Source organism: Pseudochaenichthys georgianus, chromosome 17 (genome assembly GCF_902827115.2).
Source record: "Pseudochaenichthys georgianus chromosome 17, fPseGeo1.2, whole genome shotgun sequence".
NCBI lineage: Eukaryota > Metazoa > Chordata > Actinopteri > Perciformes > Channichthyidae > Pseudochaenichthys > Pseudochaenichthys georgianus.
The window spans coordinates 35,523,022-35,667,200 of record NC_047519.1 but is presented as its reverse complement, the minus strand read 5'-3'; the positions used below and the strand labels follow the sequence as shown (position 1 = coordinate 35,667,200).

Sequence of the window (144,179 nt, the reverse complement as noted above, 5' to 3'; positions counted from 1 at the left end):
GCATTAGCTACGAATTTTTGTTCTCAAAAAACAGTGCATTGTGTGTAATACAACTGGGATTTTTATTACATTAGTTAGTTTTTAAGGAAGGCCAGAGCTTCAGCTGTGTCCAATAGATTGTTCCCTTTAGTTAACGTTTTTTAAAAGAACATTATATTCCTATTTGATCATGTCCAATTTATTGTATTACGGAGAGCAATGTGAGCGTCCATTCCCATTGGATAACGCAGGATTTTACACCCGGAAGTAAGTATTCTCTGTCGATTGATTTTACAGTGCTATCTGCACTACTCATCAACTAGAAAACACCAGATTATCCTTGTTGATTACACAATATTGGTTGGTTTGAATTGTGTACAATGCTTTTGTAATTTTCCCCTTCGATTCGGAGAAACAAACATTTGTTCAGTTTAGGATGGCCGAAGACACTACACTACCCAGAATCCTCAGCTATCGTTTGGGACTACACCATGTGCTTTTCTTGACAATGGTGAAGTTTACGAGTGACAAACAGCATTTTGAAATGGAATGAAACCCATCGACGGCACACTATTCAAAACAGGAATCGAACGTCTTACGAAAAGCATTGCACACAATTTAAACCAATCTATGTTGTGTAATCAACAAGGACAATCTGGTGTTTTCTAGTCGATGAGTAGTGCAGATATCACTGTAAAATCAATCCACAGTAAAGAGTATACTTACTTCCGGGGTAAAATCCTGCGTTATCCAATGGGAATGGACACTCACATTGCTCTCCGTAATACAATAAAGGGGACATGATCAAATCGGAATATAATGTTCTTTTAAATAACGTTAACTAAAGGGAACAATCTATTGGACACAGCTGAAGCTCTGGCCTTCCTTAAAAACTAACTAATGTAATACAAATCACAGTTGCATTACACACAATGCACTGTTTTTTGAGAACAAAAATTCGTAACTAATGCACCATAATACATTCTGACGAAAAATAAAAATGATTATGAATACAAATAAAATAAAAGAATCCTCCCGCGAGTTACTACAAGCTATAAAGTAGATTTTAAAAACGTTTTATAGAATAAAAGCTCACTGCAGGACGTTGTAGAAATGCGTGTGTGCACCACGACAAAGGAGCCTCATTCACTTTACATTGGGCTTGTTTGCGTGGTGCAGACATGTAAATGTAACAAAGTTCGTGACTCCACCACGCATTGTGGTGTTAAGGAGTCGTGGTGGAGTCACGCATTCTGGTGAGATCAGGTTGTTTCAAACAGCTGAACACTTTAAAGCCTCTGTGTGTAGAATATTATAAAGAGTATGTTGCTGTTTGAGAGGTTTCAGACATGTGTTATGTGATTGCTCAATAGACAATGGGGATGTTGGTGGCATATAATGAACTTGAATAAAACACTTAATTCCCACAGGAAACAAAAATGTTAAAATGCACACTTAGACTTACTTGTGCTTCTCGTTCGAAGACACCAAAGTACTACACCAATGATGGCGAGAATGAGAATTGTGAAGAATCCCAAAATGATGGGAACAGGGTTTGGTGGGGGAGGATCTGTAAATAAAAACATAAGCCACATTATAATGCTTGGTTAAATTCATAAACTTAGTCAAGTGTGTTACTGCATCACATCCTGCCAGACTGTCAGATTTAATTACACAACATTTTTTAAATTGTTTGTTTAACTCTAATATCTTAAACAAAACAGTTATTCAGTTCAATGTGAAACTACCAAACTTCCAAAGTTCACTGAATAGGAAAATGTAAGCACCACCTGGCTCTTGTTCAATCAAAGCAACTGTTATAGCAGAATGTTTAAGACAGCGTATTTCTGATAGATCACTTGGTATTCCATATGATGTGTGTTACTGAGTTGGGTCACACACAGTTAGAGAGACAATGGTCGTTCTGAATTATCAATAGATGTATTCATTTTAAGTGAGCTGACACCGAGGGTATAGGAAGTTCTGAGAAGGCCTCAGGTTATAAAAACAGTTAACTTTGTTAGTTAACTAATCCTAAAGATGTCATGAGACGATGACGTTTAAACATATACAAGTATAGCTTTCAGAGAGAAAAACATGTGACATGTGTGTGGCAGGCTGCATGATAACATGTGTGTGTTCATTGCAGTGGCGATATATGCTGTATGATTGTTGCTGCTGACGGGAGCATTTCCGCGATTGGCTGCTGTGGCAGCAGGTGATGTACTTCCCATTATTGTTTGTTTGTTGCAACAATTAAATAATAATTACTGATCTGCTATATCTGTGTTTGTGTTTTGTTGATTCCTCTCTGTTTCATTCTTTCCTGTTGTGTTATGCTGGATCGCCGCAACACAACGCTGGTAGATAATGATAGCTGGTTCAGATGGTCAAATTACTGGAGCAGAAACTTCCCCAGTTTCACCGACTAATTCCCAGTTTAGTTTTATAAACTACAAAACACTTAATTAAAACACTTAATTGTAGTTGAAAGATAAGGCTCATCATTATATTTGTTTGTACAGGTTAAACTGAAACGTGCCATTAAGAACAACAAGCTCTTTTTTATGCACTTTTCTAGTTTTTTTCGTCCTGTCTGAAAAACACTGCTCACAGCAGCTGACAGTAAAAGAGTTCATGTTGAGACGAGGACAGAAATAGTTTGCAATATTTGCACTGCAAATGTTTTTTTGGAATTGGTTCAATGCATGGATGTATAATAAGAACTGGATACAGCGTGGGAGGTGTTCTTTCCTATGAGAGCTGCTCATTGGCGCATGAGGACAAAATGGCCCAACTTTTGAGAGAGCAAAATGTCACAGATTACCCATCATGCCTAGCTGTCAGATCAGAAGAACCTGTATGTGTGCTCACAGAGCATGCGCCCCTTAAGCTCCGCCCCCGAGCTCCCACTCTCGGCTCAGTAGAATCAATGGAGACAGAAGATAAATCTAGATTCCTCTTTTAGTGCATTTTACAATTTTAAGGACCGAATGATGATAATAAGGGCTATAAAATAGTTCATACTGGGTAGTTTATTTAGTTTTTTTTAAATTATCCGCTGATTTACAGACGTCTCTTTCCCAATGTTAGTCAATGGGAAAAAGTATTTCTGGGCCCAGTGACGTCACGGACTGATACGCAAATTGTAGTACCACCGTTTGGACATAACGAATATTTTCCTCAGAGTCTGGCGCTCTTCCTGGGGGCTTGCTTCAATGAGATACAAATAAACTCTTCCTTTAAAGTGCACCTATCATGCTATTTTTAGGCAATAGCATAGGTCTCAGATATATAAAAAAATTAGGGCTGTCAAACGATTAAAAATTGTAATCAGATTAATCACAGCTTAAAAATTAATTAATCATGATTAATCACCATTCGAACTATGTCCAAAATATGCCATTTATTTATGTATATTGTTGTGGGAATGGAAAGATAAATGAAAGAAGGCGGATATATCTATTTAACATACAGTATCTATAGCCGCGTTCACACTGCGGTACTTTTCCCACAAAGGTTCATGCGAACTTAATTCATGCAAACTCTTTAGTTCGCATGAACTAAGTACAGATCGCGTTCACACCAGAAAAAGTCCCTGGGGGAGGATTAGGCAAATGAAGCCGCTGACGTCACTTCTTCTTCTTCTGCTGGCAGGCCGCAACCCACTTCACGGCGTATACTGCCGCCCAAAGTCCCCGGAGTTGGGGAAGGCTTCAGTAGAAGCTGCTGGGAGTCCCAGCAGCTTCTACTGAAGCCTTCCGAGTAAATCGCCAGAACGCCGACACCTCCTCATCTCCACCGCTCCCATGTTTTATTTTGTGTTGCCATAAGTTAGTCTCTCTGCGTTTCTGCGCTGCGCTAATGCTAATGCTAATAATGCTAATGCGAGGATAATAAAATGGCGGCTTCACAAAACTTTTTGGGAGTTTTACGGGGCGTGGTTTGCAATCCGCCCAGCCAATCAGGAATATAGCTCTTTTCTCAAAAAAGCCCCTCGAAAGTCCCTGCTAGAGAGCAGGGACTTTCGAGGGGGTAAAAAGGTTCGCATGAACTACTTTTAGTACCGGCTCTTTTTGGTGTGAACGCGAGCATGAACTAAGTTCGCATGAACCTTTGTGGGAAAAGTACCGCAGTGTGAACGCGGCTTATGTTTATTATAACATTTTTCTGCGTGTCAAAATGAAAGACAACCCACACACCTATCAATCATCAAACCGTGGGGTCTTAATTCACTACGTGTTGATTTCTATCAACGGGGGAGTACTTCAGGAAAGTCGACAGAGGGGGCGGCGGCTAGTGGAGTACTTCGTGACCACAGAGTGTGAACGTTGTGATCAGCTGTTTTAGCGCAGTTCTCCAGTGAAGGGGGGAGTCTCCCTCCGCAGCCGGTTGGCGTAGTTTTGGCACAGTTCCGTTGTACAGACCGACGTTAACAGCTCCCTGTCTGTGCACGTCCGGTGATCTAACCGCCTTCTGGAAAAGCTTCACAAGTACGTCGGTAAGCAAATGCGCTTTGTGACACAAGTGACGGTACGCATTTCAGATTACGCACATACCCTGCGTACCAGTTATGTGCACCCCTGTACCAGAGCCATATTATTACTAATATATGGCTCTGCCCTGTACTACAGCAAATGTATTCTCCGTCGGGACTTCCTGCAACAACACCACGCCGTTATCAAAGATGTTCTATTGAGAAGATGATCACTACGTGACAAAAGTTTTCAAAACCGTGGCGACTGAAATCAATCTTACTAACTGCTGTCTGTGCAATTTACTCTGCGCCAGTTGGCAGACTTTATTTTGCTTACTTTAACATCATGTTTCATGGTGGGGCTAAGCCATTTCTTGGTATGGGTGTAGCCTACCCCAGCCATACCCTGGCGCTGCCACTGGTGGCACGTATGGGGCGGGCCATTCTGCACATGCGTTAAATGCGTTAAATATTTTAACGCAATTAATTCAAAAAATTAATTACCGCCGTTAACGCGATAATTTTGACAGCACTAAAAAAAATATATATAAAAAACATGTCTATGAAGTGTTTTGCTCAAAATACCAAACAGATCACCCATTCTAGCCATGCCTCATATCCTCTATTTCACTTCCTGTTTCAAAAGTGCTGATTTTGGGTATGAAGCTTTAAAAAAAAAAAAAAGCCTTGATAAAAATAAAAAAGGAGGGGGCTGAGCTCATGTGGGATCCGGCAGCTACCGTCTAAACTAAATGCTGCCGTGATGAAACGCCATATCATGGATTATCAAGGGTTATCTCTGAAACAGTCTGGAGCTCAAAGGCTTGTCTCTTGCCTGTTATACCACAAGGTGAGTTCCTTTTTACTTCCTGCTTCATCACACACATGCTCTCCAGCACAGGTTAGCTCTGAGTGTTAGCGATGCTAATGTAAACACTGACCATATTACGTCCAAAGCAGTCGGGCATTGTTTCTGATAGCAACGTTGCTGATACATTTCCTACATTTCCGATATTACGTCATTTCGGACGCAAATCTGGATCAGCTCCATTGTAGCCCCGTTTTTAGAGATTTGGGTACGGAAGAAAAGAGAGAGGGTTTTATTTTCTGATGCTGTGTGATTTCCCTGACACACCGGAGACACATGTCTTATTTACAGACATATAAAAGTTTTGGATAGAAAAAGAAGCTTGTACGCTCTGATGTTCTGACTCTAAACTGTGTGTTATTCAGTGTTGGGTGTAATGCGTTACAAAAGTAACGTAGTTACAGTAATATATTACTTTTTGCTGTAACGAAGTAATGTAACGCATTACTAATGAAATGTGGGTAATATATTACCCGTTACAATGCTCAGTAACGCAGTTACAACCAGTGTTGGGACTAACGCGTTACAAGTAACGCGTTACTGTAACGCCGTTATTTTTGGCAGTAACTAGTACTCTAACGCATTACTTTTTAAATTCAGTAACTCAGTTACCGTTACTACATGGTGCGTTACTCTGTTACTGCGTTCGTTTTTTTATATAGTCAACAGCCAGGCGAACAGAGATGAGAACTGTACTTAAGTACTTGAGTAAATGTACTTAAATACTTCCTGTGTCACATGCGGAGACGGGCTGTGGGCGTGTTTGTGTTGTTTACTAACAAGACTATCATGGCGGCGGCGGAGCTCAAGTCTAGTTTCTCCACCTGGAGATATTCTCACTATTTCACTTTTGTCGAGCACAAAGAAAATAACGTTTTAGTTAAATGTAAGTTGTGTCCTGGCGGGTCAAAGAGCCTATCTACTGCCCAAACCAGTCATTCACATCTCTTAAAACATCTGCAGAAACAACATGCTGGGACGAAGCTAGTAGCTAAGACCACAGAGACTCAGCCGACGCCACTCCACCTCCACCTGCACCTCAGCAACAGCGGCTGGATTTTAACCGAGGGACTGCTAGCCAGGGAAAAGTCGATAAAGCCATTGCACGGTATGTTGTAGAACACATGCAGGCTATTGCTACAGTGGAGTCACCCGCTTTCAGGGAGCTAGTTAGCATGATAGCATGTCCGGGCGGCACACGGCATATGGGACGGAAAACTTTTTCCAACTACCTGGAGAAAGAAAATGTAAAGCCAGCTAATATCGATGCTATCCAGATTGCATATAATGCATGTGAAGTTGATCAACAGATTGTATTATTCTCCAATGCAATAACAGTACTGAAATGAAGGCTATAAGGGCATTACTATAATGGGAGCCTTTTTTTAAGTAACTAAAACGTTACTTTTCACAGTAACGCATTACTTTTTGGTGTAAGTAATCAGTAAAGTAACTGAGTTACTTTTGAAATGAAGTAACTAGTAATGGTAACTAGTTACTGGTTTTCAGTAACTAGCACAACACTGGTTACAACACATTTTAACCCGAAATTAAATGGTGTTTTGTTTTTTAACAATGTACTAACATAGCGAGACATTCCGACACCAGACATACGTGCGAGTAGATTAGTAAACCAGGTGTTTACCCTTCAGGCCTCGCGCCGGGATCTATTCAAAAAAGAGAACGGAGCGAAAAATACTAACAACAAATTGTGTCAGGTGCGCGTGATCTGCTCCGCTGCGCGTGCATCATTTCCAAATTGCTTACACAGCAGTGACACACATCTGTGGATAATCATTTATACGAAAATGGTTAAAGCGACCATCACTAAACGCCAGCAACACCGCGTCTGCTGCAGACCGTAGCAACAGGTCAGATGGGGACATCACGTTACCCTCCGTTGTGGACACTAGCTTACTCCCGCCTGACTCGCCGCCCTCAACCCCGGAGCAGCAGTCTTCATCGCCCGAAACACCGCCGCCCCTCTGCGGCCCGCAGGTGCCAGCCAGGATACCACGGCGAAACAGAGCCTGCCCAGGTATATCTAAACAAGTACCCGCCTGTACAGTGGGGTTAGGTGGTCATTTTGCAGCTCGTGGTATACAAATAGACAAGGGCTAGAATATGTGAAAATAGTGCCATGCCTGTAGAGATGTTGGGTCAAAAATAATGCATACAATAGCACAGATGCCTTCACCACGAATGGCTACACAAAGATCTCATATCCCAAGCTTATCAACGAGCTAATGTTGCAGCTGAAATGATCTCCAGGTCACAAATTCAACCTCACATGTTGATGTGATTACAGTTTTCAAGCACAGTAAATACTCTCTTCCCAGAGTATATGATGGGACCAAGGTGATGTTTAGTAGGCTACATGGTTTTAATAATACTTTTGCTTTTCAATGTTTGCCATTTCAAACCATGAGCTGGTTCAAATAATATTTGCCTTGATTTACAATATGTTCTCATTTGTTTTATCAGTACAGCTTTGAAGCTTTTGTGCTTTTCTTTGCCACAGTCCACTTTGGACTGTATGAGATATTTCAGGATTGCACTTTTAACTCACTTGAAATGTTCTCACTTGCTTGGTTTCAAAACATAACAAATGCTATAATCTGTTCATTGGGGACCATCAATGCTATTTCTCATTGCTGTTGCCGGACACTATTGCTCATGTAAACCTGCTACTGCTGCGCCCCCTGTAACCTCAGATGCACCCGGAGTCATGTTGTTCTGGAGCCGGGCCTGCACACGGCCATATACTAAACAAAATACAGAGACCATTCCGTGCCCTGTTAGTGTTTACTTCCTGTCTGCCTTCTTCTGGTGATTTATCTGACGTCCAGCGCTCCGTCTTTTAACCTCTTTTCCTTTCTCTTTCTTGATCCTCCTTAGCAACCTTCGTTATAGTCCTTGAGAGTGGTCTGTACTACTCTATTAACAACGTGTCACATGTTAAGAAGTTACAATCAGAATGGAGTATTCAACTAAGCCGTGTAATACAAGTTGTTAGTAGCCTTAAGGGCCTACACAGTTGTTATGCTATACCACATTAGCCTTCATTGGATGTATAATGAGCTGCACTAAACTACATTTTAGCATTTAAAATACCTAGCCATTCTTTTGCGGTTATCTTGGTGAAAGTAACTAGAAAAGTAACTAAAGTAGTGTAACTCATTACATTTCAGAGAGAGTAATTTTGTAATGTAACTTATTACTTTCAAAAGAGAGTAATAAGTAATATGTAATATATTACATTTTGGAAGTAACTTGCCCAACACTGGTGTTATTATCAGGAAGTAGTTTTCTCTTTCAGTCTTACCAAAATGTTTGGGGCAGACATCTTTGATTATTTTGGTGTCGTTGGTCCAGCTGACATGGTTGCTATGGTTACAGATGATCAAGCCATTTGATTGGTGGACCTGCAGAAAAGTATCAGGGATCCCCTCTGACCACTCTCCTCCCTCCTGACTGCAGGTGTTGTTGTCACATGAGAAAGTGCTGTTGATGTGAGAGTCCTGTGAGCTGCAGGTCACAGTGAAGCTACAGGAGGGAGAGCTATCAGAGACAGAGCTCACTGTGAGGAGAGGGAGAGACGCTCGATCTGAGGAGGGAAGAAGCAGGTGAAGAGTTTTAGAAACAAGACCACAGAAACTCTATCAGTGTTTGAGACGAAACCTACCTTGAACTTTGACGTTACATTTCGCTACTTCTTCTATTGACTCCTTTGCCACTACAGCAGTATAAACTCCACTGTCTGCCTCTTGGAGATTCTTCAACTTCACAGAGTAATTGTTCCCAGGAAACTCAACCCTTCCAGTGTAATTAGCAGAGACTTTGTTGTCCTTAGAATTGAATCTCACTATGTTACTATTATTACATTTCCAGGAAAATAAATCTAAATCCTCAAGAACAACAGCTTTGGTGACATTCAGAAGCACATCCTCTCCCTTCAGCACAAACACAGGAGTCCCAGCACTGATCCCTGTAAAACAGTAGACACATCATACAGTAAATATCACACAATATACTGTATGTTTAGTGGTTCAAAAGCGAATATTTCTCTATTCCTACTATATGTAATTATAAAAAACCTTCATCTTATCAATAATCAAAGGTTGGAAAATATCTTTAAATCTTGGATTAGCTTTGACCCTTGAAGCTGCTTAGAGGCGTTTATCAGGTGAAAGTTAAGTATTTATGTTTCTTTTTCATGTGAGAAATTCTTTCCATTCTGTCTCGTATGAAAAACTTTCTTACACCTTGTTCACTTGTTTTTGTTCCACAGATTCAACTGTTCTTAAGGTTAAAAAAGAAAATGTAATATAAAAACTAATATCTAAAAAGGACTCCAAAAGCATGTACTTCCCTCTAAATTTGACACTTTGGGAACAGAGGGATCAGAATATAATTGTGATCTTCCAATGGATCAACGTCTTCATAAAGATATCAATAGTTTTGAATAATCTTAACATCTGTTTTTTTAGTTTTAGTTCACGTTTATGCTGTAATTTACATTCACTTACACTGAAGATTGATTTCCTTTACATTACCGGGACCTTTGTGACACTTGGGTGTGGTTTCAAACTACAGTAGATCTCAAAATAGCCCAATACAATTTTAAATGTTATCAGCATCATCATAACATTGAGCACATCACTGAGAATTTTTTACATTTCTCAATTAAAAAATAGAACATAAAGGGTCTAATCTTACATATTGTTGCTTACGTAGGGCAACAGTACAACAACATGAACTTTGAAAACAAAAAAAGTTGATCAAAAACAAGAAATATAAATAAAATAAAGTTCTTACCTTGTGTTTCACATGAATTGAGCCGGTAAACGACAGTGAGAAGTATAATATAAAACCTCATTCTGCAAGATGGGGAGGGAAGTGATTCTGAACCAAGTTGGCTTGAGCCTTGCTTTTCATTCCATGGCTCTCTGTCCTTACACAACACGTCTAGATGAAGAGGAAGTAAGAATAAGACAACATTCCCGGGGAAAAGAGAAAACTGACGTACAAAATCACAATCACATTCTCACAACACTCACCTCTGGTGGTTGTCCTGATATCATTCTCGTCTTGAATGAGAAAGGACTTTCAAATAATGCGTGATGTTAGTTTTTCTTGTTGTTTTTCTGGACTAAAACTGAAGATTTCTGGTTCTCTTAAAACAGTTATCTGTACGTTTCTGTGTTTTACTTTTCACACAACTATATCACAGTTTGCAGAAACATGTATCCCAAGTGCAGCTTTCTTTTGAAAGTATTTTCCTCTCAGTATGTATTGAGTAAGAAAATGCAGAAGTACCAACTGCGTGGCTCAGCAAGTCACATATGGTTAACTTGTAAGTGCCTAACATAGGAAGCAAAGTTGTGATCAGATGTGATATGCATGAAAGAAAATTGCAGAATTGTGTTTTAACTGCATTTTATTTGTACATTCAGAGTTTCGATAATATAACACCTTTTGCTTATTTCCAAAATGGAGCACCGTTTGGTTGTTTGTTTGTTGGTAAGGTGCAAATAGAAGTTAACGTCTTCACATCATGCAAAAGGTTGTGTGGTTTTAAAAGAAAAAAACCAACTGTGAAAATACTTGGTGGTGTTAGAGCCAAACAGGAAGCACACATTATTGTATGGAGTATTCAGAGACTGTCATGTTCCTCTTCGTGATTCTGGGGCTGCTGGTCTGCACTGAGGCACGAGGTACGATAAAAACAAGTCTAATTCAATGTTTTAACATTTATCAGATTTAGCTCAAGTCTGTGAGCAGGCTTCTTCAGTTTGAAAAATGTACTCAGAACAAGTTATTTGAGATGTTTCATCTTAAAACATGTCAGGGGTAGATAACCTTCCTTTGTTTGTATAACCATGACATGAATTAATGTTAACATGTAGAACAATCTATCTGTGAAATTGAAGAATCTCCAAGAGGCAGTGGAGTTTATACTGCTGAAGTAATGAAGCTTTCAGGAGTGTTGTCAGGAGACGAAACAGAAGCAGCTAAATACAAGATCACAGTTCAAGGTAGGTTTGTTAAACTCTCAAACACTGATAGAGTTTCTGGTCTTGTTTCAAAAACTCTTCACCTGCTCCCTCCTCAGATCGAGCGTCTCTACCTCTCCTCACAGTGGACTCTAGAGGTTTCTCATTTCTCTAATTCCCCTCCTCGACTCCTATCCTCGTGTCTTAGTCCCACCCACAGGAGTTCATCTCATGGGCTGCGTTTCACTTTGGTTAAATGGATTCCTTGCTTCCCTCACTTGCGTCGTTTCCCTGCGTCTAGTCCCTCCCACCAGGAGACTCAAGGAAACCACGAGAAGCAGGGAAATGAGTTTTAAGAGCAATGGTACGTCGTTTCCTCCGGAGCGTCATGTGAAGCGACGTCCGTTTGTGATGACAGCAGCTCTGTCCCCGTTATATTCACAAACACCCCCGCCTACACATTTACTGACACAAACATTTGTATCATCTGTTGTAGACCCCAATAAATAAAATCAAATAAGAACTCATTCTCAAAAAAGATAAACGCCATTCTTAAAATGTATAAACGAACATTAGTTGTATTAATATTGATTAAAGTGCACAATAGAAATAAAATAATTGAGAGAAGAAAAAGAGATATGTTATCTATCAAAACCCAGTTAGATTAACATTCATTGGATTGCACACTTTGTTTGTGTGGATATGTAGCACATTAACATTTTAATAGCACTTAATGACTGACTGAATGAAAATGTAAAACGAAAAAAGCGATCATGAAAATGTTTCCAAAAAATGAATAAAATGATTTTTGACCACTTTGTTGTTCAGATATATCACATATTTGTAACTAAATGATACTTGAATTGAAACAAAACATGGTATAAACTGAGGACTGACTCCCGTGAGTTTCATGTATTTTCTTCAATCCGCTGGGAAACTGCTCTCATGTCAAGAAGCATCAGATCAGTGCATGCACTGCATCGTCCAATCAGTGAGTGATACACAGTAAGGGGGCGGGGCGAGTGTCTGAGGATTTCATCGGAGGATGGTCTGGTGGTTCCTCCATTATCAATCAATCAATCAATCAAGCAATCAATGTTTATTTATATAGCCAATATCACAAATGTTACATTTGTCTCAGTGGACTTCACAGTTTGTACAGAAAATCAGTATGACAATACGACACCCTCTGTCCTTAGACCCTCATATCGTACAAGGAAAAACTTCCGGAGAAAACCCACAGTTTAAAGGGAAAAATGGGAGAAACCTCAGGGAGAGCAACAGAGGCTCCCATTGTACTTTTAGAGACTCTAGGAACAACCAACAACCCTGCATTCTTGGAACGCAATGCCCTAGTAGAACAGTAGGGTATAATGAGTTCTTTAAGGTAAGATGGCGCCTGCCCATTAAGGGCTTTGTAGGCGAGAAGAAGAATTTTAAATTCTATCCTGTGTTCTATAGGGAGCCAGTGTAAGGCAGCCAGAACAGGAGTAATGTGGTCCCTTTTCCTAACTCTGGTTAGTACACGAGCCGCAGCATTTTGAATCAGCTGAAGCGACTTGACTGACTTCTTGGTACACCCTGATAATAAGGAGTTACAATAATCCAGCCTTGAAGTAACAAATGCATGGACTAGTTTCTCTGCATCGTTTTGAGGCAAGATATGACTGATTTTTGCAATGTTACGTAGATGGAAGTAGGCGGTCCTTGAAATTGATTTTATGTGGGCGTTAAAGGATAAATCCTGATCAAATATAACACCAAGATTCCTTACAGTCTCACTGGAGGCCACATTAATGCCATCCATAGTTAGTATATCTTTAGATAATTTGTTTCGTAGATTCTTCGGGCCAAGTACAATAACATTTTGGTCGTGTTTAACATCAAAAAGTTTAAGGTCATCCACGTTTTTAAGTCCTTGAGGCAGTCTTGAATTTTATTTAGATGATTAATTTCATCAGGCTTGATTGATAAATATAGTTGAGTATCATCCGCATAACAATGAAAGTTTACAGAATGATTCCTTATAATATTGCCTAACGGAAGCATATACTGTATAATGTGAACAAAATAGGACCGAGCACTGAGCCCTGTGGCACTCCATGGCTAACTTTGGTTTGCGTGGAAGATTCATCGTTGACACGTACAAACTGAGAGCGTTCAGATAGATAGGACCTAAACCAGCCTAAAGCAGTTCCCTGTGTGCCAACTAAGTGCTACGTATGTATAGTCTTTGCAATAGGATATCATGGTCGATAGTATCAAATGCAGCACTGAGATCGAGCAAAACAAGAATAGAGACAAGTCCCTTGTCTGAGGCTATTAGAATGTCATTTGTGACTTTAACCAGAGCTGTCTCTGTGCTATGATGTGTTCTAAAGCCAGACTGAAAATCTTCAAATAAATCATTGTTTTTTAAGTAATCACACAGCTGTTTTGCGACCGCTTTCTCAAGAATCTTTGAGAGGAACGGAAGATTAGAAATAGGTCTATAGTTGGCTAAAACCCATTGATCGAGGTTGTGCTTTTTATAAAGCGGTTTTATCACTGCTACTTTGAATGATTGTGGAACATAGCCTGATAATAAAGACATATTCATAATATTAAATAAATAAGTGCTAATTAATGGAAAAAATTCCTTCAACAGCTTAGTTGGAATTGGGTCTAACATACACGTTGATGGTTTAGAAGAGAGAATCATTGAATGTAATTGTTCAAGGTTAAGGCTGAAAAGCATTCTAGTTTACTATCTAGTGTAATATTAGAACTTATGTTTCTGGGAGCTGTTGATAACACTATACTGGTCAAAGGCAAGAGGTCATTAATTTTGTTTCTAAGAGTAACAATTTTATCGTTAAAAAAGCACATAAAATCATTATCGCTCCTTGCTCCTCCGGCAAAAATAAGGCCATTGTTACGGTACTCAAGATGGCGCAGACAAATCAACTTCCGGTGAGACCGAGACCGAAGAGCGAGGAAATAAAAAATTAGAGAAGTGAAACGCAGTCATGGAGAAGCTCAACAAGAACAAATTACATTACATTACATTACATTGCATTTAGCTGACACTTTTATCCAAAGCGACTTACAATAAGTACATTCGACCAGGAAGACACAACCTTGAAGAAAACAGAATCATATAAGAACATCAGGTTTCAAAGAGCCAATCGTTTCAAGTGCTACTCAACTGGCTTTAGATAAGCCAGTCCTTTATTAGTATATAAGTGCTCTGTTAGCAGTTCTTTGTTAGTCATTCTATCGCTCGAAGTGGAGTCGAAAGAGATGAGTTTTCAGTCTGCGCCGGAAGGTGTGTAAGCTTTCTGCGGTCCTGATTTCAATGGGGAGCTCATTCCACCATTTTGGAGCAAGGATAGCAAACCCACGTGTTTTTGCTGATGGGAACTTGGGTCCCCCTCGCAGCGAGGGTGCAGCGAGCCGTTTGGCTGATGCAGAGCGTAGAGCACGTGCTGGGGTGTACGGTTTAACCATGTCCTGGATGTAGGAAGGGCCAGATCCATTCGCAGCATGGTACGCAAGTACCAGTGTCTTGAAGTGGATTCTAGCAGTTACCGGAAGCCAGTGGAGGGAGCGGAGGAGCGGCGTGGTGTGGGAAAATTTTGGAAGGTTGAAGACCAGACGAGCCGCTGCATTCTGGATGAGCTGCAGAGGTCGGATGGCACATGCAGGTAGACCAGCCAGGAGGGAGTTGCAGTAGTCTAGGCGCGAGGTGACGAGAGCCTGGACCAGAACCTGCGTCGATTTCTGGGTCAGCTGTGGGCGTATCTTCCTGATGTTGAAAAGCGTGTATCTGCAGCAGCGGGTTGTAGCAGCGATGTTTGCAGTAAACGACAGGTTGTTATCTAGGATAACACCCAGATTCCTTGCAGTCTGAGTCGGGGAAACAACAGAGGGGCCGATGTTGATAGTTAGGTCAAGAGTGGGACAATCTTTTCCCGGAAGGAAAAGCACTTCAGTTTTGTCAAGGTTGAGCTTGAGATGATGAGCAGACATCCACTGAGAGATGTCAGCTAAACAAGCAGAGATGCGTGCGACGACCTGGGTCTCTGAGCGGGGAAAGGACAGAATTAATTGGGTGTCGTCAGCGTAGCAGTGGTATGAAAAACCATGCGGGCTAATGACAGATCCGAGCGAGTTTGTGTACAGGGAGAAGAGGAGGGGACCAAGAACAGAGCCCTGAGGGACCCCTGTAGTTAATTGACAAGGGTCGGACTCCGACCCTCTCCAAGTAACCCTGTAGGTGCGGTCTTTGAGGTATGAGGTGAGGAGGGAAAGTGCAGAGCCTGAAACTCCAAGTTCTTGGAGAGTGTGAAGGAGGATCTGATGGTTCACCGTGTCGAATGCAGCAGACAGGTCCAACAGGATGAGGACAGAGGAGAGGGAGGCTGCTTTAGCAGTGTGCAGTTCCTCAGTGACAGCAAGGAGGGCAGTTTCTGTGGAGTGACCTGCCTTGAAACCAGACTGGTGCGGATCCAGAAGGTTGTTCTGATGGAGATAGCAGGAGAGTTGTTTAAAGACAGCGCGTTCAAGTGTTTTAGACAGGAACGGGAGGAGAGAGACAGGCCTGTAGTTTATAACGTCAGACGGGTCGAGAGTGGGTTTCTTTAGGAGAGGGTTTACTCTTGCCTCCTTGAGACTGTTTGGAAAGTGACCAGAAGTTAGAGAAGTGTTGATGAAATGGGTGAGAAACGGTAGAATATCAGGAGCGATAGTCTGAAGGAGGTTAGAAGGGATAGGGTCCAGAGGACAGGTGGTAGGGCGGGCAGAGGTAATGAGGGTAAGAACCTCACTTGGAGAGAGAGGGGAAAAGGAGGTTAGTGTGCCGGTTGAAGGTGGCTCAGGTGATCCGGCGGTGAGTAGGGGTGAGTCAGAAAAAGAAGAGCGAATGTCGTAAACCTTTTTTTCAAAGTGGTTAACAAAGTCGCTTGACAGAAGGGAGGAGGGGGGAGGGGCTTTGGGAGGGTCCAAGAGGGTGGAGAAGATGGAAAATAGTTTTTTAGGATTGGAATAGGAAGATTGGATCTTATCTTGAAAGAAAGTGCTTTTTGTCTGAGAGATCGAAGCAGAGAAAGAGGAGAGGAGAGCCTGATAGGTTAGGAGGTCGTCACAGTGTTTGTATTTCCACCATTTCCGCTCTGCTGCCCTAAGGACGGTTCTATTAGCACGCAGTGCGTCATTTAGCCAGGGAGCAGGAGGGGACTGGCGAGCCTGCCGAGATGTGAGAGGACAGAGAGAGTCCAGAGAGGATGAGAGAGTAGAGAGGAGAGTTTCTGCAGCAGAGTTTGGAGGCAGGAGTTGGAACGAGTCAGAGGAAGGGAGGGCTGAGAGCACCGAGGAGGCAAAGGTAGAGGGGGAGAGGGAACGGAGGTTACGGCGGACAGGTGCAGGATGCGAAGAGATTAGTTTGTTATGTTTGGAAAGGGGTAAAGAGAATGAAATGAAGAAGTGATCGGAGGTGTGGAGCGGGTTTACAGAGAGGTTAGAAGTAGTGCAGTGCCTTGAGAATATGAGATCAAGGACACTGCCAGCTTTATGAGTCGGTGGAGACGGAGATAGTGAGAAAGCAAAGGTGGTTAACAGAGATGTTAGTAAATAAAATAAACTCATAGCTCTGGTTCCAACCAGAGGGACCCCTAGGGGTTGTTGGGGGGATTACAGGAGGTAGGCCCTACGTAGAAAGATTAGGGGTTGCAACTTATTTACACAAAAAAATGTTTTTCAAATCAATTTCCATAATCCTGGTGTCCCGTCTCCAGACTTGTTGCAGTTTATGAACAAGTTTCAAATGTAACCTTGGAAGAAAAGAAAAGAAAAATATATTGTTCCTCAAAAATGTGTCTTGTGATAAGAGATCATTTTATTAAAATCTGCTCCTTTTAAAGAATATGCTTTTTTCAATAAATAGCATCTCGTAAAAATGCAATTAAAGAGTCATACTATAGCATATCTACAACATGTCCTTATAGAATATTAATATACATATTTATGTATAAAATACATCACAAAGTGCATCATTATAATAATAAATGTCCTCGAAATAACCTCCATACACCTCTTTTTTAACCTGATGATATGCCTGTTCTTTATTATTTTATGTTGTAATTGTTTGTATTATAAGTGGACTAAGATGTTTATAATAATAATAAAAATACTTCAAGCATGAGCAAGAGAGCAAACCTCAGGCAGTCATCAGTAGAGGAGCAGGAACAGTAGTTTGAAACCAAAGCCTTATTTCCTACATTTTTCATGAATTACTGCTGTACTCTTGGGGGCCTCAAAGCCTATTTGCAAAGGATTTGAATACAATGAACCACACCTTGTTTGCACCTTGAACCAACACTACAGTTAACCTCACTTACTGTTTGGTGCTATGAAGTTTAATTATGTTGAAAGTTTACATAATGGGGGGGGGTAGCGTCCCAAACATCTTCAAGAACAATGAAAAAGAAAGTGTGACGTGCATTGATTTGTTGACATCACCCCCTGTTGTATTTGGTGAGCGTGATACTCCTGCAACGAATACTTAGTTCATCTTTTTCAGAGACTTCTTGTGAGTCGCCAGTTTAAAAAAGGAAATAAAGCCTGTAACCATGGGAGGAGTCTCCATGCAGACACATCAAATATTTAAATAAGGTCTGAGCAGAAAAAAAAAAAAAAAAAGTGTTGTTGTTGTTTAAAGGGTACATTTCACTCAGTCTATTTGTTTGCTAAGTTAGTTGGAATAGCGGCAACCCTTAAATAAAGAAATATATCCTATATACTGGTTCTTTAAGATTTGAAAGTAAGGTTGTAAGGCTTATTTTAAGAAATACATTTAAATTCTGTTTCACAATGACAAATAAATAAATCCTACATACTGGTTCTTTAAGATTTGAAATGAGGTTGTACGATTTGTTCAAGTAACACATTTAAATTATGTTTCCACCTGCAGCAGCAGAGCGTCCCTCCATAATGGCCCCCGGTACCCGCTGCACCTCTGGTTGAAAACACAATGAACGTCCCCATCGCCTCCATCCTGCGGGGCCTGGGAGGAAAATGTCTTCTCAACTGGGCGCTGGTGTTCTTCCAGAGGAAACACATCTGCCGAAGCTTCCTGGGAGTTTTCAGTGTGTCCCTGGCTGTCGCCGACACACTCCTGACCCTCTCCGTCACCGCCCTGCACCTCCAGGCTGAGGGACACCTGCTGGGCTTAAAGCTGACCCGGTACCATGTGTGTCTGCTGGTTCAGATCCTTGGAGAAGTCTACAGCGCTTTGCAGTGGCCGGTCGTAGTCCTGGCCGGTTTGGACCATTTCTTCTCCGTCACTCGGAGGTGGCAGGCCTCCAGCAGGGTGAGCCTCTTTGTGAGCGGCCTGCTGTGGATCCTCTCTGCTCTCTATGTCTTCCTGCTGTCTGACTTCAGGCCCGTCATGGAGGAAGTGTTTCACATCCAGATCCACCAGTGCTGGGTCTTCCACACCTCTCAGATCCTGCACATTGCTACGTCTCTCCTCCTGATTTTGGGCTGTGCAGCGTTGCATGCTGGATGCCGGACATTAAAACATCCTCCTTTAAAAGATCAAACAACAGACCAAAGTTGAGCTCTCTCCAGAAGAAGTTTTGTTCTCCAGACCCTGCATATATTTCTGAACACATGGGCTCTGTTCCTGGTGATTCTGGCCGTGCTCCTCCTGCTGCTTGTGGGAATCCCTGCCCACCTGGACCTGAGCGGCACCTGGCTCTGCTTCCTCAACAGCCTCCTGATAGCAGTGGTTTTATGTGCAGTCTGTCCCGCCTCACAGCTGGGGCAGGGCTGGGGGGTCGTGCCCCACGACAGCTTCTGTGAATGGAGATTTACATTTAGCCTGGCTTCGGAGGTCAGAGCCTGACCACACAGGTAAACACAAACAGGTCTCATGTTGGAAGATGTGGACTTAACTCTTGAGACCTCAATGTGAACCTGTTTGGTCAGACCACTACTTTGGCTATAATAATAACAATAACAAGATGGTATTGTTCAGAGAAATCCATGTATGAATCCTAAAGACTTTGCTTAGCCCCTGACTTTAATTTATTTGTAATACTAAATGTTTTGAATGCATTTTATAAACAGCTAATAAAGTGATTAATTAAAGGATGAATTGTTTGTTAAAATAAGAAGTGTCCATGTCTATTGAATCAGTGTGGGTGGGATGCTGCCATTGTTTCACATAGTTGACCGTTAGCGTCTCGTGGCAGAATGGGCTTCTGGAAGCTTCTACCGTATCGGGAACTAGAATAGAGGAGGATTTGAGGACCTCTTGATATTGTCAGCTGACACATTTTGTCACTCCAATTTTGCAATTGTGCAAGATGCAGTCATGCAACTTTGCAGATGTTAAAGTGAGATTATAAGGTTGATTTTAAAGATGGGTGTGGTCCAAGCGAGGGCGCCAGAAGGAGATGTGTGAGGAAGAGGGCCCCGACCCAATTTGACTGAGTATGGTCCCAGGGAGGAAGGAGCGCAACCCGACCGCAGGCAGACGCACAACGGTGGCGAACACGAAGTCCTCAGCAGGCGTTGAGGTATCCCCGGAAAGCAGGAGAGCAACCCCGGGAAGAAGGAGCCGTGGACAGATGAGAGGCCAGATAGGGTCCCGGAGCGCGCCACCCAGGCGCCGATGAAAACGTGAGTGGCGTCTGGATATCCCCGGAAGGCAGGAGAGGCCAGACAGGTTCCGGAGCACGCCGCCCACGTGCCGATGGCAGCATGGGCGACGTCCGAAACCGTCGACGCGAGACAGGTTCCGGAGCGCGCCGCCCACGGGCCGATGGCAGCATGGGCGACGTCCGAAACCGTTGAGGCGAGACGGGGTCCAGGAGTGCGCCACCCAGGCACCGATGAAAACGTGAGTGGCGTCTGGAACTGCCGTCGAGGTGGTGAAAAAGGTGAGAGTGTCCACACGAGGTCAACCGGCTGGTCGAACCTCCTCTCCGGCACCGGAAAAAAAATTGTTAACAGTCAGATGTTAGCAGAAATACGTCGACAGCCGTTAACAGCTAGCCGTTAGCCGCTAGCTGGCAGCCTTGGGTAGCTGCTAGCCGTCGTTAGCCCCTCGTGGTTAGCCGCTAGTCGTCGTCAGCTAGCGTAGCCGGGATGTGCAGCTGCACGCCCCGAAGAAACAAGCCCACGAGGTAGCAATCGGGTTGCTGGTCGACCCAGCAGGTCGTGCATCGTCCCCCTATTGGATGGAAGGCTGATGCGGGAATGGCGAGCAACGTCCCCAGCTCTTCTGCGTGGCATGCACCGAGACTCAGTCCGCGTGCCGGTGGCAGCCACAGACGAGTCCAAAAGATCCCTGGCATTTCGAGAAAAAAACTTGCGTTCTTTTTGCCGTGTTCGGGTCCGTCCCGGAAACTTCTCGAGACTTTGTCAGGGTCACCAGTGTAGTGTCGAGAGATTGGGAGTCAGAGGCGGTGCAATGAAGATGCAAAAGGGAACTTTATTAGAGAGTAACTCAGGTCATGTTGTCCGTTTGCAGTCCGGGAAGAAGAGAGAGAAGCCAGGAGGGCACACAACATATATATAGACAACACCTAACATATCCGTGTGGAAACAAAACTCCAACTGTAGTTCCATGTAGGAATTATGTCCCAGTGTATTAATAGGTGGTCACCACAAAGTATACAATATATATCACAAGACGTTCTAAACATTGTAAATCCAATCCAATCCATTTTATTTCGATAGCACATTTAAAAACAACAGAGTTGAACAAAGTGCTGTACATCAACAACTGTATAAAAAAGTGTATCAAAACTGTGTTTATCTAAAACTGTTACAACCTGCTTGATGCAGCAATTAACAATCTAATGTCATACTGTATATTTAATTATGTATATCGCATATGGAGAATTCTTTTTTTGTACTTTAAGTGTAGTGGCTGTCAGCACTTTGTCAGCAGAATATACCATGCATCTGTGTTGAACTGTAATTCTTATTGACTTTTTAACAGGAATGAAATTGCTTGTCCCAAATAAAACCAGTAGGTGGCAGTGGAGGTCTGACCTGTTGCTTTTCTCAGCTTCAGGTTTGTTCTAAGAACCCTGTCTTGAAGAAGTACTCCAATGTTTCAGACCTTAATGGATTATTATTACTAAAGGAAGACGCCAACGGCCTTTTATCAAAGAAGTTATTTAGTTTAAATATGAAAGTGCCTGGAATAAAATAAAAGAAGTGCCATTATTTGTTTGGAGAAAGTGCTCTAGTTTTACATGCCTGAGCCTTTTCTTTAAGTTGTTGATGTTTAAGTTAAGAAGAAACTTTAAAGTTGGTGTTAAAAAGCCCCCTTTATGATTTTTGGAGTTTTCCCTTTCATGTGTTATAGGTTTGTCTGCAAAGGCTAAGCTCCCAAAGTTGTGCTTGTCTCCTCCTTCAGCAGTAGGGGGCGCCAAAGGGAATTGTAAACTTGCAGTAACTTCTTGTCAAGTAAAAATGATCCTTGACTTATTAAATGTGATATTTACCTGCTGTTTGTTCGTATATAAGTAAATGAACACCCATTACTATAAAGTTATGAACTTATTATGAACACACACATTCATGTCATGAGATGAGCTTGGTATTTGTTAATGTTTAATCTCATGTAAGACTGTTCAACCCAGTGTCATCGCATTTCGTGTTCACCAACACGATTTCCCCCTTTTTTTCATGTTGCACAGCACGATTTTAAAAGCAATGTATTTCTACTGGTAATGTGTTTCGTGCCTGCAACACGTCTTTTTCTCCGGTCGGGTCGTGGAAGACCGGAAGCTGTGTGGTTCATAAAAACATGTTCTTACCAGGTTCTTACTCAATATCAAGCCACAATTATTGCTTTTATTTTAAATCGTATAATTTCGGACTTTTGTTGCCGTCTGTGAGGAAAATAAATGGGGCTCAGAGCCTCAGAATACTGAAATCTGTATTTTTTAAATCTCTTTTTCCTTCTAATTTGTTATTCTTTTCAAAATAACACACTGTTATTTACTCACCAATAACACACAATTATCCTTGCTTTTATTTATTGATTTAATTCCATAATCTCTGGCTTTTTTGGCGTCCGTCAGGAACTGAATTTCAAAATAAAAATAACCGGAAACAGACGTCCAAACCACAGCACTGAGACTGCTCTTGTAAAGGTATTCAATGACATCCACTTAAACACAGACAGTGGCAGAACTTCAGTGTTACTATTATTAGATCTCAGTGCTGCGTTTGACACTGTTGACCACAACATATTACTCGACCGACTAGAAAACTGGGTGGGACTTTCGGAAACAGTTCTAAATTGATTTGAATCCTACTTAAAGGACAGAAACAACTTTGTTTCTATAGGTAAATACACATCTGCGTTGACAAATTTGACATGTGGGATTCCTCAAGGCTCCATCTTGGGGCCTCTTCTCTTTAACGTCTACATGCTACCACTGGCTCAGATAATGAAAAACAACAAAATAAGTTACCATAGCTATGCGGATGACACACAAATTGACATAACCATTTCACCAGGAGACTATTCTCCTATTCAAACACTGAGTAAATCAAATCAATGACTGGATGTGTCAGAACTTTCTCCAATTAAACAAAGATAAAACTGAGGTAATGGTTTTTGGAGCCAAGGCAGAATGTATAAAAGTTAGCGCTGAGCTTCAGTCTGCAATGTTCAAAACAACAGATAAAGCCAGAAATCTAAGTGTAGTCATGGACTCTGACCTGAGTTTCAACAGTCACATTAAAACAGTTACTAAATCAGCCTACTATCACCTAAAGAACATATCTAGGATTAAAAGACTAATGTCACAGCAGGATTTGGAAAAACGTGTCCATGCTTTTATCTTCAGTAGACTCGACTACTGCAATGGTGTCTTCACAGGTCTCACTAAAGAATCTATGAGAAAGCTGCAGCTGATTCAGAACGCCGCTGCTCGAGTCCTCACTAACACTAAGAAAGTGGATCACATCACTCCTGTTCTGAAGAATTTACACTGGCTTCCTGTGTGTCAAAGAATAGATTTCAAAATACTGCTGCTGGTTTATAAAGCTTTGAATGGTTTAGGCCAGGGATGGGAAAATGGCGGCCCGCGGGCCGCATGCGGCCCCCACCTCCTCTTTTTGCGGCCCTCAGATTAATTTATAAACAACGTATTTAATAAAAAAAAAAAAAAAATTACATTTTTTTTCTTTTACTTGTAGTACTGATACCGTCCACTAGACTCCTAGTTACGTCGCGAGCTGCGTAGATTATTTCAAATACCGCGAAATAATCTGTGACGCATTTGTGTGTATTGTGTTTGTTTCCCGGAGAAACCCTCACAAGAAACACCCTGTTGTTATGTCTGCTGTGACGTTAAGTTGCCTCTTGTAATTATGCCTTTACAAGCTTAAAAGTTGTTTTTATCATCTGAATTTGGCGAAACAAGTTTAATATTCTTAAAACCAAGACTTTGTTTATTTGAAATCAGATGAAAACAAACTGCCGTGTTATCTATGATTACTACGCTTTTTATTCATAATTTCAGCGGGAGGGAGGGGGAGTGGTGCTGAGGAACAGCAGCGTGCGGGCTGACAGGTGTCTGTGTTGACATTCCCCTTATTGTGGAATAATGGGAATGCAGAGACAGGCTACAAGTGTTTTAGGTTCAAGTGAAACAATTAATGTCTGGGTTAGTGTTCATGACTTCATGTAAACATTCTACTCATATACAAAGCTGTCCGTAACCTTGCCCCCATCTACATCTCTGACCTCCTTCAGGAGTACACCCCCTCCCGCACCCTCCGCTCTTCGTCCGTAGGACTTCTCACCGTCCCAAGCTATCGCCTCAAAACCATGGGTGCTCGAGCTTTCAGCTGCTCGGCTCCCAGACTCTGGAGCTCCCTGCCACATCCGACAGTCTGATTCCATAACAACATTCAAAACCCAACTCAAAACCCACCTGTTCAAACTGGCATTTTCTCTATAATCTGTACCCTGTGTCCTTTTGTGTCCTTCTGTGTCCTTCTGTGTCCTTTTGTGTCCTTTTGTGTCCTTCTGTGTCCTTCTGTGTCCTTTTGTAGTCAATTTCCTGTTCTTTGTCTTGTCCTACCCCGGCTGATACTTCACTAAATCCACTGTTTTAATTTGTAAGGTAAGATTGTAAATGTAAATTGTAAATCTGTAACCCTGTAAGGTGTCCTTGGGTGTTATGAAAGGCGCCCCCCAAAATAAATGTATTATTATTATTATTATGTGTATGTCATCTAATGGTTAATCTCAATACACACATATTTTCCGTGGTTTCCAATAGTTTAAAATATTTTTATTCCACTGTTTAATAACCTGTTTAATACAAACATAGTGAGCTTATTAGAGGATGTTCCCATTTTTTGGGGATGTTCCCTTTGATTGTAAAATGTCAAAGAAGATGTCAGACTTAGTATATTTGTTAATAATTACATACAACACATGGCATTTGTGTGTGTGTGTGTTCCAAGTGAATCTGCGGCCCCCTGGTGGCCAGTACATCAATGATGTGGCCCCCACCACCATCAAAGTTGCCCATCCCTGGTTTAGGCCCAAAATACATTTCTGACCTCCTGCTAAACTATGAACCATCCAGATCTCTCAGGTCTTCAGGGACTGGTCAGCTTTCTGTCCCCAGAGTCAGAACTAAACCTGGAGAAGCAGCGTTCAGTTATTATGCTCCAAATATCTGGCACTAACTCCCAGAAACCTGCAGGTCAGCTGCAACTCTTACTACTTTTAAATCCAGGCTGAAGACTTTTCTTTTTGTCGCTGCTTTTAATTGAAACTGAGCCGTTGTGTTCATCAGTAAAGTGGAACTTCTGTGTGAACTATTCATATCTTAAACTGCACTGTAACTATTTATTCAAGTATTTTTTCTTTTAATTTTGTAAAGCACCTTGAATTGCCTTGTGTTGAAAGGTGCTATATAAATAAACTTGCCTTGCCTTGCCTTTTACATTTGATTTAATTCATAGATTGGTTATATTTACATCATAGCGGTGCACAGCTGATATAAAAGGACTATAAAAGATATTACTGATTTTCTTTGAATGTAAGAATGTAAATACTGAGTCTGAAATAGTATAGCAATATGCTGTAAAATTATGTGAAAGCATGAATAAAACTACACATCTTCAGATGTTGAACATACACAATATACTAACAATACAACGTTATTATGGCTGTGTGCACCTTGTGTGCACCTCCTAGTGGTTAAAGCACATTATTGAATTATTGTTTTTATGTGTTATATTTGATTAAAAAAATATGAAGAGTACATACTTTCATAGGGGGAAAGTAGAAGGTCTGTGATAGAAATATAAAATATAAAAAATGAAGAAGATACTATAAGTGATCTCTACAATAAAACAGTTTAGTGCAGGATGTACAAAGATATTAATAGGAGGAGGTGCAAAACAGACAAACTAATTAATCTTTATTTAAACATTAAAGAACACTTTAGATTAAGGTCTTCTTTTAAATAAGAAAAACACTTTGGGGGTATCTATCTACAGATAAATATTAGGCCTGACAAAGTACTTAACGTCTAATATATTGCTTTCCTGCAATGTTATCTATGTTGAAGCACTTATTTTAACTGATATTTTACATATGGATTATACTCTTATGTATGTAGATAGAATAAGAAATGTGCAGAATATGACAGTTTAATGGTGGAGGTACTGCAGTGTTTCTCAAAGTGGGGGTTTTTATCAAAACCTGACCCCTGAAAGCACGCCTGTCAAATTGACAAACTCTTCAACTAGAACCCTAGTTATATTTAAAAACATTTTAGAAGGCCTCACAAAATACTTCAATGTAAATTAAAATGTGAAGGAATGTGTGTATAGCAAATCACAGAGCGTGTATTAAGATGGAACATTGGTAATACGTGGATATTTCAATAACAGCAGACCTGGGGCCTATACTACGAACCTGGTTCAACCTAACCTGGATATGTTTGAGTTAGCCGGTTGGCCTAATCCAAAACATACGCGCTCTCGCTAAACTGTACTACGACGCGGGTTATCAAGTGGATCGCTCAAGCCAGCCGTGTCCTATCTAGTTAGGTGCGCGTTCACATGAAAGGGGTGGTATCTGGAGCATTCGACCAATCACAAACATGGAGAAGCGTACTGACAGCGCAGCGTCATACTTCCTGAATGAAAAGTGAACTTTAATACTAGTCAAAAATGAAGAAGTTAAACTTTAAACATCCATGACTTAAACACTTGATCCAGGATCAAAGCCACAGAGCTGCACCTGCAAGGTGAACACAGCTGGTAACAGAAAAAGTGTTTGAATGCGTACATTAACAGGTTTATGATATCACTACCCGTCTAAAACACGATCTGACTTCAATTACATTTGTCTCGAGTGTTTCGTCAACTTAATGTGTTGCTTAAAATAATACTTCTGCATACAGTATGTGACACTGTGAGTGTTGCACGGCCAGATACGGCTCAGCTGACTCAGATCAGGAGATATATGATACATTATGAAGTGATATGCCGCGGACTGTACTTAATGTACTCTGATCCGGTTACTTATGTTGTGGCCGATATTTAAGTAAGCTTTCTTAACGCTAATGTTATAATAGTCAGATTGCTCTGAAGATGGAGGTGATATTCTATTAATGTTCACGTTCACACAGTCGGTGATTTTTGCCGGCCGTCTTTCCTGCGACGGCAGCTTTTCTGTATTTCCTTTCTCCTGTAATATGACTTGATCGCTTTAAACTCCGCACACTGAGCTCTGATTGGTCAGCAGGCGGTGCTTTCACTGAGTTGAGCTCTTAGCCTGCAACCTAACCTGGTCCCGACCAGGTTAGCTGCTTAGCATATATTACCATGGAGATCTAGCCTGCTAAAAAGAGAACCAGCTTCGGATGACCGGAAAGCCGGAGTTTTCCCTGAATTTAGCCGGCTAAGCGAAAATCCTGCTTCGCAGTATACCCCCCTGCTCTCTGCTCTTGGCTTTTGGTCGGATTGCATCTCTTCTGGTTTCACCGGTTTCCTCTGCTGACAGTCTGCCTCACATTGTTGGTTTCTATGTTTTAAACGTCCTATTTTTCATTACTGCTGCAACAAAATACATCCGTCATAAACAATACCGTGCAACTGACACGTTTGAAGGGACACAATCGTGACATCTGATACCGGGTTGGTTGTATTTAGTTTGCATCATTTCTGTAAATGCAGCGTTTTTTTTGTCGTATTTGTTTTCAGGGTTTGTTTTTCATTTAATTATTTGCAGGTGTTTCCTGATGTATGCGTTTTTGGCCGTTGTTCGGCGTTTGCACCTGTCGGCCTGGGATTTAAGACAACTGTGCTATAGTTCCTTAACTTGTAGAGATGATCAATATGCATTGTCCCTGAGGGTATGTTAAAAATGAGCCGCACCTTAACCCCTTCAGCAGTAAAACCCTGTTTTTACAGCGTTAGTGGTTTGACTGGATGTCTCTGTTGGAGGCGGCTGGAGGCCTCTTTCATATTTGTTCATATTATCATATATGGATGTTGTAATGTTATTATGTTGTTTATTGTGTAACTCCACATCCATCACATGTGTCTCCTCACTCCTCAGTCTCTCTCCCTGAGGTTTCTAACATTTTCCTCCTTTCATTTCTTTTGGGGAGTTTCTCCTCTTCTGCTGCAAGGGTCTAATCACAGAGCGTGTATTAAGATGGAACATTGGTAATATGTGGTATTTGGATATTTCAATAACAGCAGACTTGCTTTCTGCTCTTGTTTCGTGGCTTCATCTCTTCTGGTTTCACCGGTTTCCTCTGCGGACAGTCTGCCTCACATTGTTGGTATTTATTGGCTCTGTTTTAAACGTCCCATTTTTCATTACTGCTGCAACTATCGATTACAATCCTCATTTAATTATCTCTGGATTCATTTCTATATCAAATGTTTGGTGTATAAAATGCCAGAAATGTGTGAGAAATATCCATCTCAGTCTCCAAGAGTCTATAAGTCCATACCATAGACTGTATATATAAAGGTCCATACTCACAAATATTCACTTTAATGATATAAAACAGAGAAAAGACACACCTCTATATTTTAGAAACTGATAACAGCATTTAAAGAAATTATCAAGAGTGAATAACTATTAATGAATTCAAATATAAAAATAGTGTGAGATTGTGTTGATCCCCTAATCCTCTCTGCTCTCCTTGCATGATTCTGTCATACTGCGCCAAACTCTTTATCCTGTTGTATGTTTTAAGTTTTAATGGCCAATTTTAACATCAGACACGTACAAAATATGGAAATGAGTCCCACCTTCATAATTGCAGCAGAATTCCTGCTTTTGAAGGTGTGTGTGGTGTGGCTGGATGTCTCTGTGTGGACTGGCAGGACTGGCCCATCTGGTATACACAGCCTTTGGGCCCCTCATGCTGCTTGCAGGCCCCTGAGGCCCCTGAGGCCCTTGAGGACATTCTGGATATGCCGCCGCCCCGCTGGACACCGCCCGCTCAGCCCAGACCGGTTTGCTCTGAGGGGCCTCGGGGCTTCACAGTGGTCCCTGCCCAACCCCTGTCCAGCCTCATAAAAGGAGCCCGTGGCCCCAGCAGCTCAGAGCCGACCACCAACCGACACTCAGCCATGTTCTCCAGCAACCGCAGCATCAACAACATGTCCTCCTCATCCCGCCGCGTCGGCAGCATGGGGGCCGGCAGTGTGTACGGAGGAGCCGGAGGGTCCGGAGTCCGTGTCTCCCAGGCCAACTCATCGTTCTCCGCTGGCAGGTCCTTCAACCTGACCGACTGCGTGGACGTGTCCGCCAACGAGAAGGCCACCATGCACAACCTCAACGACCGCCTGGCCACATACCTGGACAAGGTGCACAGCATGGAGAAGGCCAACGGAGAGCTGGAGCTGAAGATCAGACTTTTCCTGGAGAGCAAGAGCCGACCTGACGCCCACGACTCCTCCGCCTTCAGGGCCACCATCATAGACCAGCAGGACAAGGTGAGATATATAAAGTTTAGAAAATAAGTACAACGCAAAGGGAAAAGGTGCCAAGCAATGCAAAGAAGGCTTTGGAAACAACATCGAAATCATAAAATAACAAGATAAAAACTTGTAGTGAAGAAAGATGAGTAACAAGAAAAACTATTAGATATACAGTATATTCAACCCAGTCTCACAAAAAAACGTGTACGTTGGTCCACAACGTAGGACGTAGTATTTCTACAAAAACGCCTCTGAAATTGTAAGATCCACGTTTTTTTTCACCATTCATTCCAATGGCTGGCGTCTCTGTCACGTGATCTTCACATTTCTCCCTGCAGAAAAAAAAAACATGGCCGAACTTCGTTTTATTCTCGGTGTAAAATGCCTATTTAAAGTTACTTTGGCCATTAAAATGCGTTTTGATGTCATTTGATGCGAGAAATATGAGTTGTTATTTCAGATTATGTGTGCAGTGGATGTACATGATCTTTAGTTTGCTAGTTATTACGAAGATTACTTCAGGAAATTGAGTCTATACAACGTTTTCATTGTCACCAAGGTGGTTGCTAGGGACGCTGCTATCGATATTATTTCTGTTATGTTGTGTAACAGTTTAATGGTGTTATCTTTATTCCCCTTCCCCGTCAAAGTATAGTGTTGGTCCACAGCGCAAACGTATTAGTTTAACAAAATCCGCATCTAAAATTGTGGCATAGATACGTTATTTTCCCCTGTCCATTTACTCAACAATAACACATAAATTAATTATCCTTGTGTTTATTTATTTGTTTGATTAATAAACACAAGTTGGAGTCCGTCAGGACCGAGGGTCGGAGCAGCTCATTTGCTTTACAGAATATTACACCCGGAAGTAAGTATTCTCTCCGCTTCGCTTGATAAACCCATAAACCCCGTGCAAGTCCTCAAGCTCTGTGATTGGAGAGTGTGCAGAGCGTCGAACAGCACTTGAAATGGGATGGAACCACCAGACTGGATTTGAACGGGTCCACCCCGTCCCCCCCTCCCCCACCCCGTCCCCAGAACTACACATGCTGGCTATTGTGTGTTTCGCAACATGTTCTCTATCTATAGCACGTCTCTACTGGGAGTTGTAGTTTTAAAAGACGTTTTCGTATTTCCCATAATAAGAAGTTGCCAGTATTAAACTGTGTACATCCCTGGAGGTTTAGGGGACAGGAAACACTCAAATGTAAAACATATAATTAATAAATGGGTGAACATTGCTTGTGCCCATTATGGGCAGTATTAATATATATACACACATGCCAGCTAAGGTCAGAAGAGCTTTATTTAACAGCTGGTCTTATGTGTGTGACCCCTGTGATAACATTACATTACATTAATTGATAAGCCTGAAACATGCACTTGTCAAGGTTCAGAGGCACATTGTGCAAATATGGCAGTAGCCATCGATCAGCTTAAGATAAGATATACTTTATTGATCCCAAGTTGGAAACATTTGCGTTACATCAGCATGTGTAACAGTTGTAAATATTCAGTGGTGTTTATTTGTAAATCATTTAGTATAATCACACAAATTCTGTATTTTATATTATAAATACCTGACAAGATGAAAAACTTTGGTCGCAGGTTCCTCAACAGTGCATCACAAGACATCTTTCAATATTTGTGTACCTCCACCATTAAACTGTCGTATTCTGCACATTTCTTATACTATCTACATACATCTTATATAAGAGTATAATACATATGTATAATATCAGTTAAAATAAGTGCTTCAACATAGTTAACATTGCTGGAGGTATGCACAAAGTTTTTCATTCAGTGCAGAACTACACCACAGTTGTGTAGGCCTATATGATATGTCAATAAACCTTAGAACATCTTGAAATCTTGAAAGGGATGTGCAACATAGTCATTATATACAGTCTTTAATTAACTATTAGTAGAGAATAACGAGTAATGAATATACTTTATAGGGATTCTATTAATATCTAATAATAAAAATAATGAAATTCAATAACATGTTTAACCACTAGATGTCCCTTCATATCAGCTGTGCACCTTTATGGTGTAAATACAGTCAGATTGCTACCAATTGGATCAAATATAAAAGTGAGCCGAATTAGTGTTGCTACTGCAAGGAGACGCATTGTGTGAAAAGAAATGTAAGATGTTGTTTAATGGCTGATATATTTATGATCCACGTCACGTTTTCAGTTCCTCATGTTTGTCTTCTCATCAGGGCTCTATAAATACAGAACTACGGCAGATATGTAATATGTAATGCAGCCGAACCGTGTATTACAATGCCGTTATGTGATGACTTTCAAAGAGAAAAGCAAGAACACTCGGAATAAAGTGTTTTCGGTCTGTTTCCGGTATTTGTTAATGACGATGTGCTGTGAGATGTGAGACTGGAATTGCACAGGGGGAAATAACGTTTCTGCACCATTTTAGATGCGGATTTTGTTAAACTAATACGTTTGCGCTGTGGACCAACACTATACTTTGACGGGGAAGGGGGTAGCAATAAAGATTACACCATTAAACTGTTACACAACATAACAGAAATAATATCGCTAGCAGCATACCTAGCAACCACCTTGGTAACAATGAAAACGTATCGACACAATTTCCTGAAGTAATCTTCGTAATAACTAGCAAACTAAAGATCATGTGCATCAACTGCACACATAATCTGAAATACGCATTTTAATGGCCAAAGTAACTTTAAATAGGGATTTTACACCGAGAATAAAACGAAGTTCGGCCATGTTTTTTTTTTCTGCAGGGAGAAATGTGAAGATCACGTGACATAGACGAGCCATTGGAATGAATGGTGAAAAAAAACGTAGGGATCCTACAATTTCAGAGGTGTTTTTGTAGAAATACTACGTCCTACGTTGTGGACCAACGTAGTTATTACACGACTGGGTTAGTATATTATATCACCTTTTTTCATAAATACTGTTTAGTATTGAAAGAACACATTTTACTTTGGAACATTTTAAGATTTTCTTTTCAATTTTTGGGAGGGTTTAAAATGTTAAGTTATTATAACTTCTTATTTTCTGACCAATATTGTCTTTATAAGTTCACATTTTTTAGAGAACAAGGGTTTGTAATAAGTTTTGTTTTCTGTAATACAGATTCTACTTTAAAAAAATACAATTTAATATATTTTACATTTTTTTATACATATCTTTAAGATGAACATTTTTCTTACTTTTGGATCTTTCAGATAAAGTTCGCTGCTCGTGGAAACGCCGCCCTTGTCCTCGCCATCGATAACGCCCAGCTGGCCGCCGAGGACTTCAAGATGAAGTGAGTGAGAGACTCTTTTTCCTTCAACACTAAGCATAATACAACCTGATTTAATCTGTCTAAATGTTAAACTCTGCTGTGCTGCAGGTATGAGAACGAGCTGGCCATGCGGCAGTCGGTGGAGGCCGACATCACCGGGCTGAGGAAGGTCCTGGATGGGCTGACCCTGAGCCGCGCCGACATTGAGATGCAGATCGAGGCTCTGACGGAAGACCTGATCAGCATGAAGAGGACCCACGAGGAGGTGAGACCCTGAAGCGACACAGAAATAGCATTTAAAATGTTAAAAGACACAAGTCTAAAGTGCCGTTTTCCTGCAGGACCTGCTGGTTCAGCGGCAGCAGATTGGAGGTCAGGTGAACGTGGAGGTGGACGCCGCTCCTCAGGAGGACCTTTCCGCCGTCATCGCCCAAATCAGAGAACACTACGAGACCGTGGCCTCAAAGAACCGCAAAGACCTGGAGTCCTGGTTCCAAACCAAGGTGAGAGCTCATCTTACACCACCAGGACTTCCTGTTTAAAGTTTATCAACAATTTGTTTAGTTTTTTCACTTTTATATTTTATTATTTTGTTTTGTTAGTAGTTCAGTTCTTTCATTTTTAAGATTTTTCTTTCACGTTTACATTTTTTAAACATAATATCAAAGTCACTTATGTTTCAACATTTTTTTATTTCTATTTTATTTTATGATTTCTCTGAGTGTTTTTAGTTTGAAAACGTTTTCTTCAAAGTACATGATCATAACTTTAATAACAAACTTTTCCTCACAGACAGCCGAGCTGAACCAAGAGGTTTCTGTGAGCACTGAGACGCTGCACACCACCAAGTCTGAGATTGGAGAGGTCAGACGATCAGCGCAGAGTCTGGAGATCAAACTGCAGGCGCAGATCAGCAAGGTGCACTATTTACATCTAATATTAAAGATATACCTGGTATATTTAAAGTTTAGAAAATCATGAAAATAGATGTCTAACAAGTTTTCCTTCTGTTCTGACGGTTTGAGGAGATAAGTGTTAAGTGAGTCCCCCCTCTTCCTCCTGGACAGAAAGGAGCTGTGGAGATGTCTCTGGCTGAGACCCAGAGCCGCTACTCCGTCATGCTGGAAGGTTACCAGAGGCAGGTGCAGGCTCTGGAGAATCTGCTGGGCCAGCTGAGGGGCGACATGGAGAGGCAGGGACAGCAGTACCAGATGCTGCTGGACATCAAGACCAGACTGGAGCTGGAGATCGCCGAGTACAGGAGGCTGCTGGACGGAGAGAGGTGAGCCCAAGGACAAGTTGTCCCCACTCACAATCTAAGTTCATTGTTAGAATGCTAACATCAGCCAGTTTTTAGAAATCACAGGGTGCATCTGAGGTTACTGTGGGCATGCATTGCTGACGTGAGTTAATCATTAGGAAACATACTGTTAGTCATCTGAAATAAGTGTTAGCATGCTAAAAGTAGCTTATTATCAGTCCACACTAAGTGCAGCTGAGTTGAGCGTGTTTGCAGGCTAACATGAGCTAAAGAAAAATAAATAAGTAACAAATAAAGCTGTAATACCTGAATTATGTTCTTTCCCAGCCCCGTCACCACTACCAAGACCATCACGAGCACCAGGGTGGTGACCATCACGCAGGAAGTGGACGAACACGGAAATGCAATCAACAGTAATTAGCTTCAAACTCTAAACAGAGTCTGTCTGAGCTTCTCCAATACAAATAAATGGTAAAATTGTTCCTGAGCTCCATTTGTTTTACTTTCACACCAGGGGCGTCACCTGGGGTAGGCATCCGGGGCTTTAGCGCCTCGGGCGTGTTCCAGCCCGAGGCAGGACGAACAGACCTGGTGTGTGTCTGTGCCCGAGATCTTCAACCCGCAGCCGCAGAGTCGAGCCACCGAGTCCCTGACTCCTCTGGTGTGAGGGAGAGGGGCGTCCATCTTGGTCGCCTCGTGGCGTGGAGAGGGCCCGCTCTCGACAGGTGGGGCGGGTAAAAAGGTATTACCACCTTGTCCTTAATCCGGAGAAAAAGGACGGTGTGGGTCTTTTATTCCCGGAGAATACTGACTGGTGTGGCAGTATGCTCCTTTTTTAATCCTTTTCCCCTCCGTGGGGAAGAGAAAAGAAAAACGTCCTCGCTACCGTGGTGTCGGTAGAGAGGGAGCGAGCTAGCAACAGGTGTGTTGCTAGCTTGAAAAAATCGGACCTACCTTACTTTCTCGTAGAGAAGGGCGAGGTCGATTTTTAAGTACTAACGGCGTTAGTACTACCGTCTTCCTGCAAAGCAGAAGGAGTAGCCGGCTAGCGCCGTCGACCGAAATGGTATTTTGGGTTCAGTCTGTGGACAGTGAAGCTTGTCTACTGTGAGATGTGCTCTGAAGCGAGAAGAGGTGTTTGAATGACGCATGCGTTGTGGCGCAGGCTACTTATAGGGGGTGATTTCCACTGACGTTGACGTCAAAGATCACCAGCCAATCAGGATTAGCGTAATGAGATTGATGCTTCTGTTTGCTCCGCGATGAGGTGCATCCCATAGTGAGACATCGAAACGAAGTTTTATGAATGAGAACAATAAAGGACATCATACATTATATTTACAGGATACATTTACATAGTTATAGACATTTACAAGTGCCCATAGTATCAACGAGCATTTCATTTAGCCTAGCTTTAAAAACATGCAGAGGAATGAGATTGCTCAGTTTCAATTCTTGCTGAAACTGAGCAATCTCATTCCTCTGCATGTGTTTAAAGCTAGGCTAAATGAAATGCTCGTATCAGCCATTTTCATAGTTATTGCAACCAGCTGAATGCACCACAGTTATAGTATCAACGCCGATGTATCAGAGAAAATAAGTTCCTGTTACCTATAAAACTCACTTGGTCCGTATGTCTTTCCTTTGAGATCCATCTAAGCAACACAGCGTTGGGATGGACCCATTATGAACGTGAGAATATGTTTGTTGTTTGTATTCATGGTGAGACAGTGGATAGATTGCACTTTGACAGAGGTTTTTGTTCGATAACTCACCTCTCCGACCACAGCTTGGAGTATCGACTGCAGCTCGGTGTGAAAGCAGTAACAGACGGACAGAAAGAAAGATGTCATGCGTTTCTGTTTAAAGGCATCTCTTCTCCTTTTTCTGAGCTCTGTGATTCTCTAAAGAAGCAAAAGGTCCGCTGTCCAGTTGAAAAGAATAATGTTTGAGGGACAAATGTCCCCTTTGACAGGCCCCCAGGTGAGAGACGATCACCAAGTACAAGTCCCCAAGTGATAAAGTCTATTTGAATTAGCCTGGATTCTTGGTTGAGATGCTATTTACCTGCATTGAGTCCTCCTAAGTGTTGTTCATTTACCTACATTCACTACGTTCCTGTCCCTGATGGAGGAAAGGTAATACGACGGGAAGCAGAGCAACATGTCCCTGATCTGGAGTTTGTTTGGTGTTGTTTACTAACTGGCTGATTGGAAAGGAATGTAATCAAGTCACAGGAACAGACAGGTGTTATTTGGACGGATTTGTTTCTGCGCGACAGGGAAACCAAATGTTAGTCTTTGTGACTTCAGCTAAGGTGGGGTGACTTGCCTGCACTTCTTTCTATAGTTAGTGCAAATGCAGTTTTAAATTGCACTTTCAAGTTTTCCAACAAAGTCAGTGCAATGCATTTGAGCTTTAACAATTTAAATTTTAATTAATTTAACTTTTCTGCATTTTCCCTCTAAGTTCAGCAACACACTCATGACGCTTTTCCACTGCAGCACGGTTTAAGTGGCCCGGACCAAACCAGGCCCGCTTTCTCCTTCCCCCCTTCCTTCTTCTCCACCTCACGTTTTCCTCTTATACATTTTTTGCAATTTCTCCCCCGTTTTCCCCTTAATTTCAGATGTCTTCTTTATGCTAATGAATCATATGTTATGATCATTCATGTTGAACATGTGCGTGTTAAAGTTGCTCTCAAAGTACACCAAGTTGGTACTCTTAACTTTGAAATGCGACCCACTTAAAAATAACCCAATTTAACCCCTGGATGTAGGCAATTATTTATGACTGAACCAGAGGAGTACGTGAGTCATAACCAGTGTTGTGCTAGTTACTGAAAACCAGTAACTAGTTACCATTACTAGTTACTTCATTTCAAAAGTAATGATTACTTACACCAGAAAGTAATGCGTTACTGTGAAAAGTAACGTTTTAGTTACTTAAAAAAAGGCTCCCATTATAGTAATGCCCTTATAGCCTTCATTTCAGTACTGTTATTGCATTGGAGAATAATACAATCTGTTGATCAACTTGACATGCACTATATGCAATCTGGATTGCATCGATATTAGCTGGCTTTACATTTTTGTATATTCTTTCTCCAGGTAGTTGGAAAAAGTGTTCCGTCCCATATGCCGTGTGCCGCCCGGACATGCTATCATGCTAACTAGCTCCCTGAAAGCGGGTGACTCCACTGTAGCAAGCAATAGCCTGCATGTGTTCTACAACATACCGTACAATGGCTTTATCGACCTGTCCCTGGCTAGCAGTCCCTCGGTTAAAATCCAGCCGCTGTTGCTGAGGTGCAGGTGGAGGTGGAGTGGCGTGGGCTGAGTCTCTGTGGTCTTAGCTACTAGCTTCGTCCCAGCATGTTGTTTCTGCAGATGTTTTAAGAGCTTTGAATTACTGCTTTGGGCAGTAGATAGGCTCTTTGACCCGCCAGGACATAACTTACATTTAACTAAAACGTTCTTTTCTTTGTGCTCGACAAAAGTGAAATAGTGAGAATATCTCCAGGTGGAGAAACTAGACTTGAGCTCCGCCGCCGCCATGATAGTCTTGTTAGTAAACAACACAAACACGCCCACAGCCCGTCTCTGCATGTGACACAGGAAGTATCTAAGTACATTTACTCAAGTACTTAAGTACAGTTCTCATCTCTGTTCGCCTGCCTGTTGACTATATAAAAAAACTAACGCAGTAACGGAGTAACGCACCATGTAGTAACGGTAACTGAGTTACTGAATTTAAAAAGTAATGCGTTAGAGTACTAGTTACTGCCAAAAATAACGGCGTTACAGTAACGCGTTACTTTGTAACGCGTTAGTCCCAACACTGGTCATAACAGACGTCCTTGCTGTAACTGCACTGAGGGTCTGTTGGGTCAGGGACAGAAGACAGACGCTTTGGGAATGACTTGATTACTAATTAGAGTCTGACTGATGATTCTTGGAGGCTGATCCAGGATTGGTGGAGCTACTTTATTGATTGCAGTCATACTGAACCAAAATAGCACTTTCTATTATTAGCTTTTTATTATTTACATTTATGTTGTTACATATATTATATTTCGACTTTTTGTATGACATTTTTTTTTACTGTATTCTCATGTTTTTATTATATTGTACATGTCATACTAAATGTTTATATCTATTAAATATTATTCTGTGTTGGTTGCTACTTTGGATGGTGTTCCTAGGGGGAAGCCCTTTTTTAAGTGTGAAAAAATAAAAAGGTAAATAGGACATTTTTAAAAAAAATTAAAAAAGTGTTTTTTACATTTAAAAACTGTTGTCTTCATTATAGCAAGGGGAGCGTGTCTGATACATGTGTATTACAGTCCTTCACATGCACTGTTGTCTTCATTATAACAAGGGGAGGATAACAGCGAAGATGTAGGATAAATGTGTATTGAAATGTGCATATTATACCCCCACAGAAACACAGAAATCACTGAAAACACAAAAAACAGGCTTGTGTGCTAGTATGCTTTTTGAATAAACACATCAGTATGTCAAAATACCACTTTTTCTTTTTTTTAAATGTCCTATTTACATTTTTTTTTTTCACACACAAAATCAATAGTTACGGTACGTCCACACAGCAGCTTTTCAAAAATCTTGAAAATCTTGGAGCTGGGCGTGTCTGAAAGCTTGGGGATTTTTTTGCCGAGCAACGCGACCAACAACCAATCAGATGAATCTCCCGCCCCCGACATACACAGCAAAAAACCCCGGGGATTTTATGCGAGCAATATATATATATATAAACTCCCCAAACAGGCGAAAGCCTACCAGTTTCACCCACTGTCTCTGCCACCTCCCTCCATGCCTGGTTCCTCCGGTTTGTATCCCGTTAATAGTCTGGTCGTAAAGAACCGGGTGATTTGCTACCGTAATTTCTCGTTTGGAATATGAGGAAATGAACTGCGGTCTGGTTCTCCCTGCTAACACGCGGTTTGATTGGCTAGCGCTTCTACTGTCAGATTTGCATAAACGTGTTTGATTGGCTGACGCTTCCAGCTCAGCTTCAAAACTTGAACATTGCTCAACTTTTGAATCCTGGAAAGCCTGGAAATCTTCGCTTCGCTCCCCCACAATGCAGTTCGGCGAAAAGCGAGGCAAAGTGACGTCATCCCCATTCAAAGTCAATTGGCAGAGAAGCGTTGGAAGCGTTGGAAGATTCGTCTAAAGCTGCCGTTATACTGATTGTAACATCCCCAGGACCGTCTCCAGCTTAGAATTCCCCATATTACTGGAAATATCATGATGGAGTTTTTTCACTTCAGTCAAAATATTCAAGTCTATGCTGTTTTCGACACAAAGATGCATTACATCTACAAACAGAGCATACAATGAGAGCACATGATACACTTTTGATGTTTGTTTAATTTCTTCGGTAATGTTAGAGAATGTTTCGAAAAAAATGAAGATTCCAGGACCACTTTAAATGTTTCGTTTACAATACTATTACTATATATGAAAGCAAAAATAAAACACCCTTGTCCCCTTTTCTTTTCACCTTCCTTCTTTTTGTCTTTTTCGTTTTCCGTCCTTTTGCCCCTTTTCTTTTCATTCGCATTCTGCGTTTGCTTTTAATTTTTCTTCTCCTTTTCATTTTGCTTTTTCTCTTTCTTCGGTTTTCTTTACTTTTTCTTTTCTGCTAATTGTCGTTTGTGATCTTGGCGAGTGGTATGAGATATATTGTTTCTTACCCAGGGGGCAAAACCCACTTTTTTAGGAAATCAGACATGGAATGTTGTAAAAGGTTGTCCACCAGAAATGATATCTAGGACCTTCAAGGATCACAACCTGGGTCAACTAGCTACTGGAAAGCTACAGTGAGGGTCCAAACAATGCAACCCCTATATGAAAAAAATTCAAATATTCTGGCTCGATCAGATGACATCATTCTCTTTCTGATTGAATATCTTTGTGACAGTTCATAGTAAAGACAAACTGAGCCAACCTATTGAAAGAGCAGAAAATAAGCTTTCAGGTGATGCCTTGGTTAAGCCTGTTCTCAATAAGGCCACTAGATGGCGCTGTGCCTTTTTTGTCTCTCCAAAGCGAAATCCATTTCAAGCAATGCACTTGTGGTCCTCTGGATTGTTTGCTGTGTTCAAAATGGGTAAATATACTTAAAAGATTATTTCTATATAACATATTGAAGGGTTTACATTAATATACACAAGGTTTGCTGCCGATGCTAAGTTGAATTGATTCAATGTTTACAGATTTTTCAGTTTACAGACTGGAAAGCTAAAGGCAGCAACATTCAAAATGGCCGCCACTTTCTTTGCAAAACCCTTTAATTGAAGGTTTTATGTGTTTTATAAGCCAGGGCTCGACATTAAGGGCTGCCCGATGGCTCAGGGCCATCTGTAAATTAGCTTAGATGGCCCACAGGGCCATCTCCCAAAATCCTTAATGTCATGCACTACTTATAAGACAAGGCAAACTGAGTTAAACTTATCTGGAAGTTGACATTAAGTTCAACTTAATGTCAAATCAATACCCTTTTATTATTTGTGCAAATTAATGTATCCTATTTTGATCAGGTTTACATTAATATACACAAGGTTTGCTGCCGATGCTAAGTTGAATTGATTCAATTTTTACAGATTTTCCAGCAAGTGAGAGGATTTTAAGCTAGCTAGCTAGCTAGCTAGCACTGTTACTGTAAGCAACAATTCTTTAATAATTTGTAAATCAGTTTTACAGTATTATTCATTTAATCAATATATATATATATATATTTATTATCATTTGATTAAGTGTTTCATGTGTGTAATCTTTTTGTTTGTGCAGTGCTGTATAGATGAATACCATGCCACCTTGACATTCACACTTTAAAACCTCTTGAGCGCGATTGCCCCCGGTACCGGGGGCAGACGCAGCATCTTGTAAGAAACACCATCCCAGGGCTTGTTAATATTTAACAACCTATTAATGTGGCATACCCACTTAACGGGAAGAAACTCAGATAATAGAGGATAATAACCATTTTACCTAACGGAACACAATTCCAACACCAAGCGTCTAAATCAACACCTTACAAAAACATGCTAACGCTACATTAGCGTTACCTTAGCATCTGGCGTATCACCTTTGGGCATAGTCACTACCAACCACTTATTCAACCAGACACGTAGTAAATCACTCATTATGATGAACAACCGATTGGGGCTTGGGATCAGTTATGAACGTATGCAGGGTCAGCTGACAGCACAAAGTGAGAAGGTCATGCAGCAGGTTGAAACTGATGGTGTTTACATCCCAGAGACCATGATGAAAAACAGCGAGATCCCCCATGTGTTTGCCATGGACAATCTGGACTGGAAGAAGAAGACACTGGAGGGTGGGAGTTTGAATGCCACCACTGCAATCATAATTGAAAACCAAAAGATTGTGCGGGTCCAGGAGGGTGCCAGACTCCCCACTTCTACTTCGGACAGAAAGAAGACTCTCTCAGTACCTGCTCCCATGTGTCACGTCTCCACTAAAGACAGGCAGAGGTCCAGGTCACTTGAGCATAATGAGAAGCTAGAGAGTCTGGATACTTCCTCAGATGGCACAGCTTCTTCTTATCCTGTCCACAAGGCAGTCAGTTACAGGGCTTGGTTAGATGTGGTTCAGCCACAGCTGAACACATTGCTGTCCCTTCTCATTAAACTCTGCCAAGTCCGATGTTGTGCAGGGGGCATATCAGGAGATGTTGCATGGTTTGTGGTTCAATGCCACAGTCACACACAACGTCCCCGTCATTTAGATATCCCCATTTGGCGAGAGTGGCTTTTGCACGTCCAACACCAGATCTTATTCTGTTTAGGCATTTAGGCAGAGCTGAAGACCTGTTACTTATGTGGCATCTAGCAAGAATGGCTACAACTTCAGAATTGCTGGATGCTCCTCCAGATACAGAAGCAGGACTGCCTGGCTTTTCTGCCTTCTGTGCAGACCTCCACCCACACAGACCGGCCAGTATCATTGGCTATCTTCTTCTCATCCCAGCATCTCTAACTGATCCTGCTGTCCTGAAAAAATAAATGAAATGGCTGATCAAGACATCGCATGCACTGGGAGACAAGTATACCATTATCATTGGAGATCAGGCTACATATGAACTCGCAGTTGCCATAAAAGACAAGCACAGAGATGAGTTCTGCAATGTAGTCCTGCTGCTGGGGGGATTTCACCAAGCTCATAACTACATGAAGGCTGTTTGCACGATCATCAGGGATGCAGGTGCAGAGGGTATTCTTGTTACAGCTGGTCTGTTTCAGGAAGGGACTGTCAAGAAGATGTTTGGTGAGAAGGCTGAGCACTACCAAACCATGCATGCTCTCAGGATCCTCAGTGGGGCCATGTGGCGCTTGTACTGGCAAGCATTTGAGGCATGTGCAGCAGACAGAGAAACACAACACTGGCAGTCACAAGTAGAAAATGTTGTGAAGATGTTGTTTGAGAAAGACACAACTGCTACTGAGAAGTTGGTGATCATCCAGATGTCACGTCCACAGATATCAATCCTACAAGAACAGATGTTACTTTTCCAGGAATCTCTGCAGTTTTCTGGTAAATCTTTCTGGAGATGTCAGACATTCTCCACAGGTTCATCTACTACCAGCGGGAAGGTTACTGGGCAGGAGATCTCTGTGAATCAGCACGGATGCTACCTTACCTCACTGCAGCAGGACACTACAAATATGAGCAGCAGTCTTTGCGTCTGTATTTGTCTGAGATGAAGAAACTGCCAGAGACAGCCCCTGAGGCACATGAAGCACTGATGGCAGGTGCATTTGTTGGAAGGAGAGCAGATGGCAACCACAATGGTGTCTCTCCTGACATGCTTCTGGAGCAGACATATAATGCAGATGCCAAGGAGGAAAGTGGTCTGGATGACATTACACTCAATCGTGCTGCCAGGATGAAGTGGGTCTACACAAAACCACTCACTGCAGCTATCTCTGCAGAGCTCAAGTCCACGCTGCACCTCCATTCCTCCAGCCCCCACCATGAATCTGGTTGGAGTCGTGTCAACAGGGATGCAGAGATGGTAGTCAAGGTCATGGCAGCAGTAGAGACCAACCCATTCACTACATCCACACCATCACTGATCAATATATCTACTGTTGAGTGTGCAGATGCCACAGTCAAGGACAACCTGACAAGTGTGAAAGCAGATGGTTTGAAGGCATTGTCAGAGTCACTGTCCAGTGACCAGAAGAAGACAAGTGTTGTAAAGCTAAACACCTTCCATACACAAAACAGGATGAAACCAAAGAAGTCTGGGAAAACCTCTTCACCTTGCAAGAGCAATGAAGTCACTGCCCTTCTGCGCATGACCCAGATCATTGCCAGTGGTGGAGAACTCAACATTGTTCCCCCATCCCTCTTCCAGGAAGATGGCAGAATGAGTACAGGGACCAAGGCGAGAGAAAACCAAAGTTAGCAGCATCCCTGATCTGCCCAAAGACTGCCTCAAGACAGCAGTAGTCGTAGATGCCATGTCCGCTATACGACACTGGTCTTTCCACACAGGTGAAGGATTTGGAGTGATCACTGAGCGATACAGGCACCTGCTGCTGAATGATGTGCCTCCTGGCACTGACATCATACACTTCTGTTGTGACAGATACAGTACAACCAGCCTCAAGTCAGCTGAGCAGGAACAGAGATATGCCAGATCCAAACCAGCGAAAGTGTATCAAGTCAGTGAGCAGTACACAGCTCTGGATCCAAAGGAGTTTTTTGCAGTGTCTGCTAACAAAGCAAACCTGCTGAGCTTCCTTTGTGATAAGTGGTGTGCGGATGAACAACTGGAACCTGGTCTTGGCCCCACTCATCTCTACCTGGGTGGTGGATTCAAAGAAGAGACGAAGAGTGTGGTGCTCACAGCAGGGTCTGTTATGGATGTTCCTGCTCTTGGAATCAACACAGCAGGAGGCTGACACTAGGATCTTCCTCCACACTCTCTACAGTGTCCAGAATGAGGGAGTTGACAGAGTTGCCGTATGCCAATGACACCACCATCATTACCACATGTCTGTACTATGGTGCTACGCACCTCAGTGATCTAACAGAGCTGTGGGTGAGAACAAGCCAGAATGTATATACCTGCCCATACATGAAATGGTTGTGGCACTGGGACCTTCACAGTGTTGTGCCAAGCCCTTCATCCACAGTCTGAGTGGTAGAGATACCACCAGTTATCCATATTTCACTGGCAAGAGGGCATGGTTCAAGAGCAGCATGAGTCTGGACATACCTGCACTTGAAGAGTTTGGTGAGAACCCCGCCGATGCCATAACAGATGACCTCCTCAATCAGGCACGAGACCTCACCATAACTGTATATACATCCAAAGCTGATCACTTTGAGGGTTCTGATCTGGGCAAACTGAGAGCATACAAGTTCCTGAACAACAAATCGACGCTCCTAAAGCTACGACCCCCAACAGAGAATGCATTTTTGCTGCACCTGAAAAGAACACACACATCGCCAAGCCATAAATCCCCCCATGCACAGAATTGGGATGGTCTCTGGACAGTTCCGATACCATCTACAAAGCCAGCTTGGCCTGTGTCGATGAATAACGGCCCGTCTACACTACAGCGTCGACAGCGTCGAAAGCTCCAAGCTGCTCCAAGCTGCCCATTCACTTTCAATGGGGTGACGTCACGTAGCCGCGCTTTTTCGCCGAACTGAATTGTGGGTAGCAGAGCGAGGCGTCTCAGGCGTCCCAGGCGACCAGAAGTTGAACATTGTTCAACTTCTGGTCGCCTGGACACCGGAGTAGCCAGCGCCAGCCAATCAAATCCCGTTTCCCAAAATCTGACAGCTGAAGCCGTAGCCAATCAAACCGCGTCTAAGCTGGGAGAGATATCCCGCCGTTCATTTCTATATTTCAAAAAAAGTCGGAGGAGAAACTAACTATCGCCGTAGCGAATCACCCGGTTTTGTATGACCAGACCCTCTTCACCTACCGGGATACAAACCGGAGGAACCAGGCATGGAGGGAGGTGGCAGAGACAGTGGGGGGAACTGGTAGGTTTTCGCCTGTTTGGGGAGTTTATATATATATTGCTCCCATACAATCCCCGGGGTTTTTTGCTTTGTATGTCGGGGGCGGGAGATTCATGTGATTGGTTGTTGGCCGTGTTGCTTGAATAAAATCCCCAAGCTCCAGACACGCCCAGCTCCAAGCTATTTTTGGAGCTGTAGTGTGGACGCTCCGTAAGACAATCTCATGTGGCTGTCAGAATAAGGCAGTTCCATGCTACAGAGGGTGCCGTTGCCAAGGTCTGCAACCAAATGCAGAATGATACACACTGCCACACTTGAGAGCAGTGACAGCAGCTGTGACTCAGAAAATGAATAGAAAGCAAAAAGCTTTCTGGGACACTACCATGAATACCACCATGTGTACATTGAAAACATTTGTACTGTATATTCAGTGTAGGTTACTTTTCTCTCTTTTCTTCTTAAAAAAAAATCACATTTTTATAGTTCTGGGCCATGTGAATGATTATTTTGTGTTCAACTTCTGATCATATCTGTTGATTTTTAGTTAATAACTAAGAAGAGAGTATGTGAAATAAATGTTTTGCCACCAGGAATTTTGTTTATTTCATGATCAAAATAGGATATTTTTCACAAAAACAAAGACATTAAGTTGCACAAATAATAAAAGGTTATTGATTTGACATTAAGTTGAACTTAATGTCAACTTCCAGATAAGTTTAACTCAGTTTGCCTTGTCTTATAACTAGGGCTGTCAAGTTAACGCGTTAATAACGCGTTAACGCAAAAAAAAATTAACGCCACTAATTATTTTAACGCGATTAACGCATGTATATTTTTTTCCTCGGCCGCCCCGTAGTTTCAGAGCGCATCGAGTTTAAATTACCATCTACAAGCTGATGCTGCTGACAGCCCCGCTCCTGCCGCCCGCTTGTGGCAGACCACACTTCCACGCTCACCGGCAGGCACCGACTGGCCATCGGGAGGACCGGGAGGGTGTGTGTGGCCCGAGCGAGCGAGAGAGAGACCTTACGTGCATTACCGTACCGCAGTGTGAACGCGGCTATTGTTGTTGTTAGCATCTGGTGCTAGCTAGCTGCGCTAACGGATATAAGGAGCTGTTTAAATGAAAACAGAGGAGCGCTCTATCCACACAACTGCGCCGAGCACTTGACTTGATGCAGGAAGCAGACAGCGGGACATTGTACGAGAAGTCAGCACACTCATGATTGCAGCAACATGATTGCAGCGTCCAGGCAGCTCCCGTTCGAGCATATGCCTTGAGTTGCACATAGCTCCAACGAACACACACACACACACACACACACACACACACACACACACACACACACACACACACACACACACACACACACACACACACACACACACACACACACACACACACACACACACACACACACACACACACACACACACACACACACACACCATGTGTATTGTATGAGAGAGGTTCCAGGTTGAATTGAGGCGAATATTTGTAATGTTCAGAGGTTGTTGTGTTTAATATGCACGAGAATATTTGTCATTGTTCAAATGATAATAAACATTAGCATAAAGCATATTTGTCCACTCATATGTTGATAAGAGTATTAAAAACTTGAAAAATATTCCTCTAAGGTACATTTAGAACAGATAAAAAATGTGCGATTAATTTGCGATTAATCGCGATTAACTATGGACAATCATGCGATTAATCGCGATTAAATATTTTAATCGACTGACAGCCCTACTTATAACACATAAAACCTTCAATTAAAGGGTTTTGCAAAGAAAGTGGCGGCCATTTTGAATTTTGCTGCATTTAGCTTTCCAGTCTGTAAACTGAAAAATCTGTAAACATTGAATCAATTCAACTTAGCATCGGCAGCAAACCTTGTGTATATTAATGTAAACCCTTCAATATGTTATATAGAAATAATCTTTTAAGTATATTTACCCATTTTGAACACAGCAAACAATCCAGAGGACCACAAGTGCATTGCTTGAAATGGATTTCGCTTTGGAGAGACAAAAAAGGCACAGCGCCATCTAGTGGCCTTATTGAGAACAGGCTTAACCAAGGCATCACCTGAAAGCTTATTTTCTGCTCTTTCAATAGGTTGGCTCAGTTTGTCTTTACCATGAACTGTCACAGAGATATTCAATCAGAAAGAGAATGATGGCATCTGATCCAGACAGAATGTGTGACTTTTTTTCATATAGGGGTTGCATTGTTTGGACCCTCACTGTAGCTTTCCAGTAGCTAGTTGACCGGGTTGTCCACCCAGGTTTTGATCCTTGAAGGTCCTAGATATCATTTCTGGTGGACAACCTTTTACAACATTCCATGTCTGTAAAATGACTTTGCCCCCTGGGTATCTATAAAGGTTATCTATAATACCATCTTTTAAAGAAAGATATTATTCATATGTCATGTTATCATGGTCCTCTTTTGTCCTAAAGACCTTACACGTATGATATAGAGGGGAGCTCTTCTTCGGGAGCATCCTCTCCCCTACTTTGTAACATCCAGTCAGTAAGCCCATATCCGGTTTTTCTCAGATCCATGGCTAGTTTTCAACGGTCGTCTTAGTGGGGTCCTTCGTTTTAGATGATTTTCTGAGTGGGGTGGGACTTGTTGCGTTGAGTGGGGGGAGTCATCTGTAGAATTGAGAGTTTTTTCACCAGTATAATGTCCCTCGCTGTTTGACTCTTTTTAAAAAGTTATTTTTCATCTATAATTTTCAACCAAGCAGCAAGAGGTCAAATTTAAGAACAAGTAATAGTTTGTCACGATTTTAGGGGAAATAGTCAGAGCGCGATGTCACATCTTAAAGACAGCTTGAACTGGATAAATGGTTAGTCTTTTTCAAACATACCGTACGTTCTGCATGTTAGTATATCTGGCCAATCGGTTTAGACCAGTGCTTCTCAAAGTGTGGTCCGCGGACCACTGGTGGTCCGTGAGCGCCCCCTAGTGGTCCGTGAGTATATTGGTAACATTTCACATTTGAAATAAATAAATACATTTAAGTTTTCCGCACTCTCGCGGAAATTAATTTCATTTCATTTCAAACCTTTATTTATACAGATAAAATCCCATTGAGATCATTGATCTCTTTTCCAAGGGAGACCTGTTCAAGTAGTTCCAAATGAAACATAAAAGCATCAACAGAACAACAAAAGGACATCATACAGCATCATTTACATAATTATCCACATAAACAGGTACCAATAGCTTCCGATTGAGTAGCATCCAACCGAGCTTTAAAAGCATTTAGTGGCACCAGATTGTTCAGTTTCCATTTAATTTGCAGACTATTCCAAGCCAGAGGAGCTGCGCATCTAAAAGCTGTCTTCCCTAAGACAGTCCTAGCAGTTGGGACATTTAATAAAACCACAGCATTCGATCTCAGGCAGTAGCCACTTACAATTCTCCGTGAGATCAGGGAGCAGATATAAGATGGAAGTTTCCCTAGCATGGCTTTGTATATAAAAATGTACCAGTGACTGAGCCTCCGTACAGTTAGTGAAAGCAAACCAGCCTTTGCATACAGGGTACAGTGATGGGTTAATACTTTACAGTTTGTCACAAATCTCAGTGCACTGTGATACGCAGCATCTAACTTGACCAGGCAATTGGCAGGTGCATTCATATAGACCAGATCCCCATATTCCAGCACAGGTAAAAAGGTCACAGTGACTAGCCTTTTCCTGGCCTCAAGCGAGAAACATGACTTGTTTCTGAAATATCTCCGCAATGGAACAAGCTTAAGTTTCTTTCTATTGCATGATAAAGCCCAGGGCAACACCTTCATCACACATGTTGCCACTTGTTTGTACCACTTTCAGGCGATTTATAATCTGTTCTAGAAAAACGATGTGTTTTGGGATATTTGTGGAGTTAGGTGGTCCGCGAGTGTTTTTTTATTGGTTAAGTGGTCCTTGGTATGAAAAAGTTTGAGAAACACTGGTTTAGACCCTACTGCCTAGACGCATGCCCTCAATAGGGAAGTCACGCTTTGGGAAGAGGTGTTTAATTTCACAGATCCACCTTGATTGTTGTTGTGATGGCTGAAGGAAGAGGGACGGGGAGGAAAATTCAGAGGATGAAGAAGCAGAAAAATAACTTGTTTTTAAAACGGACAGCACGTCAGTTTCAAGAAAAATGACACGGTGTTTATGCATGACATGCAAAATATCTTGAAGCCCTACAACAACAACAAAAAGGTACAAGTATATTGTGTTGAAAATATCGCAAAAAAGTCGTAATATTGTATAATGTATTAGTTGCATGTTGTATTTTTGCTAAAAATCACTATGTAGTTTTTCAAAAATATAATGGAAAAAGGAGAGAAAGCCAAAAACAAAATATCACAGTATGTTGAAAAAATATGAAAAAAGTAATGTTGTGTTAAAATAACATGAAAGAAATCAAAGTAAAACATCTAAAAAACATATATTTAAAAAAGTAATGTTAGTCAAGTCAAGTTATCAAGACGCATTGTTTCATCGAAACAGTGTTAAAATCACAAACTTGCCTTTTAGAGAAACATAAAGAAACCGAAGTCCTTACAAATTAATGAATATTTTACCAGGTTATAAAGTTTTGCATCCATTAAAGTGTAACTAAAAGTATCTTAGCAACACAAGAAAAGAGAATAAAGCATTGATGTCAACAAAACTGGATTGCTCCATTGAAATAGCGTTAAAATCAAAGGTATCTTTAAAGAAAATGTATTCAGACAAAGTATTTTATTTTCAAAAATGTTTAAGGTTTTGCATACATACAAGTGTATCCTACAGTTCCTTTGTGAGATAATTACACACACAAATCTAAAAAGTAGTGTGGGGTTAAAATAACATGAAAGAAATCAAAGTAAAGCATCTAAAAAACATATATTTAAAAAAGTAATGTTAGTCAAGTCAAGTTATCAAGACTGCATTGTTTCATCGAAACAGTGTTAAAATCACAAACTTGCCTTTTAGAGTCACAGTCTTTAAGACAATAAAAGTTTTACGCAGTGACTGACATTCTGTATGGGGGGTTTCACACCTGAGCTGCTGCAGGGGGGCGTTGAAAAGGGGATGAGTATGTCTGGCTCTCGGGGGGATGGTGTGTTAAGAGTCACAGTCTTTCTACCAGTTGTAAAGTTGTCATACATAAAAACTCTATCCAAAAAGTAAGAGACTTACTGTTCCTTTGTGAGAGAATTACACACAAATCTGCCGAGTGTCAGTAAAAAGTGTTAAAATCACAAACTTGCCTTTTAGAGAAACAGTCTTTTAAAAAAAAAAGACATGATCAAGGGGGCATTAAGATCTTTAAACTATTAATACCCTCTTCAAAGAGACTTCCTTGTAGTTAATAAAATAATTAAAACATTAGTTCACAAAAGTCAGATTCCTAAAAAGATACAAACAGACACAGGGAAATTATTCTTTAACAAAGTTTTTCAAGCCTTATTGAAGAAACGAGGTATTGCACATTATGCTACAGCCAGTGATATCCGCAGAGGAGGAAGAGCCTCCGAGTGCCCCGCTTACGAAGAAAAGAATAAGGAGAGTTAGAATATTAAGTCCAAGATGGTTACATTTTACCCCTAAACCATTTGTATTATATTTTTGTTTTCCTAATAAAGACAGAGTCACCTGAATTAATATTGTCTCCAGACCTTTTTATTTAAATGTTTTACATTTTGTAACAATCTTTTAACATTTGTAGAGAACAAAGACTGTGGTTAAAATTAGTGTCTTTATGACGTCTCTCACACCGTTGGTATTTTTCACAAAATTCGTTACAGCAGCATCATTTTTTATCACATCATCTTGATACAGAGATAACACATTTTCGTAAGACAACCCAGACGCTCTTTTAGGTAGAAAACACAATGCAAACACAATGAGGGGTCCTTCGTTTTAAATGATCTGGTGAGGAGGGTGTGACTTGTTATGTTGAGTGGGAGGCAGAGTCCTCTGTAAAGGTGAGATTCTTTTTCACCAGTATAATGTCCATCGATGTCTGACTCTGTTTAAAAAGTTCTTAAAAAGTAGATTTCTCATCAATCATTTTCAGCCAAGCAGTCAGAGGCACCCGCAAGGATGTCTGAAAAACCCTGCATGTAGAGTTGAAATACTCCAAGACAAAATCATCAGAGGGGTCCTTCCCCAGCGTCACCAACCGGCTTGCGCGGTAATACCATCGCCCCGATGGTCTGCTTTTAGTTTCCCAGACTGTGCTTGTCAAGACTCTTCTCACTTCTGGCGGCGGGGGAATATCTCCTTCTTCTTCCTCCACATTGAGGGGTAGCGATGAAAACTCTTCTTTGATCTCGCATTCTGTCTGCGTTTCTTTGCTTTTCTTTGCAAATATCTTGTACACCGCTGGTTCCACTATGGTTTCTTGATGCACTACTTCTTCCGATACAGTGGTTGCGTGGAGATCTCTGGAAGACACCAGAGTTAACACAGCACAATCTGTTGAGGTCAGCGTCGCTTTAACACTGCGGGGTCCATACGTTTCTCCATTCTTCAGATTGTAGAAATGCAGTTCATTCGCCATATAGTTGAATACATAACCCCAAACATCGCCATTTTTCAGAGTCCATTCCTCATTAAGTTCTTCGGCTCGAGGCGTCTGAACCCGGCACATATACTGCATCCGTTTCTTGATTGGCGCTCCGGATGGATGGCTGTAAGTTGTCACAGGCGTCTCGCTGATTAAACCCATATCGATGCGTCTCTTGGCCATTTTTCTTTTTTGAAAGGTGACTTGATGAGTGGAAACGACTGGCTTTTATTTTTGTATCTAACTCCACCCCCCCCCCCCCCCCCCCCCCCCCACTGTCTTCTGACATCACAGTTAAAGGAAGGGGGGTGAGGGGACGGGGGGAGACAGGAAGGGGTGTGAGGGGGACATCATCAGCATAATTGGGGGCAGGCCCACCTGTCACTTTTTATGCATACTAATGTGATTGAAGCAGCATTTCTCTGATTAGGCACCATAAGGCAGTGGGCTCATTTCACACCTGTGAATACACATTGTTGAGGAAGCTTCTGTGAAGCAATGCGGGGGAGTCACCGACTCAGGAAAGAGACAAGGTAGAGCAGGAGCTTTGATGTCAAACCACTGATGATTTATTTGGAGTTTCGGCCGGAGCATTCACATCACAAGTCACAGCAGTCACGGTGAGACTGCACGGGAGAGTTGCCACGTCAATTCTGGAGCGCCTCTTTCTTGCTAGCCCATTTAACTGGTTTCACAGAGAGTAATCAACATGTTTTGATAAGATAGCTTTAGACAGTTTGGGCACACTGAGTTACCTGCATCCGCCACTTATGGCCTCGAATATGTCATACCCTGGAGTCCACAAACAACAAAGAAGGAAGTGTCCCAGTGCACCCACAACAAAGACCATCTGTGACCTAGTATTGACCGGTCACAGAAATGGGAACAATAACATTATTGGCTGAAGCAGCCTGTGTCCTTAAAGGACATAAACAGACGTCAAGGTTGGTCCTGTATGTCACATCTAGGATTCTGAGATAATTATTTCCCTAACAAGTATCACCCCCTCCTATCGACGGATCTCACACCTACTTGGGATATCACACCTCGACCAAATGGGGGGCGGGACTTAGCTCATTAGCATAGGTGGGGGAGGTGTGACCTGTCACTTGTTTATGCATACTAATGTGATGGATGCTGCATGAATATTACTGCTCATGCAGCCCAACGAGGTATGCTGTTGTGTTTGTATCACTTTTATGTGTATTACCTTTCTAGTCATCTCACATGCTGTGCATGTTATTGTGTGTCTAACACAAAACTATGTTTGTCATTTATACTGTTGGGGTAGTTTTCACGGTGGATTCGAAGAGGAATAAACCCGTAATGAGAAAGCCACTTCTGTCTGCCTGTGCTTCGAGGGAATTACATGTGTACTGACAATGCATTGTGGCTAGTACATCGTGATGTAAACATTGATGCTTTGCAAGGAAAACACAGAAGGCAGCTTTCAAGAAAATGCTGAATGTTCGTATTAATCCAATGATTATATCAAGTAATCTGTTTGGAGGTAAAATCATTTGGCTGCCTTCAGATTACAGAGAAGAAAAAAAACACGAATAACATTTTTATTTGCATGATCAAGATTTGTTTTCTTTTTTTTCTTTGTACAGTATGTTTTATGCTTATTTATATTTTTGAATGAAAGCATATATGCGCCATTTAATAAAGCTGTTTTCCTATATTTTTCATTATCTATTATGTGTTCATGCAAATGAAAAAATTACTCACACATATGCTTTCGATTTCTTGAGACTATAATGACCTAACCATCAGTAACCTACTGTAAGTATCTGATATTCATATAACCTAAACAAATCACTTTCTTTGTTTGTTTAACAGTTTTTATTGAGATTTCAAAATCTGAAGAAATTTACATTCAATAGCATTGTCCTGGTGTTGTGGGCCATAAAAAGTACCATGGTATAAAATCATAAAATAAGTCATAGTTAAATATGTCGTAAAGAATGTCACTGAAAAGTCATAGTAAAGTATTTTATGAGAAAACAACAATAAAAAAAAAGCCCTGGCCTGTATAAGGAACATAAGACTGGCCTTCCTTCTTTTATGGTTAGTTATTTGTTTTGTGCAGAATATGTGCTGTGTGAAGATATCTTTGCACGTTCTCTTTCTTTGAAACAAAGAGTGTAAAAACGTTGACATTTTACCGCAGGTATCTTTAGTTTGGTATGCAGTCATGGAATATGCAAAAGGTGTGAGACACTGAGCTCTGAGAAAGGAAGTAGTTATGATTGTTTGTGCAGGAAACCAGATAGAAGAGTTAAGTAAAGCAACACATAAACTAATGTGAGTAATAAACAGTGCAAACTACACCTTTTATTGGTTTTAGGTAACCCTAACCCTATAAATTATGCTACATCAAGGTGGAATGCTCTTCCCACAACTGTAAAGGAAAGTACAACTATACTTACCTTCAAAGCCTCTCTTAAAGAGCACCTTCGGGGGAGAGCATTGCAAAATTTGCCCCGGTAATGGTACAAACCGGTCGTACAATGGAAAGCTCCCCCCCCCATCTATGTATATACTCACATTTTAGACTATGTTACTAACTGTATATCTGTAGACATGGTATGTCTTAAATGTCCGGTTAGGATGTATTAGAACGAAATCTAAAATGAAAATTGTAAATAAGCAATCTGTATGTAAAAAACCACCTGTATGTAAATTGTAAATAAGCCATCTGTATGTCAAATATGTCTTATATGTCTTAAATTATATGATGAATTGGAAATGTACCCAATATACAAGCTGTTAATACACTTTTCAATCAATCAATCAACACACACACACACACACACACACACACACACACACACACACACACACACACACACGCACGCACGCACGCACGCACGCACACACACACACACACACACACACACACACACACACACACACACACACACACACACACACACACACACACACACACAGAGCCGAGCTTGAATGACACAAGCACACTTTTGTTTCCATGCAACTCTCTGATTGGTCTGGTGTCTTGCCTCTGTTGCATTCACTGAACACGGGAAATTACAGTCCTGTCGCCCTCTCTAGTGTCATGATGAGGTTCACGTAAAGCACGGTTAATGTATTATATTATTGAGGTAGAATTGTCCGGGGCTACAGAAAAAACATTCGGGGCAGGCCAAAATATTATTTTACCAACAATGTGGAATTTATTGGCTACATATTACACAGATTATGCACAGCGGGAGCAGCAATAACCGTCAAATAATAATTCAGACAGGGGAGCTCCGCACCCCCTGCCTGCCGCTAGGGGGTACTGCAGCGCCCTCAGCACCCCCCTTCCCGCGCCCATGAACATATGTATAATGCTGCGCTATACTTTGCGGCCACACGCCGTTGCCAAGCAACGCTTATTGTTTAGGTGTCCTTTGATACGCAGGCAGTCAAATAATTAACTAGAACTAGCTAGATCTGATAGATTTGGACATAAACGCGAGTGAAGTCTAACCGGACGCGAGAGAGGGATCAGATATCAGATCAGCTGCTGCTGACGGAGAACACGCAGCTCTGCATGATCACAGCTCCGCCCGCTGTGACGGACCGTTGAGTGGAGCAAAATACACTAAGAGTTAGACCTAACACACTTAGCTAGCTTATCTACTCTGGAACTAGCTAAACTAGTTATAAATATGTTTATTCTTTACTGTCGGGTCACTTATTACAGGTTCAGCGAGCTGCACGAGACTGACGGGCTGTCAGGAGAGGGAGAGGAAAAGAGAGCACCCCGTTTATTTTTCCAATTTTATTATCCAGAATTTCTGTAAACCTTTGAATAAAGTAGTTAATCTACTATTAGCAGTTTGTTTAAATGCATTACTTATGTTTTTTCTCTTCATTAACATAAAATAAATCTCACGTACCCCCTGCAGTACTCCAACGTACCCCTAGGGGTCCGCGTACCCCCATTTGAGAACCACTGCCTTAGACCATGAAGAAACAACCTACAAAATAAAGAATCCTGCAGCTACATTCACTTTTGGTGACTGCATAAAACAATACACATCATTTTTTATAAATCAGGTTTCCACTGCACTGCACCGCTGCATTTAAAAGTATTTTTCTTTGAAAAAAGAAGAAGAGTGAAAGTGTTTGAATTCATTTAATTTATCTAAAATAGTCTTTGAAACGTTTGTAAAAATGTACAAAACATCATTGCTTTCCAATATTTTAAAGAAATAAGAAATTAAAGATATAAAAAAGAAGACAAAATATTAAGATACTAAAAAGTTAAATACATGTTTGTCACAGTATTGTCTAAGAGGAGTCAATAAAAAATGTCCTTTGAGTCAAGATGGCAGCCATAGCCATAGAGATTCAGCATGCATACACTGCAAGAAAAGGTTCAGTCATTTCAATCGATCAGTAACCAATCACAACTGTGAATTGAAGGTGGAGTTAGAGCACTTCTGGGAGCAGACACAGGACGTGGTTTAGGATTTTCACACCAAAAGAGGGTAATGTGAAAATCAAGTCCATGGCTCAGTTGCCACAAATCGTAATCCCAACGAGTGCAGTATGTGGAATACGACTCCCGATCATTTTTCAAGGACCTGGTGTGGTCTTTCTCACCTGAGCGTACACACTCTCTAGCTGAGCCGTGTTTCTAGGCTCAGTGGGTGCTGGGGGTCCAGTGTGAGGACCAACACAAGCGTAGCAGGAGGACAGAGGCGGAGCTGAATCTTCATCATCTGTTGGATCTGGAGCTCCGAACTGGAACAGAACAAAAGTCAAAGTTAGTCAAAGTTAACTTTATTGTTAATCTTTCTGTTTGTGTGTACGGACAGAGAGATCGAAATAACGTTTCCCACAATCCCGAATACAAAAACATTGATGTACCAAAGGTTGTGTATAATATTGTATATTGTCATATATTCCTCAAATACAATACAATTCCATATTATTGACTACTTTTAGGTGTTATTAATCAAAAGCAGAGTAAAGCCAAATAAGCACACACAAACTGCATACAGTATTTTGCATTTAGAGAAAGACATGGGAAATTACAGGTCTCCACTTTCCTTAATTTGCTCTGAGACATTCTAAGATTTCTGGTTCTCTGTACTTTACTGTACTAACACATTAACTAACGCACAACTGCACAATCAAATGTATCTCAAGTGCAGCTTTCCCGTGAGAGTCTTCTGCTCTCAGTGTGTGTTGTGTAAGAAAATGCAGAAATACAAACCACTCGGCTCAGTAGGAAGTCACACAACGGTTGGCACCAAAAATAGGAAGCACAGCTGTGATCATGAATGTGATATTCATGAAAGAAGTCACCGTGTCTGCATTATGTTTACGACACCAGCATGTCATTAGAGTTTTAAAAACACGACGCCTTTTGCGTTTTAGAAGAAGGAGCATCGTTCCATCAGTGCATCAACTCATGGGAAAACTATATATATATATAAAAGAAGAAAAAAACACACACAAACAAACAAACAACAAATACACATCACTAAGAAACACAGTGCAGTTTGATTACAATGATTGCCAGACAGAGACTTCAGCAGCAGGTTTGACAGAAGCATCGCGGTGCATTAGGTTAGTCGGACCCAAAGCTTTAAAAAATACCTTGTCTCTTACCTGAGCAGTATCATAAACTGTATTTTCGACATTCACACTTTTGCCTGCAGGTCAGTCAAAAACAAATATATGTGGATAAGCATTACTTTACATTTCATTTTGAGAGCTTCACCTTTAAAGCTTATTACCTTCATAACATTTACATTACTTGAGCTGCATCTGCATTGAGTCCAGATATTGTGTATACGTGTGTCAAAATAATCTTTTTCAAACAGCAGAACACTTGAAGTCTCTATACTGTATGTAGATTATTATATATAGAGCATGTTGCTGTTTGAGAGGTTTCACATATGTTTTATGTGATGGCTCAATAGACAATGAAGAGGTGGCATATGATGGACTTGAATAAAACACTTAATTCCCACAAACAGTTAAACAAAAATAAATGTTTTTCATGAAATGCACACTTAGACGTACTTGTTCTTCTTGTTCGAAGATACCAAAGTACTGCACCAGTGATGGCGAGAGCGAGAATTGGGAAGAATACTCCCAAAATGATGGGAACAGGGTTTGGTGGGGGAGGATCTGTAAATAAAAACATAAGCCACATTATAATGCTTGGTTAAATTCATAAACTTAGTCAAGTGTGCGACTGCATCACATCCTGCCAGACTGTTAGATGTCATTCCACAAACATGTCTTAGGAGCAGACCTGATCTGTTGTAAGAAATAATTTAATTTGTTTGATTTAACCGAATATGTTAAACCAAACATTCAGTTATTCAGTTCAATGTGAAACTTCCAAAGGTCACTGAGTAAGCACAGTTAAGCACCGCCTGGCTCTTGTTTGATCAAAGCAACGCTGGGAGATAATGATAGGTTTTGATAGTCAAATGACTGGAGCAGAAACTTCCCCAATTTCACCGAATAATTCCCAGTTTAGTTTCATACGAAACACTTTTATATTTGTATACAGGTTTAACTGAAACCATTAAGAAAAGCAAGCGTTTAATTTGGTTATATGCACTCTTCTAGTTCTTTCGTCCTGTCTGAAAAACACTGCTCACAGCAGCGGACACTAAAAGCGGTCATGTTGAGACGAGGACAAATATAGTTAGCAATATTTGCACTGCAGATGTTTTTTTGTAATTGGTTCAATGAGGTAAAAAGAAACTCTTCTTTTAAATGTTTTTAGATCCTTAAAAACAGAGTAATACATGGGTTTTACTATAGTTATAACAAACAGTATTTGTCACACTGTGGAATCAAATGTATCTTATTTACAGACATATACATATATGCTCTGATGTTCTGACTCTAAACTGTGTGTTATTATCAGGAAGTAGTTTCCCTGTTAGTCTTACCATCATGCTGGTGGCAGACATCTTTGATTCTTTTGGTGGTGTTGGTCCAGCTGACATGGTTGCTATGGTTACAGATGATCGATCCACTTGATTGGTGGACCTGGAGAAAAGTATCAGGGATCCCCTCTGACCGCTCTCCTCCCTCCTGACTGCAGGTTCTGGTTTCACATGAGAAAGTGCTGTTGGTGTGAGAGTCCTGTGAGCTGCAGGTCGCAGTGAAGCTACAGGAGGAAGAGTTTTCAGAGAAAGAGCTCACTGTGAGGTTTACTGGAGACACTCGGTCTGAGGAGGGAAGGAGCAGGGGAAGAGTTTCAGAAACAAGACCACAGAAACTCTATCAGTGTTTGAGAGGTTAACAAACCTACCTTGAACTTTGACGTTGTATTCTGTTAGTACTTCTGTTGAACCTTGTGTCACCTCAGCAGAGTAAACTCCACTGTCTGCCTCTTGGAGATTCTTCAACTTCACAGAGTAATTGTTCCCAGGAAACTCAATTCTCCAGGTATAATTATCAAACACTTTTTTTTTATCAGAACTAAATGTTACTAAAACGTTCTTTTTATTAAATTTCCAAGAAAGATATTCTAATTCCCCAAGAACAACAGCTTTGGTGAAATTCAGATCCACATCCTCTCCCTTCAGCACAAACACAGGAGTCCCAGCACTGATCCCTGTAAAACAGAAGACACATCATACAATAAATATCACATACAATATATTGCTATTGGTTCAAAACTGAATATTTCTCTATTCCTACTATATGTAATTATAAAATTCCTTCATCTAATGAATAATCAAAGGTTGGAAAATATCTTTAAATCTTGGATTAGCTTTGACCCTTGAAGTTTAGAGGTGTTTATCAAGTGAAACTCAAATCTTGCTTTTAGTATTTATGTTTCTTTTTCATATCACAAATTATTTCCATTCGGTCTCGTATGAAAACCAGGGGACTTTTCTTACACCGTACTTATTTTGTTCCCCTCTTTACCCATACTATTGTTCCCCAGATTTGACGGAGGCGAAGCATTTACTCCTTTTCTACACTTGGTTATAATCAGTGATGTAGTGGGCGTTGGACGCGGGGGTACGCCGTACCCCCACTTATTTGGAGCATGATCTTTTTTGTAATAGTCTAATACATATAAAATCATTGCCAGTCTTATCAGTTGCAAGTGTGTATTTGTTGTAATAATGACAAAAACATAATACATTTCACAGTAATTATAATAAAAAATAAAAACGATTTCCTTAAAGAATTATGATTAGTCATCACGCTCGTGACCCCGCGGCGAGCTGGGGGTGTGTCAGTGACACACCCACGGCCAGCTTACCGCCCGCCGATTTTGCGGCAGCTCTTTCCCTCAAGAACGCTAACGAAAAAGCTCTATAATGGCAGGCAAACATTTTTTACTTGACTTCTTTTCTAAAAAGAATATAATTCACAAGAAGAAAGAGTCTAGCAGCACCGAAGCTACAAGTGAAGCTGCTACTAGTACTACAGTACATCATCAGAAGAGCCGCCTAAAGACGTGGATAATGCTAGCTAACGTGCACGTTAGCTGCGCTAGCAACGTTCCCCTGGCTAGCTCAAGCTCACCTTTCCCAGAGGTATGGACGGAGGAGATGTGGCGGAGGAAACAAGAGACATACCCGTGGATAGACTGCAAAGCTGGGAAACTGGGCTGCAAAGTTTGTTCATCCATATCTGATGTATCAGTCTTCAAAACGCAAGGTGTGTGTGTGTGTGTGTGTGTGTGTGTGTGTGTGTGTGTGTGTGTGTGTGTGTGTGTGTGTGTGTGTGTGTGTGTGTGTGTGTGTGTGTGTGTGTGTGTGTGTGTGTGTGTGTGTGTGTGTGTGTGTGTGTGTGTGTGTGTGTGTGTGTGTGTGTGTGTGTGTGTGTGTGTGTGTGTGTGTGTGTGTGTGAAAAAGCAGCGCTGTCTGCTTATTTGCAATGTAGGCTAGGCCTAATCAGAATAATTTCCAGTCCAGATTCAATGTTTGAATTAGTAGGCTATATATATTTTTCGTTTTGTTTATTTAATAAGTTAATTTCAGGACAACTTTGGGAATTTTGTTTGTTTGTTATGAGTTTTAAATAGATTTTGAAAGTGGAGATAGAGAGAGAGAGAAGCAGCGCTGTCTGCTTAGTTGCAATACTGTAGTTTATGCAATTTAGGCCTATACATTGTTTATGTAACGTATGTGCCAGTGTGTCCATGGTTTTGAGTCTGTGTGTGTCTGTTGAGCACAGCGCCGTCTGCTTTTTACAGTACAGTAAGTAAAGTAGGACTAAGCATACCGGTAGTTTCTGTGGACCTGTCTGCCCTGCGCGCGTGCGTACTTGTTTGGCATTGTTTGGGATGACCTAATTTAAAATAGCGTCCCCCCAGTAAAAAAATCCCCACTACAACACTGGTTATAATCTGCCTCAAACCACTTCCTGGGTTTTTCATCTACTCTGAAGGTTAAAAGTTGCCAGCTCATAGAGTCCTATTGTGAATCTGGAAATGTTGAGAACACCAAAGTGTTATGTTAGAAATGTATAGTTCGGGTACACAGCACAGAGAGGCTGCCAGATGCTAACTTGGTCAATTTGCACAATCAGCATAATTATTATTAGCAATAATGACCAATGACTATGTGGCCAAGAGTTAAAAAAAAATGGCTTGGCCGATTTTGACAATTTTGGAGTTGTTTGGGGGTAATTATAAGGAATATGCCAATATTTGTACTGTGAGTTGATTTTGATTAATTTCCGGTCGATTTTGACGATTTCGAGGACTCATTTGGATTGGACAGATGATCTACTTATTTGAAAAAGAAATGTCCAAAGTAAAATAATAATTTCCCTCTCATGCTCTCTATAACCAATGATCGCAACACATTACATTACATTACATTACATTTAGCTGACGCTTTTATCCAAAGCGACTCACAATAAGTGCGTTCGACCAACAAAATACAAACTTGAAGAAAACAGAATCATAAAGTACATCAGGCTTCATAGAGCAAAAACATTTCAAGTGCTACTCAACTGGCTTTAGGTAAGCCAGTCCTTTATTAGTATATAAGTGCTTTGTTAATAGTTCTATCGCTCGAACACATGGTAGTCAAAATCAGCCCACCAAGAGTATATTTACACTTGCTGGTTGAAACTGCCACTTTTGATCCTGTCAGAAATGGATTCAGCGTCCTCAATAACTGCCAAACAACTCCAAGAATTTCCAAATGGGTCAAGAGTTTTTTTAGCTATTGTTTACATAGTACATTTATTTTAATTAACGCAACTTATTCTAATTGTGAACATTTCTATCATAAAACTTTGATGGACTCAACATGTCCGGGTTCATTATGATGACAACTACACTATAAAATATGCAAATATCTAAACTGTTACTTGAAAGGACTGAAAGAGTGCGTCCCGCCACACAAAAGTGTTTAAGATAAAAGGTTAATCTTCGTATGGATCAACATATTCATAAAAGTATAGATACTATTTAATAATCCTAAGGACTGGGGATTTTAGTTCACGTTTCTGCTGTATTTCACATTCACTGACACTGAAGATATATTCCCTTTACATCACCAGGACTTTGTGCCTGAGTGTGGTTTCAACCGACATAAGTGTATGTATCAAAATATCTACATACAATTTTACATTTAATTAGTATTACTACTTTATTAAATGACAATAAGCAGATAACTAATAATTGCATACATTTCTAAATACTACCTAATTGAAATATAGGAATCAAAAAACATTACGTTTCTAATCTTATATTGTTTAAGTAGTATACAGTACAACAACTTTGACAGTGAAAACAAAAAAAAGTAGATCAACAAAAGAAGACAACAAAATAATGTTCTTACCTTGTGATTCACATAAATAAAGCTCATAAACGACAAAGAGAACTGTGACAAACGACTTCATTTTCCAAATGCGTTGCGGAAGTGTCACAGTGTTTTGTGGGCCACCAACTCCCCCAGTTTCCTGTCAGCAAAGCTTCGTTGCTTATGTCGGGGCTTATGTCTTATGCCTTACGTTGGCACAATGGGCTAGAGCGTTGTTCATCAGATCAAGGGGCGTCTCTAATAAAAAAGTAATGCATTATTATTATTATTATTATTATGTTTATGTCTTTGAAACCAGCATGTATTCACTTTTAGAGAAACATTTCCTTTACGTTACCGACATAACAGTATATATCAAAATATCTCAATACAATTTTACATTTTTTATTAGCATCTCCATAACATTGAGCAACATTTTTTTGAACACTATTAAATTAAAAAATAAAACATAAAGGGTATAATCTTACTTTCTGTATATTGCTTAAGTAGAGCTACAGTACAAAAACATTAACTTTGAAAACAAAAAAAGTTGATCAATAACAGGAAATATAAAATAAAGTTCTTGTAATTCACAGTAAACAACAGTGAAAGGTTTAAAATACAACCTCTTTCCGTAAGATGTGTTGTATGGGGAAGTGATTCTGATCCAAGTTGGCTTGTGTCTTGTTTTGTGTTCCATGGCTCTCTGTCCTTACACACAACTCTAGATGAATAGGAAGGAAGAATAAGACAACATTCAAATAATGTGTGTTGTTAGTTGTTGTTGTTCTGGACTAAAACTGAAGATGTCTGGTTCTCTTAAAACAGTTATCTGTACGTTTCTGTATTTTAATTCTCACACAACTATCACACAGTTTGCAGAAACATGTATCCCAAGTGCAGCTTTCTTTTGAAAGTATTTTGCTCTCAGTTTGTAATGAGTAAGAAAATGCAGAAGTACCAACTGCGTGGCTCAGCAAGTCACATACGGTTAACTTGTAAGTACCTAACATAGGAAGCAAAGTTGTGATCAGATGTGCAGAGTTTGGTTGTTGGTTTGTTGGTAAGGTGCAAATAGAAGATAACGTCTTCACATCATGCAAAAGGGTGTGTGGTTTTAAAAGAAAAAAACCAACTGTGAAAATACTTGGTGGTGTTAGAGCCAAACAGGAAGCACACATTATTGTATGGAGTATTCAGAGACTGTCATGTTCCTCTGCGTGATTCTGGGGCTGCTGGTCTGCACTGAGGCACGAGGTACGACAAAAACAAGTCTAATTCAATGTTTTAACATTTATCAGATTTAGCTCAAGTCTGTGAGCAGGCTTCTTCAGTTTGAAAAATGTACTCATAACAAGTTATTAAACATATCAGGGGTAGATAACCTTCCTTTGTTTGTATAACCATGACATGAAAGCTTTAGCGCAAGTTCAATAAGGAAGACCTAACAATGAGTCACTTACACGTCACTCTATTGCTCTCTCCCCCCTCATTAAATGCGTGGGCGTCACCCCTCAGCAGCCAATTGCGGCACACGTTAAATTCCTTAAATGCCTGCTCTTTCTTCCTGTCAGTTGTCATTTCAGGTGACCACACGCAACCCTCCTCCACCCCTCTCGCCTCCCGTCTCCTCCAGGACAAACCTTCCTCCTTCAGTCCGGTCCCACCTACTCATCACCACCACCAGTGTCTAGACCCCGGGGATTTCATCGGAGCGGTTCTTTCCCTCCTGAATGATTATCCTGCAAACCGGGTCGTAATGGCCGAACACCATTCCATTCTCCTGTCGTATTATCAGGGCAATCATTTCATTCATATGACGTGTAACAATAAATATGTTTTCCATACATCACGTCTCTTCGGGTTGAAATGAAGTGCTCACAAACGAAAGAAGAGGAAGTGATGTCTAAGAATTACAGAGAAAGGTGACACAGAGTGAAGTCACTTTATTACAGGAAATGTGTCCTGCTTCGTCATGGAAATATAAAAATATTAAACAATACTCTGTTTAACATTTATAATAGTTTTATTGCAAGATTGTAAAAACAAAAAGTGACATGTGGAGTTTTCTCAAGTGAATTTATTTGCAGTCAAAAAACTGATCGCTTCGTACTGCCGATAACAATTCATCATGTATCCATAAAAACAGTCGGTTATTCAGGGGCAAAATGCAGAAAACAAAGCCTGGTTGTCAGTGCTTTGCATTAGAAGCCAATTATTTTTTAATAACACATTTAAAACAGAAGAAGTTTAAAGAAAAAAAAATTCTGTAGAAAATTACATAAAACCAGCACACTGAATTTAATGTTATTATAATGTGAAATTATTTTGAGTTTTTTGATACATTACATTACTTTGCTTCTTTGGTTCATCAATGTTGTCTCTGCTATGCTACACTGCAATTAAGAACAATGAGAGGTTATAGCTCAAGGGCACTTAGAAGGAGCAAAACCGGTGAGAGTGAGAAGAGGAAAATGAAGGACAAGGTTGAAGAAAATCCCAGTGAAACAAGTGGACTAAAAAATAATTGAATAAAAGCTATGATGACTATTACTGTCACTGGGTTGAATGTTAAGCCTGGATTTCATTGTGATCAGATATTTGTCATGAATAAAATACACAAATATAGTAATATCCATACAGTATATTGTGTGTGATATTTACTGTATGACGTGTCTTCTGTTTACAGGGATCAGTGCTGGGACTCCTGTGTTTGTGCTGAAGGGAGAGGATGTGCTCCTGAATGTCACCAACGCTGTGTTCTTGGGGATTTAGAATATTTTTCTTGGAAGTTTTATGAAAATAACGTTTTAGTAACATTTATTTATGATTTTAAAAAAAGTGTTTGATGATTATACAGGGAGAATTGAGTTTCCTGTGATCAATTTCTCTGTGAAATTGAAGATTCTCCAAGAGGCAGACAGTGGAGTTTATACTGCTCGAGTGATAAAGGAAACAACAGAAGAACTAGCTAAGTATTCTCTGAATCGGGTGCCTTTTGGGTCTTTATATCTTTGAAAAATGAAACCAAAATGTTTGGTCATAACATCTGGTAGTGGACTACTTACATTTTCCCACCTCAGGCACAAAATATAGATAATTACTAGGAATTTCCTTGAAAAAATGTAAGGTTGACGTTTTTGACAAAAAGTAGCCATGAGACCTTGTTTAGCTAAGATATGGCACCACATGGAAGTCAAGGACATTACAAAATTGTAATATTTTGCAAAACTATTGTTTATTTTTGTAATAAACAATTATTTACTATTATTAATTCATACAACATAGTTGAAATGTTGAGCTTGTCAATCTTAATCTGAAAATACAAAAACTGAAATATAGGTAAGAGAAGAAACTGACACTTTTGTGATGTAATTCCCTCAATGCAGATCACACATGGACTGACCCTCCCTGCAGATCACACATGGACTGACCCTCCCTGCAGATCACACATGGACTGATCCATTATTTTAATAGGAGGGTAAATGGTATGGCGCGACGGGGTTGAAACAAACTGAGGGACAATATTGCAATTTCATAGATAACTCAAGTATTTTTTCAGAATTGATTTTTGATCAGTTAAAGTTGACAAGCATATGATTATATTAGCAGCAATATTTTGGGATAATTGGCCATTTTGATTTGTTTAATATTAAATTAATATGTAATAATGCTTAGTGAGGACATGCAAATATGTCTGTCTAAGACAACCAATTTTTTTTAAAAACAAAATATATATTTTTTATTTTACATTGCTTTAAAATACATTTTGTAGTTTCCTTTCATTTAAAATGGTTGAGGTAAGCTTGGGGGACTCAAAGGGCACCCGATTGTTTGTCTGAACACCTTGTTTCTCTTGTGCATTAACAACACTTGTGTTAGGGCATGAATTAACAATAAATAGGTTATATACAGTATAAAATACCACGTACTGTCCGCCCTCCTATGCCACCCTGGCATGACCTCTTGCTTCCCCTTTGCCCCCCATGTAAAATGTTCTAGAACTAGGCTTGTTTGAGATGAGCGAGACTGACGCAGACCTGCGCAATTACGATCGCCGTCTTGCTAGTGCGTTGCATGATGTAGTCATTTCGTCCGACTTGCTCTGGAGGCTCGCCTACGTGAGACGTTGAAATCTGGCAGGACAAAGACGCCCGCAGACTTGAGAGCGAGGCGAGGCGCGGCGCAGTTTCTCTCCAGGCTGCGGAACCAAAATGCTTGATGGGAAACGACTCGCTGGTATATCGAGCTGAGCGCTCATTGGTGGTGTTTACCACGTGCTGGTGATGAAACTCTCCAATAGAGAACCGCAGTGACGCGTCCTAAAACCCGGACGTAAGTTAGCATTTTTACCACGTCCGGTTCCTTCGATAAAAAGCAATGCAATTTCTCCATAGGATTTTGGAAAATAGCTCCAAATAAGATCTGTGTTTGACACAAATTGAAGAGACAGATCACGTTTTGTTCTACGACATCAAATCCATCAGCAGTGACCCCGCTGGTGATTTTTGAAGAGTTTACGTGTCTGAAAAACGATGGTTGTTAACAAGTGGCTGAATAGGACTACAGAAGTTGTCAAGGATGTTGTACGTCATTACAAACACTAACACTCTAAGTTTGTTTGCCCTGTTCTGCTTGAAAGCAAGTACCTGCCTCCTGCAAACTGTTCAAACAAACGCTTCAACTCGTACCATTTACAATCTGTATGTTTGAATATGGATCTTGAGTCGGCGTGACGTTGAAGCAGCGACCCTGCTGTAGTTCCTTTATAGCATAATGTTAGCATTTTGCTTCTTGCGACTAGATTTATGCTTCGAAAATTATAAAAGTAGGGTAGACATGTGGATATTATCCGGCTGAACAAAACGTGATCCGTCTCTTAAATGTGTCTCAACCACAGACCTTATTTCAAGCTATTTTCCAAAATCCTATGGAGAAATTGCATTGCGTTTTTGACGAAGGAACCGGAAGGAGTTTACAGCCGGGTTTTAGGACGCGTCACTGCGGTTCTCTATAGGCTCGGCAAACGTTTGTTGTTGTTTTGTGTCAGTTTTACTTCGCCACTTCCATTCACATTTTTCATCATTGTTCCACAATGTTTATCATCATGAAATTAATATCTATATATTTTATACTATACTTGCACTGCTTACCGTTTTCATACTTTATCTATCTTAGCATATTCATACACACTGTTCACACTGTTCATACTGCTCACAGTCTAGTGCAGTGGTTCCCAAACGGTGTGCCGCGAGGCAAGTCCGGGTGTGCCGTGGGATTTTGTGACAACCATACGTTATTATTGCAATATACAACTACATAAAAATAATTATTTTTTTATTTACTATATCAGTACTTTGTAGGTTTATATGTACGTAATCTGCGCGACTACATCTCCACCTGCAGTGCTGCATAAACATGGCTGAGTCAGCGATAACTCTCGAGGGGTGGAGGACGTATGCCCATTATTTTGAGTTCGTCCGAAGAATAGACAGGAATGTGACGGTGAGGTGCAAACTGTGTCCAGGCCAGAAGCTGTTATCCACTGCTGTGACACCACGTCAAACCTCAACAAGCACCTGCAAATAACACATGCTAAGGTGGAGCTACCGCACACGCTATGTGTTTGTTTATATCACAGTCTGTTCTTCTTCTCTGTCTTCCGGTTGTTGCCTGTTTTGAATGACGAATACACACTACCGCCGCCTGCTGGTAAGGAGAGTTATTGCCACTCACGCATGCGCAGTTCGTACGTGCTCGGCTTAATTCTTTGCGGTGTCTGGTTCCAGTGCAACACATGGCCAACACGCAGGAGAACACGCCGACGCAACAGAGTGAGCAGAGATAGACTGCGCAAAATATACAGATAGCAGGAGACAGAGAACAGCCATGGTCAGATAGGAAAACATTCAGGATGGAAACTGAACTAAAGAGAACATTTGAAACGTTAGCAGTCTGCGTGATCTGCCTGCAGGGAGGGGCGGGCCGGCCCTGCGAGTAAAGTAACGAGTTACTTTATGTAGAGAGTAACGAAGTAGTGTAATACTTAAGTAATATGTAATATATTACTTTTTTTAGTAACGACTCTGCTGAAATGTTACATTTATAATTTGTAGTTCAGGACCATGGACAATGCAGCTTCCTTGCATTGACAGTTATCTGTGCTGAATTTCCTTTGTCTCATTTTTAATGTTGTGACCTGTCTGGTTTAAATGAGTGTGTTGCTGCTTTGATGAAGCCTAATTTGATAACGTTTCAAATTCATTTCTGAAATATTTCGTTACTAAATATTTCATGAGTAATATAGTTGTCTTTGTTACATTTTATTTGGCATTTGTAAATAATTATGCACATTTACAGATATTTTACATATGAGTGATAACACGTGTTATCAGGGCTATTTTGCACAATAGGTGTGCCTTGAGATTTTGACTTGTCCTTTGGTGTGCCTTGGGCACAAAACGTTTGGGAACCACTGGTCGAGTGTATTAATACCCCTCACTGTTTATTCATCATTCAATTCATTCTATATTTTATTCTGTAGATTGTACATTATCTTTCACTTTGTGCACTCCTGGTTAGAAGGTAAACTGCATTTCGTTGTCTCAGTACCTGTAATCTCTGCAATAACAATAAAGTTGAATCTAATCTTGAGCAGGAACAAATGTATACTTAGTACATATCTGACGTTAACACATTTGTGCATTCTTTAGAAGAGAGAAACTTGCTCTGTCATAGGCCTACTGGGTCAGGCTACAAAGAAGTGGAGAGGAAAATATCACAAACAGAATACTACAGGATTGCTGGGAATATACAAAGGGGCGTGGGTTTGGCTGGACAAGTATGGAGAGAACGAGGGCATATGGAGTGGAGACCATCACGTTTGTCCAAAGCAAGCCCATTTACAGTAGCAGTGTTCCCCCATGGCTTTCCCCAGAAGCTGACATAGATATGAGTATCGTAGAAAGGAAAAAAGAGTGGCAAATATATGAAGTGGGAATTAAAACGAGTATACCCGAACCAAAATTATTACAATTACCTCAAAATGTATATAGATGGATTTAAGAAGCAAAGTACTCAGTACTCAGTAGATGCGCCATGAGGTGCCGCTTTGCCCGCCTCGCCCCCGGAGTAGCAGTCTTCGTCGCCCAAACACCGCCACCCCTCGGCGGCCCGCAAGTGCCAGAGGACCTCGGCAAAACAGAGCCTAACAGAGCCTAACCCAACTCGCCTGGGTAAGGCGCTCATTTTGCAGCTCATGGTTTAAAAACAGAGATTGTCTGGAATTTCCTGTAAAAAAGATGCTATCTTCTGACTAGACATTTCGGTTCAAATCATGTTTCAAATACATCTAACTCTAATCGCAATTCAGCTTAAACAGATGAAATGTTATGTGAAAAAAAAAGAAATGAATGTATTTTATGTGGATAAATAGTTATGCTATAAATTGTTATGCTATAATATATATATAATATATAGATGAACTCAGACGATTGCTAAAAAACATCAGGTAGGATTTTCTGTGAAATGGCAAGATGGGTGGGAAGAGGGGGGGACGGGGTGGCATGGGAAAGGGATTCCCTATACAGTATACATATATATATATATATATTTTTTTTTTTTGTATTGTCTATATCATTTGTATCTGTATAAGTCCCTTGTGTGAGGGCAAAAAAAAAAAAAACCAACAATAAAAAGTTGGTCCCAAAAGAAAAATACATCTAACTCAGATGCCTTCACCACAATGCTGGTAGTCATCCGAGTAACTCACTAACAATGACATACTATATGACAGTAAAACAAGAATAGAGTTTAAAAGGGGAATGATTTGTAAAATATCCATAAAGAAAAAGAACATCTGCTTACAGTTCTGTTTCATATGGGTGTTGAGAGATGTATCCATAGATCTCTTACTTTTGCTCTCAAAGTGCACCAGATTGATGCTTTTAACTTCAATATTTAAAAATAATCTTGTGTTAGATTCACTTCCCACTTCTAAAAATAGCACTTTACCCCTGCACCCCCTCTAATCTCAGATGCACCCTGAGTCATTTTGTTTAAGTACAGAGAGCCTTTCTAAAATATACAGTCAAGAGACAAACCCATCAGCATTATAGGATATAGGCCTACTATATGACTTTAAGCCAAATTCTTGTTTTTGGGCTGTATAAATAAATTGACTCTTCCTGTTTCAATGTTTATTCAGCTTCCGTCCTCCTCCTCCTCTCTCTCCAAACAAAGCCCAAAGACAGGTTATTGTAGATTGCAAATGTTACTCTTAGCATTGTAAGCTTGCCTTTCCGTAGCCCTTTTTAACACTTTTTCGTAGCCCTTTTTAATTCTCAGAGGTGAGTGTGGAGAATGTGTTATGTTATGTTATGTTGTTATGTTGTATGTGACTGAAAATGATTTTATTCTGATGGGAATGTGTGCCATTAATGAGGGTGAATATTATGACTATGTTGGAAATTGAATGTACAGTATATGTTAAATTGTATTGAATTAACATCGAGCCCTGGAATGTAAATAGTGTTTAAGAGAGAGAGAAAGAGATACACCTCTCTAAAAAAAAGTGCTTTAATAAAGGTGATTATGTGTTTTAAAGGCAAAGTCGAATCATGTCATGGAAAGCAAATATGGAAACAGGCGGATTTCAAAGACATGAGCAATGAAGCTTTGCTGAGAGGAAGCTGGGAGAGATTGTGGCTGACAAAACGCTGTGTCACTTCCTCATACAGCCCATTTGCAGAATGAAGTTGTTTGTTACAGTCCTCTTTGTCGTTTATTTGCTTTATTTAAGTGAATCAAAAGGTAAGAACATCGACTTGTTTCGTTCTCACAGTCAAAGTTGTTGTAGCACTACGTAAGATTAGAAAGGTAATGCTTTTTTTTAAACCTATATTTTAATTAGATAGTATTTACAAATGTATACAATCATTAGTTGTCTATTTATTGTCATTTAGTAAAATTAGTAAAATACCAATTAAATGTAAATTGTATTGAGATATGTTGATATAATGGGCATTCTACCGAATTAGTACAAGAAAACTATTTAACAAAACAATTAAGTATTCAGACATAGATATTTACTAAGAATATGTTATGGTCTATTTAAACACAAGGCATTACATTAGATAGTGATAAGCTTAATATATACAAAAACATCATGTATAGGTTACTTTCTATTGGGAAGTAGCTGTCCCCATCCCTGACATCTCAATGTCAATGTCTGTAATTAAAACTTCTTTTTTTTTGTTCAATGGTGTATTTAGAAGATCTTTATGATTACATTCAGAAGTTGGAATATTTAGATTTATTGTGGGTTTCATTTTTTTTTTTATAAAAAAATATATACTTTTAAAGTCTGAAAATCAGTGTGTTACTTTAAAGGTCTCTTATTATACTATTTGTAGGCATATATTATAGGTCTTAGATATATAAAAAACATGTCTATTAAGTGTTTTGCTCAAAATACCAAACAGATCACCCATTCTAGCCTCATTCCCCTCTATTTCAGCCTGTTACTAAAGTGCTGATTCTGGGTCAGTAGCTTCAAACATTCACACTGCAACATGTTATGAGTTAAGATTAAGCAATAAGGTTGAGGGAATATGAATAAACCTTGAAACAAAATACTGCAGTCACTCCTGAAACAGTGCAGTCACTACCGAAACACTGGATGTTTTGTACAAAATAAAGTATATTGAGTTATCAACTAAAATGATATGATACTGATTAGTTTAATGTATGTTCAATTTCAACAATTATCAACTCTGGAATCACTATGATCAGTATTATGCATTTTACAAAGAAAGTTTGCATTGTGATTTTTATGAATTGTATAAATTGAAATTTTATTAAAAATCCACTTTTATTAATTTAATTTCATCAAGAAATATTTGTTAAAATACTATTTTGAGAAGGGAAGGTAAAAAAATCTTAACAGGTTAATATAACACTTTTTTACTACAGTGTATTTACTATGTTTCGGTAGTGACCATTTTTGGTAGAGGAAGAACCTTCCAATACAGTCTGAAAATACGATATAAAAATGTACGGTTCGTTTACTAGATATGCATAATTTAGATATGGTACAAAAATGTATATGAACAACGTTTTGGGGAAAAAACATTTCAAAACGTTTCCAACCTGACTTTGGTCCAATTCGGTGGAATGGCCCATATTCAGTTATGTCGGTTGAAACCACACACAGGCAAAAAGGTCCTGGTGAAGTAAAAATAAATGTATCTTCAGTGTCAGTGAATGTAAAATACAGTTTTATGATAGAAATGTGTAATCCCCAGCACATAGAAACTGCTGGATTAAAACGTCCATATGTTTGGCAATTTGCACAATTAGAATAAATTGCGTGAATTAAAATAAACGTACTGTAAACAATAGCTAAAAAAACTCTTGACCGATTTGGAAAATCTTGGAGTGGTTTGGCAGTTATTGAGGACGCTGAATCCATTTCTGACAGTTTCAGGATCAAAAGTGGCAGTTTCAACCAGCAAGTGGAAATATATGTACTCTTGGTGGGCTGATTTTGACTACCATGTGTTGCGATCATTGGATATACTGTAGAGAGCACAATTCTCATTCTCGCCATCATTGGTGCATTACTTTGGTATCTTCGAACGAGAAGAACAAGTAAGTCTAAGTGTGCATTTCATCAAAAACATTTATTTTTGTTTTACTGTTTGTGGGAATTAAGTGTTTTACATTACATTGCATTTACAGTAGCTGACGCTTTTATCCAAAGCGACTTACAATAAGTACATTCGACCAGGAAGATACAACCTTGAAGAAAACAGAATCATAAAGTACATCAGGTTTCATAGAGCCAAACATTTCAAGTGCTGCTCAACTGGCTTTAGATAAGCCATTCCTTTATTAGTATATAATGGCGCGTTTCCACTGCAGGCCTCGGTCGGCCTCGCTGTTTTTCATACGAGACCGAATGGAAATAATTTGTCATATGAAAAAGAAACATAGATACTTAAAGCAAGATGTTGGTTCAACTGATAAACGCCTCTATAAGCAGCTTCAAGGGTCAAAGCCAATCCAAGATTTTTTCAAATATATGTTCAAACCTTCGATTTTTCGAGGTATTTTATAATCACATATAGGCTAGTAAGAATAGAGAAATATTCAGTTTTGAACCAATCACAATGTAATATGTGATATTTACTGTATGATGTGTCTTCTGTTTTACAGGGATCAGTGCTGGGACTCCTGTGTTTGTGCTGAAGGGAGAGGATGTGCTTCTGAATGTCATGGCAGCTGATGTTCTTCAGGATGTTTTTAGTTTTTCATGGACATTCAATGAAAAAAATAAAGTATTAATAGTTAACTCTGGCAACAATCTACATGTATGTATAAAGAAATGAATGTATTTTATGTGGATAAATAGTTATGCTATAAATTGTTATGCTATAATATATATATAATATATAGATGAACTCAGACGATTGCTAAAAAACATCAGGTAGGATTTTCTGTGAAATGGCAAGATGGGTGGGAAGAGGGGGGGCCGGGTTTGGCATGGGAAAGGGATTCCCTATACAGTATATATATATATATATATTTTTTTTTTGTATTGTCTATATCATTTGTATCTGTATAAGTCCCTTGTGTGAGGGCAAAAAAAAAAAAAACAACAATAAAAAGTTGGTCCCAAAAGAAAAATACATCTAACTCAGATGCCTTCACCACAATGCTGGTAGTCATCCGAGTAACTCACTAACAATGACATACTATATGACAGTAAAACAAGAATAGAGTTTAAAAGGGGAATGATTTGTAAAATATCCATAAAGAAAAAGAACATCTGCTTACAGTTCTGTTTCATATGGGTGTTGAGAGATGTATCCATAGATCTCTTACTTTTGCTCTCAAAGTGCACCAGATTGATGCTTTTAACTTCAATATTTAAAAATAATCTTGTGTTAGATTCACTTCCCACTTCTAAAAATAGCACTTTACCCCTGCACCCCCTCTAATCTCAGATGCACCCTGAGTCATTTTGTTTAAGTACAGAGAGCCTTTCTAAAATATACAGTCAAGAGACAAACCCATCAGCATTATAGGATATAGGCCTACTATATGACTTTAAGCCAAATTCTTGTTTTTGGGCTGTATAAATAAATTGACTCTTCCTGTTTCAATGTTTATTCAGCTTCCGTCCTCCTCCTCCTCTCTCTCCAAACAAAGCCCAAAGACAGGTTATTGTAGATTGCAAATGTTACTCTTAGCATTGTAAGCTTGCCTTTCCGTAGCCCTTTTTAACACTTTTTCGTAGCCCTTTTTAATTCTCAGAGGTGAGTGTGGAGAATGTGTTATGTTATGTTATGTTGTTATGTTGTATGTGACTGAAAATGATTTTATTCTGATGGGAATGTGTGCCATTAATGAGGGTGAATATTATGACTATGTTGGAAATTGAATGTACAGTATATGTTAAATTGTATTGAATTAACATCGAGCCCTGGAATGTAAATAGTGTTTAAGAGAGAGAGAAAGAGATACACCTCTCTAAAAAAAAGTGCTTTAATAAAGGTGATTATGTGTTTTAAAGGCAAAGTCGAATCATGTCATGGAAAGCAAATATGGAAACAGGCGGATTTCAAAGACATGAGCAATGAAGCTTTGCTGAGAGGAAGCTGGGAGAGATTGTGGCTGACAAAACGCTGTGTCACTTCCTCATACAGCCCATTTGCAGAATGAAGTTGTTTGTTACAGTCCTCTTTGTCGTTTATTTGCTTTATTTAAGTGAATCAAAAGGTAAGAACATCGACTTGTTTCGTTCTCACAGTCAAAGTTGTTGTAGCACTACGTAAGATTAGAAAGGTAATGCTTTTTTTTAAACCTATATTTTAATTAGATAGTATTTACAAATGTATACAATCATTAGTTGTCTATTTATTGTCATTTAGTAAAATTAGTAAAATACCAATTAAATGTAAATTGTATTGAGATATGTTGATATAATGGGCATTCTACCGAATTAGTACAAGAAAACTATTTAACAAAACAATTAAGTATTCAGACATAGATATTTACTAAGAATATGTTATGGTCTATTTAAACACAAGGCATTACATTAGATAGTGATAAGCTTAATATATACAAAAACATCATGTATAGGTTACTTTCTATTGGGAAGTAGCTGTCCCCATCCCTGACATCTCAATGTCAATGTCTGTAATTAAAACTTCTTTTTTTTTGTTCAATGGTGTATTTAGAAGATCTTTATGATTACATTCAGAAGTTGGAATATTTAAATTTATTGTGGGTTTCATTTTTTTTTTTTTATAAAAAAAACTATACTTTTAAAGTCTGAAAATCAGTGTGTTACTTTAAAGGTCTCTTATTATACTATTTGTAGGCATATATTATAGGTCTTAGATATATAAAAAACATGTCTATTAAGTGTTTTGCTCAAAATACCAAACAGATCACCCATTCTAGCCTCATTCCCCTCTATTTCAGCCTGTTACTAAAGTGCTGATTCTGGGTCAGTAGCTTCAAACATTCACACTGCAACATGTTATGAGTTAAGATTAAGCAATAAGGTTGAGGGAATATGAATAAACCTTGAAACAAAATACTGCAGTCACTCCTGAAACAGTGCAGTCACTACCGAAACACTGGATGTTTTGTACAAAATAAAGTATATTGAGTTATCAACTAAAATGATATGATACTGATTAGTTTAATGTATGTTCAATTTCAACAATTATCAACTCTGGAATCACTATGATCAGTATTATGCATTTTACAAAGAAAGTTTGCATTGTGATTTTTATGAATTGTATAAATTGAAATTTTATTAAAAATCCACTTTTATTAATTTAATTTCATCAAGAAATATTTGTTAAAATACTATTTTGAGAAGGGAAGGTAAAAAAATCTTAACAGGTTAATATAACACTTTTTTACTACAGTGTATTTACTATGTTTCGGTAGTGACCATTTTTGGTAGAGGAAGAACCTTCCAATACAGTCTGAAAATACGATATAAAAATGTACGGTTCGTTTACTAGATATGCATAATTTAGATATGGTACAAAAATGTATATGAACAACGTTTTGGGGAAAAAACATTTCAAAACGTTTCCAACCTGACTTTGGTCCAATTCGGTGGAATGGCCCATATTCAGTTATGTCGGTTGAAACCACACACAGGCAAAAAGGTCCTGGTGAAGTAAAAATAAATGTATCTTCAGTGTCAGTGAATGTAAAATACAGTTTTATGATAGAAATGTGTAATCCCCAGCACATAGAAACTGCTGGATTAAAACGTCCATATGTTTGGCAATTTGCACAATTAGAATAAATTGCGTGAATTAAAATAAACGTACTGTAAACAATAGCTAAAAAAACTCTTGACCGATTTGGAAAATCTTGGAGTGGTTTGGCAGTTATTGAGGACGCTGAATCCATTTCTGACAGTTTCAGGATCAAAAGTGGCAGTTTCAACCAGCAAGTGGAAATATATGTACTCTTGGTGGGCTGATTTTGACTACCATGTGTTGCGATCATTGGATATACTGTAGAGAGCACAATTCTCATTCTCGCCATCATTGGTGCATTACTTTGGTATCTTCGAACGAGAAGAACAAGTAAGTCTAAGTGTGCATTTCATCAAAAACATTTATTTTTGTTTTACTGTTTGTGGGAATTAAGTGTTTTACATTACATTGCATTTACAGTAGCTGACGCTTTTATCCAAAGCGACTTACAATAAGTACATTCGACCAGGAAGATACAACCTTGAAGAAAACAGAATCATAAAGTACATCAGGTTTCATAGAGCCAAACATTTCAAGTGCTGCTCAACTGGCTTTAGATAAGCCATTCCTTTATTAGTATATAATGGCGCGTTTCCACTGCAGGCCTCGGTCGGCCTCGCTCGGTTTGGTTAGGCCTTATTAGGCCCGGCTCACTTTAATACTGTGCTTCCATTACAGTTTAGGAACTGAGGCAGTTACTATAGTAACGCAGTGTAGGCGGAGCCATGACGTCATCTCCAATGAGAGCCCCAGAAAAACAACACAGCCGTTAGCTCTTAGCACTCAGAGCTCACAGCTCCTCATATCTGTTCAGAAACTAGACAAAAGTTAAACAAGTACAAACCACAGACTGCCTGTGTCATGGCGAATACAGTCGCTGGTTTATTTATGTCTGTATAGGCCGTTGTTGTGAGTGTGGACGGTCGGAGCATATATAACGTTAGCTTAGCCAAGCTCCACTTAGAAAACACGCATTTTAAAAGGGTTTTTCGCCTGCCGTCTGTCTGCAGACTTGTCAAAGCATTAATTCATGGTTTTTACTAACCGGTATCAGTATGTTGTTACTTCGGCATCATTTAGAAACGTGTATTACAATTAAATCACGGTCAAATATGTTCATCTTGTTGTAGTTGTAGCCCCCTTGCCAGCGATTCTCTCTCTAGTTTAGCATACTCAGCCCGACTCAGCCTGGTTGTTCCTGGCCCTAGAACCACGATTTAGTCGGGCCAGAAAAAAGGTGAAAAAGTAGCCCCGGGCCAAAACTAGACCAAGTGGAAACGCAACCAAAAACGGGCCCCGCACGGCTCGGCACGCTTAAAGCGAGCTACCCGCTGCAGTGGAAACGCGCCATTCGTGCTCTGTTAGCAATTCTTTGTTAATAATTCTATCACTCGAAGTGGAGTCGAAAGAGATGAGTTTTCAGTCTGCACCGGAAGATGTGCAAGTTATCTGCCGTCCTGATGTCAATGGGGAGCTCATTCCACCATTTAGGAGCCAGGATAGCAAACCCACGTGTTTTTGCTGATGGGAACTTGGGTCCCCCTCGCAGTGCGGGTGCAGCGAGTCGTTTGGCTGATGCAGAGCGTAGAGCACGCGCTGGGGTGTACGGTTTAACCATGTCCTGGATGTAGGAAGGGCCAGATCCATTCGCAGCATCGTACGCAAGTACCAGTGTCTTGAAGTGGATTCTAGCAGTTACCGGAAGCCAGTGGAGGGAGCGGAGGAGCGGAGTGTTGTGGGAAAATTTAGGAAGGTTGAAAACCAGACGAGCCGCTACATTCTGGATGAGCTGCAGAGGTCGGATGGCACATGCAGGTAGACCAGCCAGGAGGGAGTTGCAGTAGTCTAGGCGTGAGATGACGAGAGCCTGGACCAGAACCTGCGTCGCTTTCTGGGTCAGCTGGAGACGCATCCTCCTGATGTTGTAAAGAGAATGGAGAGAGGCGATGGAGACAGTGAGAAAGCAAAGGCGGTTAAAAGAGATGTTAGTTCAGATATCTTCCCAGTGTGGAGGTTGATGTCTCCGAGAAGTACAGTGGGAGGGCCAGTTTCAGGGATGTGTGAGAGGAGATTATATAATTCCTCTTGGTGGACGGTAGAGAACAACAATGGTTCATTGTATAGGATGGGTTACTGTAACGGCATGGAATTCAAAGGTGGAAGGAGCGAAGTTAGGTAGCTTGAAGAGGGACAAGCTCCATTTGGGAGAGAGCAGGAGACCAGTGCCACCTCCTCTGCCAGTGGGTCTGGGTGTATGGGAGAAGGAATATGCTGTGGAGAGAGCTGCTGGGGTGGATGTGTTGGATGGAGTAATCCAGGTCTCAGTGAGAGCAAGGAAATCCAGAGACTGCAGGGAGGCGTAGCCAGAGATGAAGTCAGCCTTAGGAACAGCTGACTGGCAGTTCCACAGGCCGCCTGAAACTAGATGTTGGATCTCAGTGGAGCACGTGGGATAGACGAGAGCAGGCCGGTTATATCGATTAGAAAATACACGAGGCCAGTGATAATTGCGAAAAGACACATGAACAGGAATGGAGAAAAGACACATGATTATAGGATGAGGGGCTAGAAAACAAAAGAAAATAAAGAAAATAAAACACCAGCGATACTTAGCTCAATCAAAGTAGGATTTGCCTCCTCTTTGCCTCCCTCGTGACTCCCGCAGGACTCCAATGTCTTTGTCAGTCTTCGTCTGTCTGACGCTGAAGCTGACGCTCCAGGAAAGAGCTGCCTGTTTTAGTCAAGTTCATCATATGCTACCTACACGTCCCCATTGTCTATTGAGCAATCACATAAAACATATCTGAAACCTCTCATACAGCAACAAACTCTATATAATAATCTACATATAGAGGCTTTAAAGTGTTCAGCTGTTTGAAAAAGATACTTTAGACACAACCTAAATCGGGAGTCAATTCAGATGCAGCTCAAGTAATGTAAATATTGTGAAGATAAGCAAAGGTGAAGCTCTCTAAATGAAATGTAAATTAATGCAAATCCACATATATCTGTTTTTGACTGAAAAAGGGTGAGAGCACAAGAGGGAAGTTATTATTTTTACTGAGGACTGTCCAATCCAAATGAGTCCCCTAAATCTTCGAAATCAACCTAAAATGAATCAAAATCAACTCACAGAGTACAAATATTGGCAAATTACCCCCAAACAATTCCAAAAGTGTCCAAATCGGCCAAGCCAATTTTGTAACTATTGTCCACATAGGCTATAATGGTAATTAATGCTAATAATAATTATGCTGATTGTGCAAATTGACCAACCTATGCAAGTTATGATCTGGCAGTTTCTATGTGCTGTGTACCTGAACTATACATTTCTAACATAACACTTCGGTGTTCTCAACATTTAAGGGTTCACAATAGGACTCTGGCAACCCAGGAAGTGGTTTGAGGCAGATTATAACCAAGTGTAGAAAGGTAGTAAATGCTTCGCCTCTGTTAAATCTTGGAAACAATATGTGTAAAGAGGGGGAAAAAATAAGCAAGGTGTAAGAAAGTCCGCTGTTTTTCATACGAGACCGAATGGAAATAATTTGTCATATGAAAAAGAAACATAGATACTTAAAGCAAGATGTTGGTTCAACTGATAAACGCCTCTATAAGCAGCTTCAAGGGTCAAAGCCAATCCAAGATTTTTTCAAATATATGTTCAAACCTTCGATTTTTCGAGGTATTTTATAATCACATATAGGCTAGTAAGAATAGAGAAATATTCAGTTTTGAACCAATCACAATGTAATATGTGATATTTACTGTATGATGTGTCTTCTGTTTTACAGGGATCAGTGCTGGGACTCCTGTGTTTGTGCTGAAGGGAGAGGATGTGCTTCTGAATGTCATGGCAGCTGATGTTCTTCAGGATGTTTTTAGTTTTTCATGGACATTCAATGAAAAAAATAAAGTATTAATAGTTAACTCTGGCAACAATCTACATGTATTTCCTGATTATGCTGAAAGGGTTGAGTTTCCTGTTAATAATTTCTCTGTGAAATTGAAGAATCTCCAAGAGGCAGACAGTGGAGTTTATACTGCTGTAGTGACAAAGCCTTCAGGAGAGGAAACAGAAGCAGCTAAATACAAGATTAAAGTTCAAGGTAGGTTTGTTAACCTCTGAAACACTGATAGAGTTTCTGTGGTCTTGTTTCTGAAACTCTTCCCCTGCTCCTTCCCTCCTCAGACCGAGTGTCTCCAGTAAACCTCACAGTGAGCTCTGTCTCTGAAAGCTCTTCCTCCTGTAGCTTCACTGCGACCTGCAGCTCACAGGACTCTCACACCAACAGCACTTTCTCATGTGACACCAGAACCTGCAGTCAGGAGGGAGGAGAGCGGGCAGAGGGGATCCCTGATACTTTTCTCCAGGTCCACCAATCAAGTGGCTCGATCATCTGTAACCATAGCAACCATGTCAGCTGGACCAAAGACTCCAAAATAATCAATGATGTCTGCCACCAGCATGATGGTAAGAGAAACTACTTCCAGATAATAATACACAGTTTGGAGTCAGAACATTAGAGCATAAAATGTTTTTTTTAATGAAAAACTTGTATGTGTCTCTAAATAAGATACATTTTATTCCACAGTGTAACAAATACTGTACATTGGGTTTGTTACAAATATTGTAAAACCCATGTATTACTCAGTTTTTCAGGCTCTAAAAACATTTAAAAGAAGAGTTTCTTTTTACCTCATTGAACCAATTACAAAAAAACATCTGCGGTGCAAATATTGCTAACTATATTTGTCCTCGTCTCAACATGACCTCATTTAGTGTCCGCTGCTGTGAGCAGTGTTTTTCAGACAGGACGACAGAACTAGAAGAGTGCATAAAAATAAATTAAACGCTTGTTTTTCTTAATGGTTTCAGTTAAACCTGTATAAAAATATAAAAGGATGAGCCTTATCTTTCAACTACAATGAAGTGTTTTGTAGTTTATGAAACTAAACTGGGAATTATTCGGTGAAATTGGGGAAGTTTCTGCTCCAGTAATTTGACTATCAGAACCAGCTATCATTATCTCCCAGCGTTGCTTTGATCAAACAAGAGCCAGGCGGTGCTTAACTGTGCTTACTCAGTGACCTTTGGAAGTTTCACATTGAACTGAATAACAGATCAGGTCTGCTACTAAGACATGTGTGTGTAATTAAATCTAACAGTCTGGCTGGATGTGATGCAGTCGCACACTTGACTAAGTTTATGAATTTAACCAAGCATTATAATGTGGCTTATGTTTTTATTTACAGATCCTCTCCCACCAAACCCTGTTCCCATCATTTTGGGATTCTTCACAATTCTCGCTCTCGCCATCACTGGTGCAGTACTTTGGTATCTTCGAACAAGAAGAACAAGTACGTCTAAGTGTGCATTTTATGAAAAACATTTATTTTTGTTTTACTGTTTGTGGGAATTAAGTGTTTTATTAAAGTCCATCATATGCCACCTCTTCATTGTCTATTGAGCCATCACATAACACATATCTGAAACCTCTCATACAGCAACATGCTCTTTATAATAATCTACATATAGAGCCTTTAAAGTGTTCAGCTGTTTGAAAAAGACAATTTAGACACAACCAATATCTAGAGTCAAGTCAGATGCAGCTCAAGTAATGTGAATGTTATGAAGGTAATAAGCATTAAAGGTGAAGCTCTCAAGAGGAAATGTAAATTAATGCAAATCCACTTTTTTTTCACTGACCTGCAGGCAAAAGAGTGATTATCGAGAATACAGTTTATGATACTGCTCAGGTAAGAGACAAGGTCTTTTTTTACTTTTTAGTGAAATGTAAAAAAATGTCCGGTGCCTTGCTCAAGGGCACCACGGCAGGGCAGGAGGTGATCTGGGACCTCTCCAAATAGCTGTCCACACTCCATATTTTAGGTCTGATCGGGGACTTGAACCAGCGACCCTACAGCTCCCAGTCCAAGCCCCTACTGACTGAGCCTGCCGTACAGACTTGGACTGAATATCAGGAACAAGCTAAATCCATAACTGGAGCCTCAGACAGTTATATTACCTACTATGCACACTAATCACTATGCACACAGTATATCTGCAGAGCCGATATGTAATGGTTATTTACTGTTTATCATCCATGACTCCTTTCTACGCCACCTTCTGTCTGCAGTTCCAGGTCCTGCTGCTCACATTTCTGGTTGAGCTGCTTGCTCTTTTAAAGCTTTGGGTCCGACCAACCTGATGCACCGCCATGCTTCTCTCTAAACCTGCTGCTGAGGTCTCTGTCCGGCAATATCTGTATTAAAACTGCACTGTGTTTCTTAGTGATGTGTATTTGTTGTTTGCTTGTGTGTGTTTTTTTCTTCTTTCTTTTTTAAAATATAGTTTTCCCATAAGTTGATGCACTGATGGAACATTGCTCCTTTTTCTAAAACTCAAAAGGTGTCATGTTCTTAAAACTCTTAATGACATGCTGGTGTCGTAAACATAATGCAGACACAGTGCATATCACATACATGATCACAGCTTTGCTTCCTATTTTTGTCACACAGCCGTTAACCAAAGCTCTGTGACTTCCTACTGAGCCGAGTGGTTTGTACTTTTGCATTTTTTTTTACACACCACACACTGAGAGCAGAAGCCTCTCACGGGAAAGCTGCACTTGAGAGACATTTGATTGCAAACTGTGTGATAGTTGTGTGAAAAGTTAAACGCAGTAACGTACAGATAACTGTTTTAAGAGAAACAGAAATCTTAATTTTTGGTCTCAGAACAAATTAAGAAAAGAAGAGACCTGTAATTCCCCATGGCTTTCTCTAAATACAAAGTACTGTATGTGTTAGCAGTGCACATGCTTTTTGTGTGTGCTTATTTGGCCTTACTCTGCTTTTGATTAATAACACCTAGAAATGTCATGCCTTTTAGATGAAAATACAAATGATACTATAGGATACTTACGTAACCCCAGTTCTCAGAGTAACATAAAGTGAGATGTCTCACTATGGGATGCGCCTCATCGCGGAGCAAACAGAAACATCAATCTCATTACGCCAATCCTGATTGGCTGGTGATCTGGTGATCTTGACGTCAACGTCAGGGAATCACCCTCTATAAGTAGCTTGCGCCACGACGCATGCGTCATTCAAAATAAGCACCTCTTCTCGCTTCACCATAGCAAGGAGGGCCGTCTGGTGAGACATCTCACTTCATGTTACTCTGAGGCCTGGGGTTACGTAAGTAACCTATAGTTCTCATTCATAACACTCCGTTCGATGTCTCACTATGGGATATTGTAGCTCCCGTATTGCCAGACGAGCTTATCTCGAAAATCACCAAACCAACCAGAACTCAACAGGTAGAGCTCTGACTCAACCAGGTGCCCAGCACTGCTTGAGTCCCACTGGGAGTAGAACGTCCAGACTGTTAAGAGGCGGACAAAAGTGAGCGAGCTGGTCCTCGCCGCTGCACCAATGTCTTGGATGGGAGACATCCTGGACAGAGCCCAGGATGCAGCCAGACCCTGAGTCGAAAGAGCTCGCGGACCCGAGGGTGCCTGCAAACTCTGACTCGTATGGGCCCCAAAGCAATTGCTTCCACAAACCAGTGGGAGAGCCGTTGCTTAGTAACAGGTGTTAGGAGATTTAAATGTTAATTAGGCCGCATTTCCAAATCTCCTCGCATCCCTACACAAGCCATTATCTTACAGGAAGGGAATCCAGATCATACAAGTAACCGTTTAACAATAATCCATTTTAATGGTAATATACAATGCAATACAATCAAATACATTACCATACACAACCATATCGTATCATGTGTACTGTCAGGAGTTTGGCCTACTCCTGGCTCCTGCCCACAGGCCCCCGGACCTCCAGTCCCAGCGACGCGTGAAGAGAGAGGCCGAACACAGCGGGGTTTCTGTCTATATCCCTCGCTGACCCAAGGAGGAGTTATCTGCGCCTCCCTTCCAGACCAGTGATTGGCTGCCCAAATTATCATCAACACCCCACATCAGGGATGACTGTATGTTAACTCCTGACCTTCCCCCTCTTCCTGTGTCCTCTAAAAACCACATGTTAGCAGGCCCAAAACCAGCCCAGTTTTCTACACAAATCATTTTCAAGCTTCTTCACAGTTTGCATGAATACATACAAATATTTCCTTACACAGGCTTGCCCTTATAAGGGTTAGCCCAGGACACAAGGGGTTTGGTCATTATGACGAAGCACCCTTGATCTGTCCCTGTACGTGCGCAAAGCACGGGCTGGAAACGGCAAATCCGGCCGCTGTTCCCCGGAGGAATACAGTGGCGGGGAGGATGCCTCAATGTCAAATATGGTACCTGAACCAACCGCCTTAAAATAAAGGCAGGGTTGGGCTTCAACCACACTCTGTTTGCCCTGGGGCGAACCGAGTGCAAGACTGTACAGATAGCGCATGAGTGCCACTGGCTCGCTTGGCAGCTGCCAGGGTCAGCTTCATGTCACACTGTATTCAGATTGTACCACTCACGGGCCAAGCCCATAGAGCCAAGCGCTCTGGGTGTGGGTGAAAGATCTCCCCCCCCCCCCGCTTGGGACAGTATGTCCCTGCGTAGTGGGAGCTGCCATGGCTGCCCGCACAGCAGCTGATATATCTCCGCTAGCCAGTACATAGCTGGCCAGTGTGGAGCTATCAGAATAAGTGTGTGGCGTTGCTCTCTCACTCTGGCCAGAGTTGGAGGTATCAGAGCCAGAGGTGGGAACGCGTACAGAAGGCCCAGGGGCCAATTGTGCGCAAGTGCATCCACGCCTAACGGTGCATTTAGATCACGCATCGAAAAGAACAGCTGACACTGAGCGTTGTCTTTTGATGCGAACAGATCCACCGCGGCTCTGCCATAACGCACCCACAGCTGGCTCACAATCCTTGGATGTAGAGTCCAGTCTGCATAAAGTGGTGCACTCTGGACAGCAGATCCGCCCGAGGTTCATCACTCCCGGTACGTGAGTCGCTCTCAGAGAGAGGAGACGTCTACCTCGACTTCTTCCAGGCGAAAGTCGAGGACATCCATCGGCAGCTCCTGGTGACTGGCCCTTCCCCTCTACCTGCACCTCAGGCACCTGGTAACGCACCTCAAGCGCCGCGCCTCTCCCACCCCAACCTCTCCTCCTTCTCCCCTGTGGATGCTCTCCAAGTGGCCAAACTGGTCAGCTCGGCCAAGACCTCCACCTGCTCCCTGGACCCCATGCCCACAGCCCTGGTCAAGGACTGCCTACCCACCCTCTGTCCCTACATGGTGGTCATCATCAACGCTTCTCTGGCTTCTGGTATAGTCCCCACCAGCTTCAAAATGGCCTCAGTCACTCCCATACTTAAAAAACCTGGCCTCGACCCCGACGTCCTCCAGAACCACCGGCCGATCTCCAACCTTCTCTTCGTCAGCAAAACTCTGGAAAGAGTGGTCGCCGTACAACTCCATCTGTACATGTCCAACTCCATCTGTACATGTCCAACCATGAGCTCTATGAGCCCTTCCAATCCGGCTTCAGACAGCAACACAGCACTGAGACCGCCCTCATCAAGATCACCAACGACCTCCTCATTGCGGCTGACTCTGGCCGCCTCAGCATCCTCATCCTCCTGGACCTCTCTGCAGCGTTTGACACCATCTCTCACAACATCCTCCTCACCCGCCTCTCAGACCTCCTGGGTGTCACTGGCACAGCGCTGTCCTGGTTGACATCCTACCTCCACAACAGGAAACAGTTTGTCTCCATCAGTGGCTCAAACTCACCCCCGGCCCCAGTCCACCACGGTGTACCCCAGGGCTCTGTACTTGGCCCCCTCCTGTTCACCATTTACATGCTCCCCCTCGGCCAGATCATCCGACATCATGGACTCAACTTCCACTGCTACGCTGATGATACCCAACTGTATCTCAGCACCACTCCATCCTCCCAGCTCCCCCCTCAGTCTCTCATCAACTGTCTGCATGACATCAAGACATGGATGTCATCAAACTATCTGAAGCTGAACAGCGGTAAAACAGAGCTCATGGTTGTGGCACCCAAGGCACTGCTCCAGAAGGTTGGTGACTTCGTCCTTGAGGTCGACGGCTGCTCCATCTCCCCATTTCCTGAAGCCCGCAACCTGGGTGTCATCCTTGACTCCACCCTTTCCTTCCATTCCCACGTCAAGTCTGTGACCAAATCGGCTTTCTACCACCTGCGGAACATTTCCAGACTCCGACCGTCACTCTCGGAGTCGGTTGCCGAGACCCTGGTGCATGCATTTGTCACCACCCGCTTGGACTACTGCAATGGTGTCCTGTTCGGGGTTCCCAACAAAACCCTGGACAGGCTCCAGTATGTCCAAAACTGTGCAGCTCGGGTCCTCACGCACACAAAGCCCTGGCAGCACATCACTCCCACCCTCATCCACCTCCACTGGTTGCCGGTCAAGTTCCGCATAACTTACAAAGTCCTCCTCCTGACCTACAAGTCCCTCCATGCCCTTGCCCCCCAGTACCTATCGGATATCCTTCACCCGCATGCCCCACCCCGGAACCTGCGGTCTTCAGACTCTGGCCTGCTCACCACCCCCCGCACCAAACTGAGAACCTTCGAGGACTGAGCCTTCAGTGTGGCTGCCCCCACCCTCTGGAACGCTCTCCCTGCGGAGATTCGCAACATCCCCACACTGGACGCCTTCAAAAGGGCCCTCAAGTCCCATCTGTTCATCAAGGCTTTCGGCCCTTAAATCTATCTGTTGTTTTGTCTGTCTGACCTTTGTTTTGTTTTGTTTGTGCTTGCCCTATTCCTGTAAAGCGACCTTGGGTCCCTTGAAAGGCACTATAGAAATCCCAGTTATTATTATTATTATTATTATTACCACTCCATAGGATAAGTTTGCGCGCCAGTGTGTGTAACTGGAGAGAACGCAAACCCCTTGGCGGTTAATATACGATATTGTGGTCGTATTGTCTCTCCTCACGAGGACGTGATGTCCCCTGAGGAAAGGCAGAAAGCGTTTTAGGGTGAGAAAACACCGCTAAAAGCTCCAGGTAATTTATGTGCGCCCGCTGGAGGTCTCTGCTCCAGAGACCCCTCACCGGGCGACCTTCATAAATACCTCCCCAACCTGTCAGACATGCGTCCGTGGTGACCACTTTCCGTGAAAGGACAGCACCCATAGGCACACCTCGTACTAGAAAAGTCGGGTGCAGCCAGTGGCGCAGTGCCATTACGCATTTCACAGTAACTATCACTCTCTAGTTTTAGGGCGGCCACCCAGCGCTGAAACTCCCTCATGTGTAAGCGTCCCAGTCGTACGACCAGGATGGCTGACGCCATGAGCCACAGCAATCGCAGGCATGATCTGAAGAGAACATGTTAGCGCAGCTGGAAAAGAGCGAGACAAGCTCTGAAAGCTTTCACTCTTTCCGCTGACAGGCGAGCTGAAAAGGGCACCGAGTTCAGGCGTAAACCCAGGAAGAGTACAGTCTGTGCTGGGAACAACATGCTCTTCTCTGTGTTTATTATGAACCCCAGGTTGAGCAGGTGCTTTACGAGGACATTTGTCTGCGTAACAGCCTCCTGCTCCGCAGCCAGTCGTCCAGGTAGGTCGCCAGGCGAATACCCTGTTGTCTTAACGGGGCTATCGCGGCTTCCGTACACCGTACAAACACCCTTGGACTGAGAGACAGACCGAAGGGGAGTACTCTGTATTCATAACAGATCCCCTGAAATGCGAATCTCAGATATTTCCTGTGTGGGTAATATACTGGGATGTGGAAATACGCATCTTTCAGGTCGACTGATGTAAACCAGTCGTTTTGTCGCACGAGCCGCAGCAGAGATGTGTGAGTGAGCATTCTGAACTTATATCTTTTTTAGATATTTGTTCAGAGCCCTTAAATCAAGTATTGGCCGAATTCCGTTCCCTCCCCGTTTGGGAACGAGGAAGTACTTGGAATAGAAGCCGCCCTGACTCTGCTCGGCGGGTACAATAGATATAGCCCTCTTTTCTAGGAGTGAGAGAATCTCTTTCTCCAGAATATGGGCTGACTCTCCTCGGGCCTGCGAGTGCAGAATGCCCGAGAAGCGAGGGGGGGTGACGGTGACTTGGAGTCTGTAGCCCCGTGTTACTGTCTTGAGAAACCCAAGCAGATGTCGTGAGCATCTCCCGCTGTATGCTCCTTAGAGCCAGCTGAGATGTCACGTCTCTTCCCCTCTGAGTCTCTATGTGTTGTGTTATGGGGCCCTCTAGTGTCTGAGCACTGTGGTGCCCCATTTCGACAATCCCCACCGACACAGCGCATGCGCATGACGGTGGTGCCTTCACAACCCCAGCCGGCACTGCGCATGCGCGTGACGGTGGTGCCTTCACAGACATGTCAATTGTCCGCCCTTTGAGAGAGGCTGTAGCTGCTCTCAGAAGGGGAACAGTTGACGGACTGTTTATTGTTTTTCTTTACATTTTTTTGAGCTGCGCCCTTGGCTCGAAGCCTGGATGCGTCAGCGGAAAATGTTTTATGACAGAAAAATCAATAAGTGTGTGACATGTGTGTAGAGGCTAAGCCAACGCTTTAAGCCTCTGAGGATCCGCTTGGTGGGTGTAATTGACGCACACAAGTTTGCTGCTGAATAAATGTTAGAAACCAAGTTTCCAGTTTGAAACAGTCCATTTATTTGCTTCTTTTCATGTTCACCACATGATATTACCGTTTACACAATACCGTTCCTTTGCTTGTAATCCCGTGTTTGTGTGTGTGTTCTCCGTGTGTGCTCCGTGTGTGGTCAAAAACTGTATGGGCCTTCCGGCGGAACCTCTCCCCAACACACATAGGTTCCTACCTTTATACCCACAGTTAATTGGCTCCTACACACCAGCCCCTAATTGATAGTACAGGTATCAATTGAAAACAATTATGGAGCCAAATGTAAAAATCATATTTCAATACATAGAAATGCACATCCTACACTTCCTGTACTAAACATAGTTTAGTAATAGGTCGCACAATAATGTTGGTCTTGGTCTGTAGCTTGACAGAGCGCACCAGTCCTCCTTTGTCAGGAAAAACCTCCAATACTTTGCCAAGAGGCCAGGAACCGTGGGGAGCTGAGGAATCCATGATGACTACAATATCACCAGCGACTATATTCCTTTTCCTTTGGATCCACTTTTGCCTCTCTTGTAGCAACGGCAGGTATTCTCGCACCCAACGCTTGCAAGTAGATCTGCCCCTTCTGATTTCCACAGGTCCAAAATAATCCACTCCAACATTGGTGAATGGAGGTAGATCTGGAATAATTCTCTCCTTTGGAAGATCCGCCATTTTTTGCTCCATAGCTCTTCCATTGTAACGTCTGCAAAAGTGGCATGACGATATGATCTTCCTTATGGCAGAGTTAGCACTTGTTATCCAATATTTTCTTCTCAAAGCAGACAGTGTATGGTTTCTACCGCTGTGCCCTAGTAGTTGATGAATGTCCTTGAGGATGAGTGTGGAAATATGCTGCTCTTTGGAGAGGATCAGTGGATGTTTCACCTCCAAAGGCATTGCTCCTTTGCTTAGCCTGCCACCAACTCTTAGTAGTCCATCTTCCAGAATCGGATCCAGCTTGTAGATGGAACTGTGTCTGCTAACTGTTCCTGTTTCAGATGTTAAAGAAGTGATTTCATCCTTAAACCTATGCTGCTGACCGTAGCGTATTATAGCCAACTCAGCTTCCAAGAGATCTTTAGGTGTCAAGATGTGACTCTCCGGGTTGACTTTGGGTTTCAGTCTTTTCACTTGACCAGCTTGTGCAGAGGGATTCAAATCCTTTCTTTTACGACACAACTCCAACAGAATTGTCTTCAGCCTGATAAACCAGGCCACCGACACTTTGAGCTTTTTCCAGTCTGAGAAGTAAGTCATGAGCTGGTCTGTTGCATCAAGTGATCCATTGACTATGATATTAACCGAGGTATCTTTACTGACTTCTGGGTCAACCAAATCCAATATGACATCACCGCCATAATATGTAGGCCATTCTTCTTCAGATTTGACAAGAAACGTGGGACCCTCAAGCCAACTGCGGCTCTTCAGAAAGTCGGGGATCTTCATTCCTCTGGATGCAGCATCAGCTGGGTTGTCTTTGGTTCCTACATGCTTCCATTGACATGGTCTTGAAACCTCTCTTATGGTTGTGATCCTATTTGCCACAAATGTGTGGAAACGCTTGTCCTCGTTGTTAATGTACTTCAGAACTGAAGTACCGTCTGTCCAAAACACAGACTCATCCAAATGAAGTTGAAGCTCTGATTTTAACATCATATCCACTCTGGCAGCCAGAACAGCAGCTGTTAGTTCCAGTCGTGGAATGGTCACCATTTTTATGGGTGTAACTCTAGCCTTTCCTAATAGGAAAGCAACATGAACATCACCTTTGCAGTTCATTAGCCTGATGTAAGTTACAGTCCCGTAGCCATTTTCACTGGCATCAGCAAAGTGATGTAGTTGAGAGTGTATGGGTTCACCGAAGTCCTTTGGCTTCATACACCTGTCCACTTTGAGTGATGCCAACAGCTTAATGTCCTCTAACCACCGTCTCCACTGGTGTACGATATCTGGTGGAATAGCATCATCCCATCCACAGCTTCTCCAGCAAAGCTTGTGTTGCATTATCTTGGCTGGCAAAGTGACTGGTGCCAAAATACCCAAAGGATCATACACCGAGCTTGTTGTGGACAGCATGCCACGTCTGGTTAGAGCCTGCTGTTTCACTTCCATCTTGAATTTAAAGGAATCTGACTCGACGCACCAGAGTAGTCCCAAAGCTCTCTCAAGAGGAAGATTGTCTCTATCCAGATCCAGGTCCTTTAGCTCTTTAGCCTTCTGCTCTTCCGAGATTGTCTCCAAAACTGCCCGACTATTGCTGATCCATTTTTCCAGCACAAAACCTCCTCTTTTACAGAGAGCATTAAGATCTTCAACCATTTGTATTGCTGCCTTCTCTGAGCCCAAACCCATCAAACAGTCGTCCACATAGAAATTTCGCTTAACTGCTTCAACAGTCTCAGCAGAAAAGTCAGACTTGTTGTCGTCAGCAGTTTTCCTTAGCGCATAGCTAGCGCAACTGGGAGAAGAGACAGCCCCAAACAGATGCACCGTCATTCTGTATTCCTGGATCTCTCTGGTGAAGTCTCCCTCTGGCCACCAGAGAAAACGAAGGAAGTCTCGGTCTTCTTCTGTGACTTTGACCTGGTGAAACATAGCCTGTATGTCGCCCATGAACGCCACAGGTTCCTGCCTGAAACGAGTGAGAACTCCAAGCAGTGAACTGGTGAGATTGGGACCTTGATAAAGTACATTGTTTAATGATGTTCCTTTAAATGTGGCACCACAATCAAACACCACTCGGAGAGAACCTTTTCGTGGATGGTAAACACTGTGGTGTGGGATGTACCATAATTTTCCACTGCCACAGTGCTGCTGTGTTGGTACCTGTTCAGCATAACCCTTTTCAATCACTCCATTCAGAAAGCTGGCATATTCCTTATGCAATATTGGGTTACTCACAAATCTTTTCCTCAATCCAAGTAGCCTTTGCTTTGCAACTGCAAAGTTGTTTGGAAGAAGGACGTCAGGTGTCTTAAGCGGCAACTTCAGGCTGTACCTGTTGTCCTGTAATGTTGCAGATGTATTCATGATTTTCATAAATGTTTGGTCTTCCCTTGACATCTCTTTTTCCTCTGAGGGCTTTTCATTAAAGTCATGATTATACTGACTGCTAAGCATGAGCTCCAATTTGGAAACAGAAATCCTATTCACCACAACAGAAGCTTGCTCCATGTCAACATCGCTGCCATTGCTGCTTCCATGTAAAGGACCATTGATGGCCCATCCCAACACTGTTCTTATAGCGTATGGGCCATTTCCACAACTGTTGACAATTTCCCAAGGTTCCAATATCTTGGGAGCGTTGGTTCCAATCAACATGTCAACATTGGCATTTATGCTGGGGATATGAACTTTTGACAAATGATTCCACCTCTTAACATCTGCGGCTGTAGCAATGTGTTCTTTGGTTACTGGCATTTGCTTCTGTGTGAGGACTTCTGGAAGAGAATAAAAGTTATTTCCCTCAAGACCAGATACCTCCATCCCAAATAAGGAGTAAGCTGGAACGACCTTTTTCTGTCCCATAGTCTTCAAAAGAAAATTAGTTATTTTTCCTGTGACGTTTAATCTGTGCATGAGATCTTCTGAGCAGAATGTGGCTGTGCTTCCAGGATCTAAAAATGCATAGGTCTGTATAATCTCACTTCCTTTTGTGGACTTGACCTGCACTGGAATAATTGAAAGAATGCAGCCATCATTTCTGGCCCCTGTACGTCCACATGTCTGAGGGGGTGCTTGTGATTTATCGGTTTGTCCCAATTCCACATTAGATGTATTTATGTGGAGCGCAGTAGGATGTTGCTTTTCACAAACCTCACAGATCAAGCGTTGTTTACAGTCCCGGCTTATGTGTCCAATACACAAGCATCCAAAGCAAATTCCTTTCTCCTTTAGAAATTGAATTTTGTCTCTGTGCTTCCTTTTGCTGAACTGCTTACATCTGTCCAAAACGTGAGTGTTGTGATCACAACAATGACACACCAAGCTCTCCTGTGGTTTTGAGTTATTTGTCGTTTTAATTCCGACCTCACTCATTGGGAATACTGTAGCGGCAAAACTACTTCCTTTCATTCTGTTCTTTGATTGTGGCTGAAACATGTTGGAAGATTTGATAGCAACTGATTTATGTCCTGAATCCTCGATGTCTCCAAAGATCGGATCAGAAAAGGACTCGTACATGCCTCTCAATGAATTTGACCAAGTCAATGAAATGAGCTCTGTTGTTTGAGGCTTCCATGATGTTATGAGCTTTGTTTCTCCATTGTTCCCTTAGTTTGTATGGCAACTTGAAGACAACCATTTTCATATTGGAGGGCATATCCAACTCCTGCATGTGCTGAAGTTCTTCCATCACATTACCACATCCACGCAGAAATAAAGCATAGGCTTGTAGTGCTTTAATGTCTTCTGCCTTTGTTATTGTTGGCCAAGCTAGAGCCTTTCCTATGTAAGCAGCAGCGATCTTGTACTTGTTCCCAAAATGTTCTTGCAAAAGACCCTTTGCCACAATGTAGCCACGTTCTGGAGCCATATGCTGGCAGCTACGAACCAGTTCCTGTGGCTGTCCTTTTGTGAACTAAAAATAGTACAAGCAGTCGGCTTTGCTGGCTTTGTTTTCCACTCCTTGTTCAAATGCTTTAATGAAAGCCTTGTACTGAAACAGGTCTCCATCAAAGATAGGAATGTCTCTTGCTGGTAGAGACAGTAAACGTTGCTGGTGAACCAGTGCAGCTGTTATTTCATTTTGCTTTTGCATTATCGTGAATAAACCTTCAGGTGGAATTAGATTGATTTGCTGATGGTGATTTTCCTGTTGCCTTTCCCATGCAGTTGATTCACCAGTTATCAACCCATGTGATGTTCCCAGATAATGTTGCTTTTGTACATACGCATCTTCCTTAAATGCAAACTGCCTTTCAGCTTGCTTTGGTCCCATGTCCACCTTTGTTGGTTTGCTGGAGGATATTTGCCATGATGTGGAATCATACTCCTTTGCCAGGGGGTTAAGTATGTTTAACGATGCCAGTTTCCTTTTTTCCTTTTCCAGGTATGAGTTCATTCCATTTGTTGGTGCAAGCGAGGAACGTCGTGAATGTGAACCCTGTAAAACTGCTAGCCTAGCAGTAGATACAGCTAGCTCAGTTTCCAAATCAAGCTTTTCCTTTTTCCGCTTTAATTGTAGCTTTAATTGTAGCTCCTGTTCCTCCAGTGCATGCCTCTCAGTTAAGCCGGCCATGCGAGCAACAATTGCAGCCTTTTCTGCTGCTGCTATAATTTGTGCAGATGAAGTTGTACTTGACTTTGTACTGCTGTCACTTTTGTTTGAACATTTACCAACATTAGAAACACTGTCATCAGGATTGATATCATTATTATCAGCAGTACCTTTGGTTTCACAAACCCACACCTTGATTTGGACAATAAATTCATCATTGAACATCATTTTGGCTTTAAACCATGTTTCATGTCTTTCTCTTTCATCATGTGGCAATAAACCCATTAAAGTGTCATGCATAGACCTGGCTTCAACACACAATTCAATATAACCATCCAGAGCATTTTGAACCTTAGCATGTTCAGCACTTAACATCACATCTTTTATACTTGTTCTTAATTTGCTAGCTTTATTTAGCTTAGCCTTTCTGCCATTTTGCAACCTCTCAAGTTTTTCCGCAAGTGCTTTGGCAGAGAGTTTAACTACCCGCTTAGTGCTTTGCGCATCACTACAGCCGGCCACGCTATCCAGCTTGCCAGCTGCTGGCAGCGCGTAATCTGACGCGCTGTCAGCTGCTGGTATGTCCGCAGAGCGCTCCTCCATATTTGAATGTCTTAAAGTCAAACGGATTGTCACAAATCAATCAGTACAATACAAGCGCTTATTGTTCATCCTTTTCACAACCAATGCATTGGAATTACGCCCCTTATGTGTGCACACAACTTAATTCCTATGGCCATTTAAACCGGTTGTAGCGCGCTACACATACCTCCTTAGATGAACGTAGTTCCGTGCCAAGCGGCGAAAAGCTTCCCGGCACCATTCAGCGCGTTGCTCCTGTCGCCTTCCTGTGCAGCAGATGAGCAAACGAGTTGTAGCCGTCCTCCTCTCGGCGTCAGGTGGCTGCTAACAGCTGTGCAGCCGGCGTGTTGTTTTCCTCCTCTCGGCGTCAGGTAGAAGGTGAGCAGCCGCTCTCAGCGTTCCATAAACGCAACGAAAAAATGTCCTCTTGTGTTACTCCAAAAAAGGCAAGTTTTTGACTATTTGTAGAGGCTAAGCCAACGCTTTAAGCCTCTGAGGATCCGCTTGGTGGGTGTAATTGACGCACACAAGTTTGCTGCTGAATAAATGTTAGAAACCAAGTTTCCAGTTTGAAACAGTCCATTTATTTGCTTCTTTTCATGTTCACCACATGATATTACCGTTTACACAATACCGTTCCTTTGCTTGTAATCCCGTGTTTGTGTGTGTGTTCTCCGTGTGTGCTCCGTGTGTGGTCAAAAACTGTATGGCCTTCCGGCGGAACCTCTCCCCAACACACATAGGTTCCTACCTTTATACCCACAGTTAATTGGCTCCTACAATGTGTTTATGCGGACTTGAGGATGGTGTTGAGGCATCTGTTGAGGCATCTGTTGAGGCGGCGGGAACACATTTAGAGCTGGGGAACCGTAGACTTCCAGCTCTGTCACAGAGGGGAGAAGGAGGGGCTGTCACGCCGCTCGCTTCTTCTTCCTCGACTGCTGGCCGAAATTCTGGGTTGGCTGCGCCTGGGCTGCAGCCGGAACCGGAGATTTTCTAGGCCAGCTCACCCTCGTCCCCTGCCTGGGCTGGGGACTCGGGCGGACTGCGACCTCTGCGTTTTCGGTATTTTGAACCGAGCAGGGACGAAGGGCTGCCGCTGCGAAGGGCTGCCGCTGCGAAGGGCTGCCGCTGCGAAGGGCTGCCGCTGCGAAGGCAGCGGCTGGGCCATATATCCTCACAGAGCTCCGCTTGGTATGCGGTTAGCAGTGAGGAAACGTTCAGAGCCCTGGCGGACAACGCTGCGGCTCTGTAGGACCGTTCAGTCATGGTCGACTGGAAACGGTCCACCTTCGCTGGCAGCGTGGGGTTCCTGCTTGGTGACGGGCCCATCCTCGGTAGGAGGCAGTTCCATCGGCAGTATGCGGAGCAGGCCGAGCCTCCGCGGGCGAGACCATGGTGAGGTCTCACCGGGAGCTCCCGCCTGGTGAAGCGTGGGGCTCCGTTCCCACATCTCTTGCCGCCACCGGGTCCCGGCCTGACACGGCGTGGGATCCCGGTTCCGCAGCTGCCGCTGTTAGTGAGCCCCAGACCGACACAGTGAGGGGCTCAGTCTCTGCGGCGGACGCCCCCGTGTCTTGATTGCCAAACGGCGAATCAGTGGACATGAGGGAGTCCTGTTCCAACAAGCTAGCTTGGTGTACTAGCCGTCGGTGGAGGCTCTTTCGGGTGAAACGGGCACAATGCCCGCACGAGCCGGGGTTGTCGATAGCCTCCCGGGCGTGTTCCAGCCCGAGGCAGGACGAGCAGACCTGGGGTGAGTCTGTGCCTGCTATCTTCAACCCGCAGCCGCATCACCGAGCCTCCGAGTCCCTGACTCCTCTGGTGTGAGGGTGAGAGGCGTCCATCTTGTTCGCCTCGTGGCGTGGAGAGGACCAGCTCGTAACAGGTACGTCGTTGAGAGAAAAGTGTTACCAACCCATCCTTAATCCGGAGAAAAAGGGACGGTGTGGGTCCTTTGTTCTCAAAGAATATTGACTGGTGTGTCAATATACTTCTAATCCTTTTCTCCTCCGTGAGAGAGAAAAAGAAAAGCGTCCTCGCTACCGTGTGACGGTAGTAAGGGGAAGCCAGCTATCAACAGGTGTGTTGCTAGCTTAAAAAATCAGACCTACCTTACTTTCCCGGGAAGAGAAGGGCGAGGTCGATTTTAATACTAACTGGCGTTAGTACTACCATCTTCCTGCGAAGCAGGAGTAGCCGGCGAGTAGCCGGCGAGTACCCGTCGACCGAAATGGGTATTTGGGTTCAGTCTGTGGACCGTTAAGCTTGTCCGGCTACTGTAGAGATGTTCTCTGAAGCGAGAAGAGGTGTTTGAATGACGCATGACTAACTTTGACTTTTGTTCTGTTCCAGTTCAGAGCTCCAGCCCGGACTCAGGATCCAACAGATGATGAAGATTCAGCTCCGCCTCTGTCCACCACCTACGCTTTGATTGGTCCTCACACTGGACCAGTGGCGTAACAAGGTTGTGATTGGCCCCGGTGCAAATATTTTTTTGGGCCCCCCCCCCCAACTCAGCGTTGCTTGCTTGCATCTCTCTCTCTCTCTCTCTCTCTCTCTCTCTCTCTTCTCTCTCTCGAGGAGCGAGAGAGACGAGAAGAAGCGAGAGCCTAGCGCTCTCTTCTCTCTCTCTCTCTCTCTCTCTCTGTGTCTTCTCTCTCTCTCTCTCTCTCTGTGTCTCCTCTCTTCTCTCTCTCTCTCTCTACTCTCTCTCTCTCCTCTTCTCTCTCTCTCTCTCTCCCTTCAAAATCTATTTCAAACTCATAACAAACAAACAAAATTCCCAAAGTTGTCTTGAAATTAACGGAACGAAAAATATAGCCTACTTCTGCTTTCTACTTGAATGTCGCACTGCACCCGCTTTGCGATTATGTAGATTATCTCATTTTGAACAGCTGGACTCAAGTATTTCACAGAACCTTGTGGTCGCTCAACAAGTTCTTTCAGAACCGGATCGTAACATGCTAAAAGTTCTATCATACTGAGAAAGTTTCCACTGTTGGGCTGTCCTTCAGCCCAGGAATCTCCCTATGTCCTCTAAAAGCCAAGTTACAAGTGGCCAGAGTGATTGTAATGTTGACAACACGCTCAAGTACCTGTCTCCAGTAATTAGCAGCATTCCTTGCATTCCTCTCCATGTTTGCATCGATTCTCCCGTTTTTCTTCCACTGTTCATATATGACACACGCTTCGACATGGACCTGAGATTGTACATGTGAGTCAATCCTCGCAGACAACGCATGTCCACGCATCACTGTAGAACGGTGCACCTCGGTCTGCGAAGAGCCAGCACGGCTCACAATAGGCACAGTCCAGGGTGGGGGAGTAACACAGCCATGTCCGTGGCAGTTTGATACCTGCTCTGGTAGTGGTGGTGTAATACATCTCGGAGAAACACCTGTTTCCTTGATGTGTGTCTCTGGGGAATGGGCCGGTAGGCCTACATGGACCGGTTGCTATAATATAGCCTTTGATCTTGGCGTCGGGGGTCTCAATAGCGCCATAGAGTCCCCTATCGGTTGGGGGCGGGGCCCTTGCGGGAACTGTAGGACCACCGCCGGGCACAGCCAAATCCATCCTCTCCTCCTGGCTCGTGGCTGGAGAAGAAGGTCGCACAGCCACGGATACAGCTTCACTTGTGGAGCTAGATGATGGTGAGGCAGGTGAGCTATCGTTAGCCTCCGGCTGCCGCTGCACATCAACATTACCAACGTTAGCGTTCGATTTCGAGAACGATGTATGACAAAAAAAACTAATTTTGTCTGTTTAGCCTTTACATCTCCTTGTTCTCTCTTGTCCTTTCTCTTTTGAGCGCCGCTCTTGTGTTTTGGTTTGCTGTACATTATAAATGCAAGCTATTCAATTTGTTATAATTCTGCCGATCTTGCTGCTGCTATAGCTGTGTAGTAAATATAACTTTTGATGTTGATTAAACGGTTCGCTCGTCACGCAAGGTATCACATGACAGGAAAGGGAGCAAGGTCATTGGACAGACAAATTAAAAATGTATTTAGGTTGCTAGGTTACTTTGAAGACCGCGTGAACCCAATGGTCAATGCCATTGGGGCCCCAAAATAAAATATATATAAAAAAAAAAATGTGCACCGGCTGTACCGTCGATATTTACGCCACTGCACTGGACCCGCAGCACCCACTGAGACTAGAAACACAGCTCAGCTAGAGAGTGTGTACGCTCAGGTAAAAAAGAGCACACCAGGTCCTTGAAAAATGATCAGGAGTCGTGAAATGAAATACATTTAAACACTTTCACTCTTCTTCTGTTTTAAAGAACTATACTTTTAAATGCAGCAGGGCGAAACCTGATTTATAAAAAAATACTGTGTATTCTTTTATGCCGTCGCTAATGCAGTTGCACCAACATTGATTTTGCTAAGTGAGTGTACCTGCAGGATTTTTTCTATTTGAGGTTGTTTCTTCATGGTCTGAGGCACTTACTGTGAGACGCTTCTTGATAAAGGTTCCAGATGGATAAATGTGATGTAAGTATGTCATATAATGTAATGTGAGTGTATTAATTGACAGCTCAGCGGTTGGACAGCCGATTTGTTACAAATACGCTGACCAATCACGAAGCGTATTTTCTTGACTGGCAGCAAAACAACCAATCACAGCAGCGCTTCTCCGGCTGGCTCTGTCCAATCGCAAACAAGAAGTGCTCTCCCTAAAGGAATACCCTTTCCGTAATTTTTAAAATGCTTTAGTGTTTTCTGAAATGTTGTTTTGACTTGCTCTTCAGGGCCACCATACAAAGGTAATGGAAAGTAATTACTGGAACAAAAATATTATAAGTAATAATAATAGTAATTTGTTCATTTGCATTAACATCATAGATAAACACATAATAGATAATGAAAAATATAGGAATAAAAAATCTTTATTAAATGGTGCATGTAGCAGAAAATGCATTCATTCAAAACATGTAAACAAGCATAAAATATACTGTACAGAGAAAACTAAATATGTTTTAAACATCTTGATCATACAAATGAAAATGTAATTTATGTTTTTTGAAAACCTCCGTAATCTGAAGGCATCAAAAATGATTTTACATACAAACAGATTACTTGCAGCTTCTTGAAACTTGAGGATTTACTAGCGACAAATGCGTTGTCAATACACATGCAGATACATTGTAAATGTAGGCCTACATATTTATATCCATGTTTGCTGCTTGCAGCCTTGAGGCCGCTCAGTCGTTGTTGCATTTCTACATTTCTTGGTGTGCCACAAATTGTGGATCCATGAAATATCATCAAAACAGCAGCAGAAATGTTGTACCCCTAAGAGCTTGAATATGCACATTACAAATAAAACAGGGACTCACTAGTCAGACAAAGTTGATGGTGTCTAAAAGAATATATATATATATGTTTTTCTAGAAAAGAGAGGGATACTGTTTATGTAAGATTGGTTGCATGTAGCCGTGGTCCCCGACCTTGAGTTGGTCGCCATTCTATACTATTATTATATTTAATAGATACCCCCTCACTCAGCTGTGATGATTCACATTTCTTTCATTAACTCTTTGTAACTCTATAACTCACCCTTAATATAAATGCATTTCAACATTTACCCTTATTGTGAGCTAAAATAATAAAATGAAGACTCGTTTCTAGCTGTTTCAACATATTTTGTCGAGCTCTTAACGAGACACTTGAGCTTGCCTGTCTTTCATACGCTTAAACAAGTCTGGAGGGATATATCAACCACACATGCCCTCACATTTGTGGCAGTTTCAATAGCAGCTGCACATACATGGATGTAGACAGGTTGTTGTAGGTTGCAAATGTGACTGTTAGCATCGAGGAAGTTTGCCTTTCCGTGGGATTTATGACTAACTGTCAAGATCTGTCTGTGTTGTGTTTCGTCTTTTTCTGTCTTTGTTTTTTGTGTTTTGAAAAGTGTTCACCTCCTGTTTTGCCTGTTGCCTTCTGTCTGTTTTCCCTCCCTGATTACCCGATTGTGTTCACCTGGTGTCCCTGTGTGTTCTCCTCCCTCCTCACCTGTGTCTTGTTTGCATGATTAGTCTTGTGTGTATTTAAGTTCTGGTTTTTCTGTCTGTCTTTGTCGGTTCGTCTTGTGTTATGACCTGGTCTTCGGTGTGTGTTCTGTTCTGTCTTTGTTTCTACTATAGCCTTGAAATAAAGAAGATATTTTTGACACTTTAATCTGCATTTGGGTCCTGCTTCCTGCACACACCGTAACACTACGAACCGACCTGAGATATGGGCCCAGCAGATCCGTTTGAGCAGGAACTATTGGATTATACCTTTTCTTTGTCTGACTGCGCTCATCGATGGATAGGAGCGGTCAGGGTTCAGCAGCGAGATGCTGCTCTGGCAGAAGCATTCAACCTGACAATGAAGAATCAAGATTTGGTTAAATTCTTACCTGCCTGGCTTTTGGATTACCTCACGGTTTGTTTTCCCGATCCTGATAGACCAAGGTCTCCAGATTCCCTTTTTGATACCACACGCATCGGTGTGGTCCGTCTGGCGTCAGCCCCTGCTTCTCACCCAGTGTTTGCTACAGTCCAGGAGCCATTTGCTGGTACTCGTCTGGCTTTTGGATGTCCACGGAGCCTCCAAACGGCTCCTAAAAGAAGGAGTCGCAAGGCCAGGTTAGCAGCACGAGCCCAAAGAGCCATGATTCCATCCTCAGTTCTGGCCCCAGCAGCCATGGTTCCGGCCCCTGTTCTGGCCCCAGCAGCCATGGTTCCGGCCCCAGTTCTGGCCCCAGCAGCCATGGTTCCGGCCCCAGTTCTGGCCCCAGCAGCCATGGTTCCGGCCCCAGTTCTGGCCCCAGCAGCCATGGTTCCGGCCCCAGTTCTGGCCCCAGCAGCCATGGTTCCGGCCCCAGTTCTGGCCCCAGCAGCCATGGTTCCGGCCCCAGTTCTGGCCCCAGCAGCCATGGTTCCGGCCCCAGTGCTGGCCCCAGCAGCCATGGTTCCGGCCCCTGTTCTGGCCCCAGCAGCCATGGTTCCGGACCCAGTTCTGGCCCCAGCAGCCATGGTTCCGGGCCCAGTTCTGGCCCCAGCAGCCATGGTTCCGGCCCCAGTTCTGGCCCCAGCAGCCATGGTTCCGGCCCCAGTTCTGGCCCCAGCTGCCATGGTTCCGGCCCCTGTTCTGGCCCCAGCAGCCATGGTTCCGGACCCAGTTCTGGCCCCAGCAGCCATGGTTCCGGGCCCAGTTCTGGCCCCAGCAGCCATGGTTCCGGCCCCAGTTCTGGCCCCAGCAGCCATGGTTCCGGCCCCAGTTCTGGCCCCAGCAGCTATGGTTCCGGCCCCAGTTCCGGCCTCGGCAGCCATGGTTCCGGCTTCAATTCCGGCTCCAAAGCCGGCCCACACAGCCATGATCCAGGCTTCAGCTCCGGACCTTACATCCATGTTTCCGGCTCCAGAACTGGATCTTACAGACATGGTTCCGCCTCTCAAGTCCCCTCTCGAGTCTCCTCTCGAGTTCCCTCTCGAAATTCCTCGAAATTCATCTCTCGAGTTCCCTCTCAAGTCCCTACTCATGTGCCGTTGGAGGTCCCGCAGACTGCTCTTCTGCCGGGGGTCCTGCCAACCCTATGTCCTGTACCGTTGGAGGTTCCGCTGGGGGTCCTGCCAACCCTTTGTCCTGTCCCGTTGGAGGCCCCGCCGACTACTCTCCTGCCGGGGGTCCTGCCAACCCTATGTCCTGTCCCGTTGGGGGTCCCGCCGACTAGTCTTCTGCCGGGGGTCCTGCCAACCCTATGTCCTGTGCCGTTGGAGGCCCCGCCGACTACTCTTCTGCCGGGGGTCCTGCCAATCCCTTGTCCTGTTCCGTTGGAGGTCCCGCCGACTACTCTTCTATCGGGGGTCCTGCCAACCCTATGTCCCGTGCCTTTGGAGGTTCCGCTAGAGATCCTGCCAGCTCTATGTCCATTACAGTTGGAGGCCCCGCCATCACCTGTCCTGCCAGGGGTACTGCCAACCCCTTGTCCAGTTCCGTTGGAGGCCCCACCATCATCTGTCTCGCCGGGGGTGCTGCCAACTCCTGGTCCTCTTCCGTGGGGGGTCCTGCCGAAGCCTGTCCCACCGGCTCCGGTTCCTGTTCGGCCGACACCGGGTCCTGCCCGGCCTCTGGAGCTGTTTGGCTTTCGCCCCACCCTGAACTCTGCCTTGTCCCCGGGCCGTCCGCCCGAGACCCCTTCCTTGAACTCTGCCATGCCCCCGGGCCGTCCGCCCGAGACCCCTTCCTTGAACTCTGCCTTTCCCCCGGGCCGTCCGCCCGAGTCCCCCTTTTTGAATTCTGCCTTGCCCCCGGGCCGTCCGCCCGAGTCCCCCTTTTTGAATTCTGCCTTGACCCCGGGCCGTCCGCCCGAGACCCCTTCCGGGTCCTCCGCTGTCAGCCCAAGCCCGTCCTCCAGACCCCCTCCACCCACCCTGTTGGCCTCAGTTTTGTGTCCCTCCTCCAGTCCCCCTCCACCCACCCTGCTGGATTTTTTTGGGACGTCTGGGATCTGTCCCTTGAGGGGGGGGGTACTGTCAAGATTTGTCTGTGTTGTGTTTTGTCTTGTCTTTTTCTGTCTTTGGTTTCCTGTTTTGTTTTGAAAAGTGTTCACCTCCTGTTTGCCTGTTGCCTTCTGTCTGTTCTCCTCCCTCCTCACCTGTGTCTTGTTTGCATGATTAGTCTTGTGTGTATTTAAGTTCTGGTTTTTCTGTCTGTCTTTGTCGGTTCGTCTTGTGTTATGACCTGGTCTTCGGTGAGTGTTCTGTTCTGTCTTTGTTTAGAGCAGGGGTGCCCAACCTTTTTTGAACCGAGAGCTACTTTTAAAGTTGCCAGTCTGCCGAGATCTACCAGTCCAAATAGAGAGGCGTAGCCATTACTGACAGCCTACTACCAGGTAAATACACACTTCTACTTGTATAAAACTGACCTTCGTACGATTAATACTTCATAAAATACTGCAGATCCTTTATCTTTCCTCTTTCTAATCTACACACATACAAGTATTTAACTGAAGTTACACAACAGTGTTGTTGATACAGAGTTGGAATTTATTCACACGTCACATACTACAGTGGGTAATGTTTTCAATAAACATTGAACAGTGCTGCCACATATGACACAGGAAAAAAGAAAAGACGCTGAACCCTTTCTTTGCCATTATATAAAAATAGTGTTGCTACAAAAGTATAAATGAGGCTTACTAATAAGACAACTCAGACCTGAAGCTACACAGGAATCTGCTGCCAACGTGCAATAAGAGACAAAATTAATAGAATCAAACCCTTTTTTTGTTGTATTTTAGTCGAGTATACAAATAAATGCCTTTAAAATAGGCACTACTACTACAACACTAGTTTCTTAACCTGAATTGATAATAGACTATAATCAATTTAAACAGAACAGATCTTAATGTTTGCATTCTTATACCATTTTGTACAATAATTATAATGAATAAGTTCAAACAAACTAAAACTTAGAGCTGATTAATAACGGTATGTAACTTGAGTTTTTATTGTATCAAAAACCTGTTGAAATGCTACTGTTATTTTTACTGTCCCCAAAAGCGCGTCGGCAGCCTCCAGGAATGCTTCTTTCACAACTTCGCTGTCTTTGAAAGACTTCATGTGTATGGAGTTAGATTTGGGTCAATATTCTAGCGCGTAAAACAAGCTACTCACGAGCGGAAAATGTGCTTTTACACGCGCATAAAATGACCCTCGCGCGCAGATTAAACCCCCGCGAGCGGCTCTGCGCCCGCGAGTGGCTCTGCGCTCGCTCGTGAGAGAGACAGCCTTCTTGCTCGCTCGCGGGAGTGTCAGCCTCGCGGAGTCTGTCTACGCGCGCGTGAAAAGTTTCTGGGATTTTGGAGCGGAGCCACTGGATTTTGATTGACAGCTGCAAGAAAACCCGAAGTTGCCAGGTTTGATAAATGCCTGCACTACCAAGAGCCGAGGAGTGACGGCAGCAAAATCAGTTGGACGAGATTGAATGGTAAAATTGTCCATAAAAAACTATTATATTCGTAAAGTGTACAGCTAATATATATATATATATATATATATAACAATTTATTTTATATAAAACAATATATTTTTGAGTGGGCTGTATCTGTCGAAAATTGCTAGCTACTGTCTGCTGTACACTCTTAGAAGGGATGTGTCAAATATGACACAACATGTGTTGAATTTCAACACACCTACAGAGTGTGCTCAGGGACAACACGTGTTGTGTTTATTTATGTGTAAATCATTTTTACACACAAAATGTGTTACATGCCCCTAACACACAATGTGCACATTTTACACATTGTGTGTCATAAATGTGTAACCAAGATGAACACACTCATTTGTTATTTCTGCACATTTTGTGTTATATTTCTTTAACCAGAATTAACATTTGATTGTGTTATATCTGCACATTGTGTGTCAATGACGATTACTGGAAGTACCAGGTGGTGGATATGGTTTTTATTCAAAAAAATTGAATGCAAGAATAAATTCATTGGACATTTATTTACAAGGATTTCATTAGCACAATATGTCATTAAGAAAATAATTGTTAACATTTAAAAACATTAATATTTTTCTAATTCATCAAATGTTGACAGAATAGATCATTCATAAAATCACACCTAAAAAAACCTTATACCTTGGTTAAAACAAACTTAATCTTCAGAAAACTATTGTTGTAAATGACTTTCAGCTGAGGGAATATAGTGATGAGACTCTTCACAAGGACCACCTTTTCAGTGTTGGATGGATAATTAAGGATTAAAATGAATGACAAGTGAGCTATTTATTTTTTATTTTTCAAAAAGAATACAAAAAGTTCTAGCATACAAATATTACAAATGCGTGATAATAAAGCAATTGGTTATAAAGAATGTCCTTTTGTATCAAGCAAATAATTTTTTACAACCAATATATCACTTAAATGCAACACTTATATATACACATATGGACCACTTTACCATTCAATCTCGTCCAACTGATTTTGCTGCCGTCTCTCCTCGGCTCTTGGTAGTTCAGGCATTTATCAAACCTGGCAACCCCGGGTTTCCTTGCAGCTGTCAATCAAAGTCCAGTGGCTCCGCCCCAAAGTGCCAGAAACTTTTCACGCGCGCGTAGACAGACTCCGCGAGGCTGACACTCCCGCGAGCGAGCAAGAAGGCTGTTTCTCTCGCGAGCGAGCGCAGAGCCACTCGCGGGCGCAGAGCCGCTCGCGGGGGTTTAATCTGCGTGCGAGGGTCATTTTATGCGCGTGTAAAAGCACATTTTCAGCTCGTGAGTAGCTTGTTTTACGCGCTAGAATATTGACCCAAATCTGACTCCATACATGTGTTTCTCAAGAACGTGACTGACACGATAAGATGCTCTGGAGCAGCCTTGCTCTTGTTGTTGGGCCTGGTGAAAATGGACTGCTGCGCATTTAGCTGTCCTCTCATGCCCCTCCCCTTTTTGGAGCGTAGGGCAGAATTAGGAGGGAATTCCGTCTCGTAGCGTTTGTGCACTGTTTTGAAATGCCGCTCCTAAATGACCCTTCTTCGATAAAGCCACGCTCGCATTGCAGATGAGACAGATGGACTTTGAATTGGAATAGATACAAAAAAAATCATCCTCCCACTCGGAGTGAAAATGATATATTTGGGGCTTTTTTGCTTCTGCCATTGCGGTCTTGTGTGTGTGCGGACTGTCACTTCTGTTGACACGGACAACGTCAGCGAAGCGAACTAGTGCCCACTGTCCACAAGCCACGCCCCGACACATGGGGTCACGCCGGCCAATCACAAAGCTTTGATGCGTTCAAGTGCATTATTCTGGCACAGGAAGATTATGTTATAGGACATTAACGATACAACTGAATATTGTTGTTCTATTTTTAGACACATCTCGCGATCGACTGGGAATCTCCCCGCGATCGACCGGTCGATCGCGATCGACTGGTTGGGCACCCCTGGTTTATAGTATAGCCTTGAAATAAAGGAGATATTTTTGACACTTTAATCTGCATTTGGGTCCTGCTTCCTGCACTCACCGTAACACTAACATTATCAAACTAATATGGAACAGTTCTTCGTAGCCCTTTTTAATTTTTCAGAGGGGAGTACGGAGAATGTGAAAGTTATATTGTATGTGACAGAAAATGATTTTACTCTGATGGGAATGTGTGCCATTATTGAGGGTGAATATTATGACATGTTGGAAATTGAATGTAAATGTTAAATTGTATTGAATTAATATCGAGCCCTGGAATGTAAATAGTGTTTAAGAGAGAGGAAAAAGAGATACACCTCTCTAAAAAAGCGCTTTAATAAAAGGTGATTTTGTGTTTTAAAGGCAAAGTCGAATCATGTCATGGAAAGCGAGTATGGACACAGGCGGATTTCAAAGAAATGAGCAATGATCCTTTTCTGAGAGGAAACTGACAAAACGCTGCGACACTTCCACATACAGCACATTAGCAGAATTAAGTCGTTTGTTATAGTTCTCTTTGTCGTTTATGAGCTTTATTTATGTGAATCAAAAGGTAAGAACATCAACTTGTTTTGTTCTCCGAGTCAAAGTTGCTGTATTGTAGCACTACTTAAACAATATAAGATTAGAAACGTAATGTTTTTTTTAAACTTATATTTCAAATATAGGTAGTATTTAGACATGTATACAATTATTAGTTATCTGCTTATCGTCATTTAATAAAGCAGTCATGCTAATTAAATGTAAAATTGTATGTAGATATTTTGATACATACACTTATGTCGGTTGAAACCACACCCAGGCACAAAGTCCTGGTGATGTAAAGGGAATATATCTTCAGTGTCAGTGAATGTAAAATACAGCAGAAACTTGAACTAAAATCTCCAGTCATTAGGATTATTAAATAGTATCTATACTTTTATGAATATGTTGATCCATACGAAGATTAACATTTTATTTTAAACACTTTTGTGTGGCGGGACGCACTCTTTCAGTCCTTTCAAGTAACAGTTTAGATATTTCCATATTTTATAGTTTAGTTGTCAGCATAATGAACCTGGAAATGTTGAGTCCATCAAAGTTTTATGATAGAAATGTGTAGTCCCCAGCACATAGAAACTGCCAGATTAAAACTTGCATATGTTTGGCAATTTGCACAATTAGAATAAATTGCGTTAATTAAAATAAACGTACTATGTAAACAATAGCTACAAAAAACTCTTGGCCGATTTGGAAAAACTTGGATTGGTTTGGCAGTTATTGAGGACGCTGAATCCATTCCTGACAGTTTCAGGATCAAAAGTGGCAGTTTCAACCAGAAAGTGGAAATATATGTACTCTTGGTGGCTGATTTTGACCATGAGCTGCGATCATCATAGAGAGCATGAGAGGGAAAGTAATGAAGCTCAGCGCAAATTCAGACAGGAAGACCCATCACTCCGTATTGCACGTCATGGCAATACTCGCTCCTTTCACTAGATGAGAGAGAGCGCCACTCCTTAGCCAACCTATCACTTCCCTCCATTCACAAGCCTAATTATCGCACCTGTTAATCCCTCTATATATGCTCTCCCCTTTTTTATCAGCTGTCTTTCAGGTGTCAACGCGCAACGGTAGTGCAAACAAACCTCCGCGTACGACAAAACTAACCTCAAAGATGTCCAATTCGGACGATTTCGAGGACGAACTCTTCCAGGAGGATCTCAATCCCAGCCCTGACGCTCCGCCCGAGGCAGCTTCCCCCTCCTCAGGCTACCGGCGCCCGAGCACCAGTGCGGGTTCCCGCAGTAGCTCTCATTCAGCAGAGGCAGATCTCCTCACTCTTCAACTGCAGCAGAAGGGCATTTCCCCAGCCCCAGGTACTCTCTCCCAGCTTCGCGAGCTCTCAGACCAAGTAGCAGGCGCCGTCCCCCAGCTCACGCCAGCAGCTCCAGCCGGCCCCTCCGACAGATCGCGGTGCGGCCGAGGCCGCGGGGGTAAGAGGACAAGGAAGTCGCCCCCCCCCAGTAGCTCATCCGTCCAAAAAGTCAACTTCCTCCCAGGCTCGCACCATCGCTGACCAGCCTGGAAGCACCTTAAACCAGCCTGGGCTCATAGATACCAGCTTGGCCAACACCCTGCAATCCCTGGCCAAATCCATGCAACAAATCGACGCTCGCCTTCAGTCTATGGAAAGGGCAGCAGCCAGAGCCTCCACTTCATCAACTCACAGGGCTGCGCTTCCGGCCATGGCGCCTGTAGTGGAAATTTTTATTATTATCATCCTTATTATTATCCTAATTATGTCTTTCAAATGTTTAAACCAAATGCTTCTTATTTCCTGATATATTCTTACCATTATTATATATCTCTTCTTCCTCTCCTTCAAGGCCAAAGAGATGCTTTGGCTACTAAGAGACTCACACAGACACATCACGGACTTCCCTGCTCTGAGAACCGTTATGCTATCTACTCAAGGCCACTGGGTGTCTCATCAACAATCTGACTGTGTGAACCCAGATTGTTCTCTTTCCCACTCCTTTTCTTATATAACCTCTGTTTATTCATTGTTCTGCGCACTCTCGGGCAGACTTTCCATACTCTGCCCGACCGGTGACAATATATTATTATGTCGTGTATTTGAAGCTTCAAATAAATAACCAAAAGACAGCTTTGCTTGATTCACCATTTATTTGTTTTGATCATTTGACTTGTACTCTCCAGAGCCGTGTTTGGGAGCCAGATTTCCATAACAAATGGCGTTGTCGGCAGGATCTCTGTATGTTTGATCGGGGAAACCTCTGGACGCTGGTGGGTTGCTCCGGGATCTTTTGGTCTTCCTCTACCTCGACGGAAAAAAAAACGTACGGGATGAGGGGACCAGCGTGAGGGGTGGAACCGATTGACTTCACGAGATCCAACGAACTCAAAGGGCTTTCAATACTCGGTGAGATGTGCAAAGTCTAAATTGTTTAAAGTTAAACGTAATTAAAACTCCATGACATCAGGAGAGGGACTGCTCGAAAACAGAGATATTTGGCATATCTAGCATCGACGGATGAAAAATAGTGTTTTGGTGACACGGAGTGTTTTGGTGACACTTTAAAAGACTTTGCTATGGGGGCAAAGCAGGGGAGGGGGTATGTACAGCCTCCTGAGGGTCCGATAGTTGATGTCATGCGAGCAAAATATGGTGAAGAAAGTCTGGCTAAATTAAATATATGGACGGAAATGTTCGGATTTCCTCAGGGAGGTTCTTTGAGTAAATTAAAAATCAAAAACCTAAGGGATAAATTACAAGAGTGTGAAGATGGAATGAAGAAGAAGAGTACAATTAAAGTAAAAGACTTAGAGAAACTAGACACTCATAGAAAGTGTGTAAAATACTGGGAGGATGAAGCAGAGTGCCGTGAAAGAAGGCAATTGGCCGCGGCAATAAAAAAGATACAGGCTGAGGATAAAAGTGCAAAGGAAGAGAACAAGTGTTTTGTGTTTCCTCCTCAACATAAACTACCACAAGCTTCCCTCTATCCTCTGTTCACAGGCGTGCGGGACCCTCTCCTCGACTCAGGATTTCCATTCCCTCCTCCACCTCTCCATCTGCTGCCTGCTGAGGAGGCTCTTGGAGGGGCTGCTGCTGCTGTCAACATACCAGACGCCGCTGGAGAAGCTGCACAGCAGGACAGACAGAAAAAGGAAAGAGACGAAGAGAGAAAAGAAAATGAAGAAGAAGAAGCAAGACTGAAAAAGATCCAGGACAAGAGAGAGAAAAAGGAGAGAGACGCGAAGGAAGCTGAACTCTACAAAAAAGGACGCCTCCGCTACCAGAACGACCAGGAGGACGAGGAGAATATTACTGTCGCCTGTCCTATGATACAGGTGGCCGGACCTGATGGTCCTGCATTAGTCTATCGCCCATGGACCATAGCAGAGATGAAGGAGATATCAAGAGATCACCTGCCAGATGTTGAGTTAGGAGGTGCTAAATTCGCTGCAGCACTTCTCATGTTCTGTAGACAATTCACCCCTACCATGCCGGAGATAAAGACATTGTTGACTCTGAAAATGGGTCCGACACACGTCAGCCACTTCACCGAAATACTGAGAGGTCAACAGCACATGACAAAACCCGAGTGGGATGATGAGCTGAACGCTACCTACCGTGATGTTTTGGGCCGCCTAGAGACTGCAATAACTAAAAAATTCCCCGTCAAAGTCGACATGGCAAGAATCTATGCATGTAAGCAGAACCCGGAGGAAACAGTAAATGACTATTACCACCGCTTAGAACAAGTGTTCAAGGAGAATAGCGGGGTTATCAAACAAGAGCCGGGGGCCGAGCCACAAACAGAGGTGGGAGTGTGGGAGACACACCTCAGCAACGCTTTCCTCAACGGCCTATCCCCGGCTATCTCTGCATCGGTGCGAAACTCCTGCATTGGCGTACTGGACGGTGCCCGGCTGGAAGAAATTCGCCGACATGCCGTGCATGCCGAGAAACGGCTCTCAGAAGAAAAGGCCAGTGAAGAAAAGAAACGCCGGGACCGCAAAGACAAGGCCCAGCTGACCATGGTCCAGGCTGTCACAACCACCTGGACCCAAGGTGAGGGCCAGGGCAGAGGGAACCGGGGGGGTTTTCGTGGCCAGGGAGGAAAAGGCAGAGGACGGGGAAGAGACCGCAATAATCGCTGTTTTAACTGCGGAGAGACGGGTCATCAGATCGCTGACTGCCCACACGAGAAGCAGAAAAAGAACTTTCGCTCGGATAAATTGGATCATAACAGACAAAATTCTTCGAACTGACGGAGGGAGAGAGTGGAGGAGGTGGAGGTTCGGTTCGAGGAGACGGACCCCGTGCCAACCACATCAAACCAGGGAAGTGACACACACACACACATCATACACGCGATTGAGAAATTGGAAGAATTAGAGAAAATGTCTGTGATTAAAGAGGGTACATATTTGAAATATGACACGGAAAAAGCATTTGAGAAATTTCCCACACTGACCTTAGCTATAATGGGGGTTGATATTACATTTCTGGTTGATTCCGGTGCTACGCACTCTGTGCTAAAAAGGGCAGATCTGCCAGATTGCAAATTTAGTGGAAGATTCATTCACTCGATAGGAGCAGGGGGGGTAACGGTGAAGGAGAAGTTTTCGATACCACTTCAGTGTAAAGATAACGGTGGTGATGATAACCATCCATTTCCAACAACAATCAAACACAGTTTCCTGTTATCATCTGTCTGCCCAATAAATTTACTGGGACGAGATCTGATTCTCCGTTTCGGCTTAGACCTCATTTCCACAAATGAGGGGCTCAAAGTCCGACGACCAACTCCATTGATGGTTCAAAACCCCACATTTGATGGTAAAGAATTACTAAATGTGTACCAATGGCTGTTAACAACTCCTGACTCTCAGGAGTTGTTGCGTTTGACTCATCAACGTGTTTCCACCTGCTGTGTTCATGGAAACTTCTCATTTGCATTGTACTGCTAATGTTGTTGATAATGATGCATGTAGATACGATGATGAGAGTTTTTTGCAATGTGTGAATGATGAGATCATGCTTAAAACAATGTATTGGAACTCTCTGTGTAGCGCTATCTCTGTTAAACTAACACACACACAAAACCAGCTGCATCAAATCCCAGGGGCGGTCCCACACATTTCACTAGCAAGGGGGGCCACTGACAAATGGAGGGATTTGGGTCCAATCGTTAAAGACTGGGAATCTAGTACTGATTGGACTATCACAGACGACCCGTTGATTGAGTATTCCCCATCACATGACGTGTTTAAGTACAACATTGACTGCTCAGTGCATGTACTGCGTTCTCTGACTCTGACAGGTAATGATGACTATGTTAACCCCGTGGCTGGCCCATCTGGCCCGGAGTTCTCATTTTTCAGTCATATTTCTGAGCTCCCTGATGCGCTAAAAACAGTGCCTCAAACACTGTGGGCAGCTCACAAATATGACGTAGGTTTAATCCGCTCTGCGGAGCCGGTGGTTATCACTCCTAAATCCACGTTCCGTCCAAATCAACCCCAGTATCCATTGAAACGTGAAGCTGTTGATGGCATTCGGCCAGTGTTTACCTCTCTGCTTAAACAAGGGGTCATTATTCCGTGTAACGATTCCCCGGTCCGCACTCCAGTGTTTCCTGTCAAAAAGATCAGAGACAAACCTCCTGACGAGTGGAGATTTGTCCAGGATTTGCGAGCTGTAAATGCAGCGGTTCACGCTCGGGCACCGCTGGTCCCAAATCCGTATCTGATTCTTTCCCAAGTTCCAGCCTCTGCAGCATTTTTTTCTGTCATCGACCTCTCAAATGCATTTTTCAGTGTCCCTGTACACAAAGACAGCCAATTCTGGTTTGCATTTGAATATGATGGTAAACCTTACACTTTTACACGCCTGTGTCAAGGTTATTGTGAATCACCTACTGTGTACAACCAGGCATTGTGTACAAGTTTGGCCTCTCTCCAGGTTTCTAAAGGCACTGCTCTGATCCAGTATGTTGATGATCTTATGATTTGCGCACCTACAGCAGAGCAGTGTGAGGCCGATACTATTGCTTTGTTAATGCACCTCGCAGCCGAAGGCCATAAGGCCAGTTTGTCTAAACTCCAATATGTACAAAAAACAGTTACATTCTTGGGTCATGTCATTTCAGGAGAGGGGAAAACGCTTTCAGATAAGCGGATTTCATCATTGGCTGCTCTGCCAAAACCTGTCACTAAGCGACAGATGATGTCATTTTTGGGTTTTTGTTCATACTGCAGGTCATTCATTCCAAACTATTCTCCAATCGAGTTACCACTGCGTACTATTACATACGTCACTGGTTTGAAACCTACAGATCATCTTATATGGACACCGGAAGCCGACGAAGCCTTCATTAATATGAAGCTGGCTCTACAATCCCCACCGACTCTAAGTCTACCTGATCACACTAAACCTTTCACTCAGGCAGTGGATGAACGACATGGGTGTATGACCTCAGTTCTACTGCAAGATCATGGAGGAAAATAGAGGCCTGTGGCCTATTTCTCCTCCAAGCTAGATCCTGTAGCTGCTGGCCTGCCTAAATGTCTACGTGCAGTGGCTGCTGCTGAGAAAGCGCTCAACTCCTCACGTGACATTGTGGGATATGCACCTTTGACCCTGTTAGTTCCACATGCTGTTTCACTCATCCTCCTTGAACAGAGAACATCACACCTCTCTGCTGCACGTTACCTCAGGTATCACACCTGCCTGTTAGACATGCCTAATGTTTATGTCAAGCGATGTAACACTCTGAATCCAGCGTCTCTTATGCCTTTGCCTGAAGACGGTGAGGAACACGACTGTGTTGCCCTACTTTCCATTGTGTGCACACCTAGACCGGACTTAAAAGACGTTCCTCTGACCAACGCTGACCTCATTTTGTATGTTGATGGGTCTGCCTCTCGCGACCAAGGGGGCACTAATCGGGTGGGTTTTTCTGTTGTTTCAGATTCTGCTGTACTCCGTTCTGGACCGCTTCCATGTCACCTCTCAGCACAAGCAGCAGCGCTCATCGCACTAACTGAAGCCTGCACGTTTGCAGAAGGCAAAACCGTGACTATTTACACTGACTCACGATATGCTTTCGGGGTAGTACACGATTTTGGGGCTATTTGGAAGTGTAGACAATTTCTTAAATCTGATGGCAAACCAGTACTTAACCATGTACTGGTTGCAGGCTTACTAGACGCCATTTTGCTCCCATCTGAGGTTGCAGTCTGTAAATGTGCCGCACACGCAAGCAGTACAGACCCAGTTTCCCTAGGAAATGCGTCTGCTGACTCAGCCGCAAAGGCAGCTGCCCTGATTCCTCTCGCACCTCACGCACACTCATTTGTTAAAATCCCTGTCTCCTCCTTCACTGACAAAATGTCATCACTGACTTCCATGCAGCAGCTAGCTACGCCAGTTGAGAAGGCTCAATGGAAGGCTGCTGGGGCTGTTTTTGACCCAAAATCCAGCATCTGGGTTGGCCCAAATTCTAATCCATGTCTTCCCAGACATTTTTTCCCTCATTTCGCTAAGTTGACACATGGGTGGGATCATGTGTCAAAAGGAGGGATGTTAGAGTCTATAAATCAGGAGTGGTTCACAAGGGGGTTCACAGTAACAGCTCAAAAGCACTGTGAAGCATGCCTAATCTGCATCATGCAAAATTCTGGTAGACCAGTAAAGGTTACAGGACCCGGAGCACATCCACCTCCCACCAGGCCATTTGAGCACCTAATACTGGACTTCATTGAGCTTAGCCCATCAGAGGGTAAGAAGCACTGTCTGGTGGTGGTCGACATGTGGTCCGAATGGGTTGAAGCTTTCCCAGTAAAAGCACAGACAGCAAATGCTGTGGCAAAGGCACTACTGAGGGAAATCATTCCTAGATGGGGACTACCAGACAACATTTCTAGTGACAACGGTTCACATTTTGCTAATGAGGCCATTACGCAGATAGGAGAATACATGGGCATGGACGTCAGAAAGCATTGTGCTTATCACCCGCAGAGTGGGGGTGGGGTGGAAAGAGAGAACGGCACAATCAAAAACAAACTAGCAAAATGCTGTGCAGACACAGGTCTGTCATGGACACAAGCTCTGCCCATTGTGCTGATGTACATGAGGATGCGGAAAAGAACACGGAGTCAACTCAGCCCATTTGAAATCCTTTTTGGGGCTCCTCCACAGATTGGACTCAAGGCTCCAGGATGTCCTCTTCCCTCCACAACTTTGTGTGAGGATGCTATGTTGTCATATTGTGTTAACCTATCATCCACTTTAGCAGACATCCGACGTCAGGTAGCCGCAGCCTTGCCTACCCCTGCCACTGGTCCGCTTCACCGCCTTCAACCCGGCGACTTCGTGCTGGTCAAGGATTTCCGGAGAAAGAGCTGGAAATCCAATCGTTGGCAAGGTCCCTACCAGGTGCTTCTCGTCACCCAGACAGCGGTCAAGGTCGCAGAGAGAGCTACATGGGTCCACGCCAGCCACTGCAAGGTCGTGGTCACAGGAAAGGAGAAACGATAGAAACAGATGACAACAAGTGACATGTCCAAGTCACCAACAGATGACAACAAGTGACGTGTCCAAGTCACCAACAGATGACAACAAGTGACGTGTCCGAGTCACCAACAGATGACAACAAGTGACGTGTCCTAGTCACCAACAGATGACAACAAGTGACGTGTCCTAGTCACCAACAGATGACAACAAGTGACGTGTCCGAGTCACCAACAGATGACAACAAGTGACGTGTCCAAGTCACCAACAGATGACAACAAGTGACGTGTCCGAGTCACCAACAGATGACAACAAGTGACGTGCCCAAGTCACCAACAGATGACAACAAGTGACGTGTCCAAGTCACCACCAGCACCACACTTGCACTACATACACCAAAACACACTACACACAAGGTGTCACGAGCGAGTGCCAGCTGAGCGGTTCCATATGCTCTCTGGTTCCTCGTTTGTGTTATCGGTGTGCGAAGTCTGACGGTCCGTGTCACGAAATCGACCGAGAGAATACACTCACACACTCCATGGAACATTTCCCCCTCGTGATGAGGGCTCGGCTGGAGAGACGACAACGCAACCGTGAGCAATGTGAATACTACTGGAGAGCCTGGACAATCATAGAATGGTTCCTCTGCATACTTGCCATGATAGTTGTGTTAGGACTAGTCCTATATGTTATGTATCCAGGGTCAGCACACAGCATGTCAGCCAAAATCGAGGTATCTAAGAGGTACATGGGGAAAGGAGGGTGAACCATATGGGTCGAGGGGCTGGGGAAAGCAGGGCGAACCACATGGGTCGAGGGGCTGGTCAAGACAGGGATTGGTAACATTACTCTAAGGGATGGGGAAGATAGCACAGTGCAGTTAGACCCGTGCGACTACATGCATTGCCCCGACCCTAAGAAACTGGGGGGGGGAAGACGCCTACATTTGCTATGTCGAGAGTGACAGTCACACCGCCACTCACTGCTCGGGGGGCTGGACTTTTGTTTTATGGACCACCGCGCACACCGATTGGGGTTATACCTTATGGGACGACAAAACAAACATCAAAGGGAGATTGTCTATCTCCAAGGTCAATTCATCGAGCCCCGTTATCCTGTTTCAACTACAGGCTGCCCAGATATCAGACAAGGGTTATTTTGTTGTCTGTATGTATGTATCCGGCGCCGACCCGTGTGGCACATTTTACATAGACATCGTGCCCAAAACTCAGACCCCGGAAAAGCGTAAGCAACCTTTGACGCCACTGTTGACATCCATAGGTACATCTACATTTAATCTATACATAGGCGATAACGACCATAGCAACATTGATGTGGGTCAGACCAGTAATGGGATCACCGGTAACGTCTGGTGGCACACTCTGAGATCATTCTTGCAGGCCGCAGGACAAAATGGGTCATGTTATGCATGCACCCTTTTCCCCCAGGACTCATCAATGTCCGTGCCAGTTCGTCCGCGCTCTCTGACCCAGGTTGAACACCTCTGCGCGTTTATGGCTCTGACAAAGCCCATCAAGGGTGAAGACAGCGTAACCGAGTGGCGTTATGCTAGGCAGCTTCCCCCACCATGCAGCAATCGGTCTGACTCCTCTTTGCGTGAATCCACGCTTGACACCACATACGCAAAGTACCAACCCGTCAGCCATGTGCACCCCAGTCATTTGAGAGGGATGAAACACAGCCTCTGCATCCAGAGAGTTTACCACAAAACGTCTCTTACACCACATTATTTTTTCCTAGGCACTACTACTGGTTGTACTCGCATCCTACGGAACACGTGCAGTTACGGTGCTTACAAAATCTCGTATTGTCACATATCTGGTGCCCCTGAGAGAATCCTTTCTAACGTAGCATTCCCAGATGTTAAACATATTTCCCTCCAACTGGCCTGGCCCAGTGATGCTGGGTTTAGCGCGCCAGAAGATTACGTTTGGTTGTGCGGCAACAAGCTCTATCAAGTTCTGGCTCCCCTCTGGATAGGTACATGCACTCTAGTGGATTTGAATCCAGCAGTCACTGTACTCACGTCCTTAATGCACACGACACATCATTACCCAGAGTTCCAACACCCCGACCACCACAAGGTAAAAAGAGATATGACGTCCGCTGGAGCTAAATTCATGGGTGGCCTGTTCCCATGGTGGGGTACAGTAAACAATGCCCATAAAATAGATACCTTACACGTCCGGCTAGAGAATCTGACTTATGAGACGACGCAAGGCTTCCAGGCATTGACCCCATTCATAATAGCCTCTAGGAACATGCTCATGCAGCACCAATTTGCTCTTGACCTTTTGTTCGCCTCAAAGGGTGGCCTGTGTCATGTGATCGGTGACTCCTGTTGCACTTACATTCCCGACGCCACCAAGAACATCACTGACACCGTGCTGCATCTTAACAACCTGTTAGCTGACATGAAAGCTGATGACATATCCAACGCAGGGGGCTGGGACTGGTGGGCCTGGCTTACATCAGGCGGGTGGAAGGCATGGCTGGCTAGTATAGTTACACCCCTGGCGATCATTTTTGGCCTACTAATCAGTTGTACCTGTTTGATTATCCCAATACTGAAGAAGTGCGTTTCCAGCATGGTGTCCTCAGCTTTCGTTCAGTATACTACTATTCCATTACAAGACAATCCTTTGCGCCACAGTGAGATAGATCAGCTAGAATCAGAAGAGTCTGATTCCGATTCATCAATATAATCATGTGTGTATCTCCTCTCTTATGCTTACATTATATTGGAGTCTGTCCTCCACAAAAACAGCCAGTTTTCTATGATATATTTGTGATGTGTTTACTTAAACCAGCGATGGAGTGTATTCATTGATGTGTTATATCAGTCTATCCTATCATTTGTTTTTTTCTATTGATCAAGTATGATCAAAAGGGGAGAATGTAGTGGACATTTTTATTATTATCATCCTTATTATTATCCTAATTATGTCTTTCAAATGTTTAAACCAAATGCTTCTTATTTCCTGATATATTCTTACCATTATTATATATCTCTTCTTCCTCTCCTTCAAGGCCAAAGAGATGCTTTGGCTACTAAGAGACTCACACAGACACATCACGAACTTCCCTGCTCTGAGAACCGTTATGCTATCTACTCAAGGCCATTGGGTGTCTCATCAACAATCTGACTGTGTGAACCCAGATTGTTCTCTTTCCCACTCCTTTTCTTATATAACCTCTGTTTATTCATTGTTCTGCGCACTCTCGGGCAGACTTTCCATACTCTGCCCGACCGGTGACAATATATTATTATGTCGTGTATTTGAAGCTTCAAATAAATAACCAAAAGACAGCTTTGCTTGATTCACCATTTATTTGTTTTGATCATTTGACTTGTACTCTCCAGAGCCGTGTTTGGGAGCCAGATTTCCATAACACGCCGCCGGGGTTAATGCCAGTCCAAGCCCCTACATTCCCTCACAGTGTAGCCTCCCCTCATTCCCTGGCTTCCGCCCTCCCAGTCACCCTTTCCATGCCTGCAACGATGCTCATCCGAGGTCCGTATGTCCCAGGCGCAGCCGGCCTAAGATCCCCGCCCTGCTTCAGAAATCACATGGCGGGAGATTCTTCTGATCATTCACCCCTCCACTCCCTTAATATCACTCGCTTAGCAGCGTCTCATCTACTCACCCAGATCCCGTGCTCTTAGAACTATCTTCCCTTAGGGCTCAAACACATTCTTATTTTATTTTTATTTTTTATTAATAAATAAATAGATACAAAATGCCTATATATAAAAAAAAAAAAAAAAAATTAAATAAAAACGTTGGTAATCACGCATATAACTGGTGGTGGTGTCATTAGCATATCAGCTCACATATCATTGTCATGTTTTATATCTGGATTCTATTGCATCATCAATCTAAGATCACAGACACATTTACACTACAGGTCCTGTCGTGTTACATGGTTATTCAAGTCATGTTCCACGTGGTCTGACCGAAGGGTCTCCGGCTCGAGTGAGCCAGGACGTGACATCCACGCATTTTTATTTTCATGTTTGACCGGAAGGGTCTCAGGCTTGTGAGCCAGGATGTGACATCCACGCATTTTTATTTCACGTTTGGCCGGAAGGGCTTTTACTTTTCATGTTTGACCGGAAGGGTCTCAGGCTCTGTACATGACAACGCTCTGTTTATATGCCTTGTATCTGTCTGCTTTGTTGAATTTGTATTTTAGTTTAGTTTTTATATATGCTTGTATTTTAGTTTAGTTGTTATGTTTTTATATATGCTTTTATCATAATATAAGTATCTCTGTTGAATGTTGTTTTACTGATTGTATTTACCTGTTATTTGAAGTGAATTTTTGTTTTAGGATGACTTTTAACATCTGTCCAGGGACTACAGATGAAAAATAGCCTGTTGGCTAACTCTGGCGCATTTACAGAAATGTCAATTAATGTGCACTGTCCCTGTCAAATAAGTATAAAAAAAAAAAAGGCTTGTGAGCCAGGACGAATCCATCCATGCATTTTCCCACTCTTAGTCCTACGCTAGTCAATAACATGTTTTCTCTGTCCCACCGCAGCTACCTCATAAGGTAAGTAACCCAGTACATCTCAATTCTATATATTTCATTATTTTGGGGATTCATCGGATCGGTTCTCCCTTCCCGAATGATATTCCTGCACAACGGGAAACCCCGTATGTCCGGGATGCCCCGTATGTCCGGGATGCCCCGTACGTCCAGGAAGCCCTGTACGTCCAGGAAGGATGCCCGAGGCATCAGTACGTCTAAATCCCCACATGTATTAACCTCTCATTTCATCCATAGATTTCCACCGCATCCCACAAGGTAAGAATTCTTCACGTTCAGTACTTCATACTTCACTTCTTTTGGGGGTTCATCGGAAACGGTTCTTTCCCTTCCCGAATGATATCCTACAAAACCTGGGCCTAATCGCCAAACACCATTTCGTTCTTTTGTTATAAACTATCATTATGTTTCATTTATATAATGTGACGGATAATAAACATGTATTACATACATCACGTCTCTCCTGATTGAAATGAAGCTCAGCGCAAGTTCAGACAGGAAGACCCATCACTCCGTATTGCACGTCATGGCAATACTCGCTCCTTTCACTAGATGAGAGAGAGCGCCACTCCTTAGCCAACCTATCACTTCCCTCCATTCACAAGCCTAATTATCGCACCTGTTAATCAGTGTTGTAGTGGAGATTTTTTTACTGGGGGGACGCTATTTTAAATTAGGTCATCCCAAACAAGTGCGCACGCGTGCAGTGCACTCACAAAACGGGAAGACAGGTCCACAGAAACTACCGGTATGCTTAGTCCTACTTTACTTACTGTACTGCAAAAAGCAGACGGCGCTGTGCTCAACAGACACACACAGACTCAAAACCATGGACACACTGGCACATACGTTACATAAACAATGTATAGGCCTAAATTGCATAAACTACAGTATTGCAACTAAGCAGACAGCACTGCTTCTCTCTCTCTCTATCTCCACTTTCAAAATCTATTTAAAACTCATAACAAACAAACAAAATTCCCAAAGTTGTCCTGAAATTAACTTATTAAATAAACAAAACGAAAAATATATATAGCCTACTAATTCAAATATTGAATCTGGACTGGAAATTATTCTGATTAGGCCTAGCCTACATTGCAAATAAGCAGACAGCGCTGCTTTTTTCACACACACACACACACACACACACACACACACACACACACACACACACACACACACACACACACACACACACACACACACACACACACACACACACACACACCTTGCGTTTTGAAGACTGATACATCAGATATGGATGAACAAACTTTGCAGCCCAGTTTCCCAGCTTTGCAGTCTATCCACGGGTATGTCTCTTGTTTCCTCCGCCACATCTCCTCCGTCCATACCTCTGGGAAAGGTGAGCTTGAGCTAGCCAGGGGAACGTTGCTAGCGCAGCTAACGTGCACGTTAGCTAGCATTATCCACGTCTTTAGGCGGCTCTTCTGATGATGTACTGTAGTACTAGTAGCAGCTTCACTTGTAGCTTCGGTGCTGCTAGACTCTTTCTTCTTGTGAATTATATTCTTTTTAGAAAATAAGTCAAGTAAAAAATGTTTGCCTGCCATTATAGAGCTTTTTCGTTAGCGTTCTTGAGGGAAAGAGCTGCCGCAAAATCGGCGGGCGGTAAACTGGCCGTGGGTGTGTCACTGACACACCCCCAGCTCATAATTCTTTAAGGAAATCGTTTTTATTATTTTTTATTAATTACTGTGAAATGTATTATGTTTTTGTCATTATTACAACAAATACACACTTGCAACTGATAAGACTGGCAATGATTTTATATTTATTAGACTATTACAAAAAAGATCATGCTCCAAATAAGTGGGGGTACGGCGTACCCCCGCGTCCAACGCCCACTAGACCACTGCTGTTAATCCCTCTATATATGCTCTCCCCTTTTTTATCAGCTGTCTTTCAGGTGTCAACGCGCAACCCTCCTCCACCCCTTCGCCTCCTGCTTTCAACTCCATGCATGCACACACATGCATTTCCAAACATTTGGACTACCTATGTTGCAAATGTATTATCTTTTCAATTTACACACGGCATCTATTGCACGTCTGTCCGTCCTGGGAGAGGGATCCCTCCTCTGTGGCTCTCCCTGAGGTTTCTCCCATTTTTCCCTTTAAACTGGGTTTTCTTCGGAAGTTTTTCCTTGTACGATGTGAGGGTCTAAGGACAGAGGGTGTCGTATTGTCATACTGATATTCTGTACACACTGTGAAGACCACTGAGACAAATGTAACATTCGTGATATTGGGCTATATAAATAAACATTGATTGATCGATTGATTGAACTCAGGACCAAGCTTAACCTTCTCTCTTCCAACCGGACCTAACCACTTATCACCATCACCAGTGTCTAGACCCAGGGGGGTTCATCGGAAACGGTTCTTTCCCTTCCCGAATGATATCCTACAAAACCTGGGCCTAATCGCCAAACACCATTTCGTTCTTTTGTTATAAACTATCATTATGTTTCATTTATATAATGTGACGGATAATAAACATGTATTACATACATCACGTCTCTCCTGATTGAATTATTTTTACTTCGGAAAATTATTTTTCAAATAAATAGATAATCTGTCCAATCCAAATGATTCCTCTAAATCTTTGAAATCGACCTGAAATTAATCAAAATCAACTCGCAGTACAAATATTGGTATATTCATTTAAAATTACCCCCAAACAAATCCACAATTGTCAAAATCGGCCACATAGGCGAAACTGGTCATTATTGCTAATAATAATTATGCTGATTGTGCAAATTGACCAAGTTAGCATCTGGCAGCCTCTCTGTGCTGTGTACCTGAACTATACATTTCTAACATAACACTTTGGTGTTCTCAACATTTCCAGATTCACAATAGGACTCTATGAGCTGGCAACTTTTAACCTTCAGAGTAGATGAAAAACCCAGGAAGTGGTTTGAGACTATTTGATTATGACCAAATGTAGAAAAGGAGTAAATGATTCACCTCTGTCAAATCTGGGGAACAATAGTGTGTGGGAAAAGAGGGGAAACAAATAAGCAAGTTGTAAGAAAGTCCCCTGTTTTGCATTTGAGACCGAATGGAAATAATTTGTCATGTGAAAAATAAACAATACTAAAAGCAAGATTTAAGTTCAACTGATAAACTCCTCTAAACTTCAAGGGTCAAAGCTAATCCAATATTTGTTTAAAGATATGTTCCAACCTTTGATTATTCGTAAGATGAAGGTATTTTATAATTACATGTAGGAATAAAGAAATATTCAGTTTTGCACGAATAAACATATGTGTGATATGTACTGTATGATGTGTCTACTGTTGTCAGTGCTGGGACTCTTGTGTTTGTGCTGAAGGAAGAGGATGTGTGAAAGTCACCAAAGCTGTTGTTCTTGGGGAATTAGATTTATCTTTCTGGAAATGTAATAAAAGTAACATAGTGAGATTCGATTCCAAGGACAAAAAAGTCACTGCTAACTACACTGGAAGGCTTGAGTTTCCTGTGAACAATTTCTCTGTGAAATTAAAGAATCTCCAAGAGGCAGACAGTGGAGTATACTGCTGAAGTGACAAAGTACTAACAGAATACAACGTTAAAGTTCAAGGCAGGTTTGTTAACCTCTCAAACACTGATAGAGTTTCTGTGGTCTTGTTTCTGAAACTCTTCCCCTGCTTCTTCCCTCCTCAGATCGAGCGTCACAACCATGTCAGCTGGACCAACGCCACCATAACAATCAAAGATGTCTGCCCCCAGCATGATGGTAAGACTGAAAGAGAAAATACTTCCTGATAATAACACACAGTTTGGAATTTAAAGTTTAACAAAACGTATTTGTGAATTAATAACCCGCTCCGTCAGGCTGCAGGTGTTAAATGTGAACTTAAAACTAAAACAATTTAATTTGAAGAAACTTTAAATTACAAAACGAATTCAGTACATCGTGTTTTACGCATATAATGTGCAGTTGGTCTCGTATATAGAACCTTTATATAAACCTTTGAACTTGAATATTTGTACAAATACAAAAACACCTGCATATTTGAAGAACAGAATCAACATTAAACCGCCAACATGCTGTTTGACAATGCAGGATGCATATCGACAGTCTGTAAAACTCAACTGCACTTTGCAGTGCAAGTATTTTACAATGTAGGACTCAAAGTACTTGCAAACTGTAAAGTACTCAAACTGCTATCCAAATAAAGTAATACCTGAGTTGCTGCTTCCACTCAGTTGTGCGTCTCCGTCTGGATCTCTGTGTTAGTCTTGAAATGAAACTCTCTTTGTTGTGTTTCAGATCCAGAGGGGTTATCTGTGTGCCTGGTGAAGACGTGTGTGTTCTCTGTGGGTCTGATCATCATGCTGTCATCACGGTTCATCTCATGGAGAAGCTCAACGAGAACAAATAATCTCAGAGTTCTGGTTCCAAACCGGGGGTAGGGGGACCTCTAGGGGTAGTTGGGGGGATTGCAGAAACAGTATGTCACTCTTTTCTAGAAAAACTTAGGAAAGTGGGTTTGTTTGACAGGTGAGTCCCTGTTGTATTTCTATTGTGCATGCAGAAGGCCTGGGGTACAACATGTCTGCTGCTGATTTGATGATATTTCACTGATCCACAATTGGTGGATCAGCAAACATGGATATAAATATGTACACTTACAATGTACTGTACATGTGTACTTGGCAAGCTTTTTGGCTAGCAAATCTTGATGTAAACATTGATGCTTTGCAAGGAAAACACAGAAGGCAGCTTTCAAGAAAATGCTGAATATTCCTGTTAATCCAATGATTATATCAAGTAATCTGTTTGTAGGTCAAATCATTTGTGTTGCCTTCAGATTACAGAGATTTCAAAAAACACAAATATCATCTTTATTTGTATGATAAAGATTTGAAAAAAATATTTAGTTTTTCTTTCTACAGTATGTTTTAAGCTTGTTTACATTTTTTAATGAAAGCATAGATGCGCCATTTAATAAAGCCGTTTTATTCCTATATTTTTCATTATCTATTCTATTCGTTCATGTACTCACATATATATATATATATATATATATATATATAAGCATCCTTGGGTCTCTTGAAAGGCACTATACAAATTGAAATTATTATCATGTGTTTGACAAATCAATATCAATGCGAGGGGGACCCAAGTTCCCATCAGCAAAAACACGTGGGTTTGCTATCCTGGCTCCAAAATGGTGGAATGAGCTCCCCATTGACATCAGGACAGCAGATAGCTGTCAGGGTGTGTGGAAAATGGGACCCCCGGCAGAAGAGCAGTCTCCAACGGCACAGGACACAGGGTTGGCAGGACCCCCGGCAGACCCCCGGCAGAACCTCCAACGGCACTTGAGTTGGGACTTGAGTAGGTGTCTAGAGAAGGGACTTGAGATGGAACTCGAGAGGAGACAAGAGAGAGGGGACTCGAGAGAGGAATCGAGAGGGGACTTGAGAGGGAACTCGAGAGGGGACTTGAGAGGGAACTCGAGAGGGGACTGGAGAGGGAACTCGAGAAGGGACTCGAGAAGGAACTTGAGAAGGGACTCGAGAGGAGACTCGAGAGGAGACTTGAGAGGTGACTTGAGACGGTCGGTACGCCGACAGGACACGGAGAGCCAATCGTCCAGATAAGTTTCCAGGCGAATACCCTGTTGTCTTAACGGGTCTACGGGCTTCCGTACACCGTACAAACACTCGCGGGCTGAGAGGCAGACCGAAGGAAAGTACTGTGTACTCGTAACAGACACCCTGAAAGGCGAACCTCAGATATTTCCTGTGTGGGTAATATACTGGGATGTGGAAATACGCATCTTTCAGGTCGACTGATGTGAACCAGTCGTTTTGGCGCACAAGACGCAACAGAGATGTGTGAGTGAGCATTCTGAATTTGTATCTTTTGAGATATTTGTTCAGAGCTCTCAAATCTAGTATAGGCCGAATTCCGTTCCCTCCCCGTTTGGGAACGAGGAAATACTTGGAATAAAAGCCGCTCTGACTCTGTTCGGCGGGTATTATCGATATAGTCTTCTTGTCTAGTAGCGAGAGGATCTCTTGCTCTAGAATATGGGCCGACTCTCCCCGGGCCTGTGAATACAGAATGCCCGAGAAGTGAGGGAGGGTGACAGCGAATTGGAGCCTGGAGCCCCGTGTTACTGTCTTGAAAACCCAAGCAGAATCTGTGAGCATCCTCCACTTTTCGCTTCTCAAAGCGAGCGGAGATGTCACGGCTCTGTCGTCTGCCCTCAGTGTCTCTATTTGTTGTGTTATGGGGCCCTCTAGTGTCTGAACACGGTGGTACCCCAGGTTGACAACCCCGGCCGACACTGCGCATGCGTGTGGCGGTGGTGCCTTCACAATCCCGTCTATTGTCCGCCTTTTGAGAGAGGCCGTAGCCGCTCTCAAAAGAGGGGCAGACGACAGACTGTTTATTGTTTTTATTGTTTTTCTTTTCATTTTTATTGACTGCGCCCTTGGCTTCAAGCCTGGAAACGACAGTGGAAAATTATTTATTTTGAAACAACAATGATGACATGTGTTTGTGTGACTTAAACAGGCAGCGGAACTTGCTGTCTTTGATGTTAAGTCCATTTCCCTGATGGCGCGAACTTGAGGATGACGTTCTGGCATCACTCAAGGCGGCGGGAAGATGGGGGCATGGTGGCACCCCGAAAACACATGAGCATCTAACACTGGAACGTGCTCTGGAGCTGGGGAACAGGGAACTTCCAGCTCTTTCGTCGAGGAGAGGAGAGGAGGCTGTCAGGCCGCCCGCTTCTTCTTCCTCGCCTGGTGGCTGAAAACCTGGGTCGGCTGCGCCTGAGCGTCAGCTGCCAGAACCCGGAGATTTTCTTGGCCAGCTCCCCCTCGCCTCGTGCCTGGGCTGGGGACCCGGACGGGCTGTGGTCTCTGCTGCTTCGGTATCTTGAACCGGGCAGGACGTGAGGCAGCTTGAGTGAAGGCCTGCCGCGGGACCATTGAAGGTGGCGGCTGGACCCTTCGGGGGAGACAGAGCTAGAGAGCCTCGTCTCCCTTCCTTTTTGATTCGCATCTCAGCTGCATTGAAGCTAGAGCGGAGCCAAATATGCCCTCGGGAACAATAGGCATGTCCAGAACATCCTCTTTTTCCCGGTCTGGAAGGTTCGTCAGGTTGAGCCACCTGGCTCTCTCCTGTGCCACCATAATTCCCAGTGCTTTGCCCGTGGCTTGGACTGCACAGCGCTGCACACAGAGGCAAATGTCCGTGATCGCTGCGATCTCGTCCCACACGGCGGGCTCAGGTTTGCTCGACAAGTCTTCGCAGAGCTCCACCTGGTAGGCGGTCAGCAGCGAAGAGACGTTGAGTGCCCTGGCGGACAAAGCTGCGGCTTTATAGGCCCGTTCGGTCATCGCTGACTGGAACCGGTCTGCCTTTGCCGGTAGCATGGGGTTCCTGCTCGGTGTCGAAGCCAGCCTCGGTTGGAGGTGGAAGGCGTTATTAGAAACGTACAGGACTCGTATGAATAACACTATTTAGATCGACCTGGAAGGCGTTATTAGAAACGTACGGGAATCAAATGAATAACACTATTTAGGTATACCCGGAAGGCGTACGCACGGGAATAAAATGAATATGAATTAAGGTTTTAGATAAACATATAACCCCAGCATGATATGTTTTGTATGATTATAATGTGTTAAAAGGTAAAGACCCTGTATTAGTTTGGACCTATTTTTCTTCAAATAAACTGATCTCACCTTTTGGATTGGGACAACTAAAAAGAAAATCTGTGCTCTCCTCTCCTGCTTCAAAGGTAAGACTGCACCCTGCCACACACACTTAGGTAGGAACACGCCTCATTTACTGATATCAAAATCCTTCGGGATCCCTTAAACAGATTAAAAAGAGTTGTCTGAATAGAAACAGCAGTTAATTGAGCCTGGTTCTCCAGGAGTTAATAGAGGTGAGATCTTGCTGACGTTGGTGGATCTGAGCCAAGCAGTAAACTTACATAGACTCAATAACTTCGGTCAGGTCAGTTAGTAGGTCAGAGTAATTTACCGGAATAAATTATCAGGACCTCACCGACTCTAAACATTGCAAAGCAAAAAAGTAACCGGCAAGCGCCCGTCGACCGAATGTTAGCTTTGGGTTCAGTCTGTGGACCGTTAAGCTAGCCCGGCTACTGATCATTCGAGATGTGCTCTGAAGCGAGAAGAGGTGTTTGAATGGCGCTGCGTCGTAGCGCAAGCTACTTAAAGGGTGGGTGGATTCCCTGACGTTGACGTCAAGATCACCAGCCAATCAGGATTGGCGTAATGAGATTGATGCTTCTGTTTGCATACGCGTTGAGGCGCATCCCATAGTGAGACATCGAACGGAGTGTTATGAATGAGAACATATTTAGTTTTTCTCTGTACAGTATGTTTTATGTTTGTTTACATTTTGAATGAAAGCATTTTCTGCTACATGCACCATTTAATAAAGCTTTTTTATTCCTATATTTTTTCATTATCTATTATGTGTTAATCTATGATGTTAAAGGTGGGGTAGGTCATTTTGGAGAAACCAGCTTGATTGCGCTAGAATTTGAAAATACACAACCGGAAAAAATCTGCCACTTCCTTACAGAGCCCCTCCTCCAACACACACATGACCAATGAGGGTACGAGATAATTTTGTGCACAGATGGAAGGCTGACAGGCAGGTAGGCCATCAAGTTATTTTAGCCGGTCCGGCTAAAATGATTGGTCGTGCTTTTTACACTACGGCTTCCACAGATGACATTTTTTTTTATGGCAAAGCATTTAATATATTCATTGCTATCGGGATGTTAAGAGCATTCCATTGAATATAACAAAAAGTGTTTCTAAAATAAATTACATACCCCACCTTTAATACAAATGAATAAATTACTATTATTATTACTTATCTTTTTTTTTTTCCAGTAATAACTTTCCATTACCTTTGTATGGTGGCCCTGAAGTGCAAGTCAAAACAACATTTCAGAAAACACTAAAGTATTTTCAAAAATTACAGAAGGATATTCCTTTAGGACGGAGAACACTTCTTGTTTGTGATTGGACAGAGCCAGCCGGAGAAGCACTGCTGTGATTGGTTGTTTTGCTGCCAGTCAAGAAAAGACGCTTCGTGATGGGTCAGCGTATTTGTAACAAATCAGCTGTCCAACCGATGAGCTGGCAATTAATACATGAAATACACTCACACTACATTATATGACATACTTCTTTTTTAATCGTTTATTTGAACCGGGACAATGCACATGAATGAACATTTTAAACAAAATAACGCTTTGAAATGTAAATGAGCCGGATTTTAGCTTTGAGCTAATTTCCATCCGTAGTCCCGTCAGGTACAACATTTATGAACATAACATTTATATACATGGCAAACAGAAATACATGATATGCAGAAAGAGCATGAGCAGCATATACAAGCATTAACCACAAGGCAGTACAATGTAGCAGCTACGACATATAAAGTGCAGGAGGAGAAACAAGCTACATAAAGTGCAAAAAAAAAGAGCTACCTAAAGTGCAAGAGGAGATACCCCTGTGTTAAAGTGCATTTAGCGGTGATTACACGTCTGTTTGTTTCTCATCCATTCTCTGAGTTGACCTTTAAAGCTATTGAGAGTGGGACAATCCCGTATCTCAGCTGGGAGGCTGTTCCACAATGAGCTGCCTTTAACGGAGAGGACATTTTGTCCAAAAGTGATTCGTCTATGGTGGACTTCACAGTCTCTTCTGCGTCCAGTGTGTTTTCTGTGGATGAATTCCCCTAAGGGGGGGGGGGGGGGGGGCAGTCCATGTAAACATTTATAAAAAAAACACATACTTTTAAAAGACTTTAAATTGTCAAAACTCAAGAAATTCGGTTTTTCAAGGATGGTACAGGTATGGTAGGTTTGTGGCACAAGCAAATGACCAGTTTGTAAAACAGTATTCAATGTGGGATAGAATCGTACAGTGGAGGTATGACTTTGCAGCATTGACAGTTAAGAAAGGTCTGATTTGTTTAAAATGTTGCAAGTTGAATGTAACGGTATTGGATACTTTCTTAATATGTTTCTTAAAAGTCAAGTTCGAGTCCAATATGACTCCAAGATACTTGAAGTGGGGGACTAGTTCTAATTCTGCTCTGTTTAAAAACACATTGGATCCTTCAATTTTGACTGGTCGTTTACTGAACATCATGCATACTGTTTTTTTGCATTTAACTGTAAGCAAATGTTGTTCTACTCTCATCCTGCAAACTATCTGTTTGTCCTCCTACCCTCGGGGAGGCGCCTCAGGAGCCTCCGGTCCAAGACCAGCAGGTTCAGGGTCAGCTTCTTCCCCATGGCTGTTACCCTGCTGAACTCTGCCCACTGATAGACTCAAGCCCATACTCACCACCCACCTGTTTATATATTTTACTGTCAATGCTGTTTACACTGTATATATTCATCTGTTTATAGCCTATTTATAATTATTCTATTAATAAAAGACTCCTGCACTGCTATTTTGCACTTCTGGTCAGATGCCTAAACTTACATTTCGTCACATGTACTATGTAATGACAATAAAGTTGAATCTGAATCTTCAGCCAGTGTTGAACCTTGTCCAATGCATTTGAGAGACAAGATGTGATTATTTCAGTATTTTTCCCCTGTACAAAGATGACCGCATCATCGGCATACATTTGTACATTCAAATCAGGACATACATTAGGCAAGTCATTAATGTACAGAGAAAACAGTAATGGTCCAAGAATGGAACCTTGTGGAACCCCAACAGGGTTGACAAGGTAGGGGGATTTGGTACCGTTGACCAAAACACACTGTTTTCTGTTCGATAAGTAAGACTCAACCCACTGTATTGAATCTGCCGAAAAATTGAAATACGTCAGGTTTGTAAGGAGAACTTGGTGGTCAACAGTGTCAAAAGCCATCCTGAGATCAAGGACGACAGCACTTACATATGGGTACAGGAAGATTAGCTTTGGTTTCACTCGAGACTCGGTGTTGTGAGACTCTTGAACTGATGGATTGTGTGAGAATGAGCATCGTAATATATACTTATTTTCTTGAAAATGTATTGTAACTGTCAGGTTTGGGGAAAATCAGGACCCAAATGCAGAATGAGGAGAAGCTACAAGGTATAAGAAAAAGCGAGCTTTAATAAAAAAAAAAAAGCTGTTGACGATGAACAAACAAGAAAAAAACATAAATTCGTAGCGAGAGGAATATCCAGACCAGAAAAACCAACAGGAAGTAGGACCAGACAAGACACAAGGAGGAAAACATTTAAAAATAAAAAAGGTGGAAAATTGCAAAAAAATCAAAAACCATGACAGTAACATTGTAATCATTCTTATAATCCCCCTTTTTTTCATTATGTAGCAGTAACAACGTATTGCTGTAACTCTAAGGGTAAAAACTATAAAATCCTTTGCAGACAATAACATTAATTCCACTACATGCAGGGCCGGCCCTTGGCATATGCAGTATAGGCGAATGCTAAAAGGGCGCATCAATTAATAGGGGGGGCGCCGAAAATTGAAAGAAAAAAAAAAAGTTAGACATTTAAAAAAAAAAAATTGTTTTTATTTCATAACAACACAATTTCCCGATTTTGTATCAACAAAGTACATCTTATTATCTTATACTAACAGAACTACGCCTATATTGCGTACAGCGCCCATAAACTATGGTGCACCCCCCCAAATCAAGTTGAACCGCCCCAGTCCCAGTAAAAACCAGAGGTTTATGTGAAATAGTTCTTTTTTTTAAATAATGGTTTCAGTGTGCAATTATAGGTTTTAATTTTGTATTTGTATTAATTTAAAATAAATCAAACTCCCAAAAAATGTATACAGCTTTTATTAACATTGGAATTTACTGTGTAAGCTGCCGTGGAGGAGAGCTTTAGAGAGCTCTCTCCTGAAAGACTGAGAGGCTTTGATAACCTCAGCTCAGCGAGGTAAAGGCACACCTTTATAGATCATTATAGTTAAAAAATAAGAGAATAGATTTTCATCTATTCTCTTATAGTATAAAATACTATATGACAGTAAAAAAAGTTGTTATTAATAAACAAGAATACAGTTTAAAAGGGGAGTGATTTGTAAAATATCTATAAATTTAAAAAAATCTGCTTACAGTTCTGTTTCATATGGGAGTTAAGAGATGTATCCATAGATCTCTTAATGTTGCTCTCAAAGTGCATCAGATTGATGCTTTTAACTTCAATATTTAAAAAAAATCTTCCCGGGGGAGCATGCCCACGGACCTCCCAAGAGGAGGTTAGGTCCACCCCCACTTAAATCATGTTCAAATAGATATGAAACTAAACACACGACGCCCATGAACCAATCACAACTGTGCATTGAAGGTGGAGTTAGAGCAGAGATGTTCACAAGTCTTTTTTTGCAAGTCCAAGTCAAGTCTCAAGTCTTTGGTCACGAGTCCAAGTCAAGTCTCAAGTCTTTGTGGGGTGAGACTTGATCAAGTCTCAAGTCTTTGGTCACGAGTCCAAGTCAAGTCTCAAGTCTCTAAAAAAATAAAAGTCTCATGTCTCTTCTGGTTGTAATAAGCCTTCTATTGTCTGCTGCTATCCAGTCTGTTAAGAATACTGCACAGCTCTATACTGCACCTCTGCAACCGTATTGTTTAATTACACTGGGTCTCTAATGACATCTTTTAAGTCTACTATTAATAAACATATTCCTCTATCCTCTCACTCAAACCCAGTGTCATGGTAACCTGATACACCTGTAACATTAACGTTACGTGGTCAACAATAAACCTGTAACCTGCCTATAAACCCACAGATGTATTTATGTATGTAACTATGTATTTTTCTACGTTTAACGTTAGCCAGTAGATGGTGGCAGCGGGTAATGATTAACGTTACCAACCTTTTTTATGTCATGTCAAGAGTTGGATGTCAACGCCACTCAACTCAAACAAGTGTGACAAGCAATTCACTAATCTTTTCAAATATTCAGTTACAAAGCTAGTAGCAAGCTAAGTTAACATTACACAGCTGATGCTGAGCTAAACATGTTTGCTAACCGTCCATATGCGTTAATGTGACTGACCTGAGTTTTCAAGTGCCTGATGAAATTCGACGTTGTTGCGCCAGCATCCTTGATTTTGATATTGCAGACTTTGCAGTGTGCGCTCCTTTTGTTGGTGCCGCCGGCGTTTTGTTCAAAGTGTTTGTAGTTGAACCTAATTACAAGCGGTACAGCCGCAGGTGTGCCGCCGGTCGCCATGGTGTTACTACGAGGTAGTAACAGAGGCGCACGTCTGCGTAATGAGCCCGGCTAAAATATCTGGATGGAGTTACTGGATAACTGTCAGCCTTCCATCTGGGCACAAACTTATCTCGTGCCCTCATTGGTCATGTGCGCGTTCGTGTGTGTTGGAGGAGGCGGGCTCTATAAGGAAGTAGCAGCCTCTAGCAGATTATCTCGGTTGTGTATTTTCAAATTCTAGCGATCTCGAGCCGGTTTCTCTCAAATGTACCTACCCCACCTTTAATACGCCAAAAATAGAAAACACAATGATTGTTCACGAGTCCCAACACACGAGTCCAAGTCGAGTCTGAAGTCTTTTGGTTACGAGTCCAAGTCAAGTCTGAAGTCTCTGTGTGTGCGACTTAAGTGCGACTCGGGTCCGAGTCGCAGACTCGAGTCCCCATCTCTGAGTTAGAGCACTTCTGGGAGCATTACATTACATTACATTGCATTTAGCTGACGCTTTTATCCAAAGCGACTTACAATAAGTACATTCGACCAGGAAGACACAACCTTGAAGAAAACAGAATCATAAAGTACATCAGGTTTCATAGAGCCAAGTATTTCAAGTGCTACTCAACTGGCTTTAGATAAGCCAGTCCTTTAGTATATAAGTGCTTTGTTAGTAATTCTATCGCTCGAGGTGGAGTCGAAAGAGATGAGTTTTCAGTCTGGAAGGTGTGTAAGCTTTCTGCTGTCCTGATGTCAATGGGGAGCTCATTCCACCATCCTGGAGCCAGGATAGCAAACCCACGTGTTTCTGCTGATGGGAACTTGGGTCCCCCTCGCAGCGAGGGTGCAGCGAGTCGTTTGGCTGATGCAGAGCGGAGTGCACGTGCTGGGGTGTACGGTTTAACCATGTCCTGGATGTAGGAAGGGCCAGATCCATTCGCAGCATGGTACGCAAGTACCAGTGTTTTGAAGTGGATTCTAGCAGTTACCGGAAGCCAGTGGAGGGAGCGGAGGAGCGGCGTGGTGTGGGAACATTTAGGAAGGTTGAAGACCAGACGAGCCGCTGCATTCTGGATGAGCTGCAGAGGTCGGATGGCACATGCAGGTAGACCAGCCAGGAGGGAGTTGCAGTAGTCTAGGCGTGAGATGCCATAAATCATAATCCCAACAAGTGCAGTATGTGGAATACGACTCCTGATCATTTTTCAAGGACCTGGTGTGGTATTTCTCACCTGAGCGTACACACTCTCTAGCTGAGCTGTGTTTCTAGTCTCAGTGGCTGCTGCGGGTCCAGTGTGAGGACCAACACAAGCGTAGGTGGAGGACAGAGGCAGAGCTGAATCTTCATCATCTGTTGGATCCTGAGTCCGGGCTGGAGCTACGAACTGGAACGTCACAAAACATTGATTAACCAAAGTTTGTTTCTATAATATTGTATTTGTGTATGTCATATATTCCTCAAATACAATACAATTCCATATTATTGACTGTAAAAGTGATAATAGTGTTTATCAAAAATGTAAGATTCATTTGTATTTTCAGTTAAAAGGCATGACATTTTAGGTGTTATTAATCAAAAGCAGAGTAAGGCCAAATAAGCACACACAAAAAGCATGTGCACTGCTAACACATACAGTACTTTGTATTTAGAGAAAGACATGGGAATCAAGGTTTGCCTCTTCCGTTCATTTGTTCTGAAACAAAATATTAAAATGTCTGTTTCTCTTAAAACAGTTATCTGTACGTTACTGTGTTTAATTGTTCACACAACTATCACACGGTTTAAAAACAAATGTATCCCAAGTGCAGCTTTCCCGTGAGAGGCTTCTGCTCTCAGTGTGTGGTGTGTGTAAGAAAATGCAAAAGTACAAACCACTCGGCTCAGTAGGAAGTCACAGAGCTTTGGTTAACGGCTGTGTGACAAAAATAGGAAGCAAAGCTGTGATCATGTATGTGATATGCACTGTGTCTGCATTATGTTTACGACACCAGCATGTCATTAAGAGTTTTAAGAACATGACACCTTTTGAGTTTTAGAAAAAGGAGCAATGTTCCATCAGTGCATCAACTTATGGGAAAACTATATTTTAAAAAAGAAAGAAGAAAAAAACACACACAAGCAAACAACAAATACACATCACTAAGAAACACAGTGCAGTTTTAATACAGATATTGCCGGACAGAGACCTCAGCAGCAGGTTTAGAGAGAAGCATGGCGGTGCATCAGGTTGGTCGGACCCAAAGCTTTAAAAGAGCAAGCAGCACAACCAGAAAAGTGAGCAGCAGGACCTGGAACTGCAGACAGAAGGTGGCGTAGAAAGGAGTCAGGGATAATAAACAGTAAATAACCATTACATATATACAGATATACTGTGTGTGTAGTGATTAGTGTGCATAGTAGGCAATATAACTGTCCAGTTATGGATTTAGCTCGTTCCTCATATTCAGTCCACGTCTGTTTAAATTGTTCAAAATCAAAAATTCATTTAAATGTTTGAGTGAAAAGTAAAAGAAACCTTGTCTCTTACCTGAGCAGTATCATAAACTGTATTCTCAATAATCACCCTTTTGCCTGCAGGTCAGTAAAAAAAAATATATGTGGATTTGCATTAATTTACATTTTATTTTGAGAGCTTCACCTTTAATACTTATTACCTTCATAACATTTACATTACTTGAGCTGCATCTGCATTGACTCCAGATGTTGTGTATATATGTGTCTAAATTATCTTTTTCAAGAGAAAATTATATAGAGCATGTTGCTGTATGAGAGGTTTCAGATATATTTTATGTGATGGCTCAATAGACAATGAGGAGGTGGAGGTGGCATATGATGAACTTGAATAAAACATTAAATTCCCACAAACAGTCAAACTAAAATAAATGTTTTTGATGAAATGCACACTTAGACGTACTTGTTCTTCTTGTTCGAAGACACCAAAGTACTGCACCAGTGATGATGAGAATTGGGAAGCATACTCCAAAAATGATGGGAACAGGGCTTTGTGGGGGAGGATCTGTAAATAAAAACATAAGCCACATTATAATGCTTGGTTAAATTCATAAACTTAGTCAAGTGTGCGACTGCATCACATCCAGCCAGACTGTCAGATTTAATTACACAAACATGTCTTAGGAGCAGACCTGATCTGTTGTAAGAAATAATTTAATTAGTTTGATTTAACCCGAATATGTTATCATGTCAGTTATTCAGTTCAATGTGAAACTTCCAAAGGTCACTGAATAAGCAAATGTAAACACCTCCTGCTTCTTGTTTGATCAAAGCAACGCTGGGAGATAATGATAGCTGGTTTTGATAGTCAAATGACTGGAGCAGAAACTTCCCCAATTTCACCGAATAATTCCCAGTTTAGTTTCATAAACTACAAAATACTTAATTAAAACATTTCATTGTAGTTGAAAAGTGAAAGATAACTCTCATCATTTGATTTTTTATACAGGTTTAACTGAAACCATTAAGAAAAGCAAGCGTTTAATTTGTTTTTATGCACTCTTCCAGTTCTTTCGTCCTGTCTGAAAAACACTGCTCACAGCAGCGGACACTAAAAGCGGTCATGTTGAGACGAGGACAAATATAGTTAGCAATATTTGCACCGCAGATGTTTTTTTGTAATTGGTTCAATGAGGTAAAAATAAACTCTTAATTTAAAGGTTTTTAGAGCCTGAAAAACTGAGTAATACATGGGTTTTACAATATTTGTAACAAACCCAATGTACAGTATTTGTCACACTGCGGAATAAAAATATATCTTATTTACAGACACATACAAGTTTTTGATAAAAAAAACAACCTTGTATGCTCCGATGTTCTGACTCTAAACTGTGTGTTATTATCACAAAGTAGTTTTCTCTTTCAGTCTTACCATCTTGCTGGTGGCAGACATCTTTGATTCTTTTGGTGGTGTTGGTCCAGCTGACACGGTTGCTATGGTTACAGATGATCGAGCCACTTGATTGGTGGACCTGGAGAAAAGTATCAGGGATCCCCTCTGTCCGCTCTCCTCCCTCCTGACTGCAGGTGTTGTTGTCACATGAGAAAGTGCTGTTGATGTGAGAGTCCTGTGAGCTGCAGGTCACAGTGAAGCTACAGGAGGGAGAGCTTCTGGAGACAGAGTCCACTGTGAGGAGAGGGAGAGACGCTCGATCTGAGGAGGGAAGGAGCAGGGGAAGAGTTTTAGAAACAAGACCACAGAAACTGTGGTGTTTGAGGTGTTTGAGAGGTTAACAAACCTACCTTGAACTGTGACGTTATATTTTACTAATTCTTCTGTTGAATCCCTTTCCAACACAGCAGTATAAACTCCACTGTCTGCCTCTTGGAGATTCTTCAACTTCACAGAGTAATTGTTCACAGGAAACTCGAGCCTTCCAGTGTAATTAGCAGAGACTTGTTTGTCCTTAGAAATGAATCTCATTATGTTACTTTTATTGAATTTCCAGGAAAATAAATCAAATTTTACAAGAACAACAGCTTTGGTGACATTCAGAAGCACATCCTCTCCCTTCAGCACAAACACAGGAGTCCCAGCACTGATCCCTGTAAAACAGAAGACACGTCGTACAGTAAATATCACATACAATAGGCAAGGCAAGGCAAGGCAAGTTTATTTATATAGCACTTTTCGACGCAGGGTAATTCAAAGTGCTTTACAAAAAAGAAATGAAAGACATTAAGCATTAAAAAAGAAAAGCTAATAAAATAAACATTAAGGAAAAATACATGGATAAAAGTTACAGTGCTAATAAAATAAACATTAAGGAAAAATACATGGATAAAAGTTACAGTGCAGTCTAAAATATGATTTAATTTAGACAGACTTTCTTCACCATATTTTGCTCGCATGACATCCACAATCGGACCCTCAGGAGGCCGTACACACCCCCTCCCCTGCTTTGCTTCCATAACAAAGTCTTTAAAGTGTTACCAAAACACTCCGTGTTACCAAAACACTATTTTTCATCCGTCGATGCCAGATATTCCAAATATCTCTGCTTTCGAGCAGTCCCTCTCATAAATGTCATGGAGTTTAATTACGTTTAGAAAAAGTACATGGATAAAAGTTACAGTGCAGTTTAAGATATGAAAAGTTCAATTAAAAGCAGCGACAAAAAGAAAAGTCTTCAGCCTGGATTTAAAAGTAGTCAGAGTTGCAGCGGATCTGCAGGTTTCTGGGAGTTTGTTCCAGATATTTGGAGCATAATAACTGAACGCTGCTTCTCCATGTTTAGTTCTGACTCTGGGGACAGAAAGCTGACCAGTCCCTGAAGACCTGAGAGATCTGGATGGTTCATAGTTTAGCAGGAGGTCAGTAATGTATTTTGGGCCTAAACCATTCAGTGCTTTATAAACCAGCATCAATATTTTGAAATCTATTCTTTGACACACAGGAAGCCAGTGTAAAGACTTCAGAACAGGAGTGATGTGATCCACTTTCTTAGTGTTAGTGAGGACTCGAGCAGCGGCGTTCTGAATCAGCTGCAGCTTTCTAATAGATTTTTTAGTGAGACCTGTGAAGACACCATTACAGTAGTCGAGTCTACTGAAGATAAAGGCATGGACAAGTTTTTCCAAATCCTGCTGTGACATTAGTCTTTTAATCCTAGATATGTTCTTTAGGTGATAGTAGGCTGATTTAGTAACTGTTTTAATGTGACTGTTGAAACTCAGGTCAGAGTCCATGACTACACCTAGATTTCTGGCTTTATCTGTTGTTTTGAACATTGCAGACTGAAGCTCAGCGCTAACTTTTAAACGTTCTGACTTGGCTCCAAAAACCATTACCTCAGTTTTATCTTTGTTTAATTGGAGAAAGTTCTGACACATCCAGTCATTGATTTGTTCAATGCACTTACTCAGTGTTTGAATTGGAGCATAGTCTCCTGGTGAAATTGTTACGTAAATGTGTGTGTCATCTGCATAGCTATGGTAACTTATTTTGTTGTTCTTCATTATCTGAGCCAGTGGTAGCATGTAGATGTTAAAGAGAAGAGGCCCCAAGATGGAGCCTTGAGGAACCCCACATGTCATATTTGTCAACTCAGATGTGTATTTACCTATAGAAACAAAGTTGTTTCTATCCTTTAAGTAGGATTCAAACCAATTTAGAACTGTTTCCGAAAGTCCCACCCAGTTTTCCAGTCGGTCCAGTAATATGCTGTGGTCAACAGTGTCAAACGCAGCACTGAGATCTAATAATACTAACACTGAAGTTCTGCCACTGTCTGTGTTTAAGTGGATGTCGTTAAAGACCTTTACAAGAGCAGTCTCAGTACAATATATGATTATTGGTTAAAAACTGAATATGTCTCTATATGTAATTATAAATACCTTAATTTTATGAATAATCAAAGGTTGAAACATGTCTTTAAAACATCTTGGATTGGCTTTGACCCTTGAAGCTGCTTAGAGGAGTTTATCAGTTGAACTTAAATCTTGCTTTTAGTATTTATGTTTCTTTTTCATATCGCAAATGATTTCTATTCGTTCTCGTATTAAAACCAGGGGACTTTTCTTACACCTTGCTTATTATTTCCCTCTCTTTACCCATACTATTGTTCCCCAGATTTGACAGAGGCGAAGCATTTCCTCCTTTTCTACATTTGGTCATAATATGTCTCAAACCACTTCCTGAGTATTTCATCTACTCTGAAGGTTAAAAGTTGCCAGCTCATAGAGTCCTATTGTTAACCCTTAAATGTTGAGAACACCAAAGTGTTACGTTAGAAATGTATAGTTCAGGTACACAGCACATAGAAACTACCAAATGCTATCTTGCATATGTTGGACAATTTGCACAATCAGCATAATTATTATTAGCACGAATTACCATTATAGCCTATGTGGACAATAGTTAAAAAAAGAAAATGGCCTGGCCGATTTTGACAATTTTGGAGTTGTTTAGGGGTAATTTAAAGGAATACGCCAATATTTGTACTCTGTGAGTTGATTTTGATTCATTTCAGGTCGATTTTGAAGATTTAGGGGACTCATTTGGATTGGACAGATCGTCTATTTATTTGAATAAGAATTGTCCCAAGTAAAAATAATAACTTCCCTCTTGTGCTCTCACTCTTTTGCCTGCAGGTCTGTCAACAACTAATATATGGATTTGCATTAATTTACATTTCATTTTGAGAGCTTCAACTTTAATGCTTATTAACTTCATAACATTTACATTACTTGAGCTGTATCTGCATTGAGTCCAGATTTAGGTTGTGTCTAAATTATCATTTTCAAACAGCTGAACACTTTAAAGCCTCTACACTCTAAAAACGAATTCAGGCGACCTTTCACCTCCACTTAATTAAATGCATGGTTGCAAGATAGAAATGTGAGTTAATTGATTTAGGTAAACATTTTGAGTTGCAAACATGAATTTATAAGTTGTGTTGACGTAATAATGTTGGTAATTACATCAACTTAATATTGTTTGTAATTTGAACTCTGATTTCTGCGTTAATTGACTTAAAACAAAATTCAAGTTGTAGTAAGTAATGCAATTGGCTTGATAACTTAATTGTGCTACGCCTTGAGTTAAGGATTTCAAGTCCACTCCCACTTAACATGCCTGGACAAGTTCCCACATTAAGACAAATAGAAATATATAAAGGACATTTTAAGGTGAGTGTCGTCTTTTGTCATTCAAATACAGTAGATAGCTTTGTAGTTGCACTGCATAGGCAAATTGCTGTTCGACCATAATTATCAGCCTTTGAACTGTGAATAGTTCTGTGAGAGGATACAAAGTAGTAGAGGCTACTGTGAGAGTAAAAATACTTTGGTTACTATTGTGATATCGCTTTTTATTAAAAATGAATCTCAGTGAAGCAGATCAAGGACATGCTTCTTGAGGTAGGATCGTTATTTAGAGTTGTCATTGAAATGCAAGTTGTTGGCAGTCAGAATATATTCATTTAGGTCATTTCTCTTTTTTTCCTTTTTCAAAAATAGCACAATACAATTGAAGTACACAGAGAACTATAGCCATCCGCTGCCTTGTCGTGTACCTTGGAGAAAAGGAAGAGGACCTTTTCAAGGAATTTAGCGACGTAATTCAAAATCTTGAAATAAAATAAAATCCACGTGCACAGAGTAAAAACACAGGACAAAAGCACTGCTCTCTGTCAGCTATATTTTGAAGCATATTGCACTTTTGGCCACGCCCCAATCAATAATATCTTAGCAGCATTCAGCATGGATAGGTGTTGACAGCAATGGCATGGGAAAAGGATTGTGTAACATTTGAAAAGTGGCTTCTGCTCTTCACTTAACCAGTTCACATATTGTATGGAACCAGCAAAAAAGATGAGAAGATACACTAAAACTTGCATGGTTGTGATTGACAAAATCTGTCCACATGCATTTAAACACTAGGCAAAGTACTCAAAAGCACCGCTGTGTGTCTTCAAGACCACATTGCCATGACGACACACACATGCAGACTCAATAGGTGAAAACAATACCAGCGTTGCTTTAGCAGCTGGTAATAATGGCTCTGAATTAGCTAAGAGTGACAGTTTAAAAAGTATGCAGTTACCTAATTCATTATCTCTTATGCGCTAACCTATTATTTAATGTGCTTCAAAAGGACATGAATATCGCCTTCATCAGTGACCGGTCCACCCAGGATCTGACCATACGGTGGCAACCATCGTGGTCGAGGGAAACAAATGAATGAGCAAGCATACTGTTTGAAATAATGACTGTCGGCAGTGTAAACATCTTTGTTACATCTTTTGTCCAATGGATGTGTGTGATCTGCAGATTGGTGGCCATTGAGAGTTTGTTTCTGTAGTTTTAAAACAACTTTACAGATTTGACATATTTGGCACTGGTTTTAAATATGCAAAGGCCTCTAACTTCGTTGTGATGGCAGCATTTATTTGCTGTGTCCCCATGGTAATATGGCTAATGTGTTTATTTATTATTTGTGGGGCTATTTACATTTGTGTTATTTATCTTCTTTTTCAAGATTTAAATGAAGCTCAGCGCAAGTTCTTTCAGGAAGACTGGGTGTATATATATTCACTCCGCAGCTGGCAGCTGCATATAATCAGCTCATCACAGGCGTTCGCTTTAACCTATCACATTTCACCTCATTCTCCAGCAGCCAATCAATGTGCTGCAGCCACACTATAAAATGGTTCTCCTCTCTCCTGCAGTCAGCTGTGATTTCAGGTGTTCATGCACCTTATCATATGACATGTGTCAATATGTTCAAACAAAATGAATTCTCTCCTGATTGAAACATCATGTGTTGAAATAAACAACTGCACAACTTTAAAGGCAAAAACATGTAAAAGCTAAGAAAAAAAACTATTGAATACAATATATTTGGAACAACTTAATTTATAAATGGTTGTCAACTTAAAAACGTGTGTTCACAATGAGGGTAATTAAGTACATACAACTTAAAATCCTTTTAAATCATGTGGTAAAACAAGTTGGAGCAACTTAATCTTTTGAGTACTCAACTTCAAAACTTGTGTTTATGCTCCAATTATTAAGTAAGTGGTAATTAAAAGCCTTCTCCCCTAACTCAAATAACTTTGTTGCTTTAAAGAGCTTACGAAATGAAGGACAATACTGTTCTTATTACGATAATATATATACTATTATTAATGGGAAATCATGTCATTCATGACAATATGCCCGCAGTATTTATAAATCGTGGTTTATTACAACTTTCCATGCTCAATTCCGATGTTACACGACCGCTCCGAACAAAACAGCTTTCGCCGGTTAGTGACGTCACGCACGTCACGAGTAGAACACCTGTTGAATAATACACTACCTCTGTGGCTGATGTCGGACTCTGGAGACAGAATCGAGTGACAGACAAGACTCATTTGGCGGAGATCCGATGCGGCAACAGAACACAGACTGGTATACATTTGACTTTAATTCATAGAGATTCTCAATAAATAGTAAATCAATAATAATACATCGTAATGTAGCAGGCAAACTTGGCTCAGGCAACAGAACAGAGACTGGTATATACATTTGACTAAAATTCAGAGATTCTCAAAAAATAGTAAATAAATAATAATGACTCTGCTGAAATAACCAGTTTAGATACATGTAGCTGGTCAGGCTGTTGTAAATTGACCAGCCAGTATATATTAGGCTGGAATGGTTGGCTGGAGAGGGGTTTTGGACACTTCAGCTGGCCAGGATGGCTGGTTTATCCATCTATCACCAGCTTATGTTTAATAATAGTATTAAATATACCCTGCTGGGAGCTTACCAGGATTCCAGGTGACCAGCATACATTAAATACTGGTATGATTATTTAAACAAGAGAACATAAATATATTACAAAGATTCATTGTGTCATGTATTCTGGTATCTACAAAATAAAGACATTGTAGTGTTCATAATAGTATTTTAATTTAATAAATAGC

General features: G+C 42.1%; 7 protein-coding genes and 1 long non-coding RNA gene across 15 annotated transcripts in view; 4 read left to right on the top strand and 4 right to left on the bottom strand.

The window, feature by feature from the left end:
- Positions 1-10,397, bottom strand: part of LOC117462523 (SLAM family member 9-like) — a 14,104-nt gene extending 3,707 nt beyond the window's left edge. Inside the window, exons 1-5 of the mRNA XM_034104783.2 lie at positions 10,385-10,397; positions 10,143-10,292; positions 9,010-9,312; positions 8,650-8,931; positions 1,445-1,549 (exon numbers count right to left, since the gene is read on the bottom strand). Coding sequence (XP_033960674.1) covers positions 1,445-1,549; positions 8,650-8,931; positions 9,010-9,312; positions 10,143-10,203 — 751 coding nt within the window. The 5' untranslated portion in view covers positions 10,204-10,292; positions 10,385-10,397. The remainder of the gene's footprint in view (positions 1-1,444; positions 1,550-8,649; positions 8,932-9,009; positions 9,313-10,142; positions 10,293-10,384) is intronic.
- A 596-nt stretch (positions 10,398-10,993) lies between these two features.
- LOC117462347 (probable G-protein coupled receptor 160) lies at positions 10,994-19,457 on the top strand. Its single transcript, XM_071206209.1, is given in 2 exon segments — positions 10,994-11,041; positions 18,270-19,457. A coding segment is annotated over 1 exon segment (876 nt). The 5' UTR covers positions 10,994-11,041; positions 18,270-18,329; the 3' UTR covers positions 19,206-19,457.
- Positions 19,458-28,915: 9,458 nt separating this feature from the next.
- On the top strand, positions 28,916-34,278 carry LOC117462348 (keratin, type I cytoskeletal 13-like). Its single transcript, XM_034104538.1, has 7 exons — positions 28,916-29,323; positions 32,535-32,617; positions 32,705-32,861; positions 32,938-33,099; positions 33,389-33,514; positions 33,664-33,878; positions 34,185-34,278. Exons 1-7 carry the CDS (start codon positions 28,958-28,960, stop codon positions 34,276-34,278), a joined length of 1,203 nt encoding a protein of 400 aa, XP_033960429.1. The 5' UTR covers positions 28,916-28,957.
- Positions 34,279-55,586: 21,308 nt separating this feature from the next.
- Positions 55,587-124,791, bottom strand: LOC117461733 (SLAM family member 7-like). Of its 2 annotated transcripts, XM_034103619.2 has the most exons (8): positions 124,729-124,791; positions 62,851-62,948; positions 62,264-62,482; positions 58,759-59,064; positions 58,394-58,675; positions 57,507-57,614; positions 57,090-57,133; positions 55,587-56,216 (listed from the first exon to the last, which is right to left on the bottom strand). In XM_034103619.2, the coding sequence occupies exons 3-8, from the start codon at positions 62,322-62,324 to the stop codon at positions 56,049-56,051; spliced, it is 969 nt and encodes a 322-aa protein (XP_033959510.1). In that variant the 5' UTR covers positions 62,325-62,482; positions 62,851-62,948; positions 124,729-124,791; the 3' UTR covers positions 55,587-56,048. The 2 variants fall into 2 exon arrangements, with proteins under 2 accessions (XP_033959510.1, XP_033959511.1); XM_034103620.2 differs by lacking the exons at positions 57,090-57,133; positions 124,729-124,791 and having other exon boundaries at positions 56,089-56,216.
- Positions 73,895-119,268, top strand: LOC117461734 (SLAM family member 7-like). 3 transcript variants are annotated; one of them, XM_034103622.2, is made up of 8 exons: positions 73,895-74,544; positions 74,802-75,007; positions 80,313-80,627; positions 80,711-80,992; positions 81,775-81,879; positions 82,235-82,278; positions 97,291-97,402; positions 109,610-119,268. In XM_034103622.2, exons 2-7 carry the CDS (start codon positions 74,947-74,949, stop codon positions 97,396-97,398), a joined length of 915 nt encoding a protein of 304 aa, XP_033959513.1. In that variant the 5' UTR covers positions 73,895-74,544; positions 74,802-74,946; the 3' UTR covers positions 97,399-97,402; positions 109,610-119,268. The 3 variants fall into 3 exon arrangements, with proteins under 3 accessions (XP_033959513.1, XP_033959516.1, XP_033959517.1); XM_034103625.2 differs by having other exon boundaries at positions 73,895-75,007; XM_034103626.2 differs by lacking the exons at positions 82,235-82,278; positions 109,610-119,268 and having other exon boundaries at positions 73,895-75,007; positions 97,291-97,496.
- LOC139435640 (uncharacterized) lies at positions 109,788-119,268 on the top strand. The gene is made up of 2 exons (XM_071206371.1): positions 109,788-109,832; positions 110,430-119,268. The coding sequence occupies exon 2, from the start codon at positions 110,756-110,758 to the stop codon at positions 111,686-111,688; it is 933 nt and encodes a 310-aa protein (XP_071062472.1). The 5' UTR covers positions 109,788-109,832; positions 110,430-110,755; the 3' UTR covers positions 111,689-119,268.
- Positions 124,792-131,660: 6,869 nt separating the features above from the next.
- The window catches only part of LOC117462511 (SLAM family member 7-like), a 17,743-nt gene continuing 5,224 nt past the window's right edge, over positions 131,661-144,179 (bottom strand). Inside the window, exons 3-8 of one of the 3 annotated variants that reach the window (XM_034104768.2) lie at positions 138,010-138,312; positions 137,639-137,920; positions 136,670-136,771; positions 136,283-136,326; positions 135,628-135,667; positions 135,057-135,139 (exon numbers count right to left, since the gene is read on the bottom strand). In XM_034104768.2, coding sequence (XP_033960659.1) covers positions 135,647-135,667; positions 136,283-136,326; positions 136,670-136,771; positions 137,639-137,920; positions 138,010-138,312 — 752 coding nt within the window. In that variant the 3' untranslated portion in view covers positions 135,057-135,139; positions 135,628-135,646. Of the gene's footprint in view, positions 135,140-135,627; positions 135,668-136,282; positions 136,327-136,669; positions 136,772-137,638; positions 137,921-138,009; positions 138,313-144,179 lie in introns of all 3 variants that reach the window. The other 2 variants (XM_034104767.2, XM_034104770.2) reach the window with 2 other exon arrangements.
- LOC139435547 (uncharacterized) overlaps positions 143,139-144,179 on the bottom strand; it is a 4,853-nt gene continuing 3,812 nt past the window's right edge. For all 3 annotated transcript variants that reach the window (XR_011644795.1, XR_011644794.1, XR_011644793.1), the window contains one exon: positions 143,139-144,179. This exon is cut by the window's right edge and continues 314 nt beyond it. This is a non-coding gene — a long non-coding RNA (uncharacterized lncRNA).

Bases quoted from the DNA above. Each gene is read 5' to 3' on its own strand.
- LOC117462348 (XM_034104538.1), top strand. From the start codon at position 28,958: ATGTTCTCCAGCAACCGCAGCATCAACAACATGTCCTCCTCATCCCGC. The intron at 32,862-32,937 runs GTGAGACCCTGA...GTTTTCCTGCAG, and splicing joins TGAAGAGGACCCACGAGGAG to GACCTGCTGGTTCAGCGGCA. The intron at 33,100-33,388 runs GTGAGAGCTCAT...TTTTCCTCACAG, and splicing joins AGTCCTGGTTCCAAACCAAG to ACAGCCGAGCTGAACCAAGA.
- LOC117461733 (XM_034103619.2), bottom strand. From the start codon at position 62,324: ATGAAGTCGTTTGTCACAGTTCTCTTTGTCGTTTATGAGCTTTATTTA. The intron at 58,676-58,758 runs GTAGGTTTGTTA...TTCCCTCCTCAG, and splicing joins ATACAACGTCAAAGTTCAAG to ACCGAGTGTCTCCAGTAAAC. The intron at 57,134-57,506 runs GTACGTCTAAGT...ACTGACCTGCAG, and splicing joins TCTTCGAACAAGAAGAACAA to GCAAAAGTGTGAATGTCGAA.
- LOC117461734 (XM_034103622.2), top strand. From the start codon at position 74,947: ATGAAGTTGTTTGTTACAGTCCTCTTTGTCGTTTATTTGCTTTATTTA. The intron at 80,628-80,710 runs GTAGGTTTGTTA...TTCCCTCCTCAG, and splicing joins ATACAAGATTAAAGTTCAAG to ACCGAGTGTCTCCAGTAAAC. The intron at 82,279-97,290 runs GTAAGAGACAAG...GTTCTGTTCCAG, and splicing joins CAGTTTATGATACTGCTCAG to TTCAGAGCTCCAGCCCGGAC.
- LOC139435640 (XM_071206371.1), top strand. From the start codon at position 110,756: ATGATACAGGTGGCCGGACCTGATGGTCCTGCATTAGTCTATCGCCCA.